A 144,179-nucleotide genomic window follows, 5' to 3' on the forward strand; every position below is an offset into this window, starting at 1 on the left:
AACAGGTCTTTTTAATTTTTTTGTAGCTCGCCATAGAGTGTAATTTGAGTACTGGGTGGCATCTAAGTTCTCCAGATATTGTGGCGTGTTCAACAGCAAGTTTTAAGTTTTGTTCAAAATTTTTGAAAGATATCGATATCGGGTTTTAATTAAAATTCCAGAACCTCCACATGCTCTATCTCTTGGATCATTTGTGCCATAAAAACATATCCATTTATCTTAAATAAACTTCTTGACATCAAATGGGTTTCTGCATAAAGCAGACGTGTATAACAAACTATAAACTTTAAAATTAATTGATTATTTAATATAAATGAAAATATTAACATCTTATTTTGCTTGTATTTCTTTAATTTATCAATAAAAAATAATAAAAATTCATGTAAACAGAAATATGAAATTAACAACTTTAGATACTTAGGTTAGTGTGTAATGCTATTAATATGTAATTAAAATAAATACTTTGTAAATATGTATATTATTGTAATTGTAATGCAAGTAATTCAAAAGTATAAAACAATCACGTAATGCAACAACTGTTTCGTCCACTACTTGTTGGTGTTTTACATCGATTTTTGCTTTTCGAGCTGTTACTTAAGGTATTAAAACACTGGGAAGTAGTCAGAGCATATGATTTTAGTGTGGATTTTACAGATGGAGGCAGAGGTAAGGAATCGATTGCATATACACTGGTACGCCTGACAATTGTACGGCAACATAACTCTTGTAAAGATAACACTGAAAAATATAGCAGAAAACAAAGAGAATTATATTAATATTATCCATTACAAAATGCTAAGTCTAGAATTCAATATTGCGATTACGATTAAAAATAAAAACAAAAAAGAACCCAGTTTTAATTAAAAATATGATATTAAATTAACTTTTATAATAAACGGGAAACTTAATTTAATGTTTTATTACTTTAACGGCCATTCTCACAATGTACGATTAAAAGTTAACGTGAACTTTAACCGCAAGTTAGGCTAATTTGAATTTCACAATGTACGATTAATTCTTAATTGACACTATTTAACAACAAAGTTGCTGTTAAATATAACCGAACAAATTTCGCCGGTTAGCATCTTAATTGTAAGAAATATAATAAAAGAACATGGAAAAACATTTATATTTTTGTAATATTTATAATTTTTAAAAGTGTAAAGCGAAGAAAAGTAAATTTTGCACGGGGTGATCCATATACCACCCGGATATTGCACTTACAAACCAAACAACAAATGTGCACTTTTGCTTGTTGGTTTTCAGTAATTGTTGTTCAGTTTGTTCTGTAAATTTTACAGTTAGGTACCTTAATATTTTTGAGTTTTATACGTTTTTTTTATTATACCACTAAGAACACACAAACTATTAATTTTTATGCCGTCTTTTAGACAATTTTTATACCCTTCAGCTTCGTGAGAAGGGTATATATAAGTTTGTCATTCCGTTTGTAATTTCTACATTTTTCATTTCCGACCCTATAAAGTATATATATTCTGGATCCTTATAGATAGCGGAGTCGATTAAGCCATGTCCGTCTGTCTGTCTGTCTGTCTGTCTGTCTGTTGAAATCAGTTTTCTGAAGACCCCAGATATCTTCGGGATCCAAATCTTCAATAATTCTGTCAGACATGCTTTCGAGAATTTTTTTTTTTTAAAATCAGCAAAATCGGTCCACAAATGGCTGAGATATGAGGAAAAAACCAAGACAACCTCGATTTTTGACCTATTTTTTTACCTATATCTGGATTACTAAGACATTAATATAGACAATATGGATATCTAATGATAGATATTTCAAAGACATTTGCAACGACGTATATAAGACCATAGTAAGTTGGACCTACAATGGGTCAAAATCGGGAAAAAAATTTTGAACCCGATTTTTTTTTTTAAAAAAAATTTAAAAAAAAAAAAAATTTTTATAATTTAAAAAAAAAATTTTTTAAAATTTAAAAAAAAAAAATTTTAAAATTTAAAAAAAAAATTTAAATTTAAAATCGAAAAATTTTTTTTTTCCAAAAAATTCAAAAAACAACTGGAAAAAAATTAAATTTTGTTTACCTAAAAATATTTAAAATTTTTAAGTATAATTTGGTGAAGGGTATATAAGATTCGGCACAGCCGAATATAGCACTCCTACTTGTTTATATTTCAATCTTTCATTACACTATTTTTCGTAAACAAATGTATGCATTATTGCCATACTTTCTACTGAATGCTTTGGTTAAGTAATCAAATGATGGTGAAACGTAAATCGGTAACCGTTGGTTAAATGGTCCCCGTTAAACAAACCGACAGTTAGTTAATTTTCCGGTTAAAATGAAATAATCGTACATTGTGAAAATGGCCGTAAATCAAATAAATGAAACGGAGAATACAAAACAGCATGAATGAAGGTATGTAATATAAAATATGATGAACAATTTAGTGGACACATACTTAAGTTTAAACCTACACTAATTAATTATGAAATTTTTTAAATTGGAGCGGGTTCGTATCGACTCGATAATCTACAAATCATATAATTATCATGCGATACAAACGAGAAATATAAAAAAATTTTCGTAACTGCCTTGCTGAAATACTTCATATTAGGGGGTATACGGCAAACTTTTTTTTTTGTTTGTAAGGTGGTACACTCTAATTCGCAAGCTTCATGGTAGAAATCAAAGTATACCAAGTAGTCCGACTCTATTTTGTTTACTATTTCACATATGGGCAATTCCATATAATCGTACGTGACATTTGTACGCCTATAGAGTGGAATATAGTATTTAGCAAAAATAAGAGTATCTGAAAAATAATTTGGTCTTTATGTTCCATTCAGAGGGTACTATATTTTAAAATAATAAAAAGTTCTTTCGAAATATTGTCGTACGTAAATTCATTTCATACTACAAGCTAATTGGTAGCCTAGTTTTCGCCGCAATTTTAGCCTAAAACATTAAAAAATTAAATATAATCAGTTTAAACTATTCAAATCATCTTGAAAAAAAGTTTCAAGAGTTTTTGTGTTTTCAGTCGTGGTAGCGATTCTCGTGGAATTGCACATATGCGGGTTCCGTGTGAGTTCATCACCCTTGTGATAGAATATCTTGAGTTACAAAACATTTCTTTTGATATTTATTCCACTCCCATTCAAATAGGACTTAAAGGAAAACCACTAAGCTTTCTTTTGAGCAAAAATTTTTTTTTTTAAAAATCGAAATTTTTTAAAAAATTTCGATTTTGCAACAACAAAAAAATAAAAAATTGTATGTCTTGAGTTACAAAATATTTATTTTGATAGATATCCCACTCACATCCCACTAAACGACAAAATAGGTCTTAAAGGAAAATACATATTCTTTTGAGCAAAACAAATTTTAAAAAAACGGCCAATTTTGGAAAAAAATTCAATTTTGAAAAAAAAAATTAAAAAAAATTGTACATCTTAAGTTACAAAATATTTATTTTGACCAAAAATATCTTAAGCTTTCTTTTGCGCAAAAAAAAAATTAAAATAAAAAAGAATTCTATCGGTGCAAATCATTGGCCCGTAGCTACGTATATTTTTTTTCTTGGACCAGCACTCAGGCGATGACCCCTACTCATGCAAAGCATTGTGTTGGAACTAGGAAAATAGGTTATGGGTGGGAGGATAGAGGGAGTAGTGTTTGTGGACATTAGATTTGAATTTTCCTATATTGAAAGTGACAGGAAAGACTTCAGGAGGAAGATTATTCCACATACGGACAGTACGGCTAAAGAACGAATTTTCTCTGTAATGTGTTGTGCGATCCACTGTCCAGTCGACAACGAATTGGTGAGCCCTTGCCGAAGAACGTGTGTTGCGTAAAAAACTACGGGTTTCGGGAACAAGTTCCCTAATTTCTGCAGAGCACATACCATTGTAGTATCGGTAGAACAGTGAAACACAACCCACATTGCGACGATGTTCCAGTGAGTCAATAGAGCTGGATACCCTACTGTCACCGATAAGCACCTTCGCCCTCTCCTGTACGCGGTCGAGTAACTCCAAAATAGACTTCGAAGCACGCAAGCTACGTATATTGGCCTAATATTGATAAGGATATTAAAGATTTTATTAGAAAATGCGAAAAGTGCCAGCTAGCGGCAAAGGACCCAGTGAAGACAGATTTACACTCCTGGCCAGTCGAAGCATCGAAAGGGCTCATATTAGGGTGATCGGCCCGGTTTTTAATAACCGGTTATAACTGGTTTTTTTAGTTAAGTCGGTTTCGGTTTTTTTGAAAAGCTCACATTTCGAATATCGAAGAAACCAGGTTTTTTTCCAAGAATAGCCTAAGAGTGTGCTTTTATGAGTTTTATTGTGTTAAGAATCTTAACTTTAAGAAAATCGATATACTCCAAAGCATTTAAACTATATTTATTCCTAAGAGATTATTTTAGCCTTCATAATGGTTTCAAATTTATTGACGTTAACGATCTTTGTGTCAATTTGACACAGATAGAAAATATATATGATTTTTGTCAATCTTTTTTTAAAACCTAACGTAGTTATTGACATTTGAAATTAAATAAAAGTCATAAAATATCAAAAATATCAACCACTCACTTTTTGAAAAAATTCAAAATGGGTCAAATTTGACCCGAAGACCTTATGAAGGATAAAAAAAATATAGCTTTGGTATCTAACAGGGGTATCGCAGTTTTCATACAAGTATAATGTTCAGCAGGTATGATGAAAAGATACATATATATTTGTGCTACCAAAGCTCTGAAAACATTTAACTTAATTGTGCGTAACAACAAATTCAAGATTTTTGCTCCAGGTCAAATATGGCCCAAAGACCTTAAGTGCAAAAAATTGTATATATAATTTTTTGCCAATTTGTTTTTCTAAAAACCTAACGTAGTTGACATTTGAAATTAAATAAAAATCACAAAATATCAACTACTTTTAGAAAAAATTCAACTTGTGAAGATTAAAAATGCAATCAAAATTAGAATTAACGGCTTATTTTTTGTCATTAGAATTCTTTCGTTATGTTTTTCCATGATCTGTTTTTGTTTTAATAACTATTATTTTAATAAACTTTTTTCTTCTTATTTCTATGCGTTTTAATATTTTGCCAAAAAACCGGTTAACTGGTTTTTTGCAATTTTTCGAAGAAACCGAAAACCGGTTTTTAAAAAATGTCGAAAAATCGATCACCCTAGCTCATATAGACTATGCAGGCCCAGTAAAGGGTATTTATTACCTGATCATTATAGACGCATATTCTAAGTACCCGGCAATATATGAAACTAAGACCATAACGACATTCGCCACTCTGATATTTCTTAACGAGTACTCGTATCCGACAACGGAACCCAATTTTCTTCCGAGAATTTTGAAAATTGGTGTAACAGTCGTGAAATTCAACACACGAGAACCGTCCGTTTCCATCTAAGCCCAAATGGCCAAGCCAAGCGGTTCGTAGATACATTAAAACGAGCTTTAAAAAAATATGAGGGAGAAGGAACAATGACGGAAATACTTAACACTTTCCTGGAGGTGTATCGTTCCACACCGAATCCAAATTCTTCAAATGGAGCCTCACCAGTTGTGTTATAAATAAATACTTGTTTATATGTTTTCAACTTTATGTTTAATTAATCTTTATACCCTGATTTAAAAAAAAAAATATTTAAAAGGTTAACTTTGAATATGATATCAAATAATTTGTATAAAACTTCAGTTGGAAAATAATTCTGATTGAGAAAACTATTAATTTTGAAGTTAATTGCTAAACTAAATAAAATAATTGATTTATATTTTAAATTGAAAATTTACTTTCGACATATAGTTTTATTTCCAACATTCTTCAAAATTAATAAATTGTATAATGTTTCATACACCACCAAATGATGCTAGTAAACCAATCAAACATAATGAAAAGAACTATCCTGGTAATAGTTGCGGCCAATGCAACGTGGAAGATACTAATGAAATGGTTTAATGCGATAAATGTGATGTGTGGTATCACTTCACAAGTAGCTCATAGACCAGTAAGTGAACGTTCTGTAAATAAAACAAAAGCTTTGTCAATATGCTCCACCACGTCCTCAAGAAAACGCTTAGTTAATTTAGAACTTCAACGCCTCGAGGAAGAAAACTCGAAACTCGATTTCTTGAAAGAAAATATGAAATTCTAACAATTTCAGAAGATGTTGCGGAAAGCATTCGTAGTGAATCCATCTCACGTACTAAGGAATGGGTATCGAATTTGCCCCAATATAACAATTCATTGCATTCTCCCAGTCGATCCGAAAACAAATGTGAACAAATTAACGAATATAAAGGGACGATTACGAAGATACATTCACAGAAAGATGCATTCAATTTATCGAAAAGTCAACTTTCAGCGCGCAAGGCCCTTTCTACCGATTTACCTGTATTTAATGGAAAGCCCGAAGAATGGCCATTATTTATCAGCTCATTTATAGAAAGCACAAAGCTGTGTGGATACTCCAATTCCGAAAACCTTTTACGCTTACAAAAATGCTTAAAAGGTATAGCTTTCGAAGCTGTAAGTTGCCATCTCTTGTTGCCAAAAAATGTACCAGAAGTTATTCGAACGCTTAAGATGTTGTTTGGTCGCCCAGAAATAATAATTAATACTCTTGTAGAAAAAATTAGATCAGAAGCATCTCCAAAATCGGATAAACTTGATGTTCTTGTAAGCTACGCTATTTCAGTTCGAAATCTTTGTTCTACCTTGGAAGCATCTGGTTTAGAAGCTCTTATGAACAATCCCTTGCTTCTTTAAGAACTCGTAGACAAGTTACCAGCTCAGACAAAACTCAATTGGGCCATGTACAGTGGTTGACAAAACAATGGAAACTTTTCCAAATATTCCATATGTAGCTCAAAATTTAAAATATTTTTTAAAATAATTTTTTTTTTTTAGTATTTTACTTGTATAGTTTTATTTTTATAAATTAACTGAAAAACAAACAACATAATTATATTCTGAAAAAAGGGAACAAAATTAAAAATATTCACTATTTCGCTACTGACAAAACAATGGAAACTTTTAAACCTATGCAAGAAGGAAGTGTAAAACGAAAATAATATTTAAAAGAACGATGTAAAAAGCATCCTGTTTACAGTTATTTTATTTTTAAATTTTGGTAATTTTTCACAATTTATTTTTCTAAGTTTTTCGCATAATTGTTTTTTTTCAAAGACTTAAAAAATAAAATAATTAACGATTTTAAAGCTGGTTTAAAACAAAAAAGTATATGTGATAAATATTCAATAAATAAATCAGCAGTTTCAAAAATTATAAAGAAATTTTGTGAGACCGGTTCTGAAAAACTCAACATTTAGATGGAAGACCTCGTAAGACTACTCCTAGACAAGATAATTTAATAGCGAGAGAGTTCAAGAAATTCCCAAAAATTACTCTTCGAGAGGTTGTTAATAGCCTAAAATTAGAAATAAGTACCCGAACATTTAGTCGCAGGGCAAATGAGGCTGGCCTTGGTTGCTATCGTCCTGTGAAAAAACCACACATTTCTAAAAAGAACCGTTCTGCTCATCTACAATTTGCCAGGGATCATTTAAACTGGTCGATACAGAAATGGAATACTGTCCTCTTTTCCGACGAATCCAAATACAATTTAAGAGGCAGTGATGGGTGAACATTTGCAAGACGACCAAAGGGAAAAAGATTAGATCCAAAGTACACAGATAAGACTGTAAAGTTTGGTGGTGGCAATATTATGGTATGATGATGTTTTTCAGGGCAAGATACCATGACAGGTATAGGATACAGAACCATATTAAACGATGTTATGTATCCATACGCTGAGGAAAATATGCACCTAGTTTGGAGATTCCAACACGACAACGACCCGAAACTCACCTCTAGCGTTGTAACCGAGTGGTTACAATCCAACGAGGTACGTGTTTTGAAGTGCCCTGCCCAATCGCCAGATCTCAATCCCATAGAAAATCTATGAGAAATTGTAGATCGTAAAATAAGGACCCAAAATTACACCAGGAAGGAAGATTTATCGGAGGCGGTTATAAGGGAATGGCAAAATATTTTTAATTGGTTCAATGCATCGTCGATGTGTAGCAGTTATAAAAAATAAGGGATACCCAACAAAATATTGAGTTACTGCAATGTTTAGACCATATTTGTTAAAATAATACCTAAGTTTCCATTGTTTTGTCAATGCCGTAATAAAGAAATCTTTTAATTTTGTTTTCTTATTTTTAGAATTTAATTAATTATGTCCTTTGTTTTTTGTTAAATTAATTTAATAAAAGTATACAAATAAAATACTACAAAAATGTTAAAATTTTTTAAAAAATTATTTCAGATTTTAGGCCACTAATGAAATATTTGGAAAAGTTTCCATTGTTTTGTCAATCACTGTATATTGCATTTAAAGATGCCGACATATCAGTGTTTTCCAAATGGCTGTTTGATATTGCAGAGGCAGTAGCTAAAGTCAGCCCATCAATTATTTCGTACAAAACAACAGGTAATGTGCATGAACATGAGATGGAGAAACCAATGGAAAATCATAAATGTGTTATTTGTAACAAAAATCATTTGGTCGACGAATGCGAAAAGTTTTCCCAAATGAAACTGTCCGATCGTTGGTATAAAGTTCATCAGTTTAAACTGTGTCGGTTGTGCCTCCAGAAGCATGGTTATTATCGTTGTTCCGATGCAAAGTGCTCTGTTGAAAACTGCGAAGCTAGACATCATAAATTGCTGCACAAATTTGAAACTAACAAGTAACAGAGCTATATTCGGCTGTGCCGAATCTTATATGTATACCCTTCACCAATTGTATGTTGAAAAAAAATAACAACAAAAATAAAACAAAAATAAACCAAACGCACTCAGCGTTGCCGCTTTGGTTCAATTGGACCAAAATTGGTAGTTTTAAAAAAGTTTTTAAAAAAAAACTATGTTAATCCAAAATAATAAAATTATTTATAAAATATGAAGACAGAATTATCTTAATTTTTTAGTTTGGTCAAGTAAATGTGTACGTATTTAGTAGTGTTCAGTTCAAAAAATGCCAAAGGCCTTGCAATACTAAAACTTTTAACGTATTATAATACATTTAATTTACACATGTTAAATATTTCAAAATTATAACACATGTTATTTAAATTGTGTGTAATTATGTTAAAAGAGGTAATAAGTAGTGAGCAAAAACATTTTTCTTTTAAAATTTCAATAATTTATTTTCGTGAGTGTGGGCAGCTATGACCAATTATGTACCGATCGCCATGAAACTTATTTGTGTTGAATTTTGACGGCATACCAACACTTTTAGGAGTTTTATGCTCCTTAAAATAAGTTTTAGAAATGGGCCTTATATGGGGCTTATGGTCAATTATAAAACCATTCACACACAATTTTTAGATGTGACATATTTATGATTGTAGTGTAATTAAATAATATTCATCCTCAGGGCAATGCTATAGCAGCAATAATATAATTTTAATTTAACTATTAATTTTGAAAGGAATCCAAATAGCATTTCACAAATATTTAAAATTTGGTAGGTTTTGGTAGTTTTTAATCTGAAATTTGGTAGAAAAAATATTTCATGAGTGGCAACGCTGAACGCTCTCAAATACATACAAATTATGCACGCGTGTGTTTGATTTGTAATTCTCATTTTATTCCACATTGTAGATTCTACCCAACAACAACATTGTATAATGTAGAATGTTGCTGTTGGGTGTTTGTGCTGTTTACGTATGATAGAGTTGCTCATATGAGAACTCATTATAAACAACTCTCTCTATTTTGTTAGAGAATAAGATTTACAAAGAATATACTCAATGTGTATATACTCAATGTGTAATACACACATTTACATACATATATACGCACAACTAAACTTTTGTTTTCTTTTTATTATGCTATTATATATGTACATGATTTCATGAAACACTAACAAAATACATGGGTTTTTTGCTTATATCTCGGCCATTTGTGGACCAATTTTCTCGATTTTAAATAGCAACCGAGCCGGAAGAATTCCGGAGATTTAGATGTATGAATCACGTTTGTAAGTTATTTAGGGGATTTGGAAAGTTAATTTCAACACACAGACGGACATGGCTATATCAACTCCGTTATCTATAACGATCCAGAATATATATACTTTATGGGGTCGCAAATGAAAAATGTAGAAATTACAGACGGAATGACAAACTTATATATACCCTTGCCACTCATGGTGAAGGGTATAAGAACATAATAACAACACATTCAAATTTAGATGTCACCAAAACCTTCTTTAAAATTTTACCAGTTACTTTGTATAACAATGGTGTTTCTGTAGAAATGTTTGCATTTTTGGATGATGGTTCAAATGTTACCCTTATACAAAATGATATTTGAGAGTAGCTTGGTTTACAAGGTAATGTAATAGCCTGTGTCTAAAATGGACTTCAGAAACTCGTCGCACAGAAGAAGAATCTATGCAAGTTAATGTTTGTATTTCGGGGTGTAATGAAAATTCAAAAAGGTATGAACTTTTTAATGTACGAAGTGTTAAAAATCTTTCTTTGCCAGTACAAAGTGTCTCCAAGTGTGATTTAGAAGCATATCGCCATTTAAAGAATATTCATATATCAACATATAACGTTTGCCCAAAAATTCTTATTGGATTAAACAATGGTTACGTGTGCAATTCATTAAAGATCGTTGAAGGAGTTATAAGTGAACCCTGCGCATCCAAAACGAGATTGGGATGGGTTATTCATGGCGGATGTGATTCGAATATTGATAAAACTCTGGGATATCACAAGATTGAACACTGCAACTGTGATTACGAAATGGAAAAATTAAAGATGATAGTATCTGAATACATGTCTTTAGAAAACGTTTGACGGAAGTACGAATTGTCCTCACCAGAAGAAAAACGTGCCAAATTCTTACTTCAAACATCCACAAAACGTGCCGGCGAGAGATTTGAGACTGGGCTACTTTGGAAAGAAGACGTAACAAAAGTACCAAACACTTTTTCAATGGCAATGAAACGACTTCAATGTCTTGAGAAAAAGGCAAATCCTGAACATATTCCAATTATTACACAACAAATAGATGAGTTGGTAAAAAAGGTTATGCTCGAAAATTGTCAGAAAATTAAGTTAATAAAACAAATGGCGTTACTTGGTATCTTCCCATATTTACGGTCACAAACCCGAATAAGCCAAATAAAGTTCGATTGGTCTGGGATGCAGCAGCCAAAGTGAATGGTGTTTCATTAAACTCCATGTTATTAAAAGGTCCTGATTTCATGGCACCACTACTTTCTGTTCTGTATGGTTTTCGTTTGAAAAAAAATTGCGATTTGTGGAGACATCAAAGAAATGTTTCATCAGGTGCTAATTCGAAAGGAAGACCAAAATGCACAGCGATTCATCTGGTGAAATGGCGAAAATTTTAGAATTCCTGATGTCTATGTAATGCAAGTGATGACTTTTGGTGCGGCATGCTCTCCAAGCTCAGCACAATATGTTAAAAATACAAATGCGTTAGAATACAAGGATCAATTTCCAAGAGCCGTAGATTCAATCGTAAACCATCATTACGTAGACTTGGCAAAACAAGTGGCCTTTATTCATAGTAAAGGCGGATTTTTCATTCGAAATTGGAAATCAAATCCAAAAATTGTAGTAGAGAGTCTTGGTGAATTAGAAGAGCCAAATAAAGTGCCAATTGGACCCAAATCAATTGAGATGACTACGGAAAAGGTACTTGGCATGTGGTGGTCAACAGCTGATGATAATTTCACATACTCTTTAAAATTAAATCGCGTTAATAAAGATGTTTTATCTGGTTTAAAAAGACCAACAAAAACCGATATATTGAGAACATTAATGTCTATTTTCGACGCTTTCGGTTTCCTGTCGGCATACGTTGTTTACTTAAAGATATTGTTACAAGAGGTTTGAAGAACCACTGAAGGATGGACCGATGAAGTTAATGATGATATCTTCAATAAATGGATAATCTGGATTAAACTTCTACCTAATATTGAAAGTGTAAAAATTCCTCGATGGTACTCAATCCAGCCAGGGTCTTCAGTTCAATTACACATATTTGTTGACGCTAGCTAATTGTCTTATGCTGCTGTTTCGTATTTAAGAGTGTCATCAGCAGATGGAATTCAAGTTTCATTAGTTAGTGCAAAAGTAAAAGTTGCTCCGAAGCAACCTTTGTCAAGCAATTCGTTATGTATCGGATTGGAGAAGTCCTTGATTGCAGCAAACCATCAGAGTGGAGATATATGTATACCTACAAAATACAACGTTGCAGATGATGCGACAAAGTGGAAGACAGAATATAAATTTGACATGAAAAATCGTAGGTTCGATGGCCCACCTTTCTTAAAAAAAGATGATTCTGATTGGCCACCAAATAAATCAGAGATTTCAAAAGTTTCAGAAGAACTTAAAACTCATATTGCTATGATGCACCTAGAGGTAATTGATGCTAACTTAATTGATTATCATCATGGAAGAGACTTATTCAAACTGTTGTCAAAGTTTATACATTCATTCACAAATTGATGATGAAATTGCATAAGTCAAGAAATCAACCATATTTATTCCCAAAAGCATCTAAGCTGAATGCTATGGCTGAAAACATCATTTACCGAAAAATACAGTACGAGGTTTTTAAAGACGAATTTGCTGTCTTATCAAACAAGAGCGGACAAATTTTAAAATCAAGTGTCTTATACAAATGTTCCCCCTATATAGATGAAAATTTGGTAATTCGAATGAACGGAAGAATTGGTTTGACTCCTGTTATACATGAAAATGCAAAACATCCAATAATATTACCAAAAAATCACTATTGCACTGGGTTGCTGATACAACACTTTCATATAAAATGTTACCACATTCACCATGACACGTGCCTCACTGAATTACGTCAGTCTTTTTACATTCCAAGATTAAGAGTTGAGTTAAAAAAGGTACGTAGAAATTGTCAACTTTGTAAGAATTTAAATTCAACACCTGTAGTTCCTGAAATGTCCATGCTACCAAGAGCCCGACTATCACCCTTTACACGTCCATTTTCGTATGTCGGTATTGACTATTTTGGACCGTTATTTATTTATTTAATTCGCCAATGAAATTACAATTTCTTACAGGCTAGCATAATTCTTAAATCTTAATTAAAATCTATTTACTATAGTATAATTTAAAAAAATACAAAGTATTATATGTTAAAGTTGCGCGACATCAAGAGAAACGTTGGGGTGTACTCTTTACGTGTCTAACTATAAGGGAAATACACCTAGAAGTTGCATATGATATGACAACTGACAGTTGTGTTATAGCAATTCAAAATTTTGTTACTCGGAGAGGTACACCTATTGAAATATATTGCGATAATGGCTCAAATTTCAAAGGAACTGAAACGGAGTTAAAAAATGCTCTTAAAAATGTTGATTTCCAAAAAATTACTGTTAAATTCACGTCATCATCAACAACCTGTCACTTCAATCCACCAGCGGCACCACATATCGGAGGCAGTTGTGAACGTTTAGTTCAATCGGTAAAGAAAGTACTGAAACAAATAATGCCCATGTTCGTAATTAAGGACAATACGCTGTACAATGGGTTACTGGAATGTGAGCGCATTATTAACTCTATACCCCTAACTTATGTTGATCTAGAATCAACAACTGATGAAGCCTTAACTCCAAACCATTTTCTCTTGGGATCTTCAAATGGTGACAAGCCCTTGGGTGAATTTTCAGTGGATGACTGTGTGTTACGAAAACATTGGAGAAAAATGCAGCATTTTGCTGATCTATTTTGGAAACGGTGGATACAAGAATATCTTCCGACATTAACGAAACGTACAAAGTGGTTTAAACAAATTTAGCCCCCTTCAAGTTGGTGATATTGTCGTCATAGTTGATCATAATCTACCAAGAAACAATTGGCCTAAGGGTATAGTTCAATCAGTCTGTAAATCACACGATGTTACTGTTAGAAGTGCCGAAGTTCTTACCAAAAATGGTGTCCTCAAAGCAAAGCTAGCTGTATTGGATGTTAGGCGAACAACAGATTCTCAAAATTGTGATGGTTAAAACATGGTTTTAACGAGGGGGAGAATGTTAGAAATAAATACTTGTTTATATGTTTTCAACTTTATGTTTAATTAATCTTTATCCCTAATTTAAAAAAAAATATATTTAAAATTTCGAAAAATTGTTTTATTTCCAACAAGCCGAATCTTTCATCGGCAGGAAAATGAGAACCATCATGGACTCTATAAAAAAAAACCTCAACCACCATCGACCAAGGGAAATGAACAAATGGAGCTTCAATACAATAGAAAACATGGCACGAAGTGGAAGAACTTTAGAAATGGCGATACTGTTTTCGTCAAGGAATTTAGAAACAACAAGAGTTTTTGGGTGCCTGGTGAGATCATAGAAAGAGTGGGAAATGTCATTTATAACACCAGTATCCAGCTTAGATACCACCGCACACCCCAACCAATTACAACTAAGAGTTCCGAATGATGTCGACCAGCGAACAATGACCAGTGATAATTTAACTCTGGATATACTGCTGGGAGAATTTAATATATCTACTTCACCACATGAGGAAACCTTTTTGACACCACCATCTACTCCTGCTACAAACTTCATTCCGAAACACATTACTGTCAGAAGACAACCAGTGGAGACTCGATCCGGGAGCCCGCACATTATCTTTATTTACTTTGTATTATCTTATTCTTATTCTTTGCTAGTTATAATAAATACGCTATTACACAGTTAGCTTTCTTGATGTACACTATAGTTTTTTAATGAATAAGGGCCATTATTACAACTTGCCGTTATATTTAAAGGTAACTTTAAGCAATAGAAAAAGGTACCCTTAAAGGTAACTGTAACTATAACGGCAAGTTGTAATAATGGCCCTAAATATATTGAATTACTGAAAACAAACCAGTATTGTTTTTTGCCAAAAAGATAAAATAAAAAAAAATTGGAGTTGTTGAACGAGTGTGATATAAATAATATACCAAAAATAGTTTCCAGGATTTTCTTCGATGTTTACAAAAAAGGTTTTAAATAATTCCGATATATGCACATAAAAAATATGTTTGTGAGAGAGAAGTGAAGTTGTTGTTGTAGCAGCAGTGATTGCTGAGTTGACAGCCCTTGGCCGAGTCAACTCTGGTCATTCCGGTGCGTAGAACCGGCTGTTATGGGAATGGAGAAGTGAAGTTATCATGTTATAAGACTATAAAATAAATATATTCTAAGGCATACAGTAAAAATATTTGGGTGGCATATCGAGTCAACTATTAGATTTTAAGTCTAATAATATAATTGTATGAGTATTTTTGAACTAGTTATAATAAGAAAAATTATATTTATGTAACAAAAATCTATAGGAAATATTGAGACAGTAATAGCTTACCCTTATTATTCCTCCATATTCTTTCCATGCCATTCCTATGTAGAGCCATTCGTGCCAATTCACAAAATGATTCTCTTATGTTAAAATCACAAAGAGGAGATATTTCGAAACAAGACATATTATTTCGAGATGCATAAAGTTCAGCTTGTTTCGCAGCAACTTGCCTTTTGAATGCCAAGTGAAGTCTATTTCCCACAAGAACTTTTGGAATACCAGGAGCATGCTGCAAAAAATAATATAAATTGTCATTTGATTTCGCATACATTTACAAAAAATTGGGTAAATTTATCTTAATAATATAATCATGTCGATACAAAAATTTTTTTACATGTCAATCTTATATTAATGCCCAGTTTTTGACTTGTTATTTAAATACGTATTTAGTTAATTTTTACTTAAAAGGAAAATTAAATACAGTTTGAGTTTTACAGTGCTACATAATTTGTCTTATTTAAAAAGGATAAAAGTATGGTAGCACTACTAAATATCAACCCCCATATTCATAAAAATATCAGTTTTAAGGTTTAAAATACAATTTATTTAAAACACATTTTAGGCCTAAAATTGCTTTCTTATAAATTCGTATTCATAATGAGCATTTTAAGTAAACAGTATTTTAATATTTTTTTTAAATTCTGTGATGGTAACACTATAACTTTTATGTGCCACTTCAATCATAGTGCAGCAAAACAATGAATATTAAATAATAAAGTACTCGTACTATTTTTTTTCGGTAAATAAAATCTGAAATTACAGATTAAACTTGTTGTTAAACTTACACAATCAGCGAATAAAAACCGTTCCTATTTACATTAAGCCTAAATATATTAATATACAAACATTTTTATATATTTTTTTTTCAATTATTATTGAAAGTATTCGAATGACGAATATTCTCTGTTTAAATAAACATCACTATTTTATGATTTGTTTTATTAATTTATTTTTATTGTCATTTTGTTAAATTGTAACAAAATCTAATGATTTTCTATAATAAAACTCTTAATTTTAATGCCGGAGTGAGTATATTAGATTGTGTGGACCTTCTTCCACGATGTTTACACATTTAATTATTACATGCCATTACAGAAAATGACAAAAATGTCTATAAAACTAACTTGTGAACCTCATGTAGCTCACTGCCGGAGGAATATCTAACAAAATCATATATTTTTATAATGGTAATTATTCCGCAGCGGAGTTAAAATTATGTTTAGCAATTGCAATATTATCGTCTATTATTGCAAATTTATAAACACTTATCTTTAAAATTCCTTTATTTTAAGATAAAATATAAAAAGAATACCTTAAAATAGGTTTAAAATAGGGTCGAAGCAATTTTAAAATTTGTTTATTTAAAACAACATTTGAATTTGGTATTTTAAGCTAAAATACGTTTATGAATACAATTTTAAGGAATTTTGCTTAAAAATGCCTTAAAATGCTGTTTAAAATTTGTATGAATACTACGAAGTCAAAAACTGGCTCTAAGAAGCTTTTTTTAATATCTTTATTAATTTAGTTAACCGAGCCTAAATGGGCCATATATTTTGAAAAAAAAATCATAAAGTTTTCGATCTTGCAAAAAAAAAAAAACATAAAAAGTTTGTTTTAGAGGGTACTGTGGCTTAATAGGTTAGCGCGATTGATCATTAAGCATAATTTTATATATTATGTAGTAATAATGTTAAAGTAATGTTACAAGCGATATGAAATAATATTAATATCTTAAATTCAATTAAAGATATAGATTTTTATAATATAATTTTTAGAATCTTAATTCGATTGGAACAGTTTTCAGCTGGTGTTTTACTACAAGTGTTAGGTTTACATCCATGAAAGTAAAATAGTCTTTTAAGTTCAAGTCTCAGAGAAATTTGGGAAAAAGAGAAAACACCCAAAAGCAAGCCATTGAAAAAATTGGCGGGTAATGTGGTACACCATGTTCTTTTCATATTATATACCAAACCGCATAACCGATACATAGTATTTTAATTTGTAAATGAGTTGCGTTTTATTTAAATCATCTTTAATGGATGCGGTTAGAGTTGGCGGCTGACCAAGCTTCTGGTAAGCTCAATACATTCTTCGCTTCGTAGGAGACATTGAATGACTGATGCGAAAAAAATTTCCATTTGTTGTTTCTAATAACTCAGATAGCGTTCTTCAAATCTTCCGCTGCCCATATTCATACTTTACATTTCTTTGGCATATTATTTGCTTGAAATTCTTTAGCTATACCACATTAGCCGACCACGTGGTTTAATGAAATTATTCACCCCTATCGGCAATAACATGTGAAATTTTGTTCAAATGAAATATCCATTTCCCTCGAAGGGAAAATTGCTATCGGGAATATCACGATGAACTTTACATTCACAATAGTTGATTTTGTTCGTAGCAGCTGTTTATTGTTTACAAAATTCCATCTAAAAATTTAACAAGGGGAATTTTTTCACGTGAGCAAAGTTGATGAACGAAAAAAGGAAAATATTTCATGTGAAATATTGATTCGCGATAGGGGTGATTATAAAATTAAACATATACACTAAATATTTCCATGACCTGCAAAAATGAAGTACACTCACCCAATGTGAATTTTCTGAGATCATAAAACTCTTAAGCTTGGTACCGCTACTCCTATGCTCTTAGTTTTAGAGAAAAGCAGCTATACCACATTACCCGCCTATACCACATTACCCGAACTTACTCTAGTGAAAATCTATTATATGGAAGTCAAATTGTGCACCAAATCATAACCAGAGTGCGCTAATCTATATATATAACAGAGTAACGTTACTGACTGACTGATTCATCATCGCACAGCCCAAACGACTGAAGCTAGAATCATGAAATTTTAACTGTAGATTCCTCCCTCCCCAAAACGATCCATTAAGTGGGAAATTCGAACGTTTAGGGGGTAAATTCGGTAACATTATACCTTCAAAACTAATAAAAACTTAAAATTGCATGTTACTCCATTTAAAAAATAAGCTGACTGGTGTCTGGTACTTTTACGAATTTCGAACTTTTTAGGGGAGAAAATGGGTAAAAACTGTATTTTGGTACTTTATTGGCACCTCATGTATCTTTTAAACCAATAAACATAGAAACGAATTTTAAATCGCATTATTTACTTATCGAAAAATAAAAAATATAAATTTGGTACTTTTTGGAAATTCGAACAGTTAATGGATAAAAATTGTGTGTATTTTTGGTACTTTTTTCATAAAATATGTTTTTCTATAAATTGACATACGAATATTTTATTTTGAGCTCCCACAACGATACAGAAATTTATTTGAATTCAATTTTTCCACCGCAATGGAGATAAAAAAAGTACCAAAAAGGGGGTAAAAACGGGAAAATACATTTTATTTCAAATTATTAATCCAATTTTGATAAAATGTTTAATATTGGTTCCTGGATTCATACAAAAATTAACTAAGAGGGTGTTATTTGGAACTCGAGTGCCAAGGTGTATATTGGGCCAAATCCGGGTAAACAGTTTGGTACTTTTTTAAAACATAATTTTTCTTGGGTATATTAACACAGATTTTAATCGTTTGAAGCATAAACAATTTTGGCACAATGGAGAATTTTTAAAGTTAAAACTTAGAGGTGTTCAAGGAGGAAAAGAGCAAAAAAAAGTACTTTTCTCCTAATGGTACTTTTTTAATATTAACACTTATCGACATTAAAGTTAGCTGATATGTATCTGAGTGAAGTAGACGGACAGCCAAAGCTTATTCAATCCAAAAAGTTTTTCTGTAAATACTAGAGTGATCAAATATTCGACATATTCCAAAAACCGGTTTTCGAATAATTCGAAAAAGCGTAATTTTTAAAAACCGGTTTTCGGTTTTTTCAATCAAAAACCGGTTCGAATAACCGGTTTTTAAATTTTTTATCAATTTATGAATTGAGGTATAAATTAAGCTTAAATATTTTTTTTTATTAAAACTAATTAAAAAATCATTCAGTCTTTTAAAAATGTATTTAAATTAAATTAAATTTATTTAACACAACTTTAAATTTATTTACTATTTTAAATCAAAAGAAATGATATACATATGTATATTAATATAATATTAACACATACTAATAGTATTTGAGGACACACGTAACAGAAATAACACGTTCACTTATAGTTGAAATTGCATTGTATAAAAGATTTACTTTATTTTAACTTTTTGAAAAATTTTCCAATTAATCAAAATCTGGTTTTAAGTCGCTAGTTGTTGTAATACTATTTTTTTGTGGATTTCGAACTTCTTTTACTGTTAAACTGAGCTGAGCTTCTAAATTTTGCTAGTCACATTCAATATATTCTAAACCTATATCTACGTATAGGAAGCTGGAACGATTAAATCTTGTTATTAAAATCAGTAGTGACAATGGTAGTGGGACAGTATCAATGACTTTTTATGATATACTCCAATTTAAAAGACAAGCGGTTGGTATAAACTACGTAGAACAGGAACCGTTATACGAAGCTAAATCAAACAGACGCAAAATTTTTAAAAGCATAAAACAAAAATGACCTTGAAAAAAATTACACTAACGCGCGACTGCGCCTAGTACTTGATGTTTAACTTGTTAATGGCATTGAACATGAAATCATATTACACATTTAGAAGAAAAGTGCTGTGTAAAGTAATCACTAATTATTAAAAGTAATCGCAAAATCTTAAAATAAATAAAAAAAATATTCGATTTTGTCGAATAATTCGAGACAAAAAAAACCGGTTTGTCGAATAACTCGAAAACCGTCCTTTTGTAAAAACCGGTTTAAAAAAACCGGAAAATTGGAAAATAACCGGTTTTTCGAATAATTCGAAAACCGGTTTGACCACTCTAGTAAATACAAATAAACATACCAAGTTTTATTACAATCAGATCATTTTTGCAAAAGTTATAGAATCTGCACAACAGAAATTTACAGAAATATTGTACTACGATTTTATGTATTTAAAAAAAAGGAATAAATTCGTTTTTAGCTAACCTCCCTAGAATGGTAATAAATTGATTGATACGGAGTTTAAATTCTTTTAGAATTATAGTTCTCCAGATATTCAAAATTAATTATTTACTTTGTGCCACAACCACTAATGCAATCCCGACCATTTTCAGCCAATCTGTGTAAAATGATAAGAGAGAGATGTGGACAAAGTTTGAAGAACCTTGCAATTATTACTTTGTAAGGGTTGCCCAGATATTTGAAATCAGTATTTACTCTGTATGGGAGGTGCTATGTCCTCTAATCTAATTCCGTCTATATTCAGATAAACTCCGCACAGTAATAAGAAATTAATTCGCTAAAAGCTTAAACACTTTTACAATTATAGTTCTACAGATATATACATGTATTAGAAATAACTATTTATTTTGTATGGGAGGCGGGCGACTCACCATTTTTTCCGACGCGTCCCATTTTTGATTAAACCTAATGCAGTGATAAGTAATTGATTCGTATGAAGTTTGAAAACCGTCACAATTATAGTTCTGTGCAGGGTTTAAAATTAGTTAAACGTTTTTTACATTTGAGTACCGACTGCGCAATAAATATGAATCGTTTTCATATTAATGTGCACAAATACTGAAAATATACAAACTATAAGCCAATGACATATATGCACAAGCTTCATGGTAGAAATATTTGTCGCAGTTTTTCCAAAAATATTTTGCCTTACAAAATATTTTACGTTGCAGCTAGAAGACAAAATGAAAATTTTTCATTTTTAAAACATTTGCTGCCTAAATATATGTATATTTTTGGTTAGCAAAAACAAATGAAATTGCTTGTGTATAATATACAAAAAAATTACTACAAAAACATCATACATGCAAACAAATTGCAGCGTGAAAACCATAAACTGCAAACGATATGCGCAGTGAAAAATTCAAACAATGAAAATATGGAAGATGCTAAAAGTAGACTGCCAAACCATACGAAGTTGAAAAATGTAAAATACGAAATTGTGCAAAGTTAAAAATGTTTAAAGCGAAAATGTTTATTTTTAAAATATTTCCGCCGCATATATGGTTTTGTTTTGCCGCATATAGTGATTGAGTAGAAGCATGTGAAAAAAAAAACTATGAAGTTGATTTGGGTGTACAAAATACAAAATTGTATTGAAATATGTGTTAATAAAGAATTTTAGTGCAATAAAATAGAAGTTTTATTTTTTGAGGTATGTAATTGTATGTATTGTGAAAGATAGCAATGCAGTGAAAATTAAATACGATTCTGGACAAAGGATAGCTAGCGAAGGATATTATTATTGAATTTTTTGATTGATTGGCTTTTTTAATACGAATTCAAATGTATTTATGCTGGTGGTAATAGGAGTCCAGAAAAATTAGTAAGAAAAAAAATAATTTTGTATGTAAAGCGGTTAAAAAAGGATATATAATGCAACAACAAAATGTGACAACAGCCAAATACCATAAATAACAGGATCATTCATTTTATGAATAAAATCTATCATAATAAAGTGTTGTACATTCAAATGTTTCCTTTCGTAAAATTTGTAACAGGAGCACAAACAAAAAAAATAAGCAGCATAGAAAATAATTGTGGAAGAACAATTTTATGTGTAAGATATAATGCAAAAAAGGCACAGGTATAAGTACAACGGGAGCAAAACGAAATTAACTGCAACAACATCAACTTGTACACACAGTATAGAATGCTAAAAAAAAATATGTATTGTGAAGGATAGGAATGCAGTGAAAGTACATTCAAGAAGGTTATGAGCAAAGGATAGCGGATGATATTATTATTGCATTGTTTGTGTAGAACTGATTTTTGTTGAATACCGTTACAGATCATTTTTTATTACGCATTACACAATGACAAGTGTACAAATAAGCACAAAAATTCTTTACAAAAACAACAAATCAGTGCACATGACAAAAATTCCTCGATCTAAAAATAAATCAAAATGCGTACTAAAAAATGATCTGTAACGGTATTCAACAAAAATCAGTTCTACACAAACAATGCAATAATAATATCATCCGCTATCCTTTGCTCACAACCTTCACTGCATTCCTAACCTTCATAATACATATTTTTTTTAGCATTCTATACTTTTTTTTTTATTTTACTCCTGTTACAAACGCTCATCCAATCATACTCATTTGCATTTCAGATTGCACAAGTTGTTGTTGACTTTTTAATTATATAATTACCTACTTGTGTGTATAAGTTGATGTTGTTGCAGTTAATTTCCTTTTGCTCTTGTTGTACTTATACCTGTGCCTTTTTTGCATTATATCTTACACATAAAATTGTTCTTCCACAATTATTTTCTATGCTGCTTATTTTTTTTGTTTGTGCTCCTGTTACAAATTTTACGAAAGGAAACATTTGAATGTACAACACTTTATTATGATAGATTTTATTCATAAAATGATTGATCCTGTTATTTATGGTATTTGGCTGTTGTTGTCACATTTTGTTGCATTATATATCCTTTTTTAACCGCTTTACATACAAAATTATTTTTTTTCTTACTAATTTTTCTGGACTCCTATTACCACCAGCATAAATACATTTGAATTCGTATTAAAAAAGCCAATCAATCAAAAAATTCAATAATAATATCCTCCGCTAGCTATCCTTTGTCCAGAATCTTATTTAATTTTCACTGCATACAATTTCACTTTCACAATACATACAATTACATACCTCAAAAAATAAAACTTCTATTTTATTGCACTAAAATTCTTTATTAACACACATTTCAATACAATTTTGTATTTTGTACACCCAAATCAACTTCATAGTTTTTTTTCACATTTTTCTACTCAATCACTATATGCGGCAAAACAAAACCATATATGCGGCGGAAATATTTTAAAAATAAACATTTTCGCTTTAAACATTTTTAACTTTGCACAATTTCGTATTTTACATTTTTCAACTTCGTATGGTTTGGCAGTCTACTTTTAGCATCTTCCATATTTTCATTGTTTGAATTTTTCACTGCGCATATCGTTTGCAGTTTATGGTTTTCACGCTGCAATTTGTTTGCATGTATGATGTTTTTGTAGTAATTTTTTTGTATATTATACACAAGCAATTTCATTTGTTTTTGCTAACCAAAAATATTCATGTCAAGTGAACCAACTTTTGAAATCGATGTCTTCCGATCGGGATGAAATTTGCACCAAGGTTAGCTCTATTGGATAGTAACTCAGACACAATTTTTCAACAACATCGGTCGAGAACTCTCTGAGTTATAGGGGGTAAAATTTTGACAATTTGGTCAAACAGGGGTTTTTTCTTATCCATGTAACTTATTACCTATTGTTCTTAGCAAAATGTGTCCCAAATAGTATAGATAGCTATTTCTTCAATCTTTCGAAAAAAAATATTTAAAAAAAAAAATAAAAAATTTTTAATATTTTTTTTCCGAAATCAAAAACTTTTTTGACTTTTTTTTAAAATGCGTCCTTTTTTTTTTTTTTTTTTTTCTTAAAATAAAGTTTAGATATTTTCCTTGAACACCTACTTGGTCGCTTAGTGGGATGCGAGTGGGATATCTATCAAAATAAATATTTTGTAACTCAAAACATAAAATTTTTGACTTTTTTTGCAAAATCAAAAACTTTGTTGACTTTTTTTTTCAAAATGGACCCTTTTTTAATCTTTTTTTTTAGGTCAAACAAAAGCTTAGATATTATCCTTGAAGACCCTTTTGGTCGCTTAGTGGGATGCGAGTGGGATATCTATCAAAATAAATATTTTTTAACTCAAGACTTACAATTTTTGACTTTTTTTTTTGCAAATACTATTTTTTTTCCAAATGGGCCCTTTTTTAAAATTTTTTTTGTAGTCAAAAGAAAGCTTAGGTCCATTCCTTTAAGATATTTTTAGTCCCTTAGTGGGATGCGAGTGGGATATCTATCAAAATAAATATTTTGTAACGCAAGACATACAATTTTTTAATTTTTTTTTGCAAAATCAAAATTTTTTTCCAATATGGGCCCTTTTTTAATTTTTTTTTTGCTCAAAAGAAAGCCTAGGTCCATTCCTTTAAGATATTTTTAGTCCCTTAGTGGGATGCGAGTGGGATATCTATCAAAATAAATGTTTTAACACAAAAATTGTATGTCTTGAGTTACAAAACATTTATTTTGATAAATATCCCACTCGCATCCCACTAAGCGATCAAAACCATCTTAAAGGAATAGGCCTAAGCTTTCTTTATAGAAAAAAAAAAATTACAAAAAGGGCCCATTTTAAAAAAAAGTCAAAAAAGTTTTTGATTTTGCCAAAAAATCAAAAATTGTATATCTTGAGTTACAAAATATTTATTTTGATAGATATCCCACTCGTATCCCACTAAGGGACCTAAAATATCTTAAAGGAATGGACCTAAGCTTTCTTTTGACTACAAAAAAAATTTTAAAAAAAGGGCCCATTTTGAAAAAAAATTCGAATTTGCAAAAAAAAAGTCAATAATTGAATGTCTTGAGTTACAACATTTTTATTTTAATAGATATCCTACTCACATCTTCCTAAGTGACAAAATAGGTCTTAAAGGAAAAGACCTAAGCTTTCTTTTGAGCAAAAAAAAATTTTAAAAAAAAGTCCCATATTGGAAAAAAATTTCGATTTTGCAAAAAAAAAATTAAAAAATTGTTACAAAATATTTATTTTGATAGATATCCCACTCGCATCCCACTAAGGGACTAAAAATATCTTAAAGGAATGGACCTAGGCTTTCTTTTGAGCAAAAAAAAAATTAAAAAAGGGCCCATATTGGAAAAAAATTTTGATTTTGCAAAAAAAAATTAAAAAATTGTATGTCTTGCGTTGCAAAATATTTATTTTGATAGATATCCCACTCGCATCCCACTAAGGGACTAAAAATATCTTAAAGGAATGGACCTAAGCTTTCTTTTGACTACAAAAAAAATTTTAAAAAAGGGCCCATTTGGAAAAAAAATAGTATTTGCAAAAAAAAAAGTCAAAAATTGTAAGTCTTGAGTTAAAAAATATTTATTTTGATAGATATCCCACTCGCATCCCACTAAGCGACCAAAAGGGTCTTCAAGGATAATATCTAAGCTTTTGTTTGACCTAAAAAAAAAGATTAAAAAAGGGTCCATTTTGAAAAAAAAAGTCAACAAAGTTTTTGATTTTGCAAAAAAAGTCAAAAATTTTATGTTTTGAGTTACAAAATATTTATTTTGATAGATATCCCACTCGCATCCCACTAAGCGACCAAGTAGGTGTTCAAGGAAAATATCTAAACTTTATTTTAAGAAAAAAAAAAAAAAAAAAAAAGGACGCATTTTAAAAAAAAGTCAAAAAAGTTTTTGATTTCGGAAAAAAAATATTAAAAATTTTTTATTTTTTTTTTTAAATATTTTTTTTCGAAAGATTGAAGAAATAGCTATCTATACTATTTGGGACACATTTTGCTAAGAACAATAGGTAATAAGTTACATGGATAAGAAAAAACCCCTGTTTGACCAAATTGTCAAAATTTTACCCCCTATAACTCAGAGAGTTCTCGACCGATGTTGTTGAAAAATTGTGTCTGAGTTACTATCCAATAGAGCTAACCTTGGTGCAAATTTCATCCCGATCGGAAGACATCGATTTCAAAAGTTGGTTCACTTGACATGAAATGCCCCATATATTTAGGCAGCAAATGTTTTAAAAATGAAAAATTTTCATTTTGTCTTCTAGCTGCAACGTAAAATATTTTGTAAGGCAAAATATTTTTGGAAAAACTGCGACAAATATTTCTACCATGAAGCTTGTGCATATATGGAATTCGTAAATAGTATTTATATTTTTAGTATGCATACAATGAAATATTATCTTGTTAAATATTTGTTGCAGTTTTCATGTAAAATTATGATTTTTTTTTGCAATTTTTTGACTAATATAGTAGTAATTTTAAACTCTGGTTCTGTGCATATTATAAAATAACTATTTACTTATGTATTGTTATGAAATTGTACTTGAATTCAAATATAACGATTTTAACGGCTGATTTAAAAGTAGCATAATGCTTTCAATTAACAGTGCTGTAAAACTGTAACATATCTGTGGGCATTGTTAAATAAAAGCTTTCAGCTGTATTCGAGTTCGAATAATCAGTTAAAGAACATTGTAGAAAGTACACCACAGATGGCGTATGATCTAGAATATTCGAACTTTGACAGTTAAAGAGCTTTCTAGATGGTAATGCAGTGTTATAAATAGTGGCAGAGGTTGCAGTCGTGAGTGAGTTTATCAGAGACGCTTTTCGAATAAACATCATCTAAGTGCCTAAAGTGTGTTGTGTTTTCAAAGTAAATTCGTGTACATTATAAATTGTGTCTGTAATTCTGATAATTTATAAACGTGTAAAAAAAACATTGAGGGGCTATTTAATTCTGTTGTTGTTGTACATTTTAAAGAAATAAAGAGTTGTTACAATTTTCAAACTACTAAACGGCTTTTATTTGCAATCAAAAGTATCCGGTTTATTTAAAGGAAATAAACCAGCGTTTTGAAAAGGTTAAAACGTAACAGTATGTACAATTATATATTTACCCCCATATGCATAAACAGTTTTTAAATTCGTCAAAGGTTTATAAAACAAATTTTGAATGGAAATTTTGTTTTATAAACCTTTGATAAATTTAAAAATTGTTTATGCATATGTGAGTTATAAATTAAAAAAAACACCTTCAAAATATATTTTTTTAAGTGACTTTAAATTACTAAAGTATTCTTCTTTGTTTTCTATAACAACTCTCATGCATTGAACACATTGAAGACAGCAGGCTACACGACTACATGAACACAAATTCTGCTGGCTGGAGTTGTAGTCGTGTGGCAGCTACTGAATTATTTTAAAGACGGCAGCTACAAAGTAAACAGCTGATTTATAATTCAGTGGTGCCACTTTAATCAAAAATAACCGTACAAAATTCCAAAGTAATTAAGATTTAAACAATTATTTTGAGTTAACATATATATATGGTTATAATTATTTATGTACCTGTTATTAATTTACATCAATACTGTTATCAAAAACTTCTCTTAATTAAGTAAAAAAAAATATATTTATTTTAAGCACTCATTTGATTTACATTTTTTATTATATAAGCAATACTATTTCTGCTTTGTAGTTGACAGAAATAGAAATTAGTTTAATTCGGCTACAGCGGCAAAAGCAATCGTGTGGTCGTGTAGCTGTGCTGTCGTCAAAAGAATCGTCTTCAAATAAACGTGTGTATTCTAATTTTGACAGATTGCAGTTGGTAGCCTGCTGTCTTCAATGTGTTCCATGCATCACTTAAAACAGAGCGAAATCAATACTGTTTAATTGTTTCTCTTATTTATTTACAACAACAAATTGGACAAACACGCATTGCTTTGTTTACTTTTTAGCTTAAGGTTCACATGTACACGTTTTTGCATATGTGTTAGTACCATATTTAAACGCTTATAACTCCTAAAAAACTGAACCGATTAAAATAATAATAATAATTTATTCTGCACATCTGTGAATAAATTCCTTTAAAATGGTATATTTTTTGCACGAATTGAATATATGTGAGCGTAAAATGGAATCTAAAGAAATCGACTTGCCTATTAATATTATTATTTTTAATAGCGCTAATCAATCACTCACTTTGTATTTTCAATTCAATGTAAATTTTATTTATTGTTAATACAATTCCAATAAGTTTGTATATTAAAGGGATTACGGTGTGGGATCGATAGAAATATGCGCCCTTTAAAATTATTTCTACTTGACCGTCGCTTTGTATTAGAATGACATACAATACATACATATGTATATTTTAATTTACAAGAAATTTGCAAATTAAATGACTACTTGACTGTAAGCCGTGAAACGTTATCCCTTTTTATGTACATTTTTGGTAATAAGCAGGGAAACCAAAATATACAAATGCATATTTTTTCTGGTGAGTCTAATGAGCACATGGATAAGATATTTTGTCTTACTTATTTTTCGCTGTTGTTACAGGTTTTTACTTTGTTTGTTTAAATTTCAAAATTGTAAAATAGATTGCTTTTTTTAATACAAGATAAGCACTATTTTAATAATAGCGCCAACTAAATATCAAATTTTAGTTCTAATTCAAACTTAACCGTTCTAAGTGTTAACCCATTTCGATCCGCTGTTCGATTTTTCGAACAGTAAAAATAATTTTTTTCCAAAAATGGTTATATGTGAAAAAGGTGGATTTTCTGAAAAATTTTGGTATGAATGTTAAGTCACATCTTTTATCTAATTAAAAACTATATCCCGACGTGACCATCCCCCTCCCCTTCGTTGCTAGGGGCAAATTTCTGCAATTACATTAAATTAAAAAAAGTGTCTAAAAATAGATATTTTTTTAATTAATTTTTAAAAATAGTAAAAAAAAATAAAATTAAAATAATAAACATGAGGAATTATTGCCAACATATGTAACTCTTTCATAAGACATAAAAACCATGATTTACATGCAAGTGCGGGACATCACATACATATGTGCAAACTTAACTGTTCGAAATTTTGAACTGGCTGTTCTGGGAAAACGAAAAATCACAAAATTTTGTTTGACCAGATATTTGCAATCATTTTAGCCTAAAAAAGTTTTTTTTGTTTAAAAAATCATCAGTTGATGTCGAAAGAACATTTTCTATGTATAAAAATGTTTTCAGATCCAATAGACAACGATTTTTATTTGAAAATTTAAGTCAATATTTTGTAATTTATTGCAATAATAACCTTAATTGAAGAAGTGACTTTCAGTCTTATGCAAAAAACATACAACATGCTTACTACCCGTTGTTAAGCTAAATTCGATAAAAGTATATCCAAAAACGAAAATTACCTTAAAACACATGTAGTAAACCATTGTTAAATATATGAAATTTAATAATGGTTCAACCCTACTTTAAGGAATTCTTTTTACTTTTTATCTTAAAATAGAGGATTTTAAAGATAAATTTGGAATAATAGACGATACTATTGCAATTGCTAAACACAATTTCCATTCCTCCGGCAGTGAACTATGTATATGAGGTTCACAAGTGAGTTTGATTGGCATTTTTGTCATTTACTTCTAACCTGCAACACCATATAGTAATAAAATGTGTAAACATTGTGGAAGAAGGTCCACACAATCTAATTCCACATAGAAATTCATTAAATTTTGTTAAAATTTAACAAAATGTCAATAAAAATAAATTAATAAAATAAATTATATAACAGTTATGTTTATTTTATCACAGAATATTCGTCATTCGAATACTTTTAATAATAATTGAAATAAACTATATAAAAAAGTTTGTACATTAATACATTTTAGCTTAATATAAATTTACTAGAATCAGATATACATTTTTTCTCTAAAAATTAGTTGTTATCTTCAAAAATTTATTATTACTAAAAACAATCAATGAAAAAAAAAATTAACGAATATTTTATCCTAATTGAAAGCAACACTAACAACGAAAAAGGGGAAATAAATGAGAAGCATTGCCAGCTTAGACAAAAATCAGTACATTAGTTATTATGCCTTTAACAAACGTTTTTGCATACAATACTTTTATAAATGGGTTTTAAAGCTAAAGTGTTCGTTAACAAAATTGTGTTTTAAATCTACAATAACGTTTTTTTTTTTTTGCATAAGACTTTATATTTATATAAAATATCATCAAAAAATACCTCTCGAGGCCTTTTCATAGCTTATAGTTTTTATGTTGTATTTATTTTTTGTTATACTTGTTTTAGTTCATGTTATTTTTGTTTATTTTATGTTACTTTACTTATTTAGAAATGAATTGATTTTTTTAAATAAAAGTATATTTTTTGGTTAAAAATTATGTAAAAGTTTGTTTTTTTAAGAGCATATTTTTTAAATTTTAAGGGCATATTTTAAAGTTTTTACTGTATATTTAAAGCGCTTAAAACGCTTTTTTTAGAGCATATTTCCGGTTTCCCTGGTAATAAGATATATAAAAAAGAAATAATATGCAATAGTATTAAATTCATGAGTATTTGTATATATACAATACATAGTTACTACATATGGTATGTATATTTTAGAGAAAAGAAGAAAAATAATTATAAAAAAAATACGATAAATTACTACAGATTTAAGCTGCTGAATTAGATAAAAATATTGGCAATTATGGGCGGGACATGTCAAGTCAAATATTTTATGTTATTTTATAAAAAAATTGATTTTTGTAAATTTGATCAGAAGTAAATTATCATTACTCGCAAACTATTATCGATAATTAGATGATTTTTTTTGTTATGTTGGCAAGAATTGGTATGATGTGTCACTGTACCCTTTACACCTGTTGTGTTATTAAATTTTTTCTCAGGTACTATATTTTAGTCAAATTTTAATTCCAATGGAATAAAAGTCCTTAGGGTCAAAAGGGGTTAAACAAACTTTACCACCAGGAGAAAGGCCAAAGTATCATCTTTAAGTACATACAGTAGAAGACAAAACCGTTCACAAAAAGTCACCAAATTTTTTTATTACATGAGAATTTTATTATTCACTATCTTTAAGAAAAATATTAATTAATTTTAAAAGAGTTTCAATTTACTAACTTAAACAATACATAAAAACTAAATTTAAAAATTGGATTAAATACAATATAATACTTTTAAAACAAAATTCGGTGTGAACAATTTTGTCCCTTGTTTCAAAAACAAGGGACAATATTTTGTATGACCACCACGTGATTTTTTTGGAGCTTTGATTCTTTGTGGGATACTATTTACAAGATTTTCTGAAATGTTTCTTCTTATATTTTGCCATGTTAGAAGGGCTCGCTCCCACAACGGGTCATGGAGAGTCTTTTTCCCGATAGGGTTTAAATCAGTGGAATGGGAAGGTCATTCGAGCAGTTTGATTCCGATATCAACAAACCATTTTTTGTTATTTTCGCGGTGTTCTTAGGATTATTGTCCTGCATAAATAATTTTTGTTGACCACGTTTAACACCGAATATATCCAGACTAGGGAGATAAGAGTCATCCAATATGTTAATATAGTCTGTACCACTCATAATACCATTGATACGCCGAAGTACACCGAGCTCATTGCCACGAAAACATCCCCAAACCATGATTGATCCACCCCCAAATTTCATAGTTTGACATGCAGTGGTTGACATAAAATTGGAAACTTTTCCAAATATTTTATTAGTGGCCTAAAATCTGAAATAATTTTTTAGAAAATTTTAACATTTTTGTAGTATTTTATTTGTATACTTTTATTTAACAATAAACAAAGGACATAATTAATTGAATTCTAAAAATGAGAAAACAAAATTAAAAGATTTCTTTATTACGGCATTGACAAATTAATGGAAACTTGGGTATTATTTTAACAAATATGGTCTAAACTTTGCAATAACTCAATATTTTGTTGGGTATCCCTTAAGGTATTTATAGACGGCAATACTGAGTATTAACACTTTTCAAATTTAAAATATTATTGAATTCAAAAAATCGTTTTGAAAAAACATTTATTGTTTACACAATAGTATTACAAATATTTTATTTCTTTGTTGATTGATATTTTTCTGAAAATTTTATTTTTATTTTATATTTTCTTGAAATTTTTATTTGCCTTATTTGTTTTTATAAATACATACCCGATACATATGAAAATAAAAAAAAAAATTTTCAATACCGACCGTAAATCAAAAAAATCATTTGTATTTTTTGAAAATCTAATACAAATTTTGTTTAGATGATGAAATTGTATTATGATACTTGAGTTTTTGACAAATATTAATACTCAGTATTGCCGTCTATAAATACCTTTATTATTTATAACTGCTACACATCGACGATGCATTGAACCAATTAAAGAGTCAATGGTCTCCTTTAAAATATTTTGCCATTCCCTTATAACCGCCTTCGATAAATCTTCCTTCCTAGTGTAAGTAATTTTACGATCTACAATTTTCCATAGATTTTCTATGGGATTGAGATCTGGAGATTGGGCAGGCCTCTTCAAAACACGTACCTCGTTGGATTGTAACCACTCGGTTACAACCCTAGAAGTGTGTTTCGGGTGGTTGTCGTGTTGGAATCTCCAAACTAGGGGCATATTTTCCTCAGCGTATGGATACACAACATCGTTTAATATGGTTCTGTATCCTATACCTGTCATGGTATCTTTTATAATATGAATTGGGCCCACACCTTGCCCTGAAAAACATCCCCATACCATAATACCGCAAAACTTTACAGTCTTATTTGTGTACTTTGGATCTAATCTTTTTCCCTTTGGTCGTCTTACAAATGTTCTCGGAAAAGAGGACAGTATTCCATTTCTGTATCGACCAGTTTAAATGATCCCTGGCAAATTGAAGACGAGCATTTCTTTTTAGAAATGAGTGGTTTTTTCACAGGACGATAGCAACCAAGACCAGCCTCATTTGCCCTGCGACTAACTGTTCGGGTACTTATTTCTAATTTTAGGCTATTAACAACCTCTCGAGGAGTTATTTTTGTGAATTTCTTGAACTCTCTCGCTATTAAATTATCTTGTTTAGGAGTAGTCTTACGAGGTCTTCCACCTAAATGTTGAGTTTTTACAGAACCGGTCTCACGAAATTTCTTTATAATTTTTGAAACTGCTGATTTATTTATTGAATATTTGTCACAGATACTTTTTTGTTTTAAACCAGCTTTAAAATCTTTAATTATTTTATTTTTTAAGTCTACACAAATCTTAAGTTTAGCCATTTTCGTTAACTTTGAAAAAAGCAATTATGCGAAAAACTTAGAAAAAGAAATTGTGAAAAATTACCAGAATTTAAAAATAAAATAACTGTAAACAGGATGCTTTTTACATCGTTCTTTTAAATATTATTTTCGTTTTACACTTCTTTCTTGCAGAAGTTTAAAAGTTTCCATTGTTTTGTCAGTAGCGAAATAGTGAATATTTTTAATTTTGTTCCCTTTTTTCAGAATATAATTAATTATGTTGTTTGTTTAATACCATAGCGATCACATTAATACCATAGCGATTTAAAGTCAGTTGCGCAATGCTTCAGGTGGTCTAACCATTTGTTGCGGCGATGTTCGTCGACGATATAGTCAATTTCAGCCGCCAACTGCTCAATTTGCTCATTAGCTGGGTTGTTAGCACGTAGGATATCGCATTCTTGTGCCAAAGTGCTGCCTGAGATGGGAAATTTGGTCTAATATTTGGTATTCTTCCTGCGAGGATAAAGCGCCTTGCCGCCTGAAGGACTATTTTTCTAAAGATTGCTTCACCCCTTCTGGCACATGTGGTGGCGGCAAGAAGGGGTGAAGCCAGTCTGTTGTAATTAACGAACGTGCGCTTATCTGGCACGCTATGAGCTTCCCTGAATCCATGTTTATGTATGACGAGCGGGAAATGATCTTTCAGGTTGGGTAACAGTAGCAATTCTAAAACTTTTGCTACAGGTGATAATAAGGAGATGGGACGGTATGATTCTCTTAGGGTCGTGTTTCTTGTGGATTGGTCTTACTCCATATGCGGCAATTTTGTTTATTAACAAACGTTTAGCCAAAAAGTAACCCCATCGCTGAACGCTATTTTACGGTAACAGTCGTCAATAAGTTGCGCGAATCAATAACTGATTTTCAAAGTACATTTGGATAATTTGGTAGAGTTGTTCAAATATCAATCTATTTATAATGATTTGACAGAGTATTTTTTTCTCCTTACCCCTCTTGGGAGCATTTGGCTTCCACAAAGCATCTCCATCTTATACGATTTGTTTGCAGTTATTTTTCGCATATTTCCATGTAAGATTGCACTCCTTGTTATTGGAGTATCGTGCGTCTTCATGTACGATGTTGCCATTAGAACCAGACGGTTGTTATTTTTGTATCAGTTTCGTTAAACGGTTGTTGTTCCTTGCTAATTTAATTCTTATATTCCTACCTTTGCCAGATCCTAAATGTCAAAAAGTGAGCGCAGTAGGACAGTGAAGACGAATTTCAATCAACAAGTTTTAAAAAACGAATTAGAAAGGGAGTTTTGTCAAATTCATAAGCAATTTTTGAAAAAGAAACAAGTACAAGCACAAGAATAAATATTTCTCAAGACAAAAAGAAAGATATTCAAAGAATATACGTATACCTTGTCATCAGACCCGTTGGGCCATTTGACAGATATTTTATTCCATAGTTAATCAGAACATGCCTTCTTTACAACCCATTTAAAAATCACAACTACACATTTTTATTTTAAAATCAAAAATTTCATTCTTACTGAGACACCCTATATACAAAAATAACCGTTATAGTATGCTGTGAAATTCATGAATATAGAACGAATTTGAAATGCAATTATAATAAAAATAAAAATTTTTTTTCTTTTTTAAAAACTTGTTAAATATTTTTATCAGATACGTGAAGATAACACAAGTTTTTTATATTTACAAAATTTCATACACATTTTATTGTATATCCACAAAAATGGCACATTAAATTTTTGGCAAAAATGGATATACATACAACAAAATTGCTGCACAATATCTCAGAAATTGTAAGAGATAAAGACCTGGCGATCGAATAGATCGATAGATCTAAGGGCACTGCTACACGTTCAATATATATTGACCGCGATCCAGTATCGCTATATTTATTGAACGTGTAGCATGCAGTATTGATGGATCGCGATCCAAATTGCAGAATAACCTAATTTTGCGTGATCCAATAAAATGGATCGTGATCCAAATATCACAATATATATTGTACGTGTAGCAGTGCCCTAAGAATTTTAGTTTTACGTCTCACTAAAATTTATTTTATTTTGTTTTTATTTATTTTATATATTTCAGATATACATACGTCGAACAACTATAGAATATTTTTTTTTTATTATAACTTTATATTTATTTATTGAATCTGCCTACAATAAGTTGTTAAATCTTATAACTAAAATTAAAACTAATTGCTCTCCGACGAGAGCATTTAAAGATAAATGAACCTCATCTTAGCGGGGTGGTAGATTTCCTCTACGAAGCCTTGATCTGGTTTGGGTCTGTGTGAGAAGCCGATCAAGCGGATTCGGGTGGCATTGTAGTTTCAGTATATATTTATCACGTACTTTCTTAAACTCATCCTTCACTAGTGGAAGTACCACTAGTGAAGGATGAGTGTTCTCATTTATTATGTACCATGGTGCACTCATCATGGTCCTAAGAATTTTCGATTGCGCCCTCTGTATAAGTTCAATACTGGAATGACTGGCCGTTCGCCACAATTGGATTCCATAAGTCCAAATTGGTTTTATGCAGGATGACTTTATAGTCAAGGCTTAATTTTGATTGGTCATTGATTAACCAGTGAAGGCTAGGGGATCTTAACTTCATGTGCTACCTGTGGTTCTGCGTGGGAGCTAAGTATTGCCGTATCATCAGCGAATGTCGATATGGTAAGTCTATCGCACACAGGCAAATCAGAAGTATATATCAAATAAAGTGTTGGTCCGAAAACACTTCTCTGTGGAACACTAGCTTTAATTGCATAATTTCCTGTTACATAATCGCAATATTTCACTCTAAAAACTCGATATGATAAGTATGACTCCAGCAATCCATGGGTACTTGGTGGCAGTAGACATTTAATTTTGTGTATTAACCCCTTATGCCATACCTTATCAAAGGCCTGGGCGATGTCCAAAAAGATAGCGGTCTACACTGGTCACCCTAATTTTAAGAAACCTGAATTTTTAGTTTTTAAGTGTATATTACAACTAGCGATGCCAGATTCAGATTCGCAAAAAGCTGGACATTGGGGTTCAAAAAGCTGGACAAACCAAAAAAAAAACTGGACATTTAAAAAATGACAGAAAATTTCGGTTTTGTGTAAATAATTTTTATTAAAATATATTTTTATCCACCGTTATCAACATATGTATATATTATTATTATTATTATTTAAAAATATAGAATTACAATTAAATATCATTTCACTCTTTAACCTTTAACTTATGACGTGAAAATTTTTGACATAGTCACAGATGTGGTGTAAATTTTACACCTTATAATTTTTGCAAAAAATTTTACTTTAAAAAACATTTTTTCGTTAATATTAGCTTTTTAACAATAAGATACAACAATTTTAATTTAAAAAAATTAAAAAAAGAAAGCAAAATGTTATTTGAAACAAAAATGCAGGCACTTTATTTCGCAAGCCTTTTTGATAAAACTTTAAAAAAATGAAGAGAGGGTGTAAAATTTACCACCACCTCATAAGTTAAAGGTTAAAATTTATTTAACTAAACATAAATTTTTTACGTTCAGTCTAGGGTTCCTACACGGGAAAATTTTCCTGGGAATTCTCTGGAATATTTTTTTGTAATTTTTCGGGAAATTTTCATCGGGAATATATTTATAAATTTTCTTCTTAAAATTACAATATTCAGATTCGTTGTGATGGCCAATTTTTTTAAGGATTGCAAGAATCATTACTTTTGAAATAACCGAATTATTTTCACTCATTAAGAAGAATCAAATTCAAATTTTATGTTCTTAAATGAATTATTAAGGTGCCTAACATTGCAACTTCTAAGGATATTTATATTTAGAGTAAATAATAACAATAATAGTGGTTTATTATATACAATATGATTAGAAAAATGTCTATTTCGAAATTAACTACTCATGCTTTACAGATTTAACATAGTGTAAATTCTTAATTTTTTTAATAAAACACTAGAATTTTTTGATACCGATTAAAACTAGAGTGTGACAATAAAGGGAAGGTAAGAAGTCCGAGAAATTAGGAACCCCAGTTTAGTCCGTCAAATATATTAGGGTGTGTCGATTTAGCAATCGATATTGTGCCATCGATAGCTTTTGGCATGAGGAAAAAAATTCCACTACTACATACCAAACAAATCATTTTTCTCAACTTTTATTTTTAAGTTTTTTTTAGATGTAAAAAATCGGCAGTTTTTCCAAAAAAAATTTTAGTAGTAAGTAAATTTTAAGTAATAAATAATATGGATATTTTTGTAGAAAATTTATATTTAGCTGGACAAATTGAATTTTAGCTTGAAACTGGACAAGCATCAAAAAAGCTGGACAATCCAGCCAAGTCCAGCCCGGCTGGCAACCCTAATTACAACTGTTCAATTATTGTAAATTATTAACTTTAAACGAAATAAACGAAAAGAAGAATTATTATCTCGATCAACCCCCAAACCCGAAGGTACGTTTTTTATAAAATCGCCACAATAAATTATTTGAACTAATATCCCTTTTGTTTTCTTTAAACTCAACTAAAATATTTTGTTTATTTTTCCCCACTCATCCACAACAATAGCACATCAGTATTTTTTATTTTCAAAAGATTTTCTTATCTCTCCAGTCAATCGATTTACTTGCTCAATGGTTCAATTTTGCTCACGAAAACCATATTGATGAACTGGGAAAACATTTCGGTTATTTAGGTATGGTATAATTTTACATTGTAATACTTTCTCAAATTACTTTGATAAGCAGGGCAGTAGAATTATAGGTCTGTATGAAGATGGCATTGTTAAATCATTTTCTGGCTTAGGTATCATAATCTGAGCAATTTTCCAATTTGTTGGAAAGACGCCTAGTCTTATGATCGCAGAAAACAGTACAGATAGCACGATTATAGCTATATTAGGAAGATTTTTAATCATGGATGGTGTAATTTTGTTATAACCCAGAGATTTTTTTGTATTTATGTTATGTTTGATGACCTTTCGAACGTCCTCAGGGCTCACTCTGATTTGATCATACTCTGTCTCATAAACAGGAGGATCATCCAATACAAAATCATTGTTGGGTGGGTTTGGCTTGAACACGTTACTCAGATGCTCGGCAAAAGTTAATGCTTTGTCATTAGCATTTCTTGCCCAATTACCATCGGCTTTTCTCAACGGACTTTTTCCATCTAACGGTGGTTTGATGTTACGTGTGGCTTTCCAAAGAGAAAAGTTCGTGTATTTAGTATTCGTCAAACTCTCGATGTATCTTCTATTTCTGCAATCCTCCTCTAAGCAAAGGGCTCTCTTCAGTCTTCTAGTAGCGATGGACAGCCTCTGCTTTGCAGAAGGTGGTCTATTTTGTTGCCCCTCTCTTCTAAGCTTTCTCTTTTCGAGAAGTAATCGTTCAATATCAGAATTGGAAATAAGCATTTTTGGCTTTTTAGAGATTTTGGTCTTTGAATGATCCAGACCCGAAGCAATTAATGACGTGAAGTCACTGACGCATTCGTTTATCTCTCCCTCACACTGTGTGTGGATATGGCTACTGATGAACTTCTTATATTTAAGCCAGTTTGTTTTGTAAAGCGGAATATTTGCTGGAGATTTATAAATATTTTTTTTATAATAGGTGTCTATTATGGGCGAATGGTTGGAAGATAAGTCAAAAGATATTTCCGTAGATATTGAATTTCGATCTACATTTCTGGATATGGCAAAGTATATAAGGTCAAGAATTTTTCTAGGATCAGTAGGCCAGTATGTTGGTTGACCAGGGGATACGACATCCAGGCTATTTTTACTGTCAACTAGAGCTTTGTAAAGCCGTCTTTCTCTAGGGTTAATTATCCTTGAACCCCAGTATGTGTGTTTCGCATTGTAATCACCACATGCCAGGAAACGATCTCCTATAGTTTCAAAGAATTCTTCAAACTTGTCCTTAGTCATCGGGAATCGTGGATTACAATATATTGAACTCACTGTCAAACTTAATAAACAATTCAATCTAATGGAAGTTGCTTGCATATATTCTTTTGAAAATTCATCTAGGGTATGTTTTAAACGGTTCTTAATTAAGATACCAGTACCATTATGAGCGTTACCGTCGGGATGATTTGTGTTGTGGAATGAAAATCCTGGGATATTAAAGTTGTATCTATTTGTAAGGTGCTTCTCAGAAATTAACATCACATCGATGTCTTTATCCATCATAAAATTATAAACCTCAAGTTTATGTTGGTTCAAACCGTTTGCATTCCAAAAACAAACTTTCAAGAAACTCATTTTTTAGAAAGGAGGATTTGAATCATTTGATTCTGTGCTCTCAAAAGCTCTTGTATTGTGGTTTGCATGTTTGACATTATGTTAGTCATGTTTTGATTAAGAGAGGTAATATTTTGTGTAAGCGCTTGTAGCAGGTTTTCTATCCCTCCCGTTTTTTTGGGGTATATTAGGCTGATTATTTATAGACTTCAAAACTCCAGCGTAGAAACTGGTTCCAGATTTAACTGTATTTAATTGTGGGAAGCCATCATTCATTGATGTGGAGTTATTATTTTCATTATTATTATGGGCTACTGATTTTGCTGGTTTAGGATCGACGTTATTCGCCGATGGTACAAAAATTCTCTCTTTAGTTGTCGCCTCTCTCTCTCTCCCTTTTTAATAATTCTGTTGTTAATAAACTTAGAAAAGAACTGCCATTTTATTCAATTTCATATACATATTTCATTACATGTGACAGTGATGTAAACTTACTGACTACTTTGTATAAATAGGTTATTCAAGTACATACATATTCACAATATTCCACCTGAATAAATTATTTATACAATTTATAATATTTTTTTTTTGTTCAGTATCTTTTTTTCTTTATTGAATCTTTCTTTTTAGAAATTTACAATAAGTATTCGAATCTTAACCTAAACTAAAACTAAAGTTGTTATTGCCGCTGCAATGTCTAACATGAGTGCTCGTTAAATGATTATCTGGCCAGATCCAGTGTTTCCAATCGCCTCAGTCGTCTATGACCCTCAAATGACAGCAACTCCCTGGCAAGGGGGTTTGGATGATCCATTAGTTTTGAAATGTACAACTTTCTCGTCTTAAAGTAAATGTAACGTGAATACATTTTGTTGTATTGACCTTAATTTTCCATTTGTCCAGCCATTTTTCCAAATGGAGTTGTTCAGAAGCTATTACGGGGTTTTCATTTGTACTTAAAAAAGCAGTATCATTCGCAAATGTAGATGTGTGAGTCAGTGCGCTCGTAGGCATATCTGCAGTATATAAAATATATAGGAACGGCCCTAGAATACTTCCCTGTGGTACACCAGCGGATATTTTTCGACGTGTTGAGATCACATCCTTTGATCTGATTTGGAAAGATCTTTTTTGTATGTAATTTTTAAGCAGTTTATGTACGTTCGCAGGTAGTAATCTAGTAATTTTGTGTATTAGTCCATCGTGCCAGACTTTATCGAAGGCTTGAGATATGTCAATAAATAATGCGGAACAATACTGCTTGCTCTCGAAGGTTATCCGAATAAGTGTAGTTATCACATGTACCTGTTCGATAGTACTATGTTTCCTTCTGAAACCAAATTGATGGTCAGGAATAATGCAATTTTCGTCAAGGTGCACTATAAGTCTCTCAAGTAACAACTTTTCAAAAAGTTTTGAGAATATTGACAATATGCTAATGGGACGGTATGATGTCACTTGAGTGACATCTTTTCCCGGTTTCGGTATCATAACTATATCAGATATTTTCCATGAGGATAGGAAATATCCAATACGTAGTATTGAGTTAAATATGAACAAAATAATTCTCAATGCTGAGTTGGGCAGATTACTTATCATCGTGGTAGTAATTTTATCTATACCAGGTGATTTTCCAGCCTTAAGACCTTTGATCGTCGTCCTCTTTAAGTTGTCGCTGATGCTTCTTTTTTCATTCTATATTTTTTTAACAGAACTTTAAACTGGTTATTTTCTTTAACATAACATTCTTAATTCTGCATTAACTCTTGAATCAGTCGTGTTGCTTCATTTCATTTTCGTGTAAATCAAAATTATAAAGACATTTTAATCAAATGACCGACAGCAGATTTAAAAAATAATAAAAAAATAATAAAATAAAAACAAGTAAGAGATCTATATTCGGCTGTGCCGAATCTTATATGTATACCCTTCACCAAATTATACTTAAAAATTTTAAATATTTTTAGGTAAACAAAATTACATTTTTTTTAGTTGTTTTTTTCATTTTTTGGAAAAAAAATTTTCGATTGTAATTTTAAATTTTTTTTTTAAATTTAAAATTTTTTTTCCCGATTTTCACCCATTGTAGGTCCAACTTACTATGGTCTTATATACGTCGTTGCAAATGTCTTTGAAATATCTATCATTAGATATCCATATTGTCTATATTAATGTCTTAGTAATCCAGATATAGGTCAAAAAATCGAGGTTGTCTTGGTTTTTTCCTCATATCTCAGCCATTTGTGGACCGATTTTGCTGATTTTAAATAGCAAAATTCTCGAAAGCATGTCTGACAGAATTATTGAAGATTTGGATCCCGAAGATATCTGGGGTCTTCAGAAAACTGATTTCAACAGACAGACGGACAGACAGACAGACGGACATGGCTTAATCGAATCCGCTATCTATAAGGATCCAGAATATATATACTTTATAGGGTCGGAAATGAAAAATTTAGAAATTACAAACGGAATGACAAACTTATATATACCCTTCTCACGAAGGTGAAGGGTATAAAAACTGCCACAAGGACGGTCAACAATATACACACAGTTACTAAAGTATATGTACGATTGACATTTTGGGCCTTTTTTAAAAAATCTATATATTTAAAAATACAAGGCCTGACTAATTCATTCATTCACTCTCTCACTCATTCATTGCTTCATCAGTCATGAGTGAGTATGAATGTATATTATAATTATAGTCCTGAAAGTACCTCATGCTTCGTATTTGAAAACTTATATATAAGTGACATGACATTTTCATTAAAAATGTCATGTTTGGTATAGATAAAATTACTACCACGATGATAAGTAATCTGACCAACTCAGCACTGAGAATTATTTTGTTCATATTTAACTCAATACTACGTATTGGATATTTCCCATCCTCATGGAAAATATCTGATATAGTTATGATACCAAAACAGGGAAAATATGTCACTCAAGTGACATCATACCGTCCCATTAGCCTGTTGTCAATATTCTCAAAACTTTTTGACGAAAATTGCATTATTCCTGACCATCAATTTGGTTTCAGAAGGAAACATAGTACTATCGAACAGGTACATGGGATAACTACACTTATTCGGAAAACCTTCGAGAGCAAGCAGTATTATTCCGCATTATTTATTGACATATCTCAAGCCTTCGATAAAGTCTGGCACGATGGACTAATACAAAAAATTACTACATTACTACCTGCGAACGTACATAAACTGCATAAAAATTACATACAAAAAAGATCTTTCCAAATCAGATCAAAGGATGTGATCTCAACACGTCGAAAAATATCCGCTGGTGTACCACAGGGAAGTATTCTAGGGCCGTTCCAATATATTTTATATACTGCAGATTTGCCTACGAGCGCACTGACTCACACATCTACATTTGCGGATGATACCGCTTTTTTAAGTACACATGAAAACCCCGTATTAGCTTCTGAACAACTCCAGTCTCACATCGGCGATTTGGAAAAATGGCTGGACAAATGGAAAATTAAGGTCAATACAACAAAATGTAATCACGTTACATTTACTTTAAGACGAGAAAGTTGCCCTTCCATACAGATAAATAATATCAAAATCCCAGAACAGAGCCATGTGAAACGCAGTAACCGCATCTACCTGATGTATCTTAAGATTGTGTTTTGCTGCTAGGGCAAATAGAAAACGTAGCGATGTGTAACGCTCAACAGGCGCAAAGGTTTCCTCGTAGTCAATTCCCTTTTGTAGATTGCACCCCTTTACCACCAGCCTTGCCTTGTGACAGACTTCGTCGCCGTTTGCGTTGAACTTTGTTTTATACGCCCATTTGCATTTTATGGCCTTTTTTCCTTGCGATACACCAAGTATTGTTTGCTGTGAGCGATTTAATTTCGGAAATCATTGCCGCCATCCATAAATCCGCTTGCGATGGCAAGATATCATCATCAAAGGTTTCGGGGTCACCCTGTTGGCTACCACTCTCAGTTTTTGTAACACATAAATTGTACTTGCGCAAAGGTTTATTTGCAATACGTTCTGAACGACGCACTTTGGCTCATATATCAATTTCATCGGCCAAACTCCAACTTTTTGTTAACTCCGATTTCAAAAATGTTAATGCCATTCAATAGTAAACACATTGGAACTAAGGTAGCCAAAAAATTAGATAAAAATATTGTCAATTGTGTGCGTGGCATGCTGTTAAACTCAAATATTTTATGTCATTTTATAAAAAAATTTTGAAAATTTTATCAGAAGTAAATTGTCATTACTCGCAAACTATTATCGATAATTGAATTTTTTGTTATGTTGGTAAGATAATAGTCTTTAAGAAATGGTATGATTTGTTATTGTGCCGTTTACACCTGCTGTGTTATTAAATTTGTTCACAGGTACTATAATTTAGTCAAATTTGAATTTCAGTGGAATAAAAGTACTTAGGGTCAAAAGGGGTTAAACAAATTTTACTACCAGGAGAAAGGCCAAAGTGACCTCTTTAAGCCCATATATACTTGTTGACCTGTTTTGAGCTGTTTGTTGAACACTTTTTTCATTTGAATGAAATTACTCCCAAATTTGTTTTCTATTTTTATTTTACCTGTTTGAAGATATTCCGATAAAATTTGGTACATAAATTTTTTTTGGTCCGAGGACAAAGCCTATTGAAAGTGACTGAAATCGGCACACATACAAATGTTCTCCCGAAATTATACTTTATCGATCGTAAATGGTTAATTTATATAGGTATCTACACAAATTTTGCTCTAAATAAGTTTTATATAAACTGTATTAATGTCACCTAATTTTATGATGATCAGTCCATAATTTGTCATAGCTCCGATATAATGCCCTCTTCCGAAATTCTCTTTAACGAGCATAAATCTCTTAAAAATAAACACAAAATTCAACACAAATATATTCCATATAGACATAAATCACACGACCTAATTTCATGGCGATCAGTTCATAATTAGTCATAGCTCCGATATAATGCCCTCTTCCGAAATTCCCTTTAACGAGCATAAATCTCTTAAAAATGGTATAAACACAAAATTCAACAGAAATAACTTCCATATAGACATAAATCACACGACCTAATTTCATGGCGTTCGGTCCATAATTAGTCATAGCTCACATATAAGACCCACTTCCGAAAAAACGAGCATAAATCTCTTAAAAATGTTGGTATTAACACAAAATTCAACAGAAATAACTTCCATATAGACATTAATCACACGACCTAATTTCATGGCGATCGGTCCATAATTAGTCATAGCTCCCATATAATACCCTGTTCCGAAAATCATTCACGAAAATAAATTATAGTGGGTATTATATGGACGAGCTTGACCGAACATACTTCATTACTTGTTTTTATCTGCTTACAACTTTTTTATAAGTAAAGCTGATACAAAAAATAAAAAAATCCGCTTTTTCATACTAAATGCTATAAAAAATTAAAAGTTCAACTTTAACCTTAAATTGCTCAACAACTGCTGAACCGATTTTAATGAAATTAAAACTGGAGAAAAAAAGAAGTTATCTGTCCATCAAAAAAAAAATTCGAAAATATCTCTATCGGTGAAAAAGTTACAGAGTTTTGGCCGATGAAAAACGATAATGAGCCACTGTGCGACGAGGTGTATCTATGTATAACGTTTTCGACGTCATTGTATTGTTCATCGCTGCTGCTTTTTGTACCTTGTTATTTTTTTCGATGAAAACCACATTACAGCTGATAATGATGTTACGGGTAATTGGGTCTTGTAATCTGTAGGCCTTACTCTCGCTGCTATATCCCATTAAAATGCACTCTGTAGATTTCGCATTTAACTTGCTACGTTTCTGTTTTGGTATATGAACAAATGCTCTACTGCCGAACACACGTAAATGTTTCCAATTAGGTTTTCGGCCCGACCACATTTCCTCCGGACAGCTTTCGTTACCACAGCATGGTACGAGATTAATTAAATAAGCTGAAGACACTGCCGCTTCTGCCCAATACACTTCATCCAAGCCCGCGTCCAACAGCATACACCTTACTCGTTCCATTATTGTGCGATTGATACGTTCAGCTACGCAGTTTTGTTCCGGCGTATATGGTGCTGTTTTTTGATGTTGTATACCACAATCTGCCAGATATTTTTCAAATTGTTTTCCCGTGTACTCCGTACCATTATCGGTACGCAAAATTTTGATTTTTGCATCACACTGCTTCTCGCAAAGCATTTTGAACCGCTTGAACTCTTCAAAAACATCAGATTTGTGTTTTATTGGAACCACGAATACTTTGCGTGAGTAGTCATCGACAAAAGTTAAAAGAAAACGATATTCGGAAAAAGATGTTGTTCTGAGAGGACCCTTCACGTCCTAATGTACGATGTGTAACAATCCTGTTGCACGATGGCCCGGCTCCTTGAATTTGCATACCTTTTATGCAAACAACACATTTTTCGTGCATGACGTCACCATCACATTGTATGCCGCTCGATGCGCCTATTACCTTCTTCATATTATTGTCACAAATATGTGCAAGTCTTCTGTGCCACAATTCTAAATCATTAGACGCTATCAAGGCATTTTCGTTTTTGCTCACATTTACATCACAATTAGTGTTTGGGGTCCGGGAATTCCCGTAAAATTATAGCCGGGAATTCCTGGGAAATTTAATTTTTTTTCCCGGGAAAAACGGGAAATTTAAAATTAATTAAAAATACTTTAATACATTTAAATATAACATCTCTCTTTGATGAATGGCTTGTTCCAAATATTAGTGGAGGTTTTAAACCCCATTGAGGATACAGTAGAAGCATTAAGTCGACATTTTGCTATGACGAACATTCTTTATGAACAGCTGTTATCTAAAAATTCTACAATTTCTCAAAAAATGGTTCTTGCAATAAAAATTATAACAGCAGACTTACGTAAATTTCCTAATAACTTCACAACATAACACTGTGGTTCCAAATCACAATCTAGGTGGACAAAATTATGAAAATCGGTATCTTCAGAATTTGGAAAAAACTAAGTTTTTTCGGAAGCTGACAATCTGCTCTCCTCCAATACAAATGGGTTTTTCAATTGGACATTTCATTTTCTCGACAGAAGCACCAGAAGTTCAACAAATTTTGAATCATATTTTCGTTAATTTTTTTTTAATATTTTACTGCTTTACTAAATTAGATATATCTCAATTGTTTTACCATATAGAAATTCATACTTCAAAACATAGATAAACATTGATATAGGCTTTTATTAAGTGTATATCTTATATTTATGGGCCTCTCCATTTTCCAGTTATAGTCCTTTCAACTTGGGTCTCAAATATACTGATATTTTTTTTTTCTAAGAATGTTATATAGCTTGCCAAAAAAAAAGACCGTTGAAGCCCGTCCAATGACTATATGAATCATTTAAAGAAACTTCTGGGGAATGTATTTGTAAAAAAATTGTAGCCGCCAGCATCCGCCGAAATACTTTTTTTTAATTTTTACGGAATGGAATTTATTGATTTTTATATATCTAGACCCTACTGTAACTTGAAATATAGTAAATACAGATCTTTTTAAAAATTTGTTTTCATAAACACATGAAATTAGCTTTATTTGAAGCAAGTAGCAAAAAATTTTGATTGTCTTTATAATGCTTTATTAACGAGTTTTCTCGGCGTCTGGAAACTTTGCCACTAAAATAAGAAATCGCCAAATGGCTTACTGAATGCATTTTGAAAACAAAAAAATAATTCTATGAATAACACATAACATTATTTATATGAAATAATAGCGGTATTCACAATGTAGAGTACCTTCTCTAGTAAAGTAGCAAAAACAAAATATATTAGAACTACTTTTTTACTTATTACACTTTTTAAACTTTTTGTTTAGGAAATGAATTAAATTTTATTTTAAAATATATTTTATAAAAACAATATAATAAAAAATATGTGTAACAGAAAAATTAAAACAATGAAGCTAAAAACTGCATTACAAATGCAACTAAAGTATTGATCGACAGTGAATTATAAAGGTACATTCACGATTTATAAAATTTTGTGCCACTTAATTGCTCTTTTGCTCTATTAGGACAAGAGCTCTACATCATGAATATTTATTTATTATTCCATATATGTAATATAAAGCCTATAAGGCCAAAATAACAATATTACAAGGTAAATAAAAAATATGCCTTAGAATACTAATAAATACAAACTAATTCAGAAAATTCACAAATTTTAATTCACTATTTTTATTTTTGTATGGCTCCCCAGCCGTAATGCCAAAAAAAGTACAAAATAATTTGCATTGCAAAATGTAGTAAAAACCTAGACCCAAAATAACAAGTGGTAACTGAAATTGATAACACAGTGCAACAGTGAAAAAAACACACGATCATGACAGTATAGATTCGACTCTACTACCAAAGGGTAGTAAAGCCCTATACTCAGTTTGCCCATTTTGGTGACCGATTTTTTTTTATGGGCCCCCAAAGTTTCTGAAAATCAATGGGGCCTCTAAAAAAGGTGTCATCAGGTTTTGGTTAACAGCTAATTCAGACTTTGAGCTACGGCTTAACTTTATATGGCAATAATATAGCTAAGAGTCCGCCAAATAAATTTTGTTAAAATTTGTTTCCAAAAAATAGCTTTTTCGTGCACTTTTGTTGAAAAAATATAGGAAGAAAATTTTTTTTTTTTACTTTTTTTAGAATAACTTCCAGGGACTCCTAATTTTTCAATAACAATATCTCGCAAAGTTGTAGCTACGGTAAATTTGAATAACTCTCGTGAACATATCAAAGCAATCCGAACATACCTAGGTATTCTAAATAGCTGTCAAAAATCACTTTGTAGCTTAAAATTTGTAGTTTTTTACTAATTTTTGACTCTAAAACAATAATTTTTTGTTAAAAATGTATGTTCGAGTGTATACTTCTCTATTGTGCTGGAATAACGAAGAATGGGCAAATCATTATCGGTATGATCCGGCCGCATAACTTTATCCAATCTTGATCATGCAAGACCGGCTTGATGCAAGATATGAAAAAACTTTAAAATTTTTGAAAGTGGGCAAGGTTTGTGGAACTTCTGAAGTGTAAATATAAGCTTTTTATATAAGTTTTTGATATCGGTGGAAACCTTATGACTTAAAGATTGACATTTTAGTGAAATGAATAATTTTGTGACGTCATTTACCTTAAAAACTAATAATATTTTAAAATGGTGATTTTCCATCAAGAAAAATAAAAACTTTGAATTAATGTAAAATTTGAACAGTTACAGACATCACAATAAAATTTGGAAGTAATATAGACCTAAATATTCGTAAGTCAATGGCATCACTAATGTTGCCATTCTTTGTTTTTAAACACCGAAATTCCTAAAACGGCGAAAATTTGTTCCAAAAACTAAGTTTTTTTTAGAAAATAGCCCACTTTGACGTTATTTACAGCATGATAGTAAAAACGTTCTGTATGTATATAAACAACATATGGGGCTATACAAATGTGATGAGCTTTTGAGGGTCGGTGTTTTGCGTTTTTAGAATTTTTTACTCAAACCTAATTTTTTTTTTTTCAAAATTGCCCAAGTTTGGATAGGGCTGGGGGGTACAATGTCCGCTTAAGTTAGTCAAATTTTACCTTATATGTTTTTGCATTAAGTTCTCTTTCCAGATCATAAAAAAATTTATATAGTCCCGAAGAAAATTAGTTTTTTATAAAAGAAAAAATATGGGGACTTTTTTGGGAAAAAACTTAAAAAACACACGCATACAAAGTTGAAATATATAAAAAGATGCTTCAACTTTGGATGCGTGTAACTTTTTATAGGGACGAAATAATTGTTATCAGATTTGTTTTATTTTCTTTAGAATTTTATCGCAAATATACGTCATATATAAAAAAACAAATTTCGACCTTTCGTAGGCCCATCAAATTTAAAATACGAAAAAAAGATCGGGCAAAATTTAAAAAAATATTAAACCCAAATATCTCTTGAACTAAAAGAGATAACTACAGATAAAATCATATTTTTTGTAGACCTTCTCAAGGTCTATCTATATTTGAAATTGCAGCTCATTCGAATCATAAATGACTTTTTGGCAATTTTTTTATAAATGTGTGACATTGAAGGTCCACCCACTGATCCCCATTCCGAACACCTCAGCCGAGTAAATAATACAGCACAACATAGAAGTGTGGACTTGATAATACTATTTTTACAAAAAAATCTTTGTTTTAGCGTCAAAAAATAGGAAAAACGAAAATTGTTAAGGTACAAAGTGATCTTTATGTGCTATGTAGAGTGACTAGACACATTCAGAATGCATTGATATGTTCACAAGAGTTATTCAAATTTACCGTAGCTACAACTTTGCGAGATATTGTTATTGAAAAATTAGGAGTCCCTGGAAGTAATTCTAAAAAAAGTAAAAAAAAAAATTTTCTTCCTATATTTTTTAAACAAAAGTGCACGAAAAAGCTATTTGTTGGAAACAAATTTTAACAAAATTTATTTGGCGGACTCTTAGCTATATTATTGCCATATAAAGTTAAGCCGTAGCACAAAGTCTGAATTAGCTGTTAACCAAAACCTGATGGCACCTTTTTTAGAGGCCCCACTGATTTTCAGAAACTTTGGGGGCCCATAAAAAAAAATCGGTCACCAAAATGGGCAAACTGAGTATAGGGTTGTACTACCATTTGGTAGTAGAGTCGAACCTATACTGTCATGATCTTGTGTTTTTCCAAAAGTCTCCATTTGTTGCATAGTGTAATTCAAACAAACAGTTAATACCTAATAACATATTGCCACAAAATTAGGATATGTATTTACATATATTTATAAAAGTTTTGACCAATACGCCTATAAATCATTAAGGTACTTGAATTCAATAAGTAAGAAATAAGTTTCAATCTGAAAGCATTGTTAGAATGTGAGAAAATACGTAATTCAATTGGTAAGTAGTTCCAACATCGAGCTATTCTTATCAAAAACGATCTTTCAAATATTGAGCATAATATCCTGGGGATCCGAATCTGAGGATTTCTAGATGATCGAGTAAAAACAAAAGACCTATATAACGGCAAAGGCATACCCAATCTCATCAGTTTGTAGAATGAAATCATGCAACGAAGCTTAATAAAATTTGGAAAAGAACATCCCAAAAATCTAGCAACATATTCAGATATATATTCGCGCCTTTTAACCCCATACACAAAGCGTACAATCGTATTAACAATACGATTCAATTTAGCTATATTACCAGCAATCGTACCAGTTATGACCTCTAATATACTCCGGCAAAAATACGTATGTACAAAAAAGTCTCCGTAAGGTAAACAAAATCTTTCCGTTCAATATATTAATGTGGGATACAAAATCAAGTTTGCTGTCCAACATAATCCCAAGGTACCGAAACTGATTCACTATGTCAATCCTCAAACCTGCTATTGAAATATTTAAGCCATAATTAAATCTATTAAAATGATTAAAAATTATCGCCTTAGTCTTTGAGCTATTAATAGACAGGGAGTTCAATGAAGCCCACTCAGAAACAGACTGCAGGCTAAAGTTAATACTGCCTTCCAAAACATCAACAAAGTCATAATCACAGTCAAAAAGTAAGGCAACATCATCTGCATACAAATAAGTCCTACATACACAAGGTTCAACAACACTAGGCAGGTCATTAATAAAAAGAATAAATAAAAGAGGACCTAGGATCGAACCCTGCGGAACTCCCGATGCAAGACGAAACAAAAACGAATTCACATTATTCAATGTCACAAACTGCGATCTTCCAGTCAAATAAGAATAAACAAGTTTGCAGGCAGATTTCGAAAAGTTGAATTCACCACGAAGCTTGTGTACAGACTTAGAGTGATCAACAGAGTTGAATGCCTTAGAAATGTCCAGCGAGACAAGAACAGTCATCCTATTATAATTAATGATATTCCTAATTGCATCAGTCATACTCAGTAGAAGTGATGCAGTGTTGTGTCCTTTACGATATGCAAATTGTGACTCATATAAACTGATCCTAAACGACTCCAAAATCTGGTCCTTAATCAGAAGTTCAAAAATGTTCGAATTTTATTATGTTGATATTTTTTACTGGACAAAAAATGTCCAGTAAAAAATATCATGTTCTCTATCTATGAACTGTCACTTTTAACACTTTCTTGCTCTCTCGTTACAAGTTTTTAAAAGTAAACGAACGGAATCCCGTAACTTCCAGTGATAATTTGTACAAATTATCAAGTACGCGAACACAACTAATATCAACATAAAAAATATGTTAAAAACATATTGTTGCAAATGTAAACAAAACAAAAAAGTTGAAAATTAACACAATTTACAAGTCTTGCAAAGAAAAAAAGTAAAATAACACAAAACAAAATTTTTAAATTGATTTATAATAAAATACAACTTATTTTTACAATTTGTTGTTCGCGTACTTTTTTATATATTTTTTAGATTGAGAGTAAATGTATTTTTACTCTCTAAATTAAAGTTACTGGATAATTTTTACTGGAAAGTACGCGAGCACACTTATTATTGGCAGCTACCACATGTTTATCATTTATTTTCCTTGAATTTCACAAAATATCATTCGTATTCGTCATGTGCGACTAGAGATGCTAATCGGGACTGATTATTGAAAATCCCGTGGATCGGGATTTGGTAAAGGATTTTCGGGAAATCTAAAATCCCGAAAATTATAAGAAAGAAACGTACATAATTATGTCTTTACAATTGAAAGTAAATTTTTTATTTAGCCATTCTGGAACGAATTTTGTTTCCGGCTGCTGCCGAAAAACATCTTTCATATTGGCAAAACTGTTTGCAAATACTTATAACAAATCTGCAAGTATTTTCCTCTTGTTCCTTCAGAAATAAAGTGATCTATTTCTTTTGTAAGTTGCAAATCTACATTATAACTTGGTTTCGTTATTGCCTTTGAGCAATCGAAATATTTTCATTTTGTTCGAGCTTATCACCTGAGATAAAATCAATTTCGTTTGAAGAGGATTTAAATTGAGTTTTGTTAGATAACTTACAAAAAAAATGTGAAGAATTGATTTTCCAGAGCCCCACTCTAGGAAAACCAAAAATACAGCTTTCGTTTATTAACTATGTTGTAGCAGGAGTTGAGCTTAACAACTTTGCTGAACATCACTTTGCGATATTCGGGCATGTAGAATGTCAAAATGCATAAAAAGGCACACAAAAATTACAATTTCCAGTTTGTTGAACTTTCAGCGACATCATGATCATTTGACTTACGTATTCTTGTACTGAATCGAAATCAGATAACTTAAACTGAACCAAACGCTTAAGAAGTTCCACCTTTCTGGTCAGACCTGTATCCTCATAGGCATTCAACAGTGCGTCCCATGCTTCTTTTGCGGTGTTCGCCGTCGCTATATGAACAAAATTAGTAATAGTAATTTCAGCAAGTGCACGTTCGTTTTTTTCCACATCGTTGGGAGTAGGAGTTTCTGTGAGACCCACTGTCACCATTTGCCAACAGCCCTTCAGTACCAAATATGACTTGGCATGGCGTTTCCAAACATCGAAGTTTTCTCGCCCATGTAATTTGTCAAATGGAATAGACAAATTATTTAAAGCCATCGTTGGTAATTGAACTTAAGTAAAATCACAAACAACAAAAAAATTCTTAATTTTTATCCTTGAAATTACTTAAAAGTTCTTTCTATTTTTCGCGTATCATGCGGCCCATAACCTGTTGTTAATAAACTTAGAAAAGAACTGCCATTGTATTCAATTTCATATACATATTTCATTACATGTGACAGTGATGTAAACTTACTGACTTTGTATAAATAGGTCATTCAAGTACATACATATTCACAATAAATTCTTTGTAAACTGGGTATCCTCGATAATTCGCCGTATGGTCGCCACCACAGTTTCCACATTTCTTTTTGAGACCCTTTTGAATAATATTACATTGTGATGAAGAATGAAAGTCTCCGCATGCAACACATACCGTACGTAAGGTACAGTAATTTCTCGTATGTCCAAACTCTTGACAATTGCCACAATGTACAGGTCGGTTTCGCTTGAGAGGTTCCTTTACATGTTTGATCCAGGTGTTGTTGTTGTATTTAACACAGACGTACTGTTCTTAATATTGGAATTTTTTGTATTTTCCTTTGTGCTATATTCTATACAATAAATTTTCGGTGATATTGATTGTGTATTATTTGCATCATATAATTGAAGAGCGGGGGAACAAGAGCGAGCTCTCTCAATTGGTTTGGCGGTTAAATAATGTTTGTTGTAATTGCGATCAGTTATATTTTTTTGATCACTCTCCCCACTGAGAAATATGTATTCATTTCTACCATTTAAACTGAGCCTAGCAGTCTCATCATGAGAACTCATATACACTTTCTTATAATTTAAGTAAATTATTGAAAACAAGACAAAATTTAAGAATTTTTTGCAATATTTTTTGTTTTTTTATTTGCACTGTTAATGGTGCACAATTGGTTTATTTTTAAATTTTTAACACTTTTTAACTCAATCTCGACAAAAGTACGGAGCGAGTTAAAAACACGTCTGTCTCTTAAGAAGAAAAGAATGAAGTATATGTATATGTTTTTTAAATAAAAAAATCAGACAATGACAAAAATGCTTCTGCTTTGTGTAATTTTAATTTTATTTACCTCTTCTACTTCCTTCAGCCATCTATCAATTCCATCAAAACTCCACTTATTAGTTATGTCGTAAACTAGTATTATTCCCTGTGCGCCTCTGGAGTAAGATCGTATTATAGTACAAAATCGCCCCTGGCCAGATGTGTCCCACAACTGTAGTTTTACTCTTTTGCCTTCCAGAAGTATCGTTGTTGTTTTGTAGGCTAGTAAAAATATAATTTTAAAAGTAAAATAGATACATGTGGTTAAAATTTTTAACTGGTACCATTTCCACTGCAAAACGGGCTCTCTGATGATGCATCTTCCAATCCTGACAAAATTTCATGTTTTCCAACATCACTATCTCCTACTAGTAATACTTTAAGCAAGTAATCATAGTCTTTCGTCATATTATTCATTGACTATACAATATAAGAAAACAATTATTAAGCAAGTTTTTTAATCAAAATAAGTTTTGCAAATAACAAACAAATTTGGACCATATTTAAACAATTAGTTAAAAGAAAAGTATTATAAACTTATAATTGTAATTTATTTTGCAAACTGAAACTGCATAAGTAACTACTAGTTACTAACTAGTACTTATTAAGTATAAGCATACATATATGTATATACTTCTCTAAGCCTGTTCCCGTTAACAATTTTATTTTGGTGTTTTGGAATAGTTGAATAGTTTATTTCATATAATTAAAATATATTTTTGCAAACAAAAAATAAATTTCCCCCAGCAATAAATTTCGGTGAATTTATCAATAAAAATTGGGAACTTAGCATAAAACAATTTTACTAAAATACTAATTTTGTATTCCCGAATAAATTTGCAGGTGCTTGTGTATCAAGACTAAACTGGCAACTCGCTTTATTTTGATTTTCTTGCGAAAACAATAAAGCAAGTTGTTTTATTTTTTTTCTTTACTCACTTACACACTACAGTTTGTGTCGGCAAGAAACTAACCAATTGTAGTAAGGAAATGTAAGAAAAGATAAAATCACGGTTTATTGTGTTGATGTTTTGTTAAAGCTTTGATATTTTTACAAATAAAACTTGAGTGTCTGTAATTCTCAATCGCTCTATAGTTTTATTTGTATAATATCTTTAGTTTTTCTATGATCTGGCCTAAGCAACCAGTGAAATGCGCATAGGAACTAGCTTATCCCCAACAATAAATTTCAGTGAATTTATCAATAAAAATTGGAAATTTAGCACAAAACAATTTTGTATTCCTTTTAACAAAAAATTTTAAAATTTAACATTTTCTCAAGATTTAAATTTAAAATCGATTATTTTTGGACTTTGAATCTTTTTTCATTTGATTTTTTTATTTAATTTTTAACGAAGCGGAGACTTTTATATAAAATCGGTCAACAACTAACTATAACAGATAAAAATAACACGCAAGCATGGTTTTTTATATGTCTGTAAAGTATGTACTTTAATAATCAATATATGGGGGATTAAAGTAAAAAATTTTATGTCTTGAGTTACAAAACACTCGCATCCCACTAAGCGACCAAAAAGGTCTTCAAGGAAAAGACATAAGCTTTTATTTGAGCAAAAATAAAAAAGGGCCTATTTTGAAAAAAAGTAACCAATGTTTTTGATTTTGCAAAAAAAGTCAATAATTGTACGTTTTGACTTAGGAAACATTTATTTTCATAGATATCTAACTCGCATCCGACTAAGCGATCATATACATTAGCCCAATAAAGTCTACATACAGGAATTCAAATGAAATTTCTTTCGTTGAAAGCTGTATTTGTAAGTTAAAAGTAGTGAAATATATTTGTTAAAAAAATAAATTCACACTAAAAAAATTAAAACAACATCACTTAAGTCGGGTTTAGCAACATTTCCTATCACTTCCAAAATTTCACCGTCATTAAATTTTTTGATTCTGAGTCAAATAACGAACATTTTTTTTTGGTTTTTTTTTGGCTTTAATGTTCAAAATATTATGAAACTTAATAGTCCCACCCACCCAAAAGTAGGCGTGACCGAGAATAAATTTTTCGTTATTTTACTCAGAATCAATAACTCTAATAACTGTGAACTTTTGGGCGTTATTTTAATTTTTTTTTGCTAAAATCGACATAAGACATTTATTATTATATATCTCATAAAAAAAAACTAAAAAAACTGCTTTAAATTAAAGTAACATAATAATTTTTCCTGTATGTAGACTTTCTTGGGCTACTGTAGGTCTTCAAGCTTAGAAGCTTTCTTTTAAGAAAAAGAGGGTCCATTTTGAAAAAAAGTCAAAAAGTTTTTGATTTCAAAAAAAAAAAAATAAAAATTTTTTAATTTTTTTTTAAATATTTTTTTTCGAAAGATTGAAGAAATAGCTATCTAAACTATTTGGGACATATTTTACTAAGAATTATAGGTAATAAGTTACAGGGATGAAAAAAAACACATGTTCTAAATTCTTGATCGATCTTGTTGAAAAATAGTGTCTGAATTACTCTCCAATAGGTCTAATTGGTGCAAATTTCATCCCGATCGGAAGACATCGATTTTAAAAATTGGTTCACTTGACATGAGATCCCCCATATGTAAAAGAGTAACGTTACTGACTGACATCATCACACAGCCCAAACGGCGGAAGCTAGAATCGTTAAATGTTAAATTTTAAACGATCCACTAAGAAGGGAAATTCGAACGTTTAGGGGATAAATAAAGATACAAAATAAACATTAAATTGCATGATGGTTAGGTTAGGTTAGGAAGGGGTGTACATTGTGTGTACTTCCACTCGGAGACCTTGAGGTCCATTGTGATTCCCTTCAATAGAGATAGACAAAGATGATAGCCTTAGAGTAAGAAAAAAAGTCCAAAATTCCGTCTGTTAAAAAGAAGAAGAAAGAAAGGAAAGATAAGTCTTTTTACGGATTTGGACTTGCCGTAGAACGTCCCTTAAATAGCCACCCTATTCCCTTAATGAAACCCAGTATGTTGCTTAGTTTGCAGCCAGCAACACTACCAAGTTCGTCCAGAAATCTATTTCCTAGCCATCTAAGTCTGTGACCTTGTAGCATAGGGCAGTTGCACATAATGTGCTCTACTGTCTCTATCTCCTCTGCATCCCCACATACTCTACAGAAGTCCTGTGTGCCATTATCCCATTTACCCTTAAAGGCTCCAATTGAGCAATGACCGGTTATCACTCCTACTAGAATCCTGAGATTGTACCTATCCAACTCTATCAGTGTTCCTGTCGCGTTCGCATTCAGTCTTGGCCATAAGGCCCTGGACACTTTGCAATCTGTTCTACTGCACCAGGATTGATTCGTATAGTCCCGGAATCTTTCGTAGATTACCCTGTAGTAGTGACAAATGGGTGGTCTAACAGCCCGTTCCCTAGTGTCATGGTCAAGATCAGAACCATGTCTAGAAAGTTCATCTGCTACTTCATTACCCTGTATATCACAGTGCCCTGGTACCCAACACAATCTCACTGAGTAGTGTACCAATAGCTCCTCCAGAGCTCTCCTACAGTCCTCTACCAGGTTGGAGTGTACTAAATGACATTCCAAGGCCTTCAGTGCCGCCTGACTGTCTACATATATCGTCACTACAGCCCCCCTATTGATGTGTGTCCCTATCAACTCTGTGGCTTTCCAGATCGCGAAGATCTCTGCCTGGAAGACGCTACACTCGTTAGAGAGTCTATATGAGCGCTTGTACCAGAATCCATTTTGGAACCGTCTGTGAAAACTGCGCTCCCATCAAACAGTTGATCGGATCCAACCCACTTATCCCTAGTGGGGAATTCTATTGGGGGTGAAGCACCGAAGCTAAAGGTCGCGACCTTATAGTCAGAGATTCCAGATGGAATAATGCCCTGACCAATAAGACCTGCTTCATACAGTATCATAGTGTGTCCTATCCGCAAGGGTTTCACCAAGGAAGACTCTGATAGTCTGAGTAAGTTCCTTGCTGCCACACTCTCAACATATTTCTCAATGGGTAGTAGGTTCAGGATTATATCCAACGCCGCCTGCGGTGTGCTGCCTAAGGCACCTGTGATACCCAGACATGCACATCTTTGAGCCTTGTTGAGTATATCCCTGTAGCTACGTTTCCTCATTGCCTCCTACCACACTGTGCAGCCATAAGTAATAATAGGTCTAACAACAGAAGTGTAGATCCAATTAACCATACTAGGTCGCAAGCCCCAGTTCTTGCCAATTGAGTTCCTACATGTATAGTAGGCATTAAGGCCCCTTTTTAATCTTTCCTGCGTATTTATTTTCCATGACAGTTTATTGTCAAGGAAGGTTCCTAAATACTTGGCTCCCCTTGATAAACTCAGCTCAACGCCATCTAGTTTCGGCAATTTGAAGTTCTCTACCTTATACTTCCTAGTAAACAACACCAATTCTGTCTTTGATGGGTTTACACCCAGCCCGTTAGTCTTTGCCCAGGACGAGAGATCGCCAAGCGACTCCTGCATGATGTCACTGATAGTTGAGAGAAATTTTCCCTTAATCGGGATCACCACGTCATCCGCATAGGCGACTATCTTCCTACCCTTAGATTCGAAGGTCCTGAGAATAGGATTAACCGCCAGTAACCACAGAAGAGGAGAAAGAACTCCACCTTGTGGTGTACCTCTGGTAACCCGTCTTCTGATCACATCGTCCCCTAGGGTTGAGTTGATAATCCTGCTTTCCAGCATTAAGATTATCCAACTCACTAGGAAGTCCTTGACCCCAAGTTCTACTAACGAGTTCCTAATCCGCAGTTTATGACCTTGACTCCCTTAGCCCAGTCAGCACCTTTAAAGGATACGTCTTCAGAGCTACCATTATGGAAGGCCATCTCGTCCAGGAGTCTAGCCTCAAGCAGCTGCCATTGATCGGTACTGATCTTCCCATCCGGATCATTCCGATCAATTATCGCTGCCTGAAGATATACGTCCTGACTCAAGGACTTCTTAAGCTTCTTTGTTGACGAGGTAGGCTGGTCGTCACCGGATCTAGCCCTCTTAATGGTCTCCTTTTGGGTAACCTTAAGAGTGCTAGATGGGGTTACACCAGCATTCCCCGAAGCCTTGCTGCATCCTGGTGCCTTTGATGACGAGGTTTGGAGACCAACGGATCCGTTTCCCTTAATGTTACCCATACGGGCACCCTTAAGAGAATCGGCCGGAGGATTCTTTACTCCCTTCGCACCTGACACCTTTATGGGTGGCTTCTTGTTACTATGCACAGCTCTAGCCGAAGCACCGATTTGTAGGATGGTAGAAGAGCCCCCCTCCTTAGTTCTTACCGCACTGCTAGTGGTTGGAGCTGTCGACCTTATACCCTTTTGGGTGTCAGCCAGATCGACAGCAGCTACCACTTGCTGCTCAACAGGAGAAGACTCCCCCAAGAGTACACTTACAGGGCCGTAGATTCTTTCAAATCTAGCGACATCCTGTCTATGTTTCTTGAGAAGGTACTTCTCCTTTGCAGTTAATGATCCAGGATCTCTCTTTCCCATCTTTGCCAGAAAGGATAGAGATTTCCTAGTGCCATTTTTTGCCCTATCCTCTTTCGTTCGGCCTGGCTTATCAGTATCTCGTGGAGTGGTATTAGGCAACTCCTCCACGGCGACCTGCCGAACAAGATTGGCGACCTTAGCGCCTTGTGGATCAGATAACAGAATCAACTCCTCCAACCTCTGAGTGGCACTAGTTTCCCCAAAGGAGTCTTTCGACAGTCCCAAAAGACCATCCACATCTAGTTCACTCACCTGTCCTTCATGCTCCAGAATCCGAGCATGAACGTCTGTCAGGGTTAATTCACCTTCTAGGGTGCTGTCCGAAACCCCCCTTCCGATTCCTTAGTATCCCTAAAATCGGAAGTCTCCTTAGTTGTTGTAGTTTTTAAAATATTATTAGGATCAATTTTGTTCCCACGAGTAGGCACGTAAAACAACGGACCATCCACGCAGTGACGGCGTGCGTGGACTAGGCAACTACTTACAACAGCGTATTACCCTGACGCTGAGGGGAGCTGTTAGCGGCTAGTTTCTTTATACACTAACTAACCATCCAGGTCCTCGGCACTGCTACCACTCACCTTGACCTTAAAAGTGTATATTTTTCGTGACCCCCAGGTAAAACCTCTACTATACAAGTGGCGAACTCAAGCGTGGATATCACGCGACAGCTATGGGACACACTATCGCCCCAATATAAATTGCATGATACTCCACTTAAAAAATAGATGACATGTGTCTGGTGTATATTAAACAGTTTGGTACTTTTTTTAAAACATATTTTTTCTTGGGCACATTAACACTGATTTTAATCGATTGAAACATGTCTGTAGCTTAAAGAATTTTGGCAAAATGGAGTATTTTTAAATTTCAAACTCGAGGGTTGTTCAAGGAGGAAAAGGAACTTTTCTCCTATGGTACTTTTTAATATTTTAAATTATTTCACTTATCGACATTAAAGTTAGCTAATATATATCTGAAGTTAGAGTTAGGAATAGGGGATAATATTTAGGTACCAAAATGTGAGAACTGAACTATAGGTACTTTTTCTATATTCTAATGGTACTTTTTGAATTTTCTATAATAATGGACCCATAAATATGAAATTAAGCGTATATGGCCCTAAGTGAGTGAAAATTCAAGCGGATACTTCATGGTATTTTTTCTATATTCTAATGGTACTTTTTTGCTTTTTCTATAATAATGGACCTAGAAATATTATATTTTTCTATATTCTAATGGTACTTTTAGCTTTTTCTATAATAATGGACCTAGAAATATGAAATTAAGCGTATATGGTGCTATGTGAGTGAAAATTCAAGTGGCTGCTTTTTGGTACTTTTTCTATATATTTTCTTTTCTTTTTCTATATCTTCTAATCTTCTATATCTTCTTGAAATATGAAATTAAGCGTATATGGTCGTAAGTGAGTGAAAATTCATGTGGCTGCTTTTTGGTACTTTTTCTATATTCTAATGGCACTTTTTGATATTAGGCATATATGTATATAAAATAACAAATAGTTTTATAAATGACATGTTCAAGTAATTTAAACAATGGTCCTAAAGGTATTTATAGACGGCAATACTGAGTATTAACACTTTTAATATTTCAAATATTATTAAAATTATTCGGTATGTCAAGAAATCGTTTCGAAAAAACATTTATTATTTCACGATAGTATTATAAATATTTTATTTCTTTGTTGATTGATATTTTTCTACAAACTTTTTATTTTATATTTTCTTGACATTTTTGTTTGCTATATTTGTATTTATAAATACTTATCCGATACATAAACAAATTTTGAATACCGCCCGTAAATCAAAAAAATCATTCGTATTTTTTAAAAATCTAATACAAATTTAGTTTAGACGATGAAATTGTATTATGATACTTGAGTTTTTGACAAATGATAATACTCAGTATTGCCGTCTATAAATTCCTTAAGTGAAAATTCTAGGCTTTGGTACTTTTTCTTTATTCGAATTCCAATTAACCTAGAAACATGAAATAAAGCTTATTAGGCCAGAGTGAGTGGAAATTCACAAGAGGCTGTTTTTTGGTTCTTTTTTATTTTAAAGTTACTTTTTTGAATTTTCTATAACAATGAAATTAGAAACAAGAAAATTAAGCATTATGGCCCTAGGTTAGGTTAGGAAGGGGTGTACACTATGTGCACTTCCACTCGGAGACCTTGACGTCCATTGTGATTCCCTTCAATAGATATAAACAGTGAGGATAGATTTAGAATAAAAGAAGAGTCCAAACACCGCCTGTTAAAAAGAGAAAGAAAGAAATAGAGAAAGAGAGATCTTGTTAGGGATTTGGAATCGCCGTAGAAAGTCCCTTAAATAAGTTGCTCAGTTTGCAGCCAGCAACACTACCAAGTTCGTCCAGAAATCTATTTCCTAGCCACCTAAGTCTGTGACCCTGTAACCTAGGGCAGTTGCACATGATGTGCTCTACTGCCTCTAGCTTCTCTGCATCTCCACACACTATACAGAAGTCCTGTGTGCATTATCCCATTTACCCATAAAGGCTCCAATTGAGCAATGACCGGTTATCACTCCTACTAGAATCCTGAGATTATACCTATCCTGGAAGACGCTACACTCGTTAGAGAGTCTATATGAGCGCTTGATATTATTGTCGACCAAATAATCCCCGGCCCCTGTACCAGAGTCCATCTTGGATCCAACCCACTTATCCCTAATGGGGAACTCTACTGGGGCTGATGCACCGAAGTTGAAGGTCGCGACCTTATAGTCAGAGATTCCAGATGGAATAATGTCCTGACCAATAAGACCTGCCTCATACAGTATCCTGGTGTGACCTACCCGCAAGGATTTTACCAAAGAAGACTCTGATAGTCTGAGTAAGTTCCTTGCTGACACACTCTCAACATAGTTCTCAATGGGTGTAGGTTTAGGATTATATCCAAGGCCGCCTGCGGGGTGCTACCTAAGGCACCTGTGATGCCCAGACATGCACACCTTTGAGCTTTATTGAGTATAGCCCTGTAGCTACGTTTCATAATTGCCTCCCACCACACTGCGCAACCATAATAATAAGTACAACAGAAGTGTAGATCCAATTAACAATACTCGGTCGGCTCGATAGTAAGCACTAAGGCCCTTCTCTAATCTTTCATGCGTATTTATTTCCCATGACAATTTATTGTCAAGGAAGGTTCCGAAATACTTGGCTCCCCCTGATAAACTCAGCTTTATTTGTAACGTGCAGTTACAAAAGTCAATACATCAACATAACATAATTAATATTAATACAATATGTATTATTGTCAATAATTCCTAAACAGTTTATATGAATTCTAATTTGTTGTCAATAATTCCGAAACAGTATATGTGAATTCTAATATAAGACATCTAAGAAAACAGGAACAAGGGAAGCTATAATTGAAGTCCCGATCTACTTATACTTTGCGCCCGGGTATCAAGGCACAATTAGACGAGACCTAAATTCTTACTTCGTATTAACACCGCAGTTAAAATCCGTAGTTAGCCGACCGAGTTCATTAGCTAGTCATAGCCAATAAGTTGTAGTTAGCCGATGAGAGCTGAAGAATTTATCTCATCGGATTGCATCCATAGGCTGTATTTACGAATAATTAGTCGTTAGCCGACCGAGAGCCGAAGCATTTATCTCGTCAGATTGTACTCATTAGCTAGTCATAGCCAATAAGTTGTAGTTAGCCGATGAGAGCTGATGAATTTATCTCCTCGGATTGCATCCATAAGCTGTATTTACGAATAATTAGTCATTAGCCAATAAGTTGTAGTTAGCCGATGAGAGCTGAAGAATTTATCTCATCGAATTGCTTCCATAAGCTGTATTTACGAATAATTAGTCATTAGCCGACGAGAGCCGAAGCATTTATCTCGTCGGATTATACTCATTAGCTAGTCATAGCTAATAAGTTGTATTTAGCCGATGTTAGCTGAAGAATTTATCTCCTCGGATTGCATCCATAAGCTGTATTTACGAATAATTAGTCGTTAGCCGACCGAGACCCGAAGCATTTATCTCGTCGGATTGTACTCATTAGCTAGTCATAGCCAATAAGTTGTAGTTAGCCGATGAGAGCTGAAGCATTTATCTCCTCATAAGCTGTATTTACGAATAATTAGACGTTAGCCGACCGAGAGCCGAAGCTTTTATCTCGTCGGATTATACTCATTAGCTAGTCATAGCCAATAAGTTGTATTTAGCCGATGGGAGCTGAAGAATTTATATCCTCGGATTGCATCCATAAGCTGTATTTACGAATAATTAGTCGTTAGCCGACCGAGAGCCGAAGCATTTATCTCGTCGGATTGTACTCATTAGCAGTCATAGCCAATAAGTTGTAGTTAGCCGATGAGCGCTGAAGAATTTATCTCCTCGGATTGCATCCATAAGCTGTATTTACGAATAATTAGTCGTTAGCCGACCGAGAGCCGAAGCATTTATCTCGTCGGATTGTACTCATTAACTAGTATAGTCAATAAGTTGTAGTTAGCCGACGAGAGCTGAAGAATTTATCTCCTCGGATTGCATCCATAAGCTGTATTTACGAATAATTAGTCGTTAGCCGACCGAGACCCGAAGCATTTATCTCGTCAGATTGTACTCATTAGCTAGTTCATAGCCAATAAGTTGTAGTTAGCCGATGAGAGCTGATGAATTTATCTCCTCGGATTGCATCCATAAGCTGTATTTACGAATAATTAGTCATTAGCCAATAAGTTGTAGTTAGCCGATGAGAGCTGAAGAATTTATCTCATCGAATTGCTTCCATAAGCTGTATTTACGAATAATTAGTCATTAACTTCATTAGCTAGTCATAGCTAATAAGTTGTATTTAGCCGATGTGAGCTGAAGAATTTATCTCCTCGGATTGCATCCATAAGCTGTATTTACGAATAATTAGTCGTTAGCCGACCGAGAGCCGAAGCATTTATCTCGTCGGATTGTACTCATTAGCTAGTCATAGCCAGTAAGTTGTAGTTAGCCGATGAGAGCTGAAGCATTTATCTCCTCGGATTGCATCCATAAGCTGTATTTACGAATAATTAGTCGTTAGCCGACCGAGAGCCGAAGCATTTATCTCGTCGGATTGTACTCATTAACTAGTATAGTCAATAAGTTGTAGTTAGCCGACGAGAGCTGAAGAATTTGTCTCCTCGGATTCCATCCATAGACAGTATTCACAAATAATTAGTCATTATCCGACCGAGAACCGATGTATTTATCTCGTCGGATTCTCTCTTAGAAGTTTCACCCATTAGCAAACATATTCCAAAGATCCAAGACAGCTCTGTGGTAAAGATTTCAAAGGAAGCAGGCCTTTGAAGAACCTGGACAGACTAAGCATACCCCGGCTGGAAATAAAAACTGCATCACAAATGGCGCCCGAGCAGGGACCCGACTCCAAACCCGAATCTAGTGGAAAAGCGACGAACACAACCACCAACGGGAGCGGAGCGGATCCAAAGAATAGCCACGATAGCAGTCTTGGAAATTCTTGTAACCTTCAGACGGACTCCGTTGGGTGGATTTACCTCTTAAAAAAGGACAAACTAATAGAAGTTTGCCACCAAAATGGAATAAACACGGAAGGGGCAACCGTAGAACAACTTAGACGTGTTCTGGGAGAGTTGATTCGTAGAAAGCGAGAACGTGTTTCGTCGGAAAATTTACTGCGAACTTTGGAGGAGGAAGTACTAGAGGAAGAAAGGAAACCCGTTAACGAAGGACCAGTGCTAACTGTTACATCTAAGGCACCCAGTAATACGGTTCAAAGTTCACCAAGTGATAGTGAGGTTATGTCCACCATAAGATGGGATCTAACTTATGAAGGAGACGAACACTTAATGGAATTTATTGAGCGGTTGGAAGAATTAGACGAGTGTTACTCTTTCAGCCGAAGTAGACTTTTGTTTGCGTTATTGGAAATCCTTAAAGGCCGTGCCCTCCAATGGTATCGTGTAAAGAGGTATGAAATTACAGTTTGGGAAGTATTTAAAGAACAAGCGGTTCGATTTTTTCTTCCGAAGCGATACTTGGCTCATTTGGAGGAAAGTATTTACCATCGCAAACAAGGGCCAAGGGAAAAGGCCAAGGATTACATAATGACCTTACAAACTTTAATACGACAACACCCGGAGTTAAGAAAACTAAACCACACCGACCGAATATATGACGGTGTGAATATAAGTTGTACGTACGGCGTTGTGATTTTAGATCTATGGATGAGCTTATGGAACTTACGGATGAATACGAGTTGCTACGACGTGAAGAATCGAAGCAGTCTAAGCCGCAACCAAGACATTACATGGGAACAACAAACCTATCGGTCCCTTATGAACCCCTTACTACCTGTTGGAGGTGCAAACAGCAAGGACATTATAAAACACAATGTAAGAACAATCCACGATTACGATTACGGCGTTGTGATTTTAGATCTATGGATGAGCTTATGGAACTTACGGATGAATACGAGTTGCTACGACGTGAAGAATCGAAGCAGTCTAAGCCGCAACCAAGATATTACATGGGAACAACAAACCTATCGGTCCCTTATGAACCCCTTACTACCTGTTGGAGGTGCAAACAGCAAGGACATTATAAAACACAATGTAAGAACAATCCACGATTGTTCTGTTCTCGATGTGGGAAGGACGGCATATTGTCCCGAGACTGTTCTTGTAGAATAGCGAAAGAGGAGGAAAGAAATGATGGTCGTTATTACCTCTCCATAGTCGTGAACGGCTTACCGATTCGAGCTTTGGTAGATACAGGCTCTACATTAACCTACTTATGTGAAAAAGTCCGACAGCACCTGGAGAAAGCTCATATTCGTCCCCGAATGCAGCACAGACTTGACGGGACTTGTATCGAGAAAATAAACGTATACCCGATAAGCGTAAATTTTAACCGAGAACCTACGCATTTGTTAGCATCGGCCTTACCCAACTTAGCTGAGCCAGTTATCTTATACGTAAGAAGGCTGTAATGAGGTTCAAACTACCGAATAATTGCCAAAAGAAGGTCTTCAAAAGTCCGAGCCGAAATCTCTAGGATTTCGGTAAATATTACAGAAAACAGGAACAAGGGAAGCTAGAATTGAAGTCCCGATCTACTTATACTTTGCTCCCGGGTATCAAAGGATAATTAGACGAGACATTTATCTCGTCGGATTATACTCATTAACTAGTCATAGCCAATAAGTTGTAGTTAGCCGATGAGAGCTGAAGAATTTATCTCCTCGGATTGCATCCATAAGCTGTATTTACGAATAATTAGTCGTTAGCCGACCGAGAGCCGAAGCATTTATCTCGTCGGATTGTACTCATTAACTAGTATAGTCAATAAGTTGTAGTTAGCCGACAAGAGCTGAAGAATTTATCTCCTCGGATTGCATCCATAAGCTGTATTTACGAATAATTAGTCGTTAGCCGACCGAGAGCCGAAGCATTTATCTCGTCGGATTGTACTCATTAACTAGTATAGTCAATAAGTTGTAGTTAGCCGACGAGAGCTGAAGAATTTGTCTCCTCGGATTGCATCCATAGACAGTATTCACAAATAATTAGTCATTATCCGACCGAGAGCCGAAGTATTTATCTCGTCGGATTCTCTATTAGAAGTTTCACCCTTTAGCAAACATATTCCAAAGATCCAAGACAGCTCTGTGGTAAAGATTTCAAAGGAAGCAGACCTTTGAAGAACCTGGACAGACTAAGCATACCCAGGCTGGAAATAAATTTCCTGGTAAATAACACCAATTCTGTCAGCCCGTTAGTTTTTGCCCAGGACGAGAGATCGCCAACCGATTCCTGCATGATGTCACTGATAGTTGAGAGGAACTTTCCCTTGATCAGTATCACCAAGTCATCCGCATAGGCGACTATCTTCCTACCCTTAGATTCAAAGGTTCTAAGAATATAATTAACCGCCAGTAACCACAGAAGAGGAGAAAGAACTCTTTGTGGTGTTCCCCTTGGGTTGAGTTGATAATCCTGCTTTCCAGCATTAAGATTATCCAACTCACCAGGAAGTCGTTAACCCTAAGTTCCACTAACGAGTCCCTAATTGCCTCTATTCTAATGTTATTAAAGGCCCCTTCTATATCCAGAAACGCAGCTAAAGTTATGGTCCTAAGTGAGTGAGAATTCTAGGGGGAGACTTTTTGGTACTTTTTCTTTATTCGAATGATACTTTTGTAATTTCTTCACCAATAAATCTAGAAACGCGAAATAAATCTTATATGGACCTGAGTGAGTGGGAATCCAATAGTACTTTTTGAATTTTCTGAAATTTGAAATTTCTAATTGACATAGAAAGATGAAAGTCAACGTATATGGTCCTAAGTGAGTAAAAATCCAAAGGGATACTTCATGGTACTTTTTCTTTATTCTAATGGTACTGTTTTGAATTTTCTATAACAATGGACTTAGAAACATGAAATCTATATATATAAAAGACTCTGAGACCATCCAACCGATTAGCTATTAACTGGTATCATTGTAAATGAAATTTTCTAAATATGGTTTTAGACACCTAAAATACTACATTAGATCCATTCGTTCCATTCTTAAAGAAGATTTTCGAATTTTCTCATACAAACATATTTCCTCTAATATACAGTTCCGAATGAATTCAAAAACAGCTGGACCGATTTTAATGAAATTTTCAGGGAATCATCAGAATAGCCTATCGGGTAACACTCTGAAGTCAGATTTTTGATTTTCGGTCTGTGGGCGGAGGGGTGTGGCAAAATCAAATTTTTGCATTATACCGCTAATGCCATATACACATATGGCCAAAATAATAAGTACATGATATTTTTCCGCATCTTTTGATGAATTAAAAATTTATATTTATTTTAAATGGAATATTATTTGTATATTTAGTTAGTTTATGTTATGTTTAACATAAAACACAATCACTTATCCCCTAATAGCATAAACTAATTTTTTTATTAAATGGAAAATAAAAAAACTTCATAAAATTGGTGGACAAAATAATAAGTACATTGTATAAATCCTTAAATTAAAAGTTATAGTTGAATATTATTTGTTTTATTTTTATTAGTTTTATTAATATCTAGTGTATCCTTTACTATTTTTAATAATTTAGTGGACTCTTCTTGGCATACTGCTAATTAGTTTACGGCAGGTACCCAAAGGGATTTCATACCACGTTTTTTTTAACAAAATCAAAAAATTGACCTTTATTGAACTTTGTTCTGAAATGTTTGCTTACTTATTCTGTGTTTCAACTCCCCCTAAAGGTTTTCAATTGGATTTAGATCCGGTGACTGACTTGGTCAAACTAGGAGACTTATACTATTCTCACGGAACTAATCTTCAACATAGCAGGATGTGTGTTTTGGGTCATTATCCTACCGGATAACCCATCTAATCGGCACGATTTCTTCAGCGTATGGCAATACAAAAATATGTTTGTATTCAAAACGTGTTATAGTACCGGTAATACGATAAACAGGACCAACATAATATATCGAGAAATCTCAGAATACAATAATGTAGGCACCACCGTACTTTACGGTATTTTTTGTATAACGAGGCTAAAATTCCTTACACTGAGGACGACGCACATTACGACCGTCATCATTTCTAAACAAATTTATTTTTATTTCGTCGCTCCACAAGATATTATGCAACTTCTTCCCAGCTGCTGGTTCGCACAACTCAAATGATTTTTTTCCGACTGACTGATTGCCCAAAATATTTATGTTCCGAAGGAGAGGAACTTTTCTGCCTATTTGATCCTGTAAAATAGCACACTATAGTCTTCGCCGGACGGTTCGAGCAGATATCGCATATTGGAAGAAATTTACCTAGAGGATATTCAAGGTAAATATCTGGATAGGTCACTGTTTTTTGTCCAAAATGATCTTAAACCAGAAACGGGTATGGAAACTCGCTGAAACTTGTGAAAATTGTGTAAGTCTCCCAGACTGTCCATGTCGGTCACCGGTTCTAAATCCAATTGAAAACCTTTAGGGGGAGTTGAAACACAGAATATGTAAGCAAACATTTCAAAACACAGGTCAATTTTGTGATTTTCTAAAAAAAACGTGGTATGAAATCCCTTTGGGTACCTTCGCAGCTTCACAATATATTTCTCACGGACTTTCTCGAACTCTTCCTTTACCAATGTCACTTCTAAGTCTCTGTGGATGTTTTCATTTCTTATGTACCATGGTGCTCCCGTCATGGTCCTAAGAATTTTAGATTGGGCCCTCTGTATAAGATCAATACTGGTGTTGCTAGCCATTCCCCATAATTGAATTCCATATGTCCAAATTGGTTTTAAAACGGTCTTATACAGGATGACTTTATATTCAAGGCTTAATTTTGATTGGTCACTGATTAACCAATGAAAGCTAGAGGCTTTTAACTTCATGTGAAGTCTCTTGGTTTCTATGTGTCGGCGCCAAGTAAGCCGTCTATCTAGATGAATACCAAGGTAGGTGCCATAATCAGACTGCGGTATATTAACGTTGTTGAGTGTGACAGGTGGGCAATTTCCTCTCCTTAGAGCGAACGTAACATGTTTACTTTTCAGCTCATTTACCTTTATTCGCCAGTTTTTCAAACATGACTCCACACGTACGAGGTAATTCTGTAGTTGACTAGATGCCATGCGTGGGTTTTCGTCTGAGTTAATAATGGCGGTATCATCAGCAAATGTTGAAATTGTTAGTTTATCGCACGTAGGAAGGTCGGAGGTGTAAATCAAATATAGCGTAGGTCCTAGTACACTTCCCTGTGGAACGCCAGCTCCAATCTTGCATTCTCTCGTCAAATAATCATTGTACTTAACTCTGAAAAGTCTATTCGATAAATAAGACTCCAGCAATTTATGAGTACATAGTGGTAGTAAACATTTGATTTTATGTATTAGACCCTTATGCCATACCTTGTCAAAAGCCTGAGCAACGTCTAAAAAGATGGCAGAACAATATTTCTTTAATTCAAAAGATTTTCGAATCTCTCCAGTTAAACGATTGACCTGTTCAATGGTGCCATGATGTTCACGGAAACCAAATTGGTGTACTGGGATAATGTTTCCATCATTCAAAAAAGGTATTATCTTTTCCTGGAATATTTTTTCGAATAACTTCGACAAACAAGGGAGTAGGCTAATAGGTCTATAAGAAGATGGCAGAGTTAAATCTTTACCCGGTTTAGGTATCATTATTATTTGAGAAATTTTCCAATTTTTTGGATAAATTCCTAGTTTCAAGATCGCATTAAACAATATAGATAGCACAATTATTGCCACATTTGGTAGGTTCTTAATCATTGATGGCGTTATTAAATCATATCCCGGTGATTTTTTCAAGTCTAATTTATTTTTAATTACTCTATTAACATCCTCAGGACTAATATCGAATTGGGCTGCATTAGCCATTGTTGAAGCTGGCAGTTCTTCTAGTTCAAACTCATTTGCCGTGGAGTTGGGTTGAAATACTTCACTTAAATGTTCAGCAAATACTGAGGCTTTTTCTATAGCACTTCGTGCCCAGGTTCCGTCAGCTTTTCTTAAAGCGCTTTGTGCCTCTACCGGTGGCTTAATGTTCCTCGTTGCCTTCCAAAGAGAGAAATTTGTGTATTTTGTACTAGTCAAACTTTTAATATATTTTTCGTTTATGCGATCCTCCTCTAAATGAAGGGCTCTTTTCAGTTTTCGTACTGCTGCGGACAGCCTCTGCTTTGCAGCAGGTGATCTATTATGTTGCCATTCTCTTCTGAGTCTTCTCTTTTCGAGAAGAAGTCTTTCAATATCCGAACTTGAAATAGGCGTTTTAGTTTTTGGAGGGATCTGGCACCTAGAGTGTTCCAGAGCCGAAACAATCAATGACGTGAAGTCATTAACGGTCCTATCTATGTCTTCCTCACACTGTAAATTAGGATTTGTGTGGATATGACTGCTGATATATTTCCTATATTTTAGCCAATTTGTCTTAAAATACAAAGAGTCCTTAGGAAATCTTGGGGTGTTGGGTCTCTCACAATAATTAATAATTACAGGAGAGTGGTCAGAAGATAGATCATAGGATATTTCTGTGGATATTGCATTCCGAATAATATTTCTGCATATGGCGAAGTCTATTAGATCAGGAATTTTTCTAGGATCAGTTGGCCAATAAGTTGGGTGTCCAGGAGACACAAAATCTAAGCAATTTTTGCGATCAACTAGAGCTTTATACAGCTGTCTACCTCTGGGATTTACCAATCGCGAACCCCAATATGTATGTTTAGCATTGTAGTCTCCACATGCCAGAAACCGATCTCCTAGTGTTATAAAGAATTCTTCAAATTTTTCCTTGGTCATCGAAAAACGTGGTGGGCAATATATAGAGCTCAGAGTTAGGTCTCCAGCTGGGTATTCAAGGCGAATAGATGTTGCTTGCATATAATCCTTTGAAAACGCTTCTAGGGCATAGTGTCTCAATCGGTTTCTAATTATGATACCGGTACCGCCATGTGCCTTACCATCCGGATGGTTTGTGTAATAAAATGAGTATCCTGATATATTAAAGTTATATCTATTTGTAAGATGTGTCTCCGAAATTAACATCACATCGATGCTTTTATTTAACATAAAATGGGAAATTTCCGATTTGTGCTGGTTTAAACCATTTGCATTCCAGAAACATATCTTCAAAAAATTCATTTTCTTGTTAATAGAATTTGAATCATTTGGTTCTGTGCTCTCAGAAGCTCTTGTATTGTGTTTTGCATGGATGACATGAAGTTAGTCATATTTTGATTAAGAGAGGAAATATTCTCAGTAAGTGTTTGCATAAGGTTTTCCAACCCTCCCATATTTTGGGGGACTTTTGGCTTTTGATAACCCGTTTTTAAAATACTGGCGTATGAGCTGGCTCCAGCATTAATTGTAGCTCCCTGGCCATTTTCCTGTGATACTGGATGAGCCGCATTTATTTTATCATTTGAAAAATCTACTCCAGAGCTTAGTGGTCTAGATGTAGATACCGAATTTGTAGGTGTTGATTCAACTAGTTCACCTCTCAACAGCTTTTGCCTCTCTCTTAATCTTTTTAGTAACTCCTTGTAGACCGGGCATCCGCGATAATTAGCGGAATGATCTCCACCGCAGTTACCACATTTCCTACTGAGACCATTCTCAACTATATCACATTGTGACGAAGAGTGCAGGCCTCCGAATTTTAAAAATCGTCAAAAAAATCGGAAAATTAAAAAGGTAAAGAATTCTAACAGGAATTTTAAATTTCTATTTAAAAAGTGAACGAAAACATCACATTTATCAAAAAAACATTTCTTAAAATTGAAGTTTATAAATAAGGGATCACTAAAATAAAAAAGTAAAGCCCAATTTAATTATAATATAAGGTTTTATTCAGACGTTTTTTTAATTTTAAATAAAACACAAAATAGAATTTAATGTCTATAATCTTTATTATGACCCGAATGAACAATATCTGACATTACTTTTTAAATATAATTTCATTAAAATATAGCATTTGGTCCATTTGGAAGGTAATAATGCCTGAGATTAAAGCATAAATTCAAGCTTGGCGGCTTCAATTGATGTTATTATATTCTGAATAAATTTTGTCAAAATAGAAAAAGGTGCTTTAGAATTTTTACGTTTTATTTCAGTAATTTATTTACAAAAATTGATTTAAAATCTAAAAATTTTAATTGACAAAGTTCAAAATCTAAATATTCACCAACAAAATGAGAAAATTCTTTAACTATTTCATAAAATAGTACCATATTTTCATAATGCAGAAAATCGTCATTTTCGAGAAAGAAATCGTCAAATCGTCAAATTGCTATTTTTGAAACCAAAAATCGTCAAAATGACGATAAATCGTCAAGTCTGGCAGCTATGAATGTGTGTGCTTGCGTACATGTGAAAACAAAAACAAGAGAGCTCATTTGATGATTAAGAAATATCCATACTAAATTTTTGAATTCATTGGAACCAGCTGAAATGCCACTACATGTATTAACATTGAAGGTTGGATCACCGACTTTATCCGACACTGTATATTAAAATCGAGATGCAATATAAAACAGATGTATTCTAAGGGCCAGCAACGCAGACCGGGTTCAGCAGTTAAGCATATATGAGGAATCTACCTTTTGTTCTGCGGCTCCTCATATGGTCCTAAGTGAGTGAGAACTCTAGGGGGAGACATTTTTGTATTTTTTCTTGCTTCGAATGGTACTTTTTGTAATTTCTTCACCAATGAATCTATAAACATAAAATAAAGGTTATATGGTGAGTGAGAAACCACAATTGGAGGCATTTTGGTACTTTTCATAGAAAGATGAAATTAAGCGTATATGGTCCTAAGTGAGTGAGAATTCTGGGGTGAGACTTTTTGGTACTTTTTCTTTATTCGAATGGTGCTTTTTGTAATTTCTTCACAATTGAACCTAGAAACATGAAGTAGAGCTTATATTGATGCGATGATTGTGAAACCCTAAGTGGCTGTTTTTTTGGTACTTTTTCTTTATTCTGATGGAATTTTAGCGGATACTTCATGGTACTTTTTCTTTATTCTAATGGTACTTTTCTGAATTTTCTATATCAATGGAAACATGAAATTAAGCATATATGGTCCTAAGTGAGTGAGAATTCAAAGAGGGACTTTATGGTACTTTTTCTTTATTCGAATGGTACTTTTCCTATTATCTTCACCAATGAACTTAGATACATTATGTTAAGATTATATGGACCCGATGCTATAATTAATGACATTTGGAACTTTTTCTGTATTCTAAGGGTACTTTTTGAATTTTCTACATTAATAGTATTACATATGTATATAAAGTTAAGCAAATATGGTCCTGAGTGACTAAAAGTTTTATAAAATAAAAATTCTTCTCCAGCGTAATATGTAATATTTTATTTAAAGAAAATATTACTTTTACCGTTTTTTACCCACCACAGCACATCGAATATTTGTTGTAGACCTCATAATGTAGATATATTTTCGGATTGTCTGTCTGATGAAAGCCAACATTTTTTTTATAATATTTGTTAATCTTTTTTACAAAATATTATTTTTTTTGCTATTTTATGTATACCATGTAATATTTAATTATATGGACTCATCATGTCAATTATTTTTTTACATCACCATTGTTTTCCTTGATTATAATGCTTTTTAATTATTAATTATTCAAAAATTTGAATTAATTACCATTAATCAATGCTATAGTTTATTAAATTGGCCGGGTATAAATGCATTCCAATTTGCCTTGTTTAATTCGTCATTTGAGAGATAAATTTTAATAAGGACGTGCAGGTTATGGAACTCACTTCCCATTGAATTGAGAAATTTCAGTTATACTATTTCATTAATTAAACGAAAATATTTGGATAATTTTAGGCAATGAGCTTTTTTTCCACAATAGATAGGATTTATTATATAGTTACATTAGTTTTATATTTTTAATTTATTTATATTCACATGAACATTGCAATTTGTATTGTATTAACCATATATGGCCTTTTGGGCTCGATTAAATAAAAAAATAATTGAAAATTAAATTGTTTAAATAGATGAAAAATTGGGGAAAAATCATTTAAAACAAATGTAAATACCCGGTATGCAAAGAATAAAAAAAGAGCGCTGGTATGTTTGACCATTTGTAATTGGTTATGGTCAGCGCTTTTTATGTTTAAAATGTGATAATAAAATGTAAAAAATTGCATTTCATTACATTTTGAACAATGGCTCAGTACTATCGATCTCGCTGATTTTCAACAAAAAGATGTAGACGATACAGTGTGCACATAATGAACCATAAATTTTTAAGATGTGCAAGAAATTAAAATACATAAAGCAAAAATTTAGCTGCAAGTTTTAAAAAATAGTACAATGAATGCTCTCAAAGCAAGGAAATTATGTACAAACGTCACCACGAATGGTTATCAAAGAAACTTATTTCTGAGAGTTCATCAAATAGCGTCAAAGAAAGTGGAAACATTGTTCGACATGCAAACCCAATTGATGAATGTAGTGAAAGATCTCGAAGACGCAAGATAAAAATATCAGTGAATAAATTTCTCAAATAATCATTAAGGATTAATTTTTGCACCAAATTGAACCAACACAACATAAGGAAACTAAACTTGAAATAATTGAAAGACTACAACTAGTATGGAGAAACTCACAAATATCCAGACGTACCAAGCTTAGAATATTCAACGCATGTGTAAAGTCTACTCTGCTGTACGGAAGTGAAACTTGGTTAGTATCGAACACCATCACGCAAAAACTACAGGTATTCATTAACAAGTGCCTCCAAATCATATGCAGAATATTCTGGCCTAACAACATCAGCAATACGGATCTCTGGAACCTCACCAACGATGAACCCATACTAACACAAATAATATGTAGGCAATGGAGGTGGATCGGCCACACTATCAGAAAGAATAATGACAGTATAACAAGGATGGCGCTAGAGTGGAACCCTCAAGGTTCAAGAAGCCGTGGTCGTTGGATTTGTTAAACATTATTGTATGAATGTCCATCGAAATTCAATTTGTTTATATATAAAAATAATATACATATCTGGTCTAATATTACAAATTTCATGTTTGATTCATTTAAAATTTTTTTTGTTGGTAGACTTTTTCTGGGACTTGCCCATATTGCAGATCAATCAAATTTGCATGCAAAAAGAAATCAAAACTGAATAAGTCAAAAACAAAACTGAATAAGTTCAAAAAATATTTCTTAAACTTGTTATCCAGTAAATTTTAAAATGTGTATCACAATGATTGATGAAAAAGTTGCACAAGTTTTAACCGAAACAAAGTCATCGTCAAGTTTAATTTTATGCCAAAAGCCATCAAGGCAATTAAGCCAACCTCACCTCAAGACGATAAATTTAATGAAGCTTACGAATTTGGATTGTCCCCTGTTCATGCTAGAATACCAAGGCTAATTTATTGTACAGCAAGTACAACATTGCAAAAACAACATTAGCGGTATTCACTGTTAAGTGCGAATGGTATTGCATCATTGCAAATGCAAAATTGTAAAGGTTTTTGTGTGTATTTTGTTATTGGTAAAATTTTTGTATACGGTAAAATTTTGCATTTGCAATGATGCTAGGCCATTCGAACTTAACAGTGAATACCGCTATAGTGTTTTATTGTTGCTTGAGGGGCAAAAGTGTCAAAAACAGCTGATTAAAACAAACACAAATTTGTGAAAGAAACAAAAATAATAATCAAAAATTTGTGTAAAGAAACAAAAATTTTATAAAAAATAAAAAAAGTAATTAAGGGTTGTTATTAGTATTCGTAATATGTTTTTCGGTGCAAAACGAGAACTCAAAGGAAGCAGCTCCAACAAGAACATACCTCCAAAAAGTATGAGCCTAAGGCCTGCGAAACGCAAGTTTAGATGTAGAGTCTGGCAATTTAAAGTAAATTCACTTTTTTCCAGATTCAACATATTTGATGGCGCAAAGTGGTCCGAGCAAACTAGGGCTTGTAGGCAGAAGTCCAGACTGCAAATTTTGCTCTACTTAAGCCGGCTGTCATCACTTGGTACGCGAAAGAAGCTTCCAAAAGCAAAGATATACCATGCTTTTGTCATCAATAGTGTAAAAATATTATCCTGCGATTTTAAAAATCTTTATATTATTATACATTTTGCTTTGCATGCCAAATTTGTGCCGATATAAATTCGAACGTAATTAAAGCGATTTTTTTAAATTAAAAAAGATTATGCTGAACTATTTGCATGAATTTATTTTATTTATTAACATTTAATTATTGGTTCCGATGGACCTTTGCTCATAATCACTTATAAAAATTGATATTAATAATTCGATCCGATGATACGAAATTGATTCATACACATTTTTGAGGTTCTCACTGCAGGTATTGGATAATAACTTTGTATGGGAGGTGACTTGAATTTTTAAAAATAAATTGCATATTGTTCCTTTCAATCAATAAGAAAAATGCTCGAGAATAATTCAAGAAGATCGATTCAGCGGTGCAGGAACAAGCAAACACAGATTCTCTATTATACATATAGATTATTCGGATTTGCTTCAATTTTTTATATAATCATCACAACATAAGTTTTAAAAATTCGTTCCAAAAACAATCTAACATTGTTTTATTCCTTATTGCATATGCAGCCATAGATAATAGGCATATGCAGCTACATAATTCAAGTTTCAAATAATTTGAAATAACTTTTGAAAATAACTTTTTGTTTTAAATTGAAAAAGTAAACAAAACTATTTTTGACATAAAATAAATTCGCCTGTATACAACTTCTGACAAGTCGACCCCCCAAGACTAAAAAAAGTAGATCAGCTGTGCTGTTAACGCCAAATGTAAAGTAAATTCACCTTGTAGAATACGTTTTATGCAGCCTGTATACAACTTCTGACAAGTCGACCCCCCAAGACTAAAAAAAGTAGATCAGATGTGCTGTTAACGCCAAATGTAAAGTAAATTCACCTTGTAGAATACGTTTTATGTAGCATATATTTTAAATTGGGTATGATTTGGAATTTGGTCCGTTAGGCGAAACAGTGAGAAAAAACTAAGAAAAAAGAAAGCAAATTTAAGAAAAATAACTTCTACTATACAGAAAAAAGTTTCAATTTAAATAGAATGAATTGATTTAATTATTTTCAATTTATAACATTTATAAATAAATGGTATGATTTTTTCATATTTTTTTTGTTTTCAAACAAAATCTAGGAGCGTTTAAAAATATATTTAAATTTTCATTTATACAGTTTGTCAAAAAATCTTTGCACATAGGGAAAAAATAACAAAATTTCAAAGAAAACATTGATTACTAATATAAATAATCAACTTCTTTATTATTTTCAACATACTTTTTATAAACATATGTTTAATAACACTATGCGACAAATAGTAGGGTAAGTGATCGGCGGGGGTTCTGCACAATGGGAAATGTTTGATCGGTAAAAAAAATGTGTGTTAAACGTGTCCCGGCGTTTCGCTGGGTCAGGTCTAGGAATCGAGATATATCGATTTGAAATTAGTATATATCGTATAAGAAGAATTGTAATTCTTTTGCCTTTTTCATGCATTTTGACCATCTAAATGTCCGAATATCTGAAAGTTATGTTCAGTAAAGTTGTTAAGCTCAACGCCGGCTACAACATAATCAATAAAGAAAAGTGGTATTTTTGGTTTTCATTGAGTGGAACCCTGGAAAATCAGTTTTTCATAATTTTTTTCGTTAGTTATCTTACAAAACTCAATTAAAATCATCTAATACTATACTCAGCGAAATAATAGCCGATATATCTCGATTCCTAGACTTGACCCAGCGAAACGCCGGGACACGTATAACTTTTTTTTAACGATCTAACATTTCCCATTGGGCAGAACCCCCGCATATCACTGACCCTACTATTTGTCGCATAGTGTAATGTAATAAATCACAAAAAAAACAATTTTAATAAAACCATTCATATTTATAATAAAAAAGCAGCTAATATTATGTGTGTCCACCTTGAGCATCAATTACGGCGCCCATTGAATTAATTTGTTTATTTTGTCCCACTCTTCTTTATTTAATTCGTTTTCATTCATTGGCTATATTTTCCCACTTTTTTCTTTAAATGTACCCATAAATTTTCGATGTGGTTAATATCAAGACTTCGGGCAGGGGTATCAATAACTTTCGTGCAGTTATATATTAACCACGACCTACATAAATAAGAGTTATATTTAGGATCATTGTCTTGATAATATTTGTATTTAAACTTTTTCGAATTTACCGGGTCATTAAAACCGAATTTCTGAATGATAGGGGTTAAATCGGTTTTTAAAACATCAAGATAAACTTCTTTCGTCAACGAATTAAATTTTCGTTTTCTAGAGCTGTCAGAGGTTTTCGCCAAACTTTTTGGATTCCATCATGACAGTATAACATTATTTTTGTCTCATCAAAAAAAAAAATACGTCATCCCAGCACTCTGGAGGGAGTGAAATGAGCTCTATAGAAAATCTTAATCGTTTCTCAATATTTTTCATTGATGGAAAGGGTTTTTGTCCTAGTCACTCGTGAGGAATATTTGTGTTTTAGTAGCACATTTCATAATGTTTCATGTGATACTCTTAGTCCATAATCATTTTACACTCGCAAATTTGCCTTTATAATAATTAAAGTACAAAAATTGTATAATATTTTCGAAATGCGATTTCCTTCCATTATTTTTATTTAAATATAAAGACACTTGTAGAACATAAAAAACATATTTTTTTTGTAACTAAACGCTATAACATTCATAAAATGGCATATTTGCACAAATTCGATGAAATTTAGCCAATTTTTTGTTTTCTTCACTCAGTATGCAAAGATTTTTTTGACACTATTCATATTGAAAAAACATATATTTTTGTTGTTGGTGTTGTAACGCGTGTGTCAATTTTAAAGGTGTTGGTGGAGCAGCGTTGCCACTGAACAAATCTTATTCCTACCAAATTTTTGTCAAAAAACTACCAAAATCGTTTTAAACCTACCATTTTTTTTAAAATCATATACATATGTATGTATGTCAAGAATAAAAAATAAGTTTTGATTTTATTAGACATACTTTCTGCCAGTTCTGCTGCTCTTATACCATTTACGTCATAAAAACGTGATATAAAATACAATTTTAAACTGTCCCATTGTTCTATAATTCTTGCAATAACACCTTCTAAAGATAACCATCTTGTTTGGCAAACACCTAATATTTTATGAGATTTTACAGAACAGTATTCCTGAAATTCTTTAAGCTCGTTAATTCTTTTGGGACTATGAGTGAAAAAAGTATATATATTACCACAAAGAAGCTCAATATTTTTTGGCAACAAGTTACATGCATAACTGGAGCAGAGTTGGAGTGAGTGACATGTGCACTTAATGTAAAACAAGTCAGTTTCATTAGTAAGTAACGTCACCAGTAACGTCACCAGTAACGTCACCGTCTGTTACCAATCCGATCAAGTTTTTTAAAGGAACGTTATGTGTAGGGTTTTTATCCCGGTACAAATTTCCCGGGAATTTTGCCAATTTTTCACTACCCTATTCCCGGGATTTATAGTCGGGAATCCCGGGAATTAAAAACTGACGAAAATACATTGAAAACAACTAAGAACTCTATTTTTTCGCCAACAAACAGTGAAAAGTTTTTTTTTACAGTTTTTTGCTTATATCTCGGCAATAATAGATCGCTTACTATTATTATTTATTTGTGGTTTTTCGTATGAAAATTTAAAAAGTGAATTCATTATTTATAGAATTTATTTCTTATTGAATCATTCTAATTTCTTTAAATTTCTTCTTCAAATCCATAACAAAATAGCTTCTCAAATTTATTAATTGATTAAATTTTTTTTCAATTCAAATCTAGTACAAAAAGGCTTAAGAAAATTTTTTTCAATTAATTTTGTAAATGATTTGATTTAACAAAAATTTAATCATTCAAAGTTTGAATAAATTCTGTTATTAATTCACTTTAAATTTAATTCAGTTTAAACAAAGGCTTTGGAATGAATCTAAAAAATTAAATATTAGGAATGGATTTATGGAATAAAAGGCTGACATTTTTCAATTATGGATTAAGATTTTAGTGAATTAAGCTCAAATTTTATTAATTAATTCGAAGCTCTGATATTTAATAATTATAACGCTAAGTTTTTATATGAAATTTGGCTATAATATTCCTAATTTACAGTATCATTATATATTTCGGGTACCCGGAAATGTAGAAAAAAATTTCCCGATTCCCGGGAATCAAAAAAGGTCTGGAAATTAAAAACCCTAGTTATGTGCCGAAAAGAAATCTGTTATAAGTTGGAAAATTGAAACTGCATCTGCCTTAGTGATCTCTAATAATGCGATAAATCTATCTTGTAAATAACTACTTTTTGATCCAACCTACCAAAAATCAATTTAAACTACCTTCCTACCAAACGAAAAAAATCCTACCAAATTTGGTAGGAAAAGCCCAAAACGGCAACGCTGTGGTGGAGTCACCTAGTCGTAACAGGTTCAGTAACAGAATGTGTGAAAAAAAAACAAAAATGTAATGAATTTATTCTTGAAATTCTTAAATGAAAATAAAATTTTAAAAATTTGTTTACTGTACAAAGATATTTTTGACAAACTGTATGTACATTAGATATGCCCTTAAAAATAGAATTGCTTTGGATGGGTCTTATTTTGTTCATTAGTAGCTAAAACTAACTACAGCAAAATTTGAGTGCAATCGGATAACTAGAAAACGTGTCGAAAATCGATTGAAAGTTGTAAAATTGGCTACCAATGAACAAAATAAGAACCATCCAAAGCAAATCTATTTTTTAATGGCATGTCTAATGTACATACAGTGACTCTCATTAATATTAGGTTTTTTTATTCGAGTTATTAAAAGTCAACAAAATTAATAGACTTAAAACTTATTTCAGAATTCTGAATATTGAACAAACAACGTAAACAAAAACAAAAAAACTTAAACAATTCGCACTTCATTAATATTCGTTTTTTTTTAGCACATATGACATTATTGTTTAAATACAAATTTAAACAAATAATTTAATATCTGGTTGGATAGTACTCATTTTTTATAACCTCAGAAAGACTATTTAGGTTAGGTTGCATGGGTAGCCACTCTTCAAGCAGCTCACTTGGGTCTATTCAAAACTGATCCCATTGTGATACCCAAGGGGTAAACATCTGGGCATTAATTATACGTCCGGTGTTTCCATGCTAAAGCAACCAGATTCTCTGATGAAAGAGTAGATTCGTCTAAGACTCATCCTTGATAGCTCATCTAAGCATGATAGGAATGATATTCTGAGGATGCGTTCCCTCAGGTTTATCAGAGGCGGGCATTGACAGAATAGGTGTGACACCGTCTCATAAGCTTTTTTGGCTGCCCAGTTTGTTTTTAAAAATCAATTCGATCCTGGTTTTTATATCTTCGGATAATTTCACCGACAGTATTTGGCTTCATATTCAATATTTCAGTAATATTTTTATTTTTTTCCTTTTTTGTAATGAAAATCACTAACTTTCTTTGCTATAACGAAGTATTTTTTCCTTTACGCGGCTTTTATTAAAAAAAAAATTGAGAATGACAATTTTTATTCAGCTAACATTATTTGTTTGATCTTAATTAATGAGTGTATCCAAATTTTACAAATAATTTATGTAAATATGCAGATTTACAGCTGTGAATTTTATGGTAAAACTAAAAATCCGAATATTAATTATGCATGCATTTCTGTAGTATTTTAGTTTCTTATTATTTTAAAACAGATTCACCCAGCAGTTTGAAAAGTGCCAATTGGAAACCTTATACTAGTTATATTATGACTAATTATGGACCGATCGTAACAAAATTTGGTGACATGAATTTTGTATATATAAAACTTATTTGGAGCGCAACTTGTGGAGATACATATATAAATTAAATATTTATGGCCCTCCCCACTATGGTGGTGTAGGGTATAAATAGCAAACATTTTCTTCATGTACAATTTTATAATATTTATTAAAAACTTCATTCTAATTATGAATTTCTTTTTTCTGTGTAGGCTCATAATCGACCAACTCAAATGATAGAAATACAGCAAGATTTTTTACGATCCAGAAACAACAGCATTTACCACAGGCGTTTCAACATCATTTTACAAGTTCTCGGCTGCAGCAGAAAGATAAATTCAAAACTTTTTCATTTAAACTTCTCTATCTTAACTAAGGACTGAGATCGAAAAATGTTTAACTTACATATGTATATGTTAATAAAAATGAAACCACATAACCTACAGTTTTGATTTTATTTGATTGAAATTATTGTTACAATTTACGAAAAAAATTATTTTTATAGTTCTAATCACTAATAATGAAATTATGAACCTTTTTCGAAAACCCTTCATTATGGTTTTTATAGTCCTTTATGTCACTTTGTTCGAACAGGTTGTCCATCTCCGTTTAAAATCTAGCACTCTTTTGGACAACGTTTTTGTGCTCTTCAATTCTCTTTTAACAAGAGCCCAATATTTCTCCACTATACTCAGCTCTAGGCAGTTTGGAGGAATTCCCACTCTTGGTACAAATACAACATTATTGTTCTTGTACCACTTAAGACCATTCATACCATAGTGACAGATGCCAGAATGCCAAATCAGGCCAAAAATAAGTGGACACATTAAGAAGTCTTATGAATGGAAACATCCTTTTTTGTAAACATTCCTTGGTGTAAATTTCGGTATTTATAGAGCCCTTTGTAACAAATGTTTGGCTTTTTTGTCGCAACTGCATATTGCTTGCCATACCAAGAACTTTTTGGGAAATTTTGTCTGCTTTTGGGTCCTAAACGGTTCTTCAACATTCCCTCGAGCATCTGCAACATAAAAAAATTTACCCAAAAGCTGCGAAAATTTTCCATACGTATTTCGTCATCCATTACGCAGCAGGTATATTTTTTTTTTTTTTATTTATTCATTCAGTTACAGAATCTTATACCATGTTCACACGACGGCATTATTCGTCAATCACGCTCTCATTCGTCATTCAACCCCCAATTACGAACTGAATTACATGATTCGCCATACAAAATTTCAAGTGCGAATTACCTTGTTCGTAAGTAATTCAGTTTGAATTACCTTATGAATTACGAACGAATGACTGTCATCTCTAATTTTTATCGATTATTTATGTATCAAAATCAACTGGCCAAACAAAAATGACAAAACAAAACAAAATAAAGCCAATAAGCCATAATCGGTTCCAATTATACTACTCACAATTTGATTTACATAAAATAATAATAAATTTTTAGAAGAGTTCATGTCAGGATCATTTTGTGCCTTGTATGCTTTTAAACCAGCATTGGCTTTAACTTTTCGTACCAAATAGTCCGAGTACTGAGCTAACCGGGCAGTTTTCCTACCGGAGGTGTTGGGAGCTCTTTTGAAAATGCTTTCTATTTGTTGGCTTTGGAAACATCATGTGGACCATTCCTTCTACCTGAACCAGGTTTAGTAAGCACTTTTTTCTGGTCACTAATTTTAATCAGATTAACAACAAATGAACATAATTGACATTAAACATATTAACTGACATGCTTTACAAAGGGAACTTGATAAAAAAAAATCAAATAATACTTGGGTTAAAAGTTTTAATGAAAAACGTGTGTTAAGATCTCCGTCCTTATGTGGATATTGGGACTAAAAAGTTTATGGGGGCCAAAGTTTAACATTTTCTGACAAAATTTAAGTTAGAAAATTGTTAATAACTATTGGTTGTAAAAGTACTTAAAAAATAGCTCAATATATTAAAGAACACTTTTTGCATCAACTAAAAATTACTTTAACCCTCCCCAACTTTTTTTCTTATTAGTAGATTTTTACGTTTTATAGCTAAATTAAAGGCAAGTCTCGCGTACTAAATAAAAAAACAGAGTATCTAAAATCTAATTCCAGCAAAAGTTATGAACTTTTGACCGCCTTCTCGTGAAACCGTCCACTGGTTATATTAAGCCAGCAAGTTCTAGGAAGCTGTCTCGAACTAGTGATTTTACCCATATACTAGTTACATCACTAGCTACGTGACTAGTTATTTTAACAGTCTACAATGAGACTGTCTGATAGCTGGTCCAAAGTAGTCAACGCATTGCATTCACATACTGGTTACCATACTAGCTACTAGCTACATCAGTGGTTACCTAATCAGCTAGTTAGTCTCAAATAGTCAGCTAAAAAGACATATAACATACAATCCAATAAACGATTGCTTGTAAACAAAACGTCCTTCGACAACTCTCCAATAGATTGCTGTACAAACTAAAAGACACTAAAGCGTCTATTGACTGCATGCTATGTTACATGGGATATCAATATACTTAAGCAAAAATAAAAATAAACTGTATTAGAATTATATCAACACAATTTGTATAAAACCAATTTGTACGAATTACTCACAAAACATTTAAAGTGACTACACTCTAGATTACTTAGAGACACATAAGGACAATTGTCTTCACGCTAGATTACCTGGTATGTATAAAGTAACCAATGGTATCTCTCTGTACTACAAAGAGCGCACATATGTACGTGTCAAATGACCTAAAATATATAAATTGGAGTCAGCCAAGTGAAAGAACATTAGTGACATTTACTGCCAATAAGGGATACATTGACTACTTAACTGCTGGGAACATCACTAGCTTATTTTATAGATTATATGTGTGGTGTTTTCTCATCATGCACTGAGGCATTTACAAAAATATTTCAAGGCGTGAGGTTGATAAGTGTGTCTGGTAAAGATAATAAAAATTAAACAAAATTCCTATTGATGTTAACACCACTAAATGAAAAACAAAATGCATGATAGACGGCTCATCCAGCAAGTGTTCATCAAACCATCAAATTACACGAAACTGACATCATGCATTTTGATAGTGTATGGTGCCCTTTAGTATTTATTTAAATATTTGTAAATTATCCTTTGTTTTCCTATAATTGTATGTATGATGGGATTTTTTTTATATGCTGTTACCGGCTTAGTCGACTTTGTCTAATTCTACATATGTATTGTTCTAATTCTACATTGTAAAAATCGTTGTTTAAGCTAGGTGCATCGACAACTTTTACAATCGAGACACCCTAATGAACATATGAATATAAGTGCATGCATATTTTAGTATACTTTTTCATATGCAAGATATTTATAAGCACCTACTCATATAATATCGCACTTATACTCGATTACTTTAATTATAATCTTTAGTTTTATTGTAAAAATCATCTCCAATTATAAATATCTTATTTACATGCATACATATGTATATATTTATATCTACATGTGTACTGTGTATATAAAACAGACATACCATGTACAAATGTATGTGTACATAAGTATGTAAAAATTTAGAGGAACATATTTATTGGTTATTTGCAAATTTTCACATCAACAAACCATTACAAATGTTAAGTCACTCTTTTATGTAAATAATGTAGGCACTTTGCGATTTAATAAACTGTTGTTGCATTATTTTTTTTTAATAATTTTTTATTATTAGCGTTTTAAGAAAACAATAATTTTGAGTCGTAAAATTATACTATATTTCATAGAATATAGGCAGAGTTGTTAACTTATTCATTTAAAAATCGCTAAAAAAAAGTATTTATATCAAGGCGAATTCGATAAGGTGATAGCCAGGGCACACTTAGAAAGGTGACTGCATCACTACAACAATACAAAAACAACAGGTACTTTGTTTTTGTTAAAAAGTAGGTGAACTGTCAAAGTTGCCTGTTGTTGTTTTTGCTTTTGGGGTTTGTTGTATTTTTCGCCACAACAACCACAAGTGAATTGATAATTCAAACTTAATAAAAAAAATAATCAGCTGTTTCATCGCAGTCACCTTACTAAGTGTGCCCTGGTGATAGCCAAGGCGAATTTATATACCAGGTGAAGTCGATTCTACAACACAAGGCGCAAGGTGTATTTAACAAGGTGACAGCAGTGGCGAATTGTAATAAATACAGGCGAATTCACTTATTTTTTATATATAGAGTTTGACATACGGGCGTACGGGCGAATATTTTTTATATATGTAGTTTGACATTTGTGCGTGCTATTTCTATAATCAGCTGTGCTGCCGATGGCACCTTATTAAATGCACCTTGACAAGGCGTATTTAACAAGGTGACAGCAGTGGCGAATTGAAATAAATACAGGCGAATTCACTTCTTTTTTATATATAGAGTTTGACATACGGGGGGATATTTTTTATATATGTAGTTTGACAATTGTGCGTGCTATTTCTATAATCAGCTGTGCTGCCGATGGCACCTTATTAAATGCACCTTGCTACAACATTTACAAAAACCAATTTGTTTTTGTATACACGGTTTGTCAGGAACAAAGTAAATTAATATAGTAGACTCCAAGGCGTATTTAACAAGGTGACAGCAGTGGCGAATAGAAATAAAAACAGGCGAATTCACTTATTTTTTATATATAGAGTTTGACATACGGACGTACGGGCGAATATTTTTTATATATGTAGTTTGACATTTGTGCGAGCTGTTTCTATAATCAGCTGTGCTGCCGATGGCACCTTGGTAGACTCAGTAGAATAGCTGACTATTTTTTTTATTATTCAGTTTGAACTGCCAATTCAGATGTGGTTGTTGTATCGAAAATACAAGAAACCCAAAAGCAAAATCAACACCAGGTAACTTTGACAGTTCACTTACATTTTAACAAAATACCTGTTGTTTCTGTAAATGTTTTATTTGTTGTATTACTGTCGCTACTTTATTAATTTACTTTGGTCAGGAACATGCTCAAATGGTTAACACAACCATGAGAACTTATGTTGAAACATATGGGTGTTAACCATTTATTGAACATTTTCTGACAATATTATAAGAATATGACAACCAAGGCGAATCTATAGAAGGTGACGACAGAAGAACAGCTGATTATTTTTTTTATTCAGTTGTTTAGACAAGTGAACTGTCAATTCACTTGTGTTTGTTGTGGCGAAAAATACAACAAACCCAAAAGCAAAAACAACCACAGGCAACTTTGACAGTTCACTTATCTTTTTACAAAAACAAAGTACCTGTTGTTTTTGTATATGTTGTATTTGTTGTAGTTCTGTCGTCACCTTCTATAAATTCGCCTTGATGACAACCGTGTATACATAATAGGGGGGTCAGACGGCATGTATTGCTTGTGTATTGGGACATGTATTCGATACATATGGAATTCCATGTGTATGTAAAAATTCACGTTATACATACGATTCATAATTTCCACATTCAAACGTACATATGTAATTGCATGTGACATAACCTCTATTAGTTTATATGTTTGTTGTTTTTAACAATATATTTATTTAAAACATTTTTAAATCACAATAAATATATTTAATGCAATGAAATTTATTTTGTTATGATTTTTCTTTACTATTTTTTGTTTTGTTTTTTTATTTTGCACTCACACAGTGTTGTATTTCAAAATACAACACTGTTATACACACGAAAATAGAACATGCTCTAATTGCCAAAAATGTCAAGATTAAAGCGCACCATACACTATCAAAATACTCATCAAGCACTATGGTAGTATTAGTGAAAATGTGTTTGTATGTATGACACCGACAACGCTTGATGGAAAATCAAAAACATTTTGATTTTTAGCATGCTTGATGTCTCTTTTTGATAGTGTATGGTGTTTTCTCATCAATCACGAAGTCATTTACAAAAATATTTCAATGCGTGAGGTTGATGAGCGTGTCGGATGAAGAGAATAATTTTTTATATTACATATTTCACTTATTATTTTTGTTTTTTTTCTTTATTCTCAACATGTTCTCGTTACTGCAATTAAAGTTGCATCCGATATTGACATTTTTAAATACATTTTAGTGCAAATTAAAATTAAATATAATTCCCGCTATTGGTGTTAACACCACAAAATCAAAAATAAAATGCAGATTGACGAGTCATCAAGTGTACATCAAAGCATCAAATTACACGTACACGAAAGTGACATCAAGCATTTTGATAGTGTATGGTGCCCTTAAAGGGGGGTCAGACGGCATGTATTGCTTGTGTTTTGTGCCATGTATTGGGACATTTTTCCATATGTAAACATATACATACCGTGTGATCCACATGAAACTTTGTGTATGTAAAATACATGTGTATTACTCGTGACATTTTTGGCAATTAGAGCATGTTCTATTTTCGTGTGTATAACAGTGTTGTATTTTCAAATACAACACTGTGTGAGTGCAAAATAAAAAAAAACAAAACAAAAGCGAGTAAAGAAAAATCATAATAAAATAAGTTTCATTGCATTAAATATATTTATTGTGATTTAAAAATGTTTTAAATAAATATATTGTTAAAAATAATAAACATATAAACTTATAGAGGTTATGTCACATGCAATTACATATGTACGTTTGAACGTGGAAATTATGAATCGTATGTATAATGTGAATTATGACATACACATGGAATTCCATATGTATCAAATACATGTCCCAATACACAAGCAATACATGCCGTCTGACCCCCCTATTAATACACATGGGAGGGTCAGACGACATGTATTGCTTGTGTTTTGTGCCATGTATTGGGACATTTTTCCACATGTAAACATACACACAAAAAAATAATCGAGGCTATATTAACTAAGCTTAATTAGTTAATATAGCCTCTGGATTTTTTTGTGTGTATACATACCGTGTGGTCCATATGAAACTTTGTGTATGTAAAATACATGTGTATTAAGCTAAGTACACACGGTTGTCATATTCTTACAATATTGTCAGAAAATGTTCAATAATTGGTTAACACCCATATGTTTCAACATAAGTTCTCATGGTTGTGTTAAGCATTTTCTGAGCATGTTCCTGACAATCTGACAACCGTGTGTACGTAGCTTTACTCGTGACATTTTTGGCAATTAGAGCATGTTCTATTTGCGTGTGTATAACAGTGTTTTATTTTGAAATACAACACTGTGTGAGTTTTAAATAAGTACATTGTTAAAAACAACGAATTTATATACTAATAGAGGTTATGTCACATGCAATTACATATTGTTACGAAATTGTACTTGAATTCAAATATAACGATTTTAAGAGCTGATTTAAAAGTAGCATAATGCTTTCAAATAACAGTGCTGTAATAGCAAACTGTAACATATCTGTGGGCATTATTAAATAAAAGTTTTCAGTTCATTTGATCGTAAGTTGGCAACGCTGTATTCGAATTCGAATATTCAGTTAAAGAACATTGTAGAAAGTACACCACAGATGGTGTATGTATTAGTAAGATCTAGAATATTCGAGTGCAGATGGCAGTGTTATAAATAGTGGCAGAGGTAGCAGTCGTGAGTCAGTTTATCAGAGACGCTATTTGAATACACATCAACTGAGTGCCTTAAAGTGTACTGTATTTTTCAAGTGAATTCGTATACATTATAAAATGTCTGTATATTTCTGAGAATTTATAAACGTGTATAAAAAAACATTGAGTGACTATTTAATTCTGTTGTTGTACATTTTAAATAAATAAAGAGTTGTTACAACTTTCAAACTACTAAACGGCTTTTATTTGCAATCAAAAGTATCCGGTTTATTTAAAGGAAATAAACAAACGTTTTGAAAAGGTTAAAACGTAACAATTGGTGTCAGAAGTGGGATTGCAAATTAATAAGCATGAAGTTTGAGGAACTAAAAGTTGAATAACTCAAGAAGTAATTGAGTAAGTTGGAGCTACAAACAGCAGGTAACAAGGCAGAATTGCAAAAGAGGCTTATAAACGAATTCAAACGGCGTGATATTGACATCGGTGCTTACGAATTCGAGTATAAGGAAGAAATGGAAGTTTCTACACGTTCAACAACAAGCGGCATGGATTTAAGCACAATGTTCGCGGCTATGATGGAAAAAATGGAAACAGCCAACAAGAACCTGGAAGCGAAATTGAACGAAAATTCGAAACAGCTTGCGGAGGTTAAAACTGAAGAATTTCAAGAAACTTCTAGAGTCAACAATGACAAATTATTAGCTGAAGTTCAAGTCAATAACGAGAAACTCCTAGCTGAAATGGAAGAGAAATTTCAAGAATCATCTAGAGTCACAGACAAGAAAATTCAGGAAATATCTGATGTTATTAACAGCAGAGTGGATGTCGTTGACAAAAAGGTGTCCGAATTAGAGAGCGGCCTAAAAAAACAATCTCAAGATGTTGATAATAAATTTCTCGATCTGGAAATGAAAATTAATAATCTTCAATGCCAAGACGGACGGGTGCGAATTATTTCAGAAACATCGAGTAGAATAAAGGCTCCTAGTTTTGATGGCAGCACACCATTTAATGTTTTCAAGTTCCAGTTTGATACAGTTGCCAAGAGAAATGTATGGAGTAATGAAGGAAGAGCTATAGAATTGATTTTGGCCTTGAAAGGGAACGTAGCAATAGTTCTTGAAACCGTACCAGTAAGTAACAGAAATAGCTATGATGACATAATGGATGCTCTACATGACAGTGTTGACCGATAGAAAGCTACCCGTTACCAAGAATTGACGACACCCTGGACACATTAGCTGGTACAAAATGGTTCTCCACATTGGACTTGCAAAGTGGTTATTGGCAGCTAGAGATTGCAGAAAAAGACAAAGAGAAAACTGCGTTTAGTGCTAGTGATGGATTATGGAGTCTTTGGACTCTGCAATGCTCCAGCCACATTCGAGCGTTTAATGGAACATGTGATGAAAGGACTTCACTGGAAGACATGCTTGGTGTACCTCGATGACATAATTGTCATGGGGAAGTCTTTCGATGAACACTTGAAAATACGAGCCGTAAAGGACTGGCCTCGTCCGAGGAATCTTCACCGACGATTTGTACCGATTTTTTGACAGTGTTGACCGATCATCGATCGAACTGAGAACCGATCATTCTGCCCTCAGGTGGTTGTTGCAATTTAAACAACCTAAAGGGCAACTGGCTCGTTGGATTGAGCGGCTTCAGAGCTATGACTTTAGCATTGAACACCGGATGTTTGACCGGGGTTTCAAACACGGCAATGCGGACGCGCTCTCAAGACGGCCTTGCAACCTGGAATGCAAGCATTGCCTAAAAGCCGATTAAAAGGAATGTGTCATTGACGTTCGACTAATGCATATAGAGTCCAGTGCAGATTGGTCTGCATTGCAGAGAAATGACCCCATACTATCAAAAATAATATCGGCAAAAGAAGAAGGCAGAAGGCCAGCCCGCAATGAAATATCGGCCGAAAGTCCACTGATGAAATCATATTGAGCCCTATGGAATAGTCTACAATTGTTAAATGGCTGCTTATACCGCATATGGGAAAGCGCTGACGGTAAAACAGTGACAAATCTAATTGTACGGCCCAGTAAGAAGAAGTCGTGGACAACTTCAGCAGTATAACTCAGGTGCGCCATTCGAGCTGATTGCGATGGATGTAGCAGGCCCTTTCCCTATCAGTGATGCTGGAAACCGTTACGTTCTAGTGGTTATGGATTATTTCAGCAAATGGCCAGAGGTATATGCAATACCCAATCAGGAAGCTAAAACGGTTATAAGCGTATTTGTGAACAACTGGGTGTGTCGCTATGGTGTTCCACTGGAGTTGCACTTGGATCAGGGTAGAAATTTTGAAATTTAGAAATGTGCGATTTATACGGAATAAGAAAAACCAGAACGCCACTGCATCCTCAATCTGATGGCATGGTCGAAAGATTCTATCGCACCCTTGGACAGAACTCAAGTTGCCTGGCGATTTAGAATTCGGTATTAAGCCCTCATCAAATAATGAAAACACTTCCCAAGACCTTAACGAACTTCACGACTTCGTACGCAGACGAATAAAAATGACCAGCGACAAAATGAAAGCCAGATACGATCGAGCAGCGAATTCTGAGGGATTTAATGAGGGCCAACTTGTACTGATGTATAACCCACAACGCAAGAAAGGACTGTCTCCCAAACTACAAACCCATTGGGATGGACCATACAAGGTGATTAAGAAATTAAACGACGTGGTGTACAGAATACAGAAAGAAAAGAGCCCGAGATCTAAAATGAAGGTCGTACATCTAGAACGTCTAGCCGCCTATGGGATAAGTGAATCTATGCCTATTCGGGACGAACAGGCTTAAGCGGAGGGCAGTGTTACGAAATTGTACTTGAATTCAAATATAACGATTTTAAGAGCTGATTTAAAAGTAGCATAATGCTTTCAAATAACAGTGCTGTAATAGCAAACTGTAACATATCTGTGGGCATTATTAAATAAAAGCTTTCAGTTGATTTGATCGTAGGTTGGCAACGCTGTATTCGAATTCGAATATTCAGTTAAAGAACATTGTAGAAAGTACACCACAGATGGCTTATGTATTAGTAAGATCTAGAATATTCGAGTTCAGATGGCAGTGTTATAAATAGTGGCAGAGGTTGCAGTAGTGAGTCAGTTTATCAGAGACGCTATTTGAATAAACATCAACTGAGTGCCTTAAAGTGTGCTGTGTTTTTCAAGTGAATTCGTATACATTATAAATTGTGTCTGTAATTCTGAGAATTTATAAACGTGTATAAAAAAACATTGAGTGACTATTTAATTCTGTTGTTGTACATTTTAAATAAATAAAGAGTTGTTACAATTTTCAAACTACTAAACGGCTTTTATTTGCAATCAAAAGTACAGGCAAATCGAATCTCACTTTAACGAAAATCCGATTTAACGCACGGTCAAATTCGTAACATTGACTACCTTATATAACGAACGTTTCAAAAATTGTATGCTCGATATAACAAATGGTGAGAAAAAACAAACAACTTCAAACAAACGACAAAATTTTTAACATTTATAATCTTATATAGCGAACATTTTGAATATTGTACGTTCAATATAACGAACAGAAAGTATAAAAAACAAATGTAGTAAAGAATGTAAAAATAAGTCGTCACAGTACCGTTTTCAATGGTTACTCTATTTAATAATAGGTGCTGTCATTTTTTATAGTGGTTTTAATTGCTTGTTTCAAAATATCGAATGAAAGATTTCGTTCGCATTCTAAGCGTTAACATAAACATGAGTTAGGGAATCCAAAATCAGCTTTCTATCACTTATAATGCGAAAGAAATCTTTCATTCGATATTGTGAAACAGGCTATAATTGTGCAAGTATTCACGTGAATTAAATATGGGGAATCGTAGAAGAATGTCATTGAAAGAAAAAGTAAAAAATTTAGATGAATGAATGAAATATGGAATAACAAAATTCTCAACATTTTGAAGAAAATAAAAACAAACATTTTATCGTTTCCTGTAAATTATCTTCACACAAATTAAGTGGAATCTTCAAAATTTGTTTTTTTAAATGTTTATCCCTGAGTTTAATTTTCTACAAGTTGAATCATTTCAGAACAATTAGTAAAAACTACTAAAGATATACAAATTTGGACGATATTCATTCCTCCTAATGTCACACACCTCATCCAACCTAGGGATCAAAACGCCATACGTTTAGCTAAATTCCAATACAGAAAAAGTTGTCCAAAATTAAAAAAAAACATCTCGCTATTACGAATTTTTCAGTTTAACGAATGGGCCTGACAACATATCGTTCGTTATACCGGGATTTGCCTGTATACGGTTTATTTAAAGGAAATAAACAAAGGTTTTAAAAAGGTTAGAACGTAACAATATGTACTTTTGAACGTGGAAATTATGAATCGTATGTATAATGTGAATTTTGACATACATATGGAATTCCATATGTACCGAATACATGTCCCAATACACATGCAATACATGCCGTCTGACCCCCTATTAAAGACAGTAATTGTCACAAATGTCTTATCATTTGGCTGACTCCAATTTATATATTTTGGTCATTTGACACGTGTGTGCACTTTGTAGTGCAGAGAGAAGACAATTGGTTACTTTATACATCCCAAGTAATCTAGCGTGAAGACAATTGACACTTAAGTGTCTCTAAGTAATCTGGAGTGTAGACACTTTAAACGTTTCGTGAGTAATTCGTACAAACTGGTTTTATACAAATTGTGTTGATATAATTCTCATACAGTTTATTTTTGCTTAAGTAAGTTTTGTAACAGCATGAAGTCAATAGTCACTTTAGTGTCTCTTAGTAACCTATGGAGAAGTCACTTCAAACTTTTTTTGTACTGCACTTTATTTTACCCACCAGAAGCGTTGACTACTTTCGATCAGCTATCAGATAGTCACATTGTAATCAAAGAGGTCAATTAACCCCTTGCTTACGACATGCACGTGTTAAAATAACTATTCAAGTAGCTGATCAAGTAACCAGTTACAAAGCTAGTAAGGTAACTGACGCTATGTAACCAGTATGTGACTCCAATGCATTGCCTACTTTGGACCAGCTATTAGACAGTCCCATTTTAATCAAAAAGAGACAATTGACCCCCTGCTTAGGACATGCCCGTGTTAAAATGACTAGTCACGTGGCTATTTAAGTAACTAGCTCCCACAATAAACAGACAGGCCTCAAAAATTTCGCCGGTGGGTCTAGTTGTACCCTATGCTTGTTACCATAGAATAATATATCCATAGTGATATGTGAATCAACATACTTGTGAGAGAATTAAACACATCAAAATACTTCAAATTTTAACATTGATTTTCCCACTAAATACAGACCGAACCACTTTATTACACTTCTACACAAAATTTGGCAATTTTTTTGAATACTTTGCAGGACACTTTTATTTCCAAAACACATTAATTTTGCTCAAATGGAAAAAATATTTTTTATTAATTTTTGACACTTTATTTTATTGTGGTAGAATTTTATTTATAGAACAGAGTTTCAATTTTTGGTATTGAAAATAGAACAAAGTTTAAATAAATCAAAATTTATACATTTTTATAGAACTCTGTGTGTCTGGTGAAAATTAAAAAGGCACCAATACAACCTCAAAACTTTGTACTAATACATTCTCACGACTTAGGTTTTTGACAACAGACTTAGGTTTTTTCCCTCCCAGTAACGCTTCTATGGATATATTATTCTATGGTAACAAGCAAAGTATACCAAGTAGTCCAACTCTCTATTTTATAAATTTACTCTCTCACATATACGTGTACTGTGTAAATTCAACACCCTTGTGAGAGAATTATACACATCAAAAGTCTCGAAATTTTAACTACAAATTGTCCAATAAATATAGTTTGATACGCGTAAATTCACTAACACACATTATTTTATAATTTTTTTCAACACATTTAGCACTTTTTCTTTTCCGAAGCACGTCCATTTCGCACAAACTAAAAATATTTTTTTTTATTAATTTTGACGTTTTATTTTGTTTGTGGTAGGTTTTAAAATATAGAACAGAGTTTCAATTTGTGGTATTGAAAATAGAACAAAATTTAAATAAATTAAAATTTAAACATTTTTTTAGAACTCTGTGTGTCTGGTGAAAATTCAAAAGGCACCAACACATATACATTTTTGTTACTAACACATATTTAGACTTAGGTACTTTTTCACTAACACATGTATAGAGTTAGGTACTGCTGTCAAAGAGTTGGACTACTTGTTATACTTTGGTAACAAGTATGTTGAATTCACATATCACAAGTACGTGTGAAGAGAAAATTATTGTTACTCTCAGCTTACTCTCAGTTGCGCCTCTAGTTCAGCGAAATGCAATGAGCTCTCAAATGAGCTCTCTTGTTTTTATTTTCACATGTACGCAGCGTTACCATATGTCAAGTTTTCCCTTTTTTTGCAAGGTTTTTGAGGTGCAAAAAGTTTTATTTTTTAAAAAAAAAGTTTTTTTGGAAAATTGTAAATTTATGATATCAATAAGTTGAACCGTTTATTTCAAAATGATGTTCCGAAATTCATTTACTAAATGGTTTAATTGATTTATTTAGGAGCTGAAGTGTCTCCACCATTAAATTTACATAAATTATCTCAGACTGATTATATGTATGAATTGGGTTTTGTAATTTTAGTATGTATGTAGTTAAAAAAAGTTTTTTTGTTGGAAAAAAAGTTTATTTTTTAGAAATAAAAAGTTTTCTTCAAAAAAATTATGGCAACACTGCATGTACGCAAGCACACACATTGTATAAAAACAGTCAGTCTCGCATGAGCATTGATAGAAGCAGGTTGTGTTACGCTTTTATGCTTGTTTATTTCATTATTTCAGCTAGTTGTTTTTGTTTTTGCCAGAGAATAATTCTCAACTCATACAACTACAATATCTAAAAACTGTAGTGGCCCAGTCGGACTTTGAGTTAACTTAAAACTAACTAATGGTCAATCAGAAATGAGTCACAGGTGACTAAAAAACTAGCTCATTTCCCTTGTAAATCCCTATTCAGTTTTTCCATGTAGTGTCATCACAGCGAGTCAGTACTCACTCACTATGCATAAGTTTCAGCTAACCACTAGCTAACTCATTATGAGTTAGCTTGTGGCACATAAAGTATGAGGGCACTATAAGTTAGCTATGAACTGACTAATTAATGATTAGGTTTTACAAGTTAACTTATAGTTAATTTAAATAAGTCATTCTACATAAGTTTCAGCTAACCACAAGCTAACTCACAATGAGCTAGCTTGTGGTTAGCTGAATTTTTTTTTCATCATTGTTTTATTTTATATTTTAATATTAATTTGGTTGGTTTTCATTTTTTTGCTGAATATATAGAAAAATCTAAGTACCCAGAAATTTTGGTTGAAATCGGTCAACCCGTTTCCGCAGTTAGTGTTAACATCAAAGTGTACACTTCTTTTTATATATTACTTTCGAGTGACTACGTTAATTTTCTACTTATCGTATAATTTAATAGATGCAGTTCGAGATAATGTAGAAGAAACCAGACAAAGTAATTAGAAATGTGCTGAAATTAATAAAAAGCGACATTTTTAAACCGTTTGCGTATGTGGTCCTCCTCAAATTTCTAGACAAACTGATTAAAAATATAAACAAAACAAATATATACAGTTTTAACTGTCATGATCATGAAGAAAAAAATATAGAACTTATTTTTTCTTATTTGCTTTTTACTCTCTTTAATGCTTGTTTATTTCTGCATCAGCTTTGAGTGAGTCAAAAGTTAGCTTAATACTTATCGAGATGAAGTCAGTTGTTATAATAAAATAGCTCATCTATGCACAATTTTGCAGTTATGTTGCTATTTAATCTCGCTACTCTCTTTAATGTTTGTTGATTTCTGCATCAGCTTTGAGGGAGTCAAAAGTTAGTTGAATACTTATCGAGAAGAAGTCTGATGTTTTAAAAAACAAATAGCTCATCTCTGCATCAATATTGAGTTACTTCAGAAGTTAGTTGTAAATGAGTTAGCAATAAGTCAACTTGATTTTGAGTCAGCTCATAAAAGTCCGACAGGGGGTGTGAGCAAGGCGAATCTATAGAAGGTGACGACAGAAGAACAGCTGATTATTTTTTTTATTCAGTTGTTTAGACAAGTGAACTGTCAATTCACTTGTGTTTGTTGTGGCGAAAAATACAACAAACCCAAAAGCAAAAACAACCACAGGCAACTTTGACAGTTCACTTATCTTTTTACAAAAACAAAGTACCTGTTGTTTTTGTATATGTTGTATTTGTTGTAGTTCTGTCGTCACCTTCTATAAATTCGCCTTGGGTGTGAGTTTGCATTTCGCTGCTCTAGTTGTACCCTATGTATAAACCCATCAGATGATGCATCAAATGACTGTTACTGTTCTTGTAGGGTACATGTATACCCAATTCCACAACTTTACCAAAAACAACATGTACTTTGTTTTTGTAAAATTGTTTGCTAGCTCAAACAGCTAAACAACAGCAGACTGGAGAAATCAAAAACAGGGGTGAAAATAAATAAATACGTGAAATTTACTTTCAATAAGTACTCCATTCACTTTTATATTATCAATTATTCACTTTTCTACTATTTTATATTTTTTATTAAAAGAAACAAAAACATTAATTTAAATTAATAAAGAATGTAAACAAACTTTGACAGATAGAAGTGAAAAAACATATCGAGCAAAAAATAGTCACCTGCCCTACAAGAAATGACTGATGGAAACTAACACACTAGCAATTTATTTACCAACACATGCATAACACGGCACAAGTTGGAAAGAGAAAACAATAGTTAGAAAGAGAAAACATGTCAGACGTACACGAATGTTTACATCAGTTTTATCATATTGCCCACTTAGAAATGTGACTGCGATGAAACAACTGATTATTTTTTTTATTCAGTTTGAACTGTCAATTCACTTGTGGTTGTTGTGGCTAAAAATACAACAAACCCAAAAGCAAAAACAACAACAGGCAACTTTGACAGTTCACCTACCTTTTAACAAAAACAAAGTACCTGTTATTTTAGTATTGTTGTAGTGATGCAGTCACCTTTCTAAGTGTGCCCTTAATAAAATGATGGAAACTACTGATGTATAAACCCATCAGATGATGCATCAAATGACTGTCACTGTTCTTGTAGGGTGGCTTATTAACGTCACCTTAAGGCTTATTTAACAAGGTGACAGCAGTGGCGAATTGAAATAAATACAGGCGAATTCACTTATTTTTTATATATAGAGTTTGACATACGGGCGAATATTTTTTATATATGTAGTTTGACATTTGTGCGTGCTATTTCTATAATCAGCTGTGCTGCCGATGGCACCTTGTTTCAAGGTATATTAATTATAAGGTAGTGTCATCGGCGAATTCAGAATACCGAGCGAATTGGTTATATCAAGGGGTATTTAACAAGGTGACAGCAGTGGCGAATTGAAATAAATACAGGCGAATTCACTTATTTTTTATATATAGAGTTTGACATACGGGCGAATATTTTTTATATATGTAGTTTGACATTTGTGCGTGCTATTTCTATAATCAGCTGTGCTGCCGATGGCACCTTATTAAATGCACCTTGGGTTATATTTTTTGTATATGTAGTTTGACATTGTGCCTGCATTTGAAAACAGGGAAAAATGTTAAAAACAGCTCTCAAATAAATCAAAGCGAATTTTTGTTAAACAAAAAATGTTTATAAATTTGAATCTGTTTGTAATTTAATTTGATGTTTTTAAAAATAAAACTAATCTCGTGTAGTATTATTATTGTTTTTAAAACATAAACGAATTTAACAGCAAAACAATGTTTGACATTTACAAAATGTAAACAAAGTTTGACATTTATACTGCACTACGGCGAAAAATTAACATAGTAGCAAAAAACGATCAGCTGTTCTGATAACACTACCTTATAATTAATATACCTTGGTTTGTTTCGAATATTTGCTATCCCTTTTTAAGAGAACTGTCTTATCCAAGGCGAATTTATATACCAGGTGGTGTTGATATCACAACTGATTAATGTTGTTTAGAGGTTTGAGCTGTCAAATTATCATGTGTTTGTTGCGGCGAATGCTACAACAAATGTAAAAGTAACAAAAACAACAGGCAAACTTTGACAGCTGAAACCACATAAACAAAAACAAATTGCATGTGGTTTTTGTAAATGTTGTACTTGTTGTAGAATCGACACCACCTGGTATATAAATTCGCCTTGGCCCTATCATCAGATTTTGAAACGTTAAATTTGACATGTTTTGAGATGTTTAAAAATTTGACTAAGCTACTGTATATTTGCATTGTGAGTTGACCGGGACTGACAACGAATGGATCAAGGTGCATTTAATAAGGTGCCATCGGCAGCACAGCTGATTATAGAAATAGCACGCACAAATGTCAAACTACATATATAAAAAATATTCGCCCGTACGCCCGTATGTCAAACTCTATATATAAAAAATAAGTGAATTCGCCTGTATTTATTTCAATTCGCCACTGCTGTCACCTTGTTAAATACGCCTTGGAACGGATTTAAAAATTCCAGAAGATAAAAATAAAGGAATCATTCGTAATTCAACTCTGGGTGGAGAAAGAACTCGCGCGTCATTGTCTTGTCGCTAAGTCCCCCTTTTACAATGCAGAAATTGAAAGGCAGACAGACGAAGTTTGTGGGCGAGGAGTTGAAGAGGTAGAGTGTGTTTTACACAGGTTTAGGTTAGTTCAAAAGAGAATGAGAAAAATGTCTGCCTTTCAATTTCAGCATTGTAAAAGGGGACTAAGGGCAATCAGGCCGTCCTTTTTTCGCTGCCTTCGAGGAATTGCGTTTCACTCGCATTGGTGGATGTGTGGCGTCGTCTAACTGTACCGCGTTACGGTTCGTCGAGGTGTATATTAACCACATGCAATCGACTTTGGTTTTATAACCTAAAATAATTTGATATATGGTGGAGAACCAAACAAAACTCGTATTGGAAATTGGTGGATACCATAAAACTTAGGAGCTAAGTTCGAGAATTCCGGCTTCCTATACGAAGGTATAGGACGATTGGCGTTTCCTGGACGAGGCTCTTCCTAGGCGTATGCCGTAATTGGTGATGGCGTTATGTATTTTATACAGGCCAAATAATTCTTACTAAACATGGAGGAGGCAATGTAATGGTCTGGGGTTGAGTTTCTGGTCAAGGAATTGGGCCAATTCATAAAATTAATGGGATTATGGATCATTTCAAGTACCGTGATATAATGAAAGATGTAATGTTGCCTTATGCCAGTGAGATGACACTTAAAGGGAGTTTCCAACAGGATAAAGATCCTAAGCACACCTCCAAAATTTGTAAGACTTGGCTACAGAGCAATAAAATTTAAGTTATTCATTGGACTCCTCAATCTCCCAATATCAATCCTATTGAGAACTTGATGGATATTGTTAATATGAAAATAAAACGTGAAAATTGCCGAAATAAGGATCGGAAATTTCCACGATTTATTTCAAGCCGTTAAAATAGCCTGGTAATGAATATTGCAAGAAAAGATAAAAAACTTAATATCTTCTATGCCTAAGTGATGTGCTTGTGTCATCCAATGCAAAGGATTTGCAACAAAATAGTAATTAAAATTAGTGTTATATTATATCCATCAAGGGGTGCTTTAGTTTTGTCCGTTTCATTTTCTACATTAATACATTTTTATACCCTTCAGCTTCGTGAGAAGGGTATATATAAGTTTGTCATTCCGTTTGTAATTTCTACATTTTTCATTTCCGACCCTATAAAGTATATATATTCTGGATCCTTATAGATAGCGGAGTCGATTAAGCCATGTCCGTCTGTCTGTCTGTCTGTTGAAATCAATTTTCTGAAGGCCCCAGATATCTCCGGGATCCAAATCTTCAACAATTCTGTCAGACATACTTTCGAGAATTTTGCTATTTAAAATCAGCAAAATCCGTCCATAAATAACGGAGATATGAGCAAAAATCCGAGACAACCTCTGAAAATTTCATCAAAAAACACAATGTATTGCATGCTTTGACAAAAAAACAACAAACGTATGGTTGGATGTGCAAGCTTTGCGTATTTTGTTTTTTTTTTTGTGTTTTGTTTCTTTTGGCGTTGTTGTTGTTTTTTATACAACTAAACGTTTGTTTGGTTGTGTGTTGGTTTTTTTTGACAAAAAAACAACAAAACGTATGTTTGGATGTGCATGCTTTGCGTATTTTGTTTTTCTTTTGTGTTTTGTTTCTTTTGGCGTTGTTGTTGTTTTTTTACAATTAAACGTATGTTTGGATGTGTGTTGGTTTCATTGCCTTGCGTATTTTGTTTTTTCTTTTGGTGTTCTGTTTCGTTTGGCGTTGTTGTTGTTTTTTGTGTTCTTGATAAATTTAGGATGCTGTAAGCTGAAAGAGGGCAATGTACATACATACATATATATATACTAATTATAAAAAATAATAATGCATCCACAACAAAGGTGAAGGGTATATAAGATTCGGCATAGCCGAATATAGCACTCTTACTTGTTTGATTTTAAGTTACCACTTATGGTAGGATTAACTTTAAATGTACATATTTGTTTATCAATAATAATCATATTAACAAATGAAAATGATAATTTCGAAATTTAAAACTCTGTTTTTATAAAAGAAAATATAATATGAAAAAAATCACTGAGAGGGTGCTTTAGTTATGGCCGATACTTTATGTTGTTGATGTTGTACACAACAACTTTATTTGTTGTGTGGTGAATAAAACTCTCTGTATATTTGTTATTTTAAAAGTTTGTTGGTTTGAAAGTTTTTAACAAACCGCAACATAACATTAAAATAAACTAAAAAATTAACAAACAATGAATGACAAATAATAATTTTTAAATGCATTTACAAAAATTATGTCAAGAGATACGTACCACATCGTTAAATAGGATGTTAATGGGTAGAGTCTAGGGCTATGCAAATATTAAATTAGAAACAAATTTCCAAATTTATATAAGACACTGGGCATCATACCGGTAAACAGAAACGGGATATAGACTGTCGTAGGAATCGAATGCCATATTAACTTCATTTTGAAAAACTTTTAACTATTCTAACTTTAATGTCAAAACCATTTTTCATAAAAGAGATTAATTTAGAAAAATATTTGCCAAAATTAGATAAAGCATTGGAATCATATCTGGGAACAGGAATGAATTTTTGGAAAAACTTAAACGTAGGGGTTAGGCCCATTAAAACTTTGATGTCAAAACTATTTTTCATGAAAAATTTTAAATTAAAAAAAATATTCCACAATTATATAAGGCCTAGGTCATCGTATCTGGGAACGGGGACAATAAGTGGACACTCATAGGAATCGAATGGTATATAAAGAATTTTTGGAAAAACTTAAACGTAGGGGGTAACCCCATTCAAACTTTGATATCAAAACCATTTTTCATTAAAAATTTTAATTTCAAAAATAAATATTGCCAAAATTGTATAACAGAAAAATTTTAAAAAGAATTTAGCTTTCTTACACGATAAAGAAAGCTAAATTCTTTTAAAAATTATATGTCAACGGATAGGGAATTTTGTCTACTTTTCAAAAAAATATATATAACTTTTTACAACTAAAAAAATCATGGAATTCTTTTTTGAAAAATATGACAAACAAATTTTGTTTGGAGTTTTTTCAATGATACAAATATTTTAATTTGAAATAAAATTTTTGTTATTGAATATTTTTTAAAAAAATTTTACAGTAATATAGATTTTTCGATTTAAAATGAAAAACTGAACACCAATTTTTGAAAAAGTGTTGAAAATGGGATTTTTTCCATACCAGGGGTGGGGTTATAGGAACCCTTTACAAAATAATTAAGAACATATTGGGCCATGTAAAATGGGTTACTATATTTTGATATCGAGTATGCGATTTGATAATTTTTGCACTAAAGTTGAATTTTACATAAAAAATAGGCGTTCTTTGAATGGAGCTGGTCCCCTCGGTATTAAAAATTTAAATTTTTTTTTAATTTAAAACATTCGATGTAAAGTTAGCTTTTTAAAAAGTACAAATTCTTTTAGAAATTTTTTAGATAACTTAAAAAGAATAATAGTACTTTTTTCCCAAAAAAATAGCGAAAATCACGTTTTTAAAATTCAAATGCATGTAACTTTGGACTCAGTCATGATTTTTAAACAATTCTTTCTATATTTCATATATAAATTTATTGTTAGTCCAACAAAAGATGGAGAAAATCGGGAAATATTTAGATCCGCTGTTATCAAAAAACTATAGTAGGGTGGGTAAAATTTTTTTTTTTTTTATTAAAAATTATGAAAATTTAAATTTCAAATGCGAATATCTCCTAAGTTATAAGAGATAATTGATAACTACGACGTTTTTTCTAGTGCTCGACGAGAAGATTCTATATATATCGTCGCAGGTCTCTGGCCGCCACTATATTGTAGTTTTAAGTATACAAATAAAGTATTAACCCTTTCTCTATATTGTATCCATATGGATACACTCAACTTTGGAGGCATCTGACAATCTCCAGGTCAAAGAATTTATTTAGATATTTTTTTTTATTATATTTTTTTATTTATTATTATTGTTTTTTAAGATGTTATGTATAATTTTCAATAAAAAACTTTTGGATTTTTTAACACTGAGAAAAATATAGCATTTTTAAAAAACGTCTATTAATATTTTTTTTTTTTGGAAAAAAGTGTTTTTTTATTTTAAAAAACAAAAATATGTGACCACGATTTAAAAAAAAACACAGCAAAAAATTAAAAAAAAGGTTTATTTTAACTTTATGCGTCAACATTTTTTTGTTTTAAAAAAATACAAAGCTGTATATTTACATTGTATGTATCCATATGCAAATTGTGGTTGGAAATAATAAACACATAATACAGTGCACTCGCGATAATATGAACACCCCAAAATATGAACACTTTTTACTTCCATAGGGCACTCTAAAATATGAACATATTTTAAAGCTTTTTAAAATGTGAACAGCTTATTTTTGTTTTTTTTTTAACGTATTTTATCTATCTACACAGAGTTGAAATCTAAATCAACAGGGTAGTGGCTAAATTCTAATTCAACTGCTTAACAATTTTTGAACTTCCCTAGCTATTGATGGGAATTAGATGCCATTCACAAAGATGAACAATCTTGCAAAAGTGAACTGGCCTGGTTTTAATTAGTTCATATTATCGCGAGTGCACTGTACATATAAAATCGTTTTACGTTTGATGCTGCTATGATAGAAATTTTATGTTATCTCTGATACCATTTAAATTTAATTAAGAAAATGAAAAGAAAAATAAAGGACTCTAGAATTGAAAAAATTGTAACCAATTTTCTGACTTGGAAGAATCTGAAGTTATAAACAATTTATCTCGGTCCAAGCAACAGGCATGTTCCCGTAAAAGGGGACGCCCAACGTCATACCTGAATGAGGATATTCCAATTACTCCAACGTCCTCCGACAAGAAACGTAAAACTACACCCTCAATTTCTGTTCGATATGATGGAAATCAGCATTAGTCGGAACACACGACAAACAAAGGAAAATGCAAAGACAACGGATGTAAGGGTCAAACCAGATAGAAGTGCTCAAAGTGAAATATTTTCCTGTGCATTCCCAATGGATCGAGAAATTGCTTCAAGGCATATCATACATATATCAAATAAATAAATTGTTGCTTAGATATTTTTTCTTTTAGAAAAAAAAGTTAAAATCCGTCCTAGTAGAACCTTTTCTAGTACCGGTTATACTATCATCGGTTACAAAGAACCGGTTCTGGAACTGGTTGGTGTGAACCAAAATTGGAAGCGTTTGTGAAGCAGAACCATTTTCACATCGGTTATTTTCGTATGAGCTTTGTCCCGGTGATATTCCATCAAAGTAGAACGGTTTCTGAGGGAACCAGTTTTAATACCAGTTCTGCTTCACAAACGCTTCCGTTTTTATATCACAGCAACCAGTTCCAGAACCGGCTCTATGAAACCGGTGTTAGTACAACCGGTTCTAGAAAAGTTTTCATTAGTAATGGGGGGTTATTATGTAATTCGATTCGAAACGAAACACTTTCGAAATAAAATATATAAAGCATACAAATTCGAACGAATTTCTTTTCGAAAGGAGTTACATAATAACCCCCCTAATTTTGAAAAATTTTCCTTGCGTATATGTTATTTTTTGTCTTTAATTATTGTAATTATATGAATTTTGGGTGTATAATTTTTAATTTGTTTATTTAAATATCTGCAGTGTTTGCTTTTTATTAAAACTACTGAAATAAATAAAAGCTCAAATATAAAAATACATATGGGGGATTCAAACGGTCTGCTATTAGGTCGTATTGTCATTATGTCGTAAAAAAGTGTTATTTTATGACAAACCAATAAACATAGTTCTAAAAGTCTTATTAGTTTATAACTTTTCTGTTTGAAACCCAAAAAAAATGTATTTAAACTAAAAAAATATTTTATGACATTATGACAATACGACCTAATAGGAGATCGTTTGAATCCCCCAATAATATACTAGCATTTTTCTTTACCATAACCGAAATATGTGTCCATATGGATACAGTCCAAAAAACACATTTAGGGTAAACTTATTTTTAAAATCGAGTATTGATTGTTGTTCTTAGGGCTAATTATAGTGGAAATCCAAAAAATTGGATTTTTTTAGCTACCCAGTAAAAACTTGTAGCGAAAGGGTTAATATAAATTTTAATTTAAAGACTTGTGCCATTTTCTTTTTGATAATTTATCGGTCATTTCATTATTTAAAATACATACATTCGGGCACGGAAAAATATTTTTTTAATTTTGTCACTGCACTTTCAATATTATATGTATTTATATTTTCGATGGACTGTAAAGGGCAGTTTTCATTGGACGGCATGATGACAGCTGTGATTTTTAAGAAGAAAATCAAGAGTTTTTTTCCCCTTTGTTCAACTCTACTTGCTCGCTGTTCCAGCAGTTTTTTGAGTTGGCCAAGTTCACTGTAGGAACAACACTAGAGTATCCAAAACCGGTCAACCGGTTTTTTCATCTTTGTTGTTATACCAGCAGTGGTTACTGAGTTGACAGCCCTTGGCCAAGTGAACTCGGGTCATTCCGGTGCGTAGAACCGGCTGTCGTGGGAATAATAGGGAGTAACCCCATGGTTATTCTTCAATAATGAGTTTTGTATTATTTTCCATCAAAAACTAGTTTTATGTTCTCCTCCAACAGAATTTCTTCAATTTTCTCCAATGAGTTTTGAATCTCATAACCTCAAATCAAATTTATAACAAAACGAACACATGTGGATTAACATAAACGACTCAAACTGTAAAAACAGTTATGCGATGTATAAAATCAATACCAATGCGAGGTGCTTAGGTGTAAATATAGTATTAAATACAAATCTATTATTTGCGGTAAAATAAGAAATAAGTTTTTTTATTGTCCTCACTCATCTTCGTGTGGTGTTGTCAGATGTTTTCCAAATTTTCTGGTTAATAATTCTAAACCGTTTTTTTTGTCTCTAATTATTCGACAAAATCGAATATTTTTGTTTTTATTTATTTTAAGATTTTATGCAAAATTTAAAAGCTCAGCTCAGTTTAACATTAAAAGAAGTTCAAAATCAGGGTTTAAAATTAGTTAAACGTTTTTTACATTTGACTACCGACTGCGCAATAAATATGAATCATTTTCATATTAATGTGCACAAATACTGAAAATATACAAACTATAAACCAATGCCATATATGCACAAGCTTCATGGTAGAAATATTTGTCGCAGTTTTTCCAAAAATATTTTGCCTTACAAAATATTTTACGTTGCAGCTAGAAGACAAAATGAAAATTTTTCATTTTTAAAACATTTGCTGCCTAAATATATGTATATTTTTGGTTAGCAAAAACAAATGAAATTGCTTGTGTATAATATACAAAAAAATTACTACAAAAACATCATACATGCAAACAAATTGCAGCGTGAAAACCATAAACTGCAAACGATATGCGCAGTGAAAAATTCAAACAATGAAAATATGGAAGATGCTAAAAGTAGACTGCCAAACCATACGAAGTTGAAAAATGTAAAATACGAAATTGTGCAAAGTTAAAAATGTTTATTTTTAAAATATTTCCGCCGCATATATGGTTTTGTTTTGCCGCATATAGTCATTGAGTAGAAAAATGTGAAAAAAAACTATGAATTTGATTTGGGTGTACAAAATAAAAAATTGTATTGAAATGTGTGTTAATAAAGAATTTTAGTGCAATAAAATAGAAGTTTTATTTTTTGAGGTATGTAATTGTATGTATTGTGAAAGATAGCAATGCAGTGAAAATTAAATTAAATAAGATTCTGGACAAAGGATAGCTAGCGGAGGATATTATTATTGAATTTTGAAGAAAATTTTACTGTATACAAATATCAAGTGAGAGCGTAAATGATCGACTTTGTGTTTTTAAATGTTCATTCATATGTATCCATTCGTAGTATTTCTAACAGCAGAACAAAAAAACAAATAAGCAACAGAGAACAAATTATGCAACGAAGGCTCAACAAGTTTTTTACATAGGCACAGTGCAGCAGGAGAAAAAGGAAATACAACAACAACTACTTAACTACTACCTCAAGTAATTTTGAAATACAACTGTGGTTTGTGTGCCCTCTAGCTGCATAAAGCAACAACAATACATTCAAAAAATAGGAACAAATACAAAGCAAAGGAACTTCTAGACATGTGGTGGAGTACCGTTGCAATCAAAGTAAATTAATAAAGTAGACTCAGTAGAACAGCTGACTATTTTTTTTACTTTGGTCTGAACTGTCAATTCACTTGTGGTTGTTGTGGCGAAAAATACAACAAGCCCAAAAGCAAAAACAACAACAGGCAACTTTGACAGCTCAGACCAAGGCGAATTTATACAAGGTGGAGTCAGTCAAACAGCTGATAATTTTTTTTTCGCTTTTTGGTTCTAACAATTGTCAAATCTTGTTTTTATATTTAAATATCTACATATTCTAAGCCTATTAACAAAATATTTATTGTTTACATAAATAAGTAAAGCCCTCACTATTCAATTATCTACACTATATTAAGTTTAAATACTTATTTGTTAAATTTTTCATTTTGGTTTTTTGACATTTGTTAAGACCAATCGTTGTTTTTGTAGAACTAACACCACCTTGTATTAATTCGCCTTGGCTCAGACCTTAAACCAAAAACAAAATTGCTTGTGGTTTTTGTAAATGTAGTACTGTCGCTACTTTATTAATTTACTTTGGTTGCAATTAATTGCATTTTGTTGTTTCTTTACTGTTAATGTAGAAAATTAAAGTCAACAACAACTTGTGCAATCTGAAATGCAAATGAGTATGATTGGCTGAGCGTTTGTAACAGGAGTAAAATAAAAAAAAGTATAGAAATATGTATTGTGAAGGATAGGAATGCAGTGAAAGTACATTCAAGAAGGTTATGAGCAAAGGATAGCGGATGATATTATTATTGCATTGTTTGTGTAGAACTGATTTTTGTTGAATACCGTTACAGATCATTTTTTATTACGCATTTTGGTTTATTTTTAGATCGAGGAATTTTTGTCATGTGCACTGAGTTGTTGTTTTTTGTAAAGGATTTTTGTGCTTATTTGTTTTTTATTATTTGTACACTTGTCATTGTGTAATTCCTTTATTTGTTCACTTGTCATTGTGAAATTCCTTTGCTTTGTATTTGTTCCTATTTTTTGAATGTATTGTTGTTGCTTTATGCAGCTAGAGGACACACAAACCACAGTTGTATTTCAAAATTACTTGAGGTAGTAGTTAAGTAGTTGTTGTATTTCCTTTTTCTCCTGCTGCACTCGTGCCTATGTAAAAAATTTGTTGAGCCTTCGTTGCATAATTTGTTCTCTGTTGCTTATTTGTTTTTTTGTTCTCCTGTTAGAAATACTACGAATGGATACATATGAATGAACATTTAAAAACACAAACAAAGTCGATCATTTATGCTCTCACTTGATATTTGTATACAGTAAAATTTTCTTCATTGCAGAATTATATTTTCAGGAACTTTCTTAAATTTCTTATCTCCTGTTATTTATAACCTCTTTGTATTCATTTGTAGTGATAAATTATTCTTGCTTTCATTCATGTGTCCTTCCATAATCTGGTTGTTGCATTTTTTATCCCTTTTTAACTCTTTTCATTTCTTTTGTTGATGCTTACATTTTCTATCATTCCTCTTTATCCTTTTTTCTCCTGCTACAAAATCACTCACGATCACGATTGAACCTATTTATGTATTTGTTTATGATTTTTGCATAAATTGTTGTTGTATGTACACACAAACAGCAATTTTATATCATAATTACCTACTTGTGTGTATAAGTTGATGTTGTTGCAGTTAATTTGGTTTTGCTCCCGTTGTACTTATACCTGTGCCTTTTTTGCATTATATCTTACACATAAAATTGTTCTTCCACAATTATTTTCTATGCTGCTTATTTTTTTGTTTGTTCTCCTGTTACAAATTTTACGAAAGGAAACATTTGAATGTACAACACTTTATTATGATAGATTTTATTCATAAAATGAATGATCCTGTTATTTATGGTATTTTGTTTTTGTCACATTTTGTTGTTGCATTATATATCCTTTTTTAACCGCTTTACATACAAAATTATTTTTTTCTTACTAATTTTTCTGGACTCCTATTACCACCAGCATAAATACATTTGAATTCGTATTAAAAAAGCCAATCAATCAAAAAATTCAATAATATCCTCCGCTAGCTATCCTTTGTCCAGAATCTTATTTAATTTAATTTTCACTGCATTGCTATCTTTCACAATACATACAATTAAATACCTCAAAAAATAAAACTTCTATTTTATTGCACTAAAATTCTTTATTAACACACATTTCAATACAATTTTTTATTTTGTACACCCAAATCAACTTTATATTTTTTTTTTTACATTTTTCTACTCAATGACTATATGCGGCAAAACAAAACCATATATGCGGCGGAAATATTTTAAAAATAAACATTTTCGCTTTAAACATTTTTAACTTTGCACAATTTCGTATTTTACATTTTTCAACTTCGTATGGTTTGGCAGTCTACTTTTAGCATCTTCCATATTTTCATTGTTTGAATTTTTCACTGCGCATATCGTTTGCAGTATATGGTTTTCACGCTGCAATTTGTTTGCATGTATGATGTTTTTGTAGTAATTTTTTTGTATATTATACACAAGCAATTTCATTTGTTTTTGCTAACCAAAAATATACATATATTTAGGCAGCAAAGGTTTTAAAAATGAAAAATTTTCATTTTGTCTTCTAGCTGCAACGTAAAATATTGTGTAAGGCAAAATATTTTTGGAAAAACTGCGACAAATATTTCTACCATGAAGCTTGTGCATATATGGAATTCGTAAATAGTATTTATATTTTTAGTATGTATACAATGAAATATTATCTTGTTAAATATTTGTTGCAGTTTTCATGTAAAATTATGAATTTTTTTGCAATTTTTTGACTAATATAGTAGTAATTTTAAACTCTGTTCAAAATCCAATTCTAGCGGCTTAAAACAAGATTTTGATTTTTTGGACAAATTGTCAAAAACATCAAATAAATTAAATCTTGTATACAATACAATTTTAAAAGTTAAACCCACTTCAACTTCTGTTTCTTTATATATAAATAACTACATATTAGTATTATATAAAAGTATGTATTAATATTTTCATTTCAAATTCTTTGTAGAGTAATGTTTCCATAACATTATCTACTATAATTGGAGAAGCTGAAGAACCCATAAAATGTTTGTGTGAAAATTTGTAATAGTTTTTTGTTATGGAACAGACCATATATCTTTAAATTCTAATGAATTTAATCATTACCCTTTTAGAGAAAATCAAATGTAGTTACAGCTACAGTGCCGAACTTAAGTATTGGCACAGGTTGCTCATTGTAATTTAAGGTCTATTTAGAGGCAGTATTGTAGAGATTTTTAATAAAAAAATATATTTACCAGATAGACTGTTGAATTTCCTATAAAAAATAACCAATTTATTTCAACAATTTAATACCACTATTTATTAATAACAAAACAACTTAAAAAATACTTCATTTCAATGAACAAAACTATTGGCACACTTCATTAAAAGCTAAAAAAAACATTTGATTTAGGAAGCAACATTGCAAAATTTAATATATAGTTGCAAGTGATTTTAGCTTTATAACTGCCTCGAGGTAGCTTAGGAATGAATCCACCAACTTGTTTGTGATATCTGACCCAATACTTTGCCATTCTTCAACTAATTCCTTTTTCACTCGCTTATCTAGCTCTTCCCACAGATGCTCTATTGGGGTCATTGTAATTTTGAAAAGTGAAACTTTTCTGCACTTTTTCTGAGGTGTATCCATATATTTCACTTTGTCCATTATTTCGTCAATGAACACCAGCTCTCCAACCACTGCAGCGGACATACAACCCCACACAATTACCTCTCCAGCACCATGTTTTACTGTTGAAGCAATATTTTGTTTTTCCAGCTCTTTATTGGGTTTTCTCCATACCGTTTGACGGCCATCAGAGCGTAAAATATTAATTTTGCTTTCATCAGAGAATATCACTTGGTGCTAAAAATCATGTGGCTTACGTAAATTCCTAAACGGCATATTCTAAACGCTTCTTTTGGTTCACAGATGAAATAAATGGTTTACGCCTAGCAATACGACAACTATAGTTTGTCTTCTGGCTATTGCTGCGTGAACTTCTTTCCCAAACTCTTCTTTAATCTCTGCAGCAACCTCTGTTGAAGATATTTTTGGACATAACTTGACCTTTTTGATTATATGGCTGCATTTACGCTCACTTAAGGATCTAAGACGACCTGTAAGTTTAGCACTTTCAATTGCTGATGCTCCCTTAAAACGTTGCACGATACTCCGAATTGTAAAACGGCTCCTTTCCATAATCTCTACAATCTCAGCATACGATTTTCCTTGATTGTACAAGTGAACGATGATTTTGCGCTCAGATTCTGTTGTTTCCTTTATTATTTGCTTACCTATAATTTTGAATCAGTTTCTGTACCAAAAACTTCACATTTGCTTTAATATAAAAAAACACTGTCAAATTAAAATCAGAAATATAGAATCATAGGGTAACATAGAGACGAGACGCAATTGTCAAAAACCTATGTCTGTTGCCAAAAACCTAACTCTTGCAACAACAAAATACATGTAAGTCAATGTATTTTGTTTTTGTATCAATCATATGATTTGTTGTATTTTAGTTTGACAAATCGGAGTGTCCCGTCTCTATGTATAATTATCTATGTATAGATTAAATATTTTTGGAATTAATAAATTACACGGAATCTGAAGAACCTAAAACGAAATCAATCGGATTCGATATGGATTGTCAACAATTTGTAAAGAATCAACTATCACAGGTGAATCTTGGACAAGGCACGAAGGAGGTAAAGGTTATAGGTCTATTAAGGATGGCAACCGAACTAAAGTTGCACTGTCAGTTTCCAAAATGGTATTATAGATGGCAACTGACAGCTATAATTTTCTATTGGCAAATTTGCAACCCAAATTTTGTGATTGCCTTCTGACAACGCAACTAAAGTTCGATTACCATCCATAATCGACATATTAATGTTTGCGTAGTATTCGATGGATATCAGAGTGCCACGGTTTTCCATTCTTTATCTTTTTGCATTTGTTCTTTTATGAATAATCGCGAATAATTTTTCTTTTGTACGCCAACGAATATAAACAATTAAAGAAGTCTATCATTCGCGAAAGCAAATTCGCAAAATAATAAATTGTGTTCTTGAGCATACATATCAGCTTTAACCTCTGTTCTCTATACCTTTAAGAAAATAATTTTGTTATTAGCAATTGAACGCTTTGTGTTGCATAAAATCTCCACTAAGTTATCATGTAATCACAAGGCGACAACTTGATTACACTGCACAATGTCAAATTTGGCCAATATGTAATTTAAAGATAGTTAAAAATGTATATACAACTAGCAATGACATTCATTTTATTAATATAAAAAGAGGACGGGACTAATTTTAATTATTAGATGTTCATTATACCCTACACCACCATAGTGGGGAAGGTATAATGCGTTTGTGCAGATGTTTGTAACGCCAAAAAATATTAGTCTAACACCCACCTTAAAGTATACCGATCGACTTAGAATCACTTTCTGAGTCGATTAAACGATGTACAGTAGCGCATCATATGTTTCGCTGTTGCTTTTTAGAACTCATGACATTTACAGTGTTGGCAACTTTTGCATACGTTTAACTAAAAAACGAAATCATTAATTTTTCACGACAACACCACATCAAGAAAGTATGAGATAATTGGGATGATATTCACTGCTATCGCGAATCAATCACCCCTATCGGCAATAACATAATTCCCCTCGAAGGGAAAATTGCTATCGGTAATATCATGATGAATTTTACATTCACAATAGTTTATTTTTTTTCGTAACAGCTGTTTATTGTTTACAAAATTCCATCTAAAAATTTGACAAGGGGAATTTTTTTTCACGTGAACAAAGTTGATGAACGAAAAAAGGAAAAGGGTAAATATTTCATGTGAAATGTTGATTCGCGATAGGGGTGAATATCTCACTTGAAATGTGTTCCCTTTTCCCATTTTTCGTTCATCAACTTTGTTCACGTGAAAAAATTCCCCATGTTGTTAAATTTTTTAAGCAATAAACGAACACAATCAACTATTGTGAATGAAAAGTTCATGGGAATATCACGATAGCAATTTTCCCTTCGAGGGAAATGGATATTTCATGGGAACAAAATTTCACATGTTATTGCCGATAGGGATGATTAAGAGAGAGCAGCAAAAATATATTTCCTCGCAATAAACATGTAAACTCATTGTCGACAGCTCCCTATTGTAATCAGATTGTAATATTTAATAAATAAATTGGAAAATGTCTACTTTTAATTAATAAAAAATATTCTGTGTTTTATTTATTTTTCACGCATAAACACATCATATTCAATAAAAAAGTCGATTGTGATTTTTTTGATGTTAGATTATTTTGCATTTTAAGTGGCGATATATATGTACATATTTTATATAATAAATTAAATATTACCAATATCTGTTATTTATGTATTTTAATAAAATAAACATTTAAATTTTGAATAAATAGTAGGATTAAAAAAAAATCGAAAATAATTAGAATTCTAGCTGTTTTTAGATGGTGATTATTTCGTGCACAATTTAAACCCTTACTGTGAGTATATATGTTATTAGTAATAGTTGATACATTCAGTAGATCTTTAAAATATAAACTGGTGTGTGATTTATATTTATTGTTTAACTCCAACACAGTTAGCATTTATTGACATAATTCAAAATTATTATTATTAATAATTATCGTAATATTATATTTTAGTAAATGATGCAAAATTTTTTTGCAGCACAGTTTAAAAGTAATGTAAAATTTGTTTTTAATGTTGAATTTTACATGAGTTCATACATTTCAACTATTTTTATCGTTAACCAAAATTTTTTTATTTCACATTTATTCGGAGAGCATAGTTTTTCCACTCGCTTTTTCCTTTTCCTTCTCTCTTTCTCGTTCTCTGTCGTTACGGGTTTCAGCTTGTCCCAATAAAAGTGCTGGATTTGGTTGACTTTGATGGGTTTTTTGCTTCAACATTGTCCAATCGTATATATAATCATACTGATGATTAAGAGTTCGGAAGAGAATTCTGAAAATGTATTTATTTCATCATTAACCATTATTATTCAATATTAAAAATATTTAAAAAAAATCGTAATCGAAATAAATTTCGAATGCTTCTTAATAAATTTCTATAAATTTTATTCGATATCGAATAACGGAATCCCAAAAATAATAAAACTCGCACGCTCGAATAAGTATTCGGTCGAATACGAACACGAGAATTAGCCCCATTATATAATTTAGCTGCAGATATGTTACTTTTTTGTAAGTAAAAAAAATACAATTCCATGAGTTCACTCTCTCAGTGTGTAGCAACTACATATAACATTATATCGAAACAGACACGAAACTTCCCGGAAAATTTTTATATTTTCCCGAATAAAAATAAAATAAGGAATCTTAAATTCATTTGACAAAAAACTAAATTTTAAAATTTTGGGCGAAACACAATATTAACAGAATCAGAATCGTTAAATAATTTTTTTATATTAATTTTGCTTACACGTACCTACATACGTTCAGAATGCCTTAATAGAAAAAAAAACAGAAATTTTGAGTTTTAAAATAACTAGAACTATAGATTTTTTGGAATTAATAAATCCCGAATTATTTACCGGGTAATTCCGGGATTTTTGATATTTTAATACTAATCGTGCATCAAATCACAGATTTTTTTAAATTTGAAGTCTCATACGCATTGAAAGGCATGTACTTTAGTTTGTTTTTTAGTTTAACCATATTTTTTATTACAATCAAATTTATTTTTTTAGCTTTTAGCTTTAGCTTCCCTGTTTATGATCTCTTGTGATAAGTATATCCGAACTCTACGGACTTCAACAAAACCGAATTGCTACATGAGAACCCCTGCATATTTTTTTGTTCGTTCAATTTTGAATCACTTGTTTTTCATTTGTTGTTTTCAATTTATTTTAATTCAATCAAATATACATACAGTTTGTCAATAAATTGTTTTCAAAAGTGAAAATATTCAACATATGTATTTATAATTTAATTAACAAATAAAAAGAATATTTTTTGCAGATTTTTTCTTACAATTTACCTTCTTTATTTATTTTAAAGTAGTAAGACAAAGGAAACCTAAAATTCTAATTATACCCAGCAAAAACTTTACTTACTTAGTAAGCCAGCAAGTAATATTGGAGCCAAGGCATAACTACTTATTATTTGACTGAAACACTACTTATCTTTGTTCGAGATTTTTAAAAAATTCATGGGTCAAGCTTACAAATGTACTTACAATCAGTTGAGAAATAAGTAGTAAATTCACAACAAGAATATGTAGCTAAAAAAAAAAACACAAAAAATATTGCCTTGTGTAGGAATCGAACAGTCACATTATTTGCTTGTGTTTGATAGTCAAGCTGCTAACTCACTGCTCCATGTACGAGTTATTTTATTGTAAGTTAACAATAGTTTTAACATCAACATATAAATGAATATGATATGAACAAAAAAATTAATGGCTTTGAAAGGTGGTGAACCACTAACCTCCCGTTTTCCACACTAGATAGCTGTGCTAAATGCAAAAGCTCATTACCAGCCTGTACAAAAATAAGTACTTATTCTAGTAAATAAAATAATATGCTGGATAACAACCACTCACTACAAAATAATGCATGAAATAACTAGTTGTCATTACAAAAGTTCACAAAATTTTTGCTGGGTAGTGAGAAAGAATGTATGAAAAAAGAAAATAAGACAGTATTCAAGAGTGTCAAATAATTGTTTTCAAAATAAAGTACTAGAATAATACATCTATTTTTAGCGATTTGGTAACGTAATCTTCTAATATTTTGTGCGTACACCTTTACCATCAATCGCAGATGCCAATCTGCTCGGCATCAGTTTTAGAATATCGTATACAAGGGAAATTTTTAACCATTCTTCATTAATAAATCTAATTAACTCAATTTTATTCCAAGGACTTTTTTGCCACCATTTTATTCAGAAAATTTCATATTTGGGAATCAAATCTGTACTTGGGGGAGGTGTATCAATAACCTTTTTGCAGTTATAAAAAAACCACGGTCGTCATAAATATGATTTATGTTTTGGATCGTTGTATAGTTTGTATTTAAATTTTTCGTAATTTTCACGTTAAATTTGATGTTTTTCAATGTGGAATAAAAAACCCGAATCCCGGGATTCATACATAGATCTAGCCCCGCTTGGCATCTCTAGTTTCAACTATTATTTATTGGAGTTATAACAAAACACCATCAAATAAACAATCACGTTATTGTTCTTACATTCCATTGTACACCATGATCAGGTTTTTTCAACTTTAAATATAGTTTGTAAGGGGTAAACAAAAATTTAAAAAAACAACTGTTTATGTTTAGATTCGTAAAAAACGAAGCAAACCAAAAAAATTATGGGCTCTAGCTAAATTTACAGTGCGCCTCAAAAGTGAGTATACATCAAAAAATATTTGATTTTTTTTAAGATAATGAAAATCATAAAATTTATTCATCGATTAAAATTTTAATTTTTCGGTTTGTTGGAGATTGAGTTGAATAATAGATTCGGTTGTGAAAAAAAAGATTTAAGTCGGAGTATAATGATTTTCATGATCTTAAAAAAATCAAAAAATTCGCGGGTGTTTACTCACTTTTGAGTGTGTATATCTTAATAAATAATGGGAATGTAAACCATTACATTCTGCTACAAAATAACACTTTTTGTCAGAACTTGAAAAGCTACCTAATGGGGGTTGTTGGACTAGGTGAGGACATATTAAAACCGTTTTCAAAGATTTTGAAACACCCTCAAAATTTTGAGTTATATTGAAAAAACAGTTTAGTATCTTTAACTCACACATTTTTAGACCGATTTCAAAATTTTAAACAATTATGTAAACAAAAATGTATATTCCAAAAAATTTTGGATGTTTTTATAAAAAGTTTCGCTTTATTTTTAATTTTTTTTTTTCGTAATTTTTCAAATTCAACAGTAGTTATTTAATTTTTTTTGTTGAAAGATCTTTACTGGGAAAAAGAACTTTCGGTTCATACAGCTGTTCAAGATTTTTAATTTTAGTTTAACAAAAACAAAAGATATGTATGTATATCACGATTTGATATGCTTAATTTAAAGAAACGAATATTGCTTTTATATTTATTTAACTCACCTAAAAAGTTGTCGAAGATACATATAATCTGGCTGCTCATCAAATCTTAAACTGCGACAATAATTCAAATACATTGAAAATTCTGCTGGGAATCCTTTGCATAAAACTTCTATGGGAGTAGACATCTTTTTTTCCGAAATTTTTTCATATTTTTGGTTTTTGTTGTTGGCTTTCATTCCTTGCCAGGGTAAAACACCGCGGTTAAAATACATCATAACATATCCCAATGATTCCATATCATCTCTCCGAGACTGTTCAATACCTAGATGAGCATTGATAGATGCATAACGAGCTGTTCCTGTCAAATTTTTGTCTTCACGGTATTGAATGTGAAGTCGGCTTGTAGGATCTCGATATTTTTTAGCCAAACCAAAATCAATTAAAAATAACTTGTTACAATGGCGCCCAATTCCCATTAGAAAGTTATCTGGCTTAATATCCCGATGTATAAAACACTTCATATGAATATATTCTAAACGTCCAATCATCTGATCTACCAACATTAAAACAGTTTTAATAGTAAAGTGGCGAGTGCAGAAATTGAACAGGTCTTCCAATGACGGTCCAAGAAGATCCATTACAAGAATATTAAAGTTTTTTTCCTTGCCATGATGACGAATTCTAGGTATTCCTACACCACCATTAAGAATACGATATAATTTCGCTTCGTACTGGAGCTGGGGATGGCGAGCTGAAGTGCTTTCCATTTTAATGGCTACTTCTTCTCCACTCTGAATACTTATACCGAGATAAATATCTCCGAATGAGCCACTTCCTAAAATAAAATGGATCTAATTTTTTACTTTATTATTAATTATATTAATTTGAATTACCTATTTTTCGACTTAATCTGTACTTTCCGCCCACAGTAGCATCGGACCGAATCTTCATCGGATTAAATTTATCCATATTGGAATATCCACCAATTTATTATATAAAACAAACTAAAAAGAAAAAATATATATATTTAATATTCTAGTTTAAACTGAAATAACTTTATGATCACTAATTTTGAATATATTAGTGCAAAGAAAATTATTGAAGCTTTTTTTAGTTATTGTTAAATTTTTTAACTATTTGAGTTTAGTGCTTATTTCTACACTACCACTCAATTGATTTATAGTTAAAAAAATATATCTATCACTAAAAAATATTAGTGATAAAAATATATGTAAGCTTCACTACCACTAATAGGGGGTCAGACGGCATGTATTGCTTGTGTATTGGGACCAGGGTTTCGATATTCAGCTCTAGCAACATATTTCTTACTTTTGACTATGCAATAAATATGCAATTATCTCATTTCATCACAATCAACTAATATAAATATTCATACTGTTCGTTCGTATTACTATTAAAATTGCAATGCTAGTCTGCAATTTTTAGTAGCAAACACAATCCATTGCATATCCACAAAAATACATGTTCGTGCTTTAGTAGCACACACATTTTTTTGTCGTGCTAATATTGCACGCCATTCGTTTTATTTTGTTGTGCTGGCAAACTTTTCTAGCAACAGTACACATTTCTTTGGTTGTGCTATAGCACAATTGACATTTCTTCAATTGATGCTATTAGTTGCTGTTATTGCTAAGTGTATAACAACATATCAGTAAACACACCCAATGCACAGTTGGGCAGAATCAAAATTTTTTGGAAATAAATCTGTCATTTCTAAACGGCTGATCCGATCAGGATAAAATTTGACGCGGCCGTAGCCAAGGAGTACTCCAGGTTAAATTATTAAAATGGGACCTACAAATTCCCCAAGTGAGGCGCTATGGGGGCTCAAAGTAGGGTACCTTTGGCATGTAATATATTTAAACACGTGCCATTTTTTTGTTTCCCATTCGATTTCAATGGGTTTTATACGTTTGGAAAGCGCTCGCCTAGGTCTTGAAAAAACATGCTTGCGTGTGCTATTTATCTCTTATAATTACCGAGTTATAAGCATTTCAAAATTGAAATTTTAAAATTTTGCCATACCTTGGTCCGCTTTTTTAAAAATATAGGTCGTAGTTTTGTACCGAACGGGCTCGAATTTTTTTTGTTAGTTAGACAACTAAATTATCAGTAATATACAAAAGATTTCAGAGTAATATCGATTATAGATCCAAAAATAAACGATTTTCAATTTAAGAATTCAAAAAATAGTAGATTTTTGCTGTTTTTTGGACGAAAAGGTGAATTAACTGATTTTTTATTAAAAAAAAACTTTCTTTAAGAACATATACCAATTTTATGTTTTTCTGTAAGGTAGCTTTACAGAGAACATTTTGGTATAAAAAACATGTCCTATTTTTCGAACATGTCCCCTACGTCCTTAGGATTTTGACCTATTTTTTTATCAAAATTTCAACATGTCACATGTTCTAAAATCCCAAAGCTGGGATCAAAAAACGGAAAGCAGCTTTAGAAACCCTGATGTGTTCCCTATTTATCCCCAAAGTAGTTTTCCAGCCCCGAGGGAAATGTAGACCCTATGGTTAAAATTGTAAAAATACCATTTTTGCTATTTTCGCTTAAAGAATTGTTTTTTAAGAATTGTGGGATTCCTTTTGTCCTTTTGATAAGTTTTTTTACACTTTGTAATTTGGAATGACAAATTTAAACGTTGAAATTTTTGTATGAATCCAGGAACCAACGTTAAAAAAATTATCAAAATTGGCTTAATAATTTCAAATATAATGTATTTTCCCGATTATCCCCTTTTTGGTACCTTTTTTATCCCCATTGAGGTGGTACAATTTTATTCAAATAAATTTCTGTAACGTGGTGGGAGCTCATAATAAAATATTCGTATGTCTATGTCAAATAATAGAAAAATATATTTTATGAAAAAGTACTAAAAATAAACACAATTTTTATCCCTTAAGGTTTCGAATTTCCAAAAAGTACCAAACATATATTTTTTATTTTTTGATAAGTAAAGAATACGATTTAAAATTTGATTCTATGTTTATTGGTTTAAAAGATACATAGGGTGCCAAAAAAGTACTAAAATACAGTTTTTACCCGTTTTCTCCCCTAAAAGTTTCGAATTTCGAAAAAGTACGAAACACCCGTCAGCTTATTTTTTGAATAGAGTAACATGCAATTTTAAGTTTTTTTGTACCTTTATTAGTTTTTAAGATATAAGGTTACCGAATTTACCCGTTTTTACCCTTTTTTACCCCCTAAACGTTCGAATTTCCAAAAGTCCCTTCTTATCGTGTCGTTTTGGGGAGGGAGGAACCCACAATTAAAATTTCATGATTCTAGCTTCAGCCGTTTGGGCTGTGCGATGATGAATCAGTCAGTCAGTGAGTCAGTAACGTTACTCTTTTATATACATATATAGATTAGAGTAACTTCGGGTATTGTGGACTATGTGTCTAATGTGGACCAGTGTCTATTTTCAGAAACTATTGAAGGTATGATAAAACTGATTTGTCGTACATTTTACAATTTGTTTGAAACGACAATTGCACATTTGCTTTCATGAGTAATTGATATATTGGCTTTTTATTCTTGTATTGAAATTAATGCGCGTGCTCAACATTTTTTTCGGCTCAAGTAAGAAACAAAATTTGGTACAGTTACTTGGTAGAACTTAATGTTTGGTTGTTTTATATAGTTAAAGTGGATACGTAGTTTTGCATATATTTGGTAAGAATTTAAGCACATTTAGATTATTATGTAAAAATAATTTTTTACCACTGTAACCCAAGTTCGTGTAATGTGGACCACTTAAATTACTTGATTATGTACTACTGGTCCATATTACCCGACAATAACTATGTACTTTGTAAGTAATCTATCTAAGCCAAGAACGCGACTTTTTTGTTTGTATTAATAAAAATATATTGAAATTAAATTTTTTAATCATTCATTATTAGCTGGTTCATGAATTTTATGTATTAAATGCTAGTCCACATTACCCTCATATAGTGGTCCATATTACCCTCCAATTTTTATAATGCTGGTTTTTGGGTTCCTTACAATATTTTCACATAAATTTTTTATCCTTTGACGGAAAAAATTTTCAACTGCAAAAACAATTAGAGAATACATTATCTAATTTATTGCTTCACAACTTTTTTAATATCCATATATACTGTGGCCAAAATTAAGAAAAAACAAAACGGTAGTCCACATTACCCGAAGTTACTCTACATATTTATTGAGTTTCTAAAACTAAAATTTGTATCAACATTTTAATAGGATTGCAAATACATATTATTAACAATTTGATCCACATTTATTCCGAACATTTTTTTAGTTTAGATATGTTAATTTTTAGTCTTACAAAAAAATTCAAGTCAATATCTCAATTATATTCAAAAATATTTACACTAATGAATAATCGTTATTTCGTATTACATACTTGACAATAAAATAACTAGCAGCATCCTAATAGCCAAAAAACAAGAAATATCAATGCAACTATAGCAGAGCAACCAAAGAAATGTAAATTGCTGCCAGAGAAAATTGCTAGCACAACAAAACAAAAACGAATGCTGACGCGCAATATTAGTTCGGCAAAAAAGTGTGTATGCTACTATAGCACGAATATATATTTTGGTTGTTGTGCTACAATAACGAGTTGACAACTGGTTGTATCTGCTACTAGAAATTGCAAACTAACATTGCAATTTGTACAGTAATATATGAATAGTAACAGCAATTTATATTAGCAGAGTTATACAAAATTATAATAGTAACTATATTTTTAGTATGCAGATGATAAAAATGTATATTTACTGCAATTGAGGGCTAATATAGTAGCAATTGTAAACCCTGATTGGGACATGTATTCGATACATATGAAATTCCATGTGTATGTCAAAATTCACGTTATATATACGATTCATAATTTCCACGTTCAAACGTACATATGTAATTGCATGTGACATAACCTCTATAAGTTTATATGTTTATTGTTTTTAACAATATATTTATTTAAAACATTTTTAAATCACAATAAATATATTTAATGCAATGAAACTTATTTTATTATGATTTTTCTTTACTCGCTTTTGTTTTTTTTATTTTGTACTCACACAGTGTTGTATTTCAAAATACAACACTGTTATACACACGAAAATAGAACATGCTCTAATTGCCAAAAATGTCACGAGTAATACACATGTATTTTACAACGTTTCATATGGATCACACGGTATGTATATGTTTACATGTGGAAAAATGTCCCAATACATGGCACAAAACACAAGCAATACATGCCGTCTGACCGTTAAGACCAATTAACAAATGTCAGAAAACCTAAAAGAAAAATTAAACAAATAAGTATTTAAACTTAATATAGTGTAGATAATTGAATAGTGAAGTCTTTACTTATTTATGTAAACAATAAATATTTTGTTAAAAAGCTTAGAATATGTTGATATTTAAATATAAAAACAAGCTTTGAAAGTTGTTTGAACCAAAAAGCGAAAAAAAAAAATTATCAGCTGTCTGACTGTCTCCACCTTGTATAAATTCGCCTTGATGTACGTTCTCTATTTTCATTTTACATGTTCATTCTTATATTAGTATTACTTTCAACTTTGTATTTTAGTCTTAATATAAAACTCTGATAATAAACTTCAAAAAGGTTGCAGTGTTCGCGGAAAATTTAAAAATATCAAATTGAGAAGCTTCGACTCCTGGTCTATCCAAATGCGTAGTGTGCTGGTGCACAGCGGCTATTGGAAGACAGTTAGTGGTGAGCTAAGAGAGGTAGCTGGTATGGAAGCTGCTTGAGAAAATTAAGTGTGACGATGAAAAGGCGTTGGCCACTATTTGTCACAGCGTGAAGCCGACACAGTTGAACTATGTTAAGAATTGTACGACGTCGTGTGAAGCGTGGCAGAAGTTACAGGAGGTATACAGACCACTGGGACCTATACAGAAGGTGACGCTCTACAAGAAATTGCTAAATTTATCTATGGTTGCAGACGGGGACATGTTGCAGACAGAGACAGTTTGCCCAGTTTGATTTCTCAGAAGCACAAACTTCTAGAAGAAGGTGAGAGGAGAAAGAACGAGAAAATAGACGTTACAAATCAAAAGGCGTTTGGTATTCGTACGAAAAATGAACGACGATGTGAAAGAGAATCACGAGGTAGCAACAAACAGAAATTGAAGGGGAAATGTTTTGTGTGTGGTAAAGCCGGTTACTATGCGAATAAGTGTGAGATGAAGAAACAACAAACGGAACAAAAACAATCGTTTTCTATTTTAGCAGTAGCTGATACGTTGCAGAAAGAACGGTGGTATGTTGACAGCGGCGCAACGGCGCACATTGGTTGAAGTTCATACAACAAGCGGTTAAAATTGAAGAAGTTGTCCAAGGACAATGAAACTTGGCACATAGGCATTTTTTGTTTGAATCAAGAAAAAATTTAAAAATCAAAATGATCCGCCCATACAAAGTGAAAATTAAATTTTGACCTACGGCATTGATTTTTGGCACATAGCATTTTTAAAAATCATTTGTGTGAAATTTGAAAAATATCCGCCCACATTTACGCCCACTTCCCATACAACTTGTATTGAAAAAGTTTCATAACTCCCTTGATTTTTAATGCATCAACTCAATTTTCTCAAAAAATAAATATTATAATTGTAGAATGGGCTCCTGAAAATATATACCTGATCCGCCCACTTTTACGCCCACTTCCCATACAACTTGTATTATAAAATTACTATTTTTAAACTCTTGCTCAATTCAATTTTTTTTATTATCAATGCATTTATTCAATTATGTTTGACTGTAAATTCGATCTCTTTTTAAATATTTAACTCATTTACATATTGTTTCTCAATAATTATATTGTCACTCATTACACTCATTATTTTATTATTATTGTTTACATATATACAATTGATGCTCAATGAGCTTTTGTTTTTCTTTGTCTCATTCTTTTACTTTCGTAATAACTCAAGTTATCAATCAACTCTCATTTACTTCTTAAAATACCGTTAATCCTGTATTATTTTATTGATTTATTTTGAAGCTTATCTATAAATATTTTTTGAAATAAAATTCATTCGCTTATGAACTGTCCACTGGTAAAGTTGACCAAATTAAAAAGCGGCGTTTTTTTAAATAATAAAAAATAATACTAAAGAGGACAGATTAAGACCTTTATAGTTCGATTTGTCCCTTTAAACAAATAAATAAAGAGTATTACCCAGCTTTGACTTTGATCGACTGGCTTGGGTTTACTTAATAATTTTAGTATAAACAAGTAAGAGTGCTATATTCGGCTATGCCGAATCTTATATACCCTTCACCTTTGTTGTGGATGCATTATTATTTTTTATAATTAGTATATATGTATGTACATTGACCACTTTCAGCGTACAGCATCCAAAATTTATCAAGAACACAAAAAACAACAACAACGCCAAACGAAACAAAACACCAAAAGAAAAACAAAATACGCAAGCCAATGAAACCAACACACATCCAAACATACGTTTAATTGTATAAAAAACAACAACACCAAAAGAAACAAAACACAAAAGAAAAACAAAATACGCAAAGCATGCACATCCAAACATACGATTTGTTGCTTTTTTGTTAAAAAAAACCAACACACAACCAAACAAACGTTTAGTTGTATAAAAAACAACAACAACGCCAAAAGAAACAAAACACAAAAAAAAACAAAATACGCAAAGCATGCACATCCAAGCATACGTTTTGTTGCTTTTTTGTCAAAGCATGCAATACATTATGTTTTTTGATAAAATTTTCAGAGGTTGTCTCGGATTTTTGCTCATATCTCTGTTATTTATGGACGGATTTTGCTGATTTTAAATAGCAAAATTCTCGAAAGTATGTCTGACAGAATTGTTGAAGATTTGGATCCCGGAGATATCTGGGGCCTTCAGAAAATTGATTTCAACAGACAGAAGGACATGGCTTAATCGACTCCGCTATCTATAAGGATCCAGAATATATATAATTTATAGGGTCGGAAATGAAAAATGTAGAAATTACAAACGGAATGACAAACTTATATATACCCTTCTCACGAAGGTGAAGGGTATAAAAATAATAAAATAACAAAACACCCAGGAAAGGAGATAAATTTCTCCTTTCTACAACTAAAGAATTGTTGCAACAACAACATGCATGAACGAAAATTCATGTTTTGTTACTTTATCACTATTACTACGTTTATACGGACGGCTTATTCGCAAATAAAACTATTGCATATAGAAAAAATTTCCGCATAAACTGTGAATTAATTTTTTATTTGCGAATAGCTAACTCGCGAAAACAATTCCTGATTAACGACACTGGCCCATAATCATAGTCAAACACTAAAGTCGGTTCTTTTTAAAAACAACTTTAAATTAAAAACCCGCTTTATATTATTTCCCAACTATAGTCAAATTAAAGTATGTTTTAAATTGAACCGACTTTAACTGGGTGTCACCTCAAATGTAGAAAATGTTTTCATACAATATACAACGAAATACAGACAAGTGGCACCGCTGAACAGCTGACATAGAAAATTAAAACAAAAACCAAAAAAGGTAAACAATAAAAGTAACTGGGACAACTAAAGAAAAAAAGTTTTTTGTGGTGGAAAAATGGAAAAGATAAGATTAATATCATATTTAGAATATTTTGGTACTAATTTTATTGATAACTGTTCAATAATTGCAAAATCTCTCCCAAATTCTTGTAACTTAATTTTTTTTACTTTTTGCCGTTCTTTTTTACATGGCGAAGAACAACTGATGCTGTTGTTAAATGAGTTAATAACAGCTTCAGCTTGTTTTATATTTACAGTCGACTTTAACGTCAAAAATATACTTTAACTTGTCTATGGTAGACCTAAAGTCCACTCTTAAGTAAAGACGACTTTATTTCTATTAAAATATACTTTATTTCTGACTATGATTATGGGCCACTATTTGCAAATAAGATTTTAAGCATTGCCATATGTTTTAACGTTTTTAGTTTATTAAGACGTTTTTAAAATATTTCATTGTGTTTTTGTATTAATTGGATTGCAAGACAAATATGTATTTTAGATTATACCATTTTTCATTTAAAAAAATAAAAAATGTATATTTTGTTCAGAAACATTACTACCAAATTATTAAAGTCTACCATCCGGCATCACATAAAAACAAAAATTTTCCGACTTATAAACAGTGAGTTAGTTAATTGCAAATAATTTTTATTTGCGAATAGGCTACGTATAAACGTAGTATATATCACTTTATAGTTTTTACTGTTATTTTTTGGAAAGGAGCAGGTAGGAGCAGCTGAATTTTTTTTTAACTTTTAGTTGAGACTTCAAGCTGTAATTTGACATCTTTCGTTAAACAGCGTTAAAAAGATGCAGTCCACTGAACATTGAAATTTTGATGTTGTTTATATTTTGTTCTACGAAATTTTTTATATGGCACTTTTTCCAACTTTTTTTAATGCAAATCTCATCTATGGCAATTGTCATTTACGAAAATATACAACAAAGTCAAATGATAAGTTTACTGTGATTGTACCAAAATATTGAATATACAGTAAATTTGCATGCCATTTTAAACAAGCGAACATACATATATGAACTTCGATCGTGTCTGTCCAAACAAATAATAAATATATCAGCCTAATATTACGGAATCATAATATTCAGATATTTGACAACAAAATACCAAAAAATTATCCAAATCGGCGAACATGAAAAAAATTAATTTCGGCCACTCTTCAACTAATGTGCGGCGCATATGTGTAATAGTCGCAACATGTTTATGAATTTTGAGCAACATGATGAGATGATATCGTTAGCTGGCAACAAACATGTTATGGCAACAGGCAAGGGTGATGTCAAGATAGGATCGTGTAACGCTGATGTTGTTTTGAGGGATGTGTTGTATTCATCGGAATTGCAGGCATGTTTTGTTTCGATAAGTAAGGCTGTTGAACGTGACTATGTGGCTATGTTTAGCAAGAATGCTGCTTGTATAAATGACAGGAATGGTAAAATGGTGATTAAGGCTGTGAAACATAATAATTTATTTGTCGTTGAGTGTGATGTAGGTGAGCAGTTGTGCGCTACGAATTTTAAATGGCATGATCGATAGGTCATTTGAATGACAAAAGTTTGGACTTATTGTCGAGAAATAAGATGGTATGGTATGGTATTCAGGCAGCCGTCCAAAACCTTAGGTATTGTTCAGCTCACTTGGGTCCAATAAACGTTCTATCCCCCTTTGTCTAAGGGGGATGATACAACAGGGAAGTGTAAAACATGTATGTTGAGCAAAGTTCATGTTAGCCCTTTTCCTCGACAATCTACGACAACATCGAATGAGTTATTGGAACTGGTGCACACAGATGTCTGTGGAGCGATGAAGGTTCAATCTATTGGCGGATCGAGATATTTCTTAATCTTTATCGATGACAAATGGTTTGATTTATGAATCTGGTGATGCCTTTGTTAGAGGTTACGCTGACGCTGATTGGGGTAGCAGCGCTACGGAACGTAAGTCGTATACGGGATATATATTCTACCTTGGGAAATGCGTTATCTCATGGGAATCACGGAAGCAGTCTACAGTGGCTCTTAGTTCTACTGTGGCAGAATACATGATTATGTCGAGCGCGTGTAAGGAGGCAATATATCTGAAACGTTTGTTGGCTGAAATTGGTTTTGATGATAATAAATCTATTTTGATAAACGTGGACAATCAAGGCGCAATGAAATTGGCGATGAATCCGATTTTCCACAACCGTACGAAACACATTGATATTAGATATCATCATATTCGTGAGGTCGTGCGTAATTCAGAAGTTACTTTGCAGTATTGTTCAACAAATGAGATGGTAGCCGACATCCTGACGAAGAATCTTTTTAAGGCGAAACATATGTATTTTGTGAATTTAATGAATATGTCATGAATTTATTATATTTTGTATAAAGGATATATATGTTGAGGAGTAGTGTTGAAATATGGCAACCCTTTTATATTGCAACATGTACGTTCTCTATTTTCTTTTTACATGTTCATTCTTATATTGTAGTAACATTAGTATTTCTTTCTACTTTGTATTTTAGTCTTAATATAAAACTCTGATAATAAACTTCAACAAAAGTTAGTTAAAAATATAATTTTTAAAATAATATTTAGTGCTAGTGAAATGTTGATTGCACTCAACATTTACCCCCAACTCTGTATATTTTTTACGTGAAAATAGCAAATTTGTTTGTTTTAAAAAAAAATCATGAAAAATCGAAAACGGTTGAAATTGTTCAGATTTATTGCTTAATCGGATAAAACGGAATTAAATGTTATGTAAATTAAAATTTTTCTTGTTGTTTTTGAGTTATGACAATATAATGTGTCAAAATATTGAAATTTTTTTTTTATTTATTTTCAACAAAATAGCCTATTGGCCATAACCGGTTATACATTTCAACTTTTTACTTAAAAATTAATAAAAAAAAAATTATCCATAGAATTATAAAATTGTACCATTTTTGTACTTATGCAGACCGAAACCAAACCGAACCTAATATTCGGCCAAAAAATCAAATCGCACTTGATCAACAAGATGGTATTAACTCAAAATTTTAAAATTTTCATTAGAGGTTAAAAACAGTTTGTGGTTACATTTTAAGATAATTTGAAAATCCGAATACATTATAGTGAGCAAATTCCATTTGAAAACATATTTACGTTGTTTTTCTTTAAAATTTTCAAATCAAAATAATACCTTTTTATGAAAATATACGATACATTTCTATTTCAACTTTTGTATTAACTTAAAATAATACCTTTTTGTTGATATAAAAGTAGTCACTACATTATCATGAAAATGGTCTCATTAAATAGGGTTTTCGAGATAAAAGAGTAATCGGAATATGTCGAAATTTTTACAGTAGATAGAAATTTTATAAATTTTCAGTATACCCTCTTGATGATCAAGTGCGGAATGTACTATTAATTTCTTTAAAAAAAATATTTTATTTATAGAGCATGTTTCAGCTCATTTTTAGGTGCATTTGATTTCGGGTACCTGCATTTGATGGTTTGATGTACACTTGCTGGTTGACCCGTCAAGCATGCATTTAATTTTTGATTTTGTGATGTTAACATAAAAAGCGGGAATTCTATTTCATTTTTATTTAAAAATGTCAATATCAAGGCACCATATTCTCTTCACTCGACACACTTATCAACCAACGCTTTGATTTTACATACAACCACATTTTCACTAATATGTACTTCCTTTGCGCTTGATGAGTATTTTGATAGTGTATGGTTCCCTTTAACTTTGTATACATAGAAAACACGATCTTTCTGTTAGAGCTAGTTTCTTCCTTGACAGGAATTTCCGCTAATTGGGACTGTATTTTCTTATATTTTTCTAAATATTTTACTTTTTAATATATATTTGGCTGGGGAGCTAATTTTGTTTGTATGAATGTAATAGGACCATTTATTTTAATTATTTGTTTTTTACTAAGTATAGTTTATATCTCAGGATTTTTATTACTATGTAATACATATTTATATTTTGGCCTAGAATGGCTTTCTATTACAATCTTGAATAAATAAATAAACTCAGCTTAACACGCTGTTATAATAAACCTGAAACATACTTTGCCGGGATTTAACCAATGATTGTGTTTCTCACTAATGGATTAATTTTGTAAGCATTGCCATACTTTTCAGTCAAATCACATGGACATTCCTCAAAATTTTTCATATAAATATTAAAATTTTATAAGAAAAAGCTACCGCGTACATAACTTTTTTTTTTGAAAATTTTAACTTTGTAAAAGAAAAAGTGACATTAAAGTATATAAAATGTATATAAAAAATTATATTGATGTTAATAAAGCAAATCAAAAGAAAGAGCTGCTGTGCTAAATTGTTTATTTTATTTTTCATCTGTTTGCGCTTTGGCATTTTATACTTAGGTTTATAAGTATAAACCTAAGTAAATAAACAATAAGTGAGAAACACAATTTTTAGTTTAATTTAGGTTTAAACGAAGAATGTAGATTATCTTCATCCCAGAAACTAGCTCTTAAGCTAGGGTTACATGATTGCCGCAATGCACCAATCTGTAACAATTTTTATTGTGCTAAATTGGAGGAGAATAAAACGATTGTCCCAATCAAATTCTCTGCAGTTTCATGATTGCCTCAAATTTCATAAATTTCGTTGCAGTAAATTGTCGCACAACGATTAAGGGACAATAATTGCCGAATTGCAGTTACATGATTGTTATGGATGCGGCAATCTGAATTAAGTTTTCAAAACAACAACAACATACAATGTTTATTTTTGGAATTTCATAGTATTATAGCTAAAAATTTTAATTTTTGACTACTTCTATTGCTAGTTCAACCAACTACTACGTCTGTGCTACACACGTAGTAGGTTTTTGCGTAAATTTTCACTCCTTGTGGTGGTTCAACGTACCTAAAGACGCGGATTTTGAGCACATTTTTCTGTAGGGCAAAAGCGGTTGAATATATTGAATATATATTGTCTGAATTACTATCCATTACAACTAACCTTGGTGCTAATTTCAACCCGATCGGAAGACATCGATTTCAAAAATTGGTTCACTTGACATGAAATCCCCCATATACAAAATTATAGTGAGACCGAAACAAGAAATGTGGGATTGCTTTAGTACATTTTTTATAAATCTTAAGGTAGGGTCACACATGGCAAATATTTGCTCAAAAAGGCGTAACCACTTTTTTTAGCACAAATTTGTTTGACGTGTTTACTCTTACAAGTGTTTTGTAAGATCAAACAGCATCAAATAAAATAAAACAAAATTTTTTGTTTTGAATCATCCTAAGTAAAATAAGTTTTTCAAATAAATAAAAGCATTCAAATGTATTTTATTTAGTGGTTACGTCTTTTTCGTCAAATATTTGTCATGTGTGACCATACCTTTACATACGATTTTTTATTTGCATCATACTAGATGTTATTTATTGTATTCCATCTTTATCTACTAGTATTTACTTGTGCGAAATATATGAAAACAAATATGTTACACTCATTCTCTCTTTATCCACTCATAACCAGACTGCTACAAATAATAACAATACCAATTTATAGTAGTCGGACTGGGCAAACATTGCTACATGTACCAAAAATCTTTACCGTACGGTACATGTTCCCTGTGATGGTCTGACCAGATTTCAGCAGCTCATAATAGTTAGAGCCGTTTTGGATTCACATTTTTCACCTGAAGTAATGATTCGGTACACAAAATTTTTTTCTCAGCCTTAATTCGTATGGTAGCCAATTTCCCCGCTTTTTTGGGTGAATCCTGTTGAAATTTCCTTTTTGAAATTGCTAACTGAGTAGCTCCCAATGGTTTTTGCAAGATCTGGTTGAGTTTGATAACAATCTTCATGGAGTAATGCCTCAAATTCTTGATCTTCAATATTTTTTGACTGGCCTAGGCGATCTTTTTCTTTCATTTCAAAATCACTACTTATGAACCACACAAACCATTTCTCGCATGTTGAAATCGGATCACATTCACCATAACCTTCGGTAAGCAATCGGTATGTTTTAGCGCCACTTTTTTCAAATTAAAGAATTAAAGACAAACTTTCCGCATACGAAGGTTTGTTAGAAAAAATTCGACATTTTCAAAGCAAAAAAATTTGGTGTTTACAGTGTACTGTTCAATAACTGAGAATAAATGACAGATATGTACCCTTCAAAATGACATACATTGAAAAGGATTAAGGATTACATCCAATACAAAATCCTAAATTAGCAATCCAAAGAAGCAATCTGAAATTAAATAGGAGAAAATAGGACAAGAAAATTTCATCGAAATCAGCCAATTTCATTTCCGCCTCTACGTTACTAACCCATAATATGTACAATACTCAAAAACGTACGGCTATATGCATAAAAACCCTTATTGTAGATTTAAAACACAATTTTGTTAACAAACACTTTAGCTTTAAAAACTATTTAAAAGTATTGTATTCATAAACGTTTTTGTATATCTGATTCTAGTAAATTTATATTAACCTAACCCCCAGTAACACGAAGTCTGGTTAGGTGTTAACTAATAGTTATACTGACAGTTTTCATACAAAAATAATTTTAACCAACAGTATAACAATTAGTTAAGGCATAACCAGACTTCGTGTTAATGGGGGTTAAACGTATTAAAGTACAAACTTTTTTATATAGTTTATTTCAATTATTATTAAAAGTATTCGAATGACGAATATTGTGATAAAATAAACATCACTATTTTACAATTTGTTTTTTTAATTTATTTTTTATTGACATTTTGTTAAATTTTAACAAAATTTAATGAATTTCTATGTGGAAACACATACATAGGCTGACTTCATAAACGCATTTTGCATAGCAACACTGCAATGAATAGTGTTCATAAACGCAATAGATTTTGTTTTGGCAATGTCGCAAATTCATTATTGTATGGAAATGCTTGTCCATGCGCAGCATCTGTCAAATTTGTGAACTGTTTTTATTTATGATTCTTTACAAAACATTTATGCGTTGATGACTGTCACGAAGTATTGCCTTGCCTTGTAATTGCTTTGCATTACTGCGTTTATGAAGTCGGCCATAGTTTTAATTCCGGAGTGGGTATATTAGATTATGTGGACCTTCTTCCACAATGTTTACACCCATGGTAGGCGTTCATATTGTTCAGGTTACGATGATTTTCGTCAAACAACCCGAATGTGAACAAAAGAGCGTAAAAGTACACACATTTCATTCAGTTTCTTGATGTTGTTGTGAATATTTTATTCTTTATCCAAAAGAGCACACAAATTAAATGCATCTTTTTGCCTACCAATGGTTTACACACTTCATTACTATATGGAGTTGCAGGTTAAAAGTAAATGACAAAAATGCCAATCAAACTCACTTGTGAACCTCATGTAGTTCACTATCGGAGGAATATCAAACAAAAAATGGAACTTATTATCCAGCGGAGTGGAAATTGTGTTTAGCAATTGCAATAGTATCGTCTATTATTCCAAATTTATCTTTAAAACCCCCTTTTTTAAGATAAAAAGTAAAGTAGGGTCGAACCTACTTTAAAATTTGTACATTTAACAATTATTTATCAAAGATATTTTAAGCTATTAATCGTTTATGTATACAACTTTATGAAAACTTTCCTACAATTTGTTTATAAATCTTTTGTAAATTGTTATGCATATGGCTGTTAATTTTTAATCCGCATTCAACGTTTAGAATCGAAAAAAACACATCTTTTTGCATGAAATTTTATATTTTTGTTAATTATTGATGTTTTTCTGCAAATTTTATTTATTATTTTATATTTTCATAACATTTATTGTTTTTATGAAAATAAAGTTTTTGGATTACTTTAAAAAATGTATGAATAGGTTAGCCACAACCCAAGTTCCCACGACAATTGCAACTTCGATCCGGAACAACAAAATTCTCACTCGACCAAAGAATGTCAAATTCAGCGACAGCTCTATTAACTAGAATTTTTTCCCAGGGAAGAACTTTCAACGACAGCATAGCTGTTACAATAAACACACCATCATTAGCAATATTTGTCTTTATACTTATTTACAAAGCGTTTTTATTGGTTTTTTGTACTTTATAATGTTGCTAAAACAAGTTAATATGTTCAATCTCAATAAGCCATTAATTACTATGATGTAACCCATTGGAAACAAATTGTAATGACACTGGATTAAGTTAACAATCCTAAGCGACAATTTATTCAGAATTAATAGTTTAAAATTCTTAAACCAGCAGTGTAAAAAATTGTTTTTGCCCTCTCCGAGTCATTGATGTAATCGCCATCGTCCTGCCGATAATTTGTTATAATGAGACACATTACGCTTTTAGATGCTATCATTTGATATTCAAAAATAATTTTAGGATATATAATCGATTTTAGCTGTTTGTGGATTTAAATGAATTGCCTCACATTTTACGCATTCGTTTGGTGATTCTTTTATGTACAATTTTATAAAAATTAATTAAAAAAGGTTTCACCATTATGATTAAATTTGGTCTGGATATACATTTTTTGAACTAACAATTTGTACTTGGGCCACCATAATATGCGTATATAAAAATTAATTAAAAAAGGTTTCACCATTATGATTAAATTTGGTCTGGATATACATTTTTTGAACTAACAATTTGTACTTGGGCCACCATAATATGCGTATATATATATTGTGATCAGCTGGTAATTATTAATAACACTCAAGCAGGTAGGTGGTGTCTTAATTAAAAATTTACTTTAAATTTTTATTTAAAGCTAATAAATTATAAAAAAAAGTCGAATATACATAATTTAAATGAATATAATATACAAAACATGTAATTTTACAATTAGACCACAGAATATTTTAAAAGTGGTGTAGTTAATATTGAGATTTCTTAATTTAATTATACCCATTTTTACAATATTTTTAATAGATTTATACTCACTTAATTATAAAATCTAAAAATCACAAAGAAATTATGATATAAAGACGTGTGTATTTACATACATACATATCAATTCCAAAATATACTAGTATATAAATATGTATATATGGGTTTTTTAGAGTTTCATCGATTTTTTATTTTCACAATTATGAAATATAAATATTTCACAAAATTATTACACCTTACCTAATTTTCTAAATACGTTTATACTCGAGAGTTTAAAAAAATATATTAACTTTCTAAGAATTAAAAACATGCACCACAGATATGTATATACACAAAAAATATTTTCACAAAATGCCTTACCACACAAAATGGTTGCCTTTTTAACAAGGTTGATTTTTTTCTACCAGTTTCGTTGTCAACAAAATAAAATATTATATAGGAAACTATGTGGCGAAAATCTTTTTCCTCTTGTTTTCTGTATATTTTCAATTTCAACGAGTGCACATTCGATTTTATTGTTCACTTAAAAAGTTTGAGTAAAAATATTTATTAAAAATGTATTCAATGTGTATGGATCAGATAGGTAGCCATTACCCATACAAGTGTTACCAAATACACATATGTATGTACTAAAAATACTAATATGGTAAATTTAACATGTCCAGTTTTAATCGAGAATTTACCATGTTTGTAGTAACAGTAGGTTCAATCGTTAATTTTACCTGTGCACAAGGTAAAATCAAAATACGGATAACTGAAATATAAATTTACTTAGATTTTTATATAGTCAACTAATATATGAAAATATGATTTTTTCAGCTTTTTTTTCTTTTTATATTAACTTTGGGTTACACGTCCAAGTTTTAATCACTTTTTACTAATACACTCACACATTTAAAAATTAAAACGAACTTTATTTAAATTTTTCTTTCATGTTGCACAGTGGTTTAGAAACTTTTTTTTTGGAAATAATTCGGTATCTTGGGAACCATTGGATATATTGTTACGAAATTTCACATAGTTTGAGCTGAGGTGTTTTCGAGTTGATTTACGTTTGTTCAGCTTCCTAGCGCTAATGGGGGCCAGTACGTAGCCCCGCAAAGTTGGTCACATCGGGTCTCAAATTTAGAATATAAATAGTCCTACAAAAAATACGCTTACATGTGTAGGTTATCTCTATTATATGAAGAGATATTCAGGTTTATTGATTAATGTTTTTAATTTTACTCGATCTTTTTATATTTTTTTTAGATATGACGGGCCTACAGAGGGTCGAAATTTATTTTTAAAATATCAGCTATATTGGCGATGAAATTCTAAATAAAATAAAAATTGCTAACAGTTATCTCGCCCCTATAAAAAGTTATACGCATCCAAAATTGGAACATGTGAAAAGGGCCGTATTTTTTATGTTTTTTCATTTGTAGAAACAAAATTTCTTCGGGTCTATATACAATTTTTATATGATCCGGAATCCATTAAGCGGACATAGCACCCCATAGACCATTAGCCGAACACAGTTTTTGGAACATAATGAGACAATCGTGTGATTGGTTCCATAGAAAAATGATTTCCTCCAAAATGGCCAAAAAACTCGTTGCTGATTTATTACGGGATACATGGGAAGTGGCTCGGTACAAGCCGTATATAATATGAAAGTCGACAGTTTTTGGAACAAAATGAGCCAATCGTGCTAAAAATCGTGTGATTGGTTCATGAGAAAAATAGGTTCCTCCAAAATGGCCAAAACAAATTGTTGCTGATTTATTACGGGACACATGGGAAGTGGCTTGGTACAAGCCGTATATATTATCAAAGGAGACAGTTTTCGGAACATAATTAGACAATTGTGCTAAAAATCGTGTGATTGGTTCCTGAGAAAAATGGGTTCCTCCAAAATGGCCAAAAATAATCGTTACTGATTTATTACGGGACACATGGGAAGTGGCTCGGTACAAGCCGTATATGTTATGAAAGTAGACAGTTTTTGGAACATAATGAGGCAATAGTGCTAAAAATCGAGTGATTGGTTCCAGAGAAAACTGACTTCTTCCAAAATGGCCAAAAAAATCGTTGCTGATTTATTACGGGACACATGGGAAATGGCCAAAAAATCGTTTCTGATTTATTTAGGGACACATGGGAAGTGGCTTGGTACAAGCCATATATAATATGAAAGTAGACAGTTTTTAGAACAAAATGAACCAATAGTGCCAAAAATCGTGTGATTGGTTCCAGATTAGTTTATTATGTTCCAAAAACTGTCTACTTTCATATTATATATGGCTTGTACCAATCCACTTCCCATGTGTCCCGTAATAAATCAGAAACGATTTTTTTGGCCATTTTGGAAGAAGTCAGTTTTCTCTGGAACCAATCACACGATTGTCTCATTATCTTCCAAAAACTGTCTACTTTCATAATATATATGGCTTTTAGCAAGCCACTTCCAATATTATTTATAATTGTATATTTTTACTTCCCGATCTTCTTAATTCGACGCTGAGTTAAAAATACCCATTAATTGGGTATTTTTACTTCCCGGTTTTTTAAATTCACGTAATCGACGATATCTTGGCTCACGTAAAATTTGTACTAAAATTGTTTTCAAGTTGCGTGCAACCTACATCACAGCTGTCAATTTAAATGTTTTGTTTGGGATCACGTAGTCGATTGATAGATACAAAGTATATTTATACAAGTACATGCAACTCTACAATAACTACAAAATCAACAATAAAAAAAAAACATTCATTTTGTTTGTGTAAAAACTGGTGAGATTGTCAAAAACTGTTGACAAACATAGAAAGAAAAACAACAAAGTAAAAAATTTTGACAATCTCACAAATATTTACAAAGGAAAATAAAATAAACATCTGATCACTTGCATGTACTTGTATAAATATACTTTGGTTTGATCTTTTTCAGCAAAAGCAATATTTATTATAAAGTATCAATTATTTCATTAATCACATAATGAAATATTTAATTTTTATTTAACAAATCATTTAAAAGTATTGATAATCATCTCGATTTTTATTACGATCTGCAAATGTAAACATACTATTATATGGCGTTCACAATAGTTTTTAGAGTTGGGTTGTTCATGAACGAACAAGTTCAATTGAACAATTCAGTCAAATGAACAATGTGAAGTTGTTCAATCATCTTGTTCTTTATTGTTCTTTTTATTCACTTTATTCTTTTGGTCATCTGACATTACTTTAGATGTTTGAAATTTATATTTTGAAAACGCTTTTAAATGGGATTTATGTTGTTTGAATTTTATATAATTCCTTATTTTCTTTATTATTAAAATCATGTTATAATATGCCAAATTCTTATTCCAAAAGCAGAAGTGACCTGTTCTTTTTGTTCACAGCAAAAACATTAAGAGAGCAATTTTTCATTCTTGATCATTTATTTGTTCTGAACAAAAACGACCAATCAGTAAAAAGAACGATTATGCCCAACTCTAATAGTTTTACTTCAATGCACGTGAACAAAACATCCCGGAGAAAACAAACCGGAAACAGATGATTGTTTATTGTTGTTGTAGATATTGTACACACCATATTATTTGATTTTGTGTGGTGAATATAAAAAATAAAATTTGTTATTGTAATACTTTGTTAAAATGTCAAAATGAAGTTTATTACATATGAACCAAGGCGTATCTAATAAGGTGACGTCGAAAAGCCAGCTGACTATTTTTTGCTCGATTTGTTTTTTCACTTCTAGCTGTCAAAGTTTGTTTACATTTCTTTATTAATTTGAATTAACGTTTTTGTTTCTTTTAATAAAAAATATAAAATAGTGGAAAAGTGAATAATTGATAATATAAAAGTGAATGGAGTACTTATTGAAAGTAAATTTCACGTATTTATTTATTTTCACCCCTGTTTTTGATTTTTGCAGTCTGCTGTTGTTTAGCTGTTTGACAGCTAGCAAATAATTTTACAAAAACAAAGTACATGTTGTTTTTGGTAAAGTTGTATTTGTTGTAGAATTTGGTATACCTGTAAATAAATTTGCCTTGATATGAACAAACCGCAACATAAACTTAAAATAAACTAATCATTAAAAAAAAATTGCAATAACTGAGATATATATAGAAAAAAAAATACCAAATTTATACAAGACGATGGGCATCATATCGGGAAACAGAAATGATAAGTGGACGCTCATGGCAATCGAATGGCATACTAACTTCTTTTAGTAAAACTTATACGTAGGGGGTAGGCCCATTCAAACTTTGATGCCATGAACAAATTTTTTAAATTGGAAAAAATATTGCCACAATTATATAAGGCTTTGGGCATCATATCTGGGAACGGGAACGATAAGTTGATACCCATAGGAATCGAATGGCATATAAAGAATGTTTGGAAAAATTTGAACGTAGGGAGTAGGGCCATTCAAACTTTGATGTCATAAAATTTTAAATTAGAAAAAAAATTGCCACAATTATACAAGACGTTGGGCATCACATCTGGGAACGGAACGATAAGTGGACACTCTTAGGAATTGAATGGCATATAAAGAATGTTTGGAAAAACTTGAACTTGGGGGTAGGTCCATTCAAACTTTGATGTCATAACTATTTTTCATGAACAATTTTAAATTAGAAAAAAATCATGACATCAAAGTTTTAATGGTTTTAAAGTTTTTAAACAGCTGATTAAATTTTTTTGCCCAATTTGTACTAAAATTGTTTTCAAGTTGCGCGCAGCCTACGTCACAGCTTTCAATTTTTATAAATTTTAACAAACAGTATATGCAAAAGACTATCAAGAAAAACTTGATCATGTGGCTGCAGTGTTAATGTTTAAACATTTACAAAAAAAAAATATTTTAGTTCAAAAATTAATTTTTTCCAACAATATGTAAAATGAATAAGGGGCATTTCATGTCAAGTGAACCAACTTTTGAAATCTATTCTATTAGTCTATAAGATAGTAATTCAGACACAATTTTTCAAAAAGATCGGTCGAGAACTCTCTGAGTTAGAGGGGGTCAAAATTAGGGTTCTATTGCTATGTTCACACTTGGGCTTTTAAACGCATTTAAGCAATTTTGATTAAGTTAATCAAAGCCGTTCACATTACATTTTTTTTCATTTTTTATTTATTGTATCTTCACAAAATAATGTGAACTATCAATAATTTGTTCAAATCTTAAATCTAAATATTAATTTTTATTTATGTCCCACCACAGTTGGACGAAAAATTATGTTTAATTTATAGATCCTATCATCAGCGCAGGTCTGTTGGATTCCTTCTTCTTAGTCGGATATAGCCATTACTTCTCATTAATGTTCATGCAAGTGGGTTTGGGTAAACTTCTAACTTTTTCAAATATGACTCCGCTTGTTTTTTATTTAATTTTTCACCAGGGAGACACCTAGGTCCTTATGAATGTTAATATTTCTCACATACCAAGGCGCTGCTGTTATCATTCGTAATATTTTATTTTGGAATCTTTGAATTTTTTCAATATTAGAAGCTGAGGCCGTGCCCCATAATTCAATTCCATAGCACCATATGGGTTTTATTATTGAGCTGTACAGCAAAAGTTAGCCAGTAAATTTGTAGTAATTTTAACTTCATTTGAGTCAATTTCGTATCTATATGCTTTTTCCAGGCAAGAAGTCGGTCTAGATGCAGACCTAGATATTTTACTTCAGTTTGTTGAGGTATTATATGATTATTTATTAGGATTGGAGGGCACGATTCACTATGCAATGTGAAAGTGAGATGTATACATTTTTGCTCGTTTACTTTTATTCTCCATTGTTTTAAGCACCTTTCTATGTCGAGTATATGGTCTTGTAAAAGTACAGATGCTTCTTGGGGGGTTTTCATGAATGGCTAGTATAGCTGTGTCATCAGCAAAAGTTGATATGTGGGTTCGAATGTTTGTAGGCATATCACAAGTATATAGCAAATATAGGAAGGCACCCAGTATACTTCCTTGGGGTACGCCTGCTTTAATAGGCTGTGGTGAACTTATGAAGTCTCCCTCTTTAAGAACGAACTTTCGATGACTTAAATAACTTTCTAGAAGCTTGTGTGTGTTCATTGGTAAATATTGTTTTATTTTTATCGATAATCCTTCATGCCATACTTTGTCGAAGGCTTGCGAAACGTCGATGAAGAGTGCAACAACATTTTTTTTCTTTAAATGTCTTGGATATGATTTCTACCAACCTGTGAGTTTGTTCTATGGTGTTATGTTTTTCTCGAAATCCGAATGGAATATAATCAAAATGATTCACTATCGGCTTTAACTTGTGCATTAACAGTTTTTCGAATAGCTTTGATATATTTGGCAATAGGCTAATGGGTCAATATAATTCTACTTTACTGTGATCTTTTCCCGGCTTAGGTATCATTGTAACTAAAGACACCTTCCATTCTGGCGGATAATATTCAAGGCGTAATATAGCATTAAAAATAAATAGGATTAATCTTAATGCAATTTGGTGTAGCTCGAGGAGCATCTTGTTACTGATTTTATCAATACCAGGTGATTTTTTGGAGTTTAAATCAACAATAGCCTTGTCAATATCTGAAATCTCAAAACGAAGTGGTTCAGCTGCAGTAATATGGGGTAATTTTGCATTTACACTTGTAATTTTCAAACTAGTTTATGATCATAAGCTACTTTCATAAACCATACATACCGTTTACATAAGCATTTTAGACAGTTAATTGGTTTATTTTTGACAAGTCATAAAACAGCTGACTTCAATATAAAAAAATTTAATAAAAATATGGACGTTGTTAAGAAAAAAACGTTGCTGCACGTACTTATATATTGTTACGTTTTAACCTTTTCAAAACGTTTGGTTTATTTCCTTTAAATAAACCGGATACTTTTGATTGCAAATAAAAGCCGTTTAGTAGTTTAAAAATTGTAACAACTCTTTATTTATTCAAAATGTACAACAACCACAGAATTAAGTAGCCACTCAATGTTTTTTATACACGTTTATAAATTCTCAGAAATACAGACACAATTTATAATGTACACGAATTTACTTGAAAAACACAACACACTTTAAGGCACTCAGTTGATGTTTATTCGAAAAGCGTTTCTGATAAACTCATTAACGACTGCAACCTCTGCCACTATTTATAACCATTCCCACGACAATTGGATCTCCGTTCCGGAACGACCCGAATCATATTCGGCCAAA

The 144,179-nt window shown here is 31.9% G+C and overlaps 2 protein-coding genes across 5 annotated transcripts; both read right to left on the bottom strand.

The window, feature by feature from the left end:
• Window positions 1-322: 322 nt before the first annotated feature.
• On the bottom strand, window positions 323-86,833 carry Rab40 (RAS oncogene family member Rab40). Of its 3 annotated transcripts, none has more exons than XM_065507122.1 (5): window positions 86,673-86,833; window positions 54,422-54,557; window positions 54,166-54,359; window positions 15,461-15,683; window positions 323-738 (listed from the first exon to the last, which is right to left on the bottom strand). In XM_065507122.1, exons 1-5 carry the CDS (start codon window positions 86,673-86,675, stop codon window positions 521-523), a joined length of 774 nt encoding a protein of 257 aa, XP_065363194.1. In that variant the 5' UTR covers window positions 86,676-86,833; the 3' UTR covers window positions 323-520. The 3 variants fall into 3 exon arrangements, with proteins under 3 accessions (XP_065363194.1, XP_065363197.1, XP_065363196.1); XM_065507125.1 differs by having other exon boundaries at window positions 86,679-86,831; XM_065507124.1 differs by having other exon boundaries at window positions 86,587-86,807.
• A 29,186-nt stretch (window positions 86,834-116,019) lies between these two features.
• LOC135956324 (casein kinase I) lies at window positions 116,020-137,583 on the bottom strand. Of its 2 annotated transcripts, none has more exons than XM_065506777.1 (4): window positions 137,339-137,583; window positions 120,391-120,501; window positions 119,558-120,332; window positions 116,020-116,431 (listed from the first exon to the last, which is right to left on the bottom strand). In XM_065506777.1, the coding sequence occupies exons 2-4, from the start codon at window positions 120,464-120,466 to the stop codon at window positions 116,242-116,244; spliced, it is 1,041 nt and encodes a 346-aa protein (XP_065362849.1). In that variant the 5' UTR covers window positions 120,467-120,501; window positions 137,339-137,583; the 3' UTR covers window positions 116,020-116,241. The 2 variants fall into 2 exon arrangements, with proteins under 2 accessions (XP_065362849.1, XP_065362850.1); XM_065506778.1 differs by having other exon boundaries at window positions 137,219-137,348.
• Between the last annotated feature and the right edge of the window lie 6,596 nt (window positions 137,584-144,179).

This window comes from Calliphora vicina, chromosome 4 (assembly GCF_958450345.1).
Source record: "Calliphora vicina chromosome 4, idCalVici1.1, whole genome shotgun sequence".
Classification (NCBI taxonomy): domain Eukaryota; kingdom Metazoa; phylum Arthropoda; class Insecta; order Diptera; family Calliphoridae; genus Calliphora; species Calliphora vicina.

Coding starts and splice junctions, on each gene's coding strand:
- Rab40 (XM_065507122.1), bottom strand. Junction 15,684..54,165: donor GGCTGAAGGAAGTAGAAGAG/GTAAATAAAATT, acceptor TATTTTTTGCAG/CATGCTCCTGGTATTCCAAA. Junction 739..15,460: donor AATATGGAGGAATAATAAGG/GTAAGCTATTAC, acceptor TATATTTTTCAG/TGTTATCTTTACAAGAGTTA.
- LOC135956324 (XM_065506777.1), bottom strand. CDS start 120,466: ATGGATAAATTTAATCCGATGAAGATTCGGTCCGATGCTACTGTGGGC. Junction 120,333..120,390: donor CAGATTAAGTCGAAAAATAG/GTAATTCAAATT, acceptor ATTTTATTTTAG/GAAGTGGCTCATTCGGAGAT. Junction 116,432..119,557: donor TATCTTCGACAACTTTTTAG/GTGAGTTAAATA, acceptor ATACATTTTCAG/AATTCTCTTCCGAACTCTTA.